At 41.5% G+C, this 121,896-nt stretch overlaps 3 protein-coding genes and 1 long non-coding RNA gene across 10 annotated transcripts in view; 2 read left to right on the top strand and 2 right to left on the bottom strand.

Moving 5' to 3' along the window:
- nkx3-2 (NK3 homeobox 2) overlaps positions 1-1,018 on the bottom strand; it is a 2,086-nt gene extending 1,068 nt beyond the window's left edge. The window contains exon 1 of the mRNA XM_021561558.2: positions 376-1,018. Coding sequence (XP_021417233.1) covers positions 376-769 — 394 coding nt within the window. The 5' untranslated portion in view covers positions 770-1,018. The remainder of the gene's footprint in view (positions 1-375) is intronic.
- Positions 1,019-10,084: 9,066 nt separating this feature from the next.
- Positions 10,085-33,795, bottom strand: bod1l1 (biorientation of chromosomes in cell division 1-like 1). Of its 7 annotated transcripts, none has more exons than XM_036943173.1 (29): positions 33,527-33,795; positions 33,104-33,228; positions 32,080-32,270; positions 31,360-31,863; positions 31,062-31,211; positions 30,733-30,896; positions 30,503-30,599; positions 30,221-30,347; positions 30,061-30,124; positions 28,098-29,919; positions 27,930-28,015; positions 27,724-27,823; positions 27,446-27,523; positions 25,891-25,937; positions 25,113-25,185; positions 24,924-24,982; positions 24,741-24,816; positions 24,520-24,584; positions 17,829-17,918; positions 17,647-17,719; positions 17,343-17,413; positions 16,799-16,973; positions 16,537-16,580; positions 15,690-16,209; positions 15,521-15,585; positions 15,293-15,380; positions 14,908-15,040; positions 11,396-11,458; positions 10,085-11,145 (listed from the first exon to the last, which is right to left on the bottom strand). In XM_036943173.1, exons 1-29 carry the CDS (start codon positions 33,641-33,643, stop codon positions 11,016-11,018), a joined length of 5,397 nt encoding a protein of 1,798 aa, XP_036799068.1. In that variant the 5' UTR covers positions 33,644-33,795; the 3' UTR covers positions 10,085-11,015. The 7 variants fall into 7 exon arrangements, with proteins under 7 accessions (XP_036799068.1, XP_036799066.1, XP_036799070.1 ...); XM_036943171.1 differs by having other exon boundaries at positions 31,360-31,875; XM_036943175.1 differs by having other exon boundaries at positions 27,930-27,997; positions 28,110-29,919; positions 31,360-31,875; positions 33,527-33,794.
- A 32,432-nt stretch (positions 33,796-66,227) lies between these two features.
- Positions 66,228-104,949, top strand: LOC110489017 (NXPE family member 3). The gene is made up of 6 exons (XM_036943178.1): positions 66,228-66,269; positions 90,441-90,520; positions 92,419-93,191; positions 103,419-103,486; positions 103,956-104,162; positions 104,407-104,949. Exons 2-6 carry the CDS (start codon positions 90,455-90,457, stop codon positions 104,937-104,939), a joined length of 1,647 nt encoding a protein of 548 aa, XP_036799073.1. The 5' UTR covers positions 66,228-66,269; positions 90,441-90,454; the 3' UTR covers positions 104,940-104,949.
- Positions 104,950-117,176: 12,227 nt separating this feature from the next.
- LOC110489020 lies at positions 117,177-121,670 on the top strand. The gene is made up of 9 exons (XR_005035957.1): positions 117,177-117,229; positions 118,504-118,854; positions 118,983-119,094; positions 119,175-119,266; positions 119,373-119,485; positions 119,814-119,918; positions 120,024-120,177; positions 120,302-120,476; positions 120,589-121,670. It is a non-coding gene; the product is annotated as an uncharacterized LOC110489020 (long non-coding RNA).
- Positions 121,671-121,896: the final 226 nt, after the last annotated feature.

The raw sequence follows: 121,896 nt of genomic DNA on the forward strand, positions 1-121,896 counted from the left end.
CTTAGACCACACAAGATGGAATAGTCAAATAGGCCCTAGCTCTTAAAATGCATCCAATGCTGTCTAAAAACTAACCTCACAATTTCATAAATCATCATGGCCATATACACATGTTAATGGAATATATAAATTGAAATTAGGCCTAAAAACGTGTGTATGCCATGACATAACATCCCGCTGCCTCATGCGCAAAGGCGGTGCCTCCTGCGAGTAAAATAGCCTAATGTTTACACCACATTGGTAAAATGATTTGAAGGGATTAGACTGGGATGTTCTCCATAAAGTATTTTTAGAATATTACTTTAAATTATGGTTTCAATTGATGTGTTTACAGACTTTTACCCGATATGTCCCAATAAAAAATGTGTAACTTACCCGAAATATTAGGTTCACAGTCACTAAGACCTTTTGCGTTATCGACAGCAGTGGATTCATGGTCCGTTTCGTCCTGCAAACTTTCTTCCAGTACGTCTGAAGCAGGATCCCTGTTTTTCTCGGACTTGCAAACGGCCAGCCTCTTGCTGTCATTGTCATCACTGAGACCTGAATCCGAGTCGTAACTTTTCTGGTCGCTGGCCATGCAAGCTCCCTCGTCACTTCTACACGCCGCGGGAAAGTCCTCCGAACCAGTATCCATTTCTCCAAATATTTTCCAACACGCAGTCTTCGAGAAGCAGATGTCCAAATCTGGCAAGTGTCGACTGTCCTCTTTTTTGTTCAAAATGGCTTGGATAGAGAAAGGCATCAAGGAGTTGCTACGAACGGCCATTTCAAAGAGCAAGTTTCTGTCTTGTAAAAATCGTAGATATGGACCAACGTCAAATCATCCGCATTGTATTCCCCTTGAAGCGCTATTACTGCTTTTTTGTACCTCCCAGATTTGGTATCTCATTGCATTTCCACTGAAAAAGCGATGGAAATACTGCGTTCAGCCTATATCCCGAGGCTCGATGCTTCTCCTCCGTCAGCTCTCGCATTAGCCTAAGCTTTCTCTCTTTTCCTGCCTTTTTCACACAGATCCACTATCCAACCTCACCTGTGACAGACAGCGATCCCTCTCCATTTCCTATTGGACGAGAGGAGAGAAAAATCGCGTGATGATTGGCCACTGTAAATTACGACACACTCACGTCCTGTCTGGCAATAAATATGTTTTTTAAAGGTTAACCCCTCACCGGTCAAAAGGGCTGTTGTATATCAAACCATGAAAATAAAATGACCCATTGGAATGAGAGTAGCCTAGCTAGCATATGTTTGTCTTTAGCCAACGGACACCAATATATACGCATACACAACTGTAGCCAATGTCACTCAGAATAATAAGAACTTCGAGGTTGATAGTAATACAGCTGTCAGTCTACCTGGGTGGCTGTTGTTGTGCGCCTTCTCCCTATCCATACATAGGCCTACCGTTTGCTCAATAGATGCCGTTATTGACGACGACCTTGGCCATGAATCTATACTGTAAATACCAACCACCTGAACCACAGGTAAGATTCACTCGGTGTCAAATGTATTCAATTAAGGTTGATAACTCATCATAAATGTAAAACAAAGAATAGTTATATGGTAGGGACTATTTGCGTAATGTCTGGAGTTCTTTCTGAGGAGCATCTTCCCCTGAAATAATGATGTAGGCTTTATGCTTCTCCTTCTGTATGTTATAAAGCAAATGCCTAAACCCCATTTAATTTCAATGCATGCACATTATGTTTTTCATGGTTTGCCACATGCAGGCCTATAAATTAACACAGACCTCGGGTGTCGGTGACATGATCTGTGGGCCCGCAGGCAGCACATTGAGGTAGGAGGAATAATTATTTTCTCATTGGCAATTGATCGAATTGAGGTCTTAATAAATTCGTCCAAGATTTATCATTGATCTTGTTTAATTTAGCTGTAGGTAACCTAGCGGGAGCGTTGGGCCAGTAAATGAAAGGTCGTTGGTTCGAATCCTCGAGTCAACTAGGTGAAAAATCTTTCCATGTGCTCTTGAGCAAGGCACTTAACCCTAAATGCTCCTGTAAGTCATTCTGGATAAGAGCGTCTGCTAAATGACTAAAATGTCATTCAGGAGCCATGCTTGTGTGTTTCCTCTCGCAATGATACCTCAACAGTAGGCAACATATAGGCTAATCTTTAGCCTATTATTTCAGATGTTATATTATCACCATGGTATCGTGCATTTGGTTTAGGATATAAATAAATACTAAATTAAGTCGAGCAATATGTGTTTGTCTTGTAGCTTTAGGCCTCTCTGTAGGTTTTGTAGGATCATAGTGTAGGCATATCATTCATGTAATAGCCTGCGTCCCAATTGGTCAGATTGTGTTGTGTTATCTGATAATACCAGGTGTAGCCTCCTTTATAGTCTACGCCAAGGGCTACCACTAATAATAATAATACATGTCATAGTATTATTTTTATTTGTATAGTTGTTATTGTTATTGGTGTACATCATATACTTTTTTATCGTGATGTTAGTAAGACATGAATAAACATCAACAACATTCATTCAGCGCACAATGCAAGCGTGAATATTCGAACGCTTCAGCAGTTCCCATAATATAGGCTTCTAACCATGTCACTTTATCCACTATCGTCCACTAGCGTTTATCCACTATCTTCTTTTACATTGACTCATATTTGTGTTGATTGAAAGTTGGTGATATCAGTAGGCCAAGACCTGAGGCACCATTAACACTAGATACAGGTAATGCATCAGCTGATCTTTTGTATATATATATATATATATATATAAAATTAAATATACAATATATATATATATATATATATATATATATATATATATATATATATATATATATATATATATATATATACACACAAAAGATCAGCTGATGATTTACCTGTATCTAGTGTTAATGGTGCCTCAGGTCTTGGCCTACTGATATCACCAAATTTCAATCAACACAAATATGAGTCAATGTAAAAGAAGATAGTGGATAAACGCTTTATATATAAAACAAGTAAATCAATACAATAGGCTACCAATTAAAACACACAAAAGGCATAACTGGTATTTGTGAATGTCTACTTGCGCAGAAAAGCTATCGAGTTATGCGCGGTTTATGCGTAGGCCTATGTCATTTATTATATAGTTAGGCCTTGATTAATAATATATTTTATGGGCACAATGTAGAGCATAATGTTGAATAAGCAGGGATTTTTAGATTTATTTTGAATTTCAACCGTTTAACAGAACCATAATAGGGTCATTGGCATTGAATCTGATGCTATAATTTCAGATATTTGCAGTGTTATTATTTCCATTCTAAATAGCTTCCTCATCTTGATAACAGTTTGATGATTGCAACAGTTTGCAGTGATTATAAATATCAGCACGAACCCACTGAATATAACGTGAGGTCATATGCCTAGAAAATGTATAGGGCAATTGATGACAAGCATATGACAAGCATATGTTATGAGTGTGTAATCCTATCATACCTGGATCAATGATGTCATTGGCAGACCTTTTGCATGTATATGTCCTACCACCTAGTGGTCACTGAGTATACTACTTTGCAATTTGCATATGTGGCATCCTTGACTTTTCCCATTCCAATATGATGATAGTAGATGTTGTTGGGAGGTTGATAAATCAGGGATGTAAATATAATTCTTATCTTAATAACGTTTTCTGAGGTAATGAATTTATACTCAAGAAATCCATATAAAAAGACTGTTACTTACTACTGTCCCTGCAGTTAAAGATATATTAGTGAAAACACTAGCAGCCTGAAGTACATATAGGACCTTTCCCTGCTGTGCAACTGCATGGACCCTGCACCTGGATTAGAAGGGGACCTCATTTTCATTTTTCACAACATCTTAAAAGACTGCTTTTGTGTACAGACAATTGATTGTTCGTGCTACTTTTGCATTTTTTATGACGATATCATGACATATGATCCTTGCAAAAAGTTGACTGCTGATCTCAACAACTCCTTCCTTACAGGAATAACCCCAGCTGACTTAAGACTTCAAGTTTGACTTAGTCTTGAAGAGAATTTGAAAAGGTTTTTGTAATGAGTCTTCCCTGCTTTAGCCACAGAAGGAGGGTAAAGAGAAGGTAAGAGAGAATAAGATGGAAAATGGGTCAAATTGAGAGTTTGTTCACGTGCCAGAGGTCCACAAAAGAGGAAGTCACCCTGGTTATCAATACAATGTCAACCAGGACTCCCTGGGCTCCAGCGTGTTTAGATAACCAAACTGGGATGAATCATAGAAAGTAAGTAGCTATAAGTGGCAAGAAAACTAAACAGTGTACAGCAAGACAATAAGTGATGCAAAGTAAGTGATATGCAATAAAAGCTTCAGCGTGTGTATGCATAGAGTAAAGCAAGATTGATGTCACAGATGTATAAAAGCATTTCTTTGCAAAGGAAAGTCATTCATGGCACTCAAGGAGAAAATCTACCTTTAATGAATTCATCCCAAATCGGCGTACCAACTTGTGGTTCAAATTTTTAAAGAATTGGCAGAAGTGGTGAAAGAACTAATTGGAAATAAATCCAATGTCCCCATCAATTTCACATATTCTTCCAGACCATCAACAAAAGCATACTTTTGTCCCTTTTCAGAATGTATCTTCTCCTCTGCCATTTCATTTGTGGGTGTGGGACTTATGTGCAATTAGTTAGAAATATACTTGTGAAGAGATTCAAAACTGCCCAGACACATAGGCTCTCTAGGACCGGGTTTGGAAAACTATATAGAAACCCCATAGTGTTTGAGTAAATGCCTGTTTGTAAGGTCCACATCATGCTCTCTAGCCTGTATATAGAGGGATACTCAGGGACAGCCAAGGTAGATTAGATAAGATGGGTCCCTCTGCTGGCTGGGAAAGACACTGACATGGAGGTGGTGTCTGGGGCCCACAGGTAAATATGGGCTTTGTGACATTCAGATGTAGGATCTTAATTTGAGCATCCTGATGCAGGAGATAAAACTTGTAGTTTATTTGATGTTTTTTTAGCTTTTGTTAATGTCTTATCTAAGCACTGCAGAACGATCATAAGGAAGTTTATCGCTGGTTGGGGTAAGTTTCTCAAAACCAATTGAAATGTAAAAAAATAACAAAAATAAAAAAAAGAGTCTGGACTATTCTATAACCTCCCATTTTCATCCAAAATACAGATTTAGTTCAAATAAAGTGAACATCTCCTTTAAATATTGCAGATTGAACCTTTCAAGGTGATTATATGTAATAATTGTAATTATCATCGTTATATTCAATTACAATGATGGCAGATCATTCTGTAATGTTGGTGTTATGGAGAGTTGACATAATGTATTTATTTGTCCACAAATTTCATTTTCACTTCCTGAATACCTCCGTGGTGTGATGTAAGGGAGAAAACTACCACACTCCCTGAATACCTCCTCTGTGTGATGTAAGGGAGAAAACTACCACTCCCTGAATTCCTCCTCTGTGTGATGTAAGGGAGAAAACTACAACAAAAACCAAGACATGCATGTATACTGGGTTAACCTGGCGTGAGTGATTGTGTCTCATTATTTCTACACAGCATATAACTTTAACCGTATGTTTTTAACAGAAATCCTGGTTAATCGAGCCGCATGACAGAACCATGGTAACATCTCTGTTTCCCATCCTCTCCAGGGTGTGTTTATGACAGGTCCTGAACCTTTGCGTGCTGGTATGAGGAAGGAGGCTTGCAGCACGCCATTCTCCCCCTCTCTTACAAGAACCGCTGCCAAATTGCGTTCAGATGGAGCAATACATGAGAGGGCACTGCCAAGAGTCATTTGCAATACCTGCTCCCAAAAGGTCCTCTGCCTTTCTCACCAAATATCAGATCCACCCTTAATCAACTTCGACATTGAGAAGTGGAGGAAGAGCGCCACCGACTGACTATAAGTATGCTTTTAGTCACCTAAGTAATGATTCAAATGCCCCTAATCTTTTTTTTCTCAAGAAACATTATCCTTGCATGCGATGAACCACTAAATGGAAGAACCCTTTGGACGGCACACACCTTATACTGAAAATGTTACCAAGAGACAAGGGAAGAGCAGGCCTAGCTGTGCCCTCCTCCTCTTGGAAGTTATTCAAAACAACTCAGCATTGGCTACATTACTGGGCTCACACTCAAAGCACAGGAGCACTTTTTAGTGGGGGGATAGCCCACTGTTACAGTCCAATTCATTTGTGTAGATAGCGCAGACATGATTTATAGTGGATTTTCAAGTGTGTTCTACTGACAAACGAGCTCCCATCTGCCTCCGGCACGCAATAGACAATACATGCAACTCAAGCACATTCATGCGAGACTTCTCTTTAGTCAAGGGCCTCGTTGCCTAAATGCCTCTGCGACTATTCTCTTTCTCCTGCGCTCACACTTCAATAAAAATGTCCTTCATAGAAAACAAGCCTTTCATGAATGTTATGTCAGATGTACTTCTTTTGAATATACACAGGGGTTTATCAGGTAATCAAGGCTTCAAGGATAATTTAGATGTTCTAGAACTAACTGAGGATAGTTGGACTGAGGTGTCTGACTGTATATTACCACTTTGAGCTCAATACTGCTCATATGGAGGACTTATTATATTATTATATACACAGTGCCTTGAAAAGTATTCAGACCCCTTGACTTTTTCCACATTTTGTTACTTTACAGCCTTATTCTAAAATGGATTAAATACATTTTTTTGCTCATCAATCTACACACAATACCCAATAATGACAAAGTGAAAACAGATTTTTAGAAATGTTTGCAAATTTATTCAAAATAAAAAGCAGAAATACCTTCTTTACATAAGTATTCAGGCCCTTTGCTATTAGACTGGAAGTTGAGCTCAGGCGCATCCTGTTTCCATTGATCATTCTTGAGATGTTTCTACATCTTGATTGGAGCCCACCAGTGGTAAATTCTATTGATTGGACATGATTTGGAAGGGCACACACCTGTCTATATAAAGGTCCCACAGTTGACAGTGCATGTCAGAGCAAAAACCAAGCCAAGAGGTTGAAGGAATTGTCCGTAGAGCTCCCAGACAGGATTGTGTCGAGGTACAGATCTGGGGAAGGGTACCAAAACATTTCTGCAGCATTGAAGGTCCCCAAGAACACAGTGGCCTCCATCATTCTTAAATGGAAGAAGTTTGGAAACACCAAGACTCTTCCTGGAGCTGTCCGCCCGGCCAAATTAAGCAATCGGGGGAGAACAATCAGGCCATTATGGTAGAGTGGCCAGACGGAAGCCATTCCTCAGTAAAAGGCACATGACAGCCCGCTAGGAGTTTTCCAAAAGGCACCCAAAGACTCTCAGACCATGAGAAACAAGATTCACTGGTCTGATGAAACCAAGATTGAACTCTTTGGCCTGAATGCCAAGCATCACGTCTGGAGGAAACCTTGCACCATCTCTACGGTGAAGCATGGTGGTGGCAGCATCATGCTGTGGGGATTTCTTTCAGCGGCATGGACTGGGAGACTGGTCAGGATCGAGGGAAAGATGAACGGAGCAAAGTACAGAGAGATCCTTCATGGAAACCTGCTTCAGAGTGCTCAGATCCTCAGACTGGGGCGAAGATTCACCTTCCAACAGTACAACGTCCCTAAGCACACAGACAACAAAGGAGTGGCTTCGGAATGTCCTCGAGTGGCCCAGCCAGAGGCCGGACTTGAACCCAATCGAACATCTCTGGAGAGACTGAAAAATAGCTGTGCAGCAATGCTCCCCATCCAACCTGACAGAGCTTGAGAGGATCTGCAGGGAAGAATGGTAGAAACTCCCCAAATACAGGAGTGCCAAGCTTTTAGCGTCATACCAAAGAAGACTCCAAGCTGTAATCGCTGCCAAAGGTGCTTCAACAAAGTACTGAGTAAAGGGTCTGAATACTTATGTAAATGTAATATTCCATTATTTTTTTTTTTCAAATAACTTTTCAAACATTTCTTAAAACCTGTTTGTGGTTTGTCATTATGGGGTATTGTGTGTAGACTGATGAGGATTTCCCCCCCCAACTATTTTTAGAAAAGGCTGTAACTTGTCAAAATGTGGAAAAAGTAAAGGTCTGAATACGTTGCCGAATAATGAATAATTTTATGGTGTTCTAGTCTTTGGAAGCTTCTAGAGGTCCCAGATTGTCCATGCCCCTATGCCACCATGTCTTTGCAGCTCCTATGTTGGTCAGTGAAGAAAGTTGACTTTTTTTTTAAATGACTGAATCTTGTATCCTCTCGCACTCCCTGGGTTAGGTCAGTAGTGGCCAGCAGCATATTATTATGGTTACCACAAACCTAATCTTTGATCTGTTTCTTCTGTGTTGTGTTTCCTATGACATTTTATTTTGCCATTGTCTCTCTAAAAAGCTGCCAGCGATGGAGTGCTGTGGTGACATGGCTCAAAAACCCAGTCAAGTTAACCTCCATCTCTGCCTTAACCATGGTATTTTTTAAATAATGCGTATATAGATTTTTTTTTTTTAAGCCTCTACCCTTCTTGGCTGCCTGTCTCTATTTCTGTGACTCTCATATGAAACACTTCTGACATTAAACACCTGTTAACTTTTATGTCTTGTGAGCGGAGAGGCTGAATGGGAGGCCATTATATTCAGTGCCAGTCGCCTTGGCAAAATCCTAGTAGAGGAAAGACCACTCCCAATATTGAGGGGCTATGAGAGTGAGCCCCCTTATCCCAAACAGCTGAGCTAGGCAGTCTGGGAGGATCTCACCTCTGTTCAAATCTAACATGCCTTCTATTTCACTTGACAGCTAAGATGAAACCACATGCTTTCCATAGTGCTCTCCAGTATAAACCACATGGCTAACGAAGAGACTAGCCTAACCTTGATGACACTCATATCAAGTCACAACAGGAGAAGCTCTCCCATCTGGAGGATGCGATAAGGATAAGTGATATGGAGTGCGTGGACACATCCCTTAGTCGTGGTATATTGACCATATACCACAAACCAACAAAGTGCCTTATTGCTATTATAAACTGGTTACCAACGTAATTAGAACAGTGAAAAAGTCATTTTTGGTCATTTCCTATGTATACGGCCTGTTATACCAGAACTTTCAACCAATCAGCATTCAGGGCTCAAATCACCTGGTTTATAATGTCTGTTAGATCATGACTGTACTATACCAACCTAGCTGTCTCTACACAATTAGGTACAATAGTACCTAACACATAGAATTACATACAGAACATCATTTAATATGATCTATGACCTTACATTATAGTCCCCATTGTCAGTCCACAGCCAGTCATTAGAAAACAAAAAGGTACCTGGTTACTCCAATGGTATCAATCATTGCCAGGACCAGTGACTAAATGAAAATGGATCCAAATCGTTAAAAAGAGGTGTTAAGATAATATTTAGGGACTGGATTCCTGTACCAGGAAATACCTGAAGCAGAACTCCTTAAAGAATCGGATTAAGCATTCCGCAGGAACGGTCGGAAAACTCCATCCAGCGTCTTAAAAAACCTCCAGCATTTCATGGCCCTTATTGATGCCTTTGGAATTCATGGGCTCAGGTGTAGTCATTATTTAAATCCTTGTAATGTGTTAACGATTGTGGCATATTTCATTCTTAGCGTGTTAGTTTATTCCCCATTTGTAACCAGGAATGTCCTCTCCCCTCAGCTGATTGGTTGACTTCAGCTATGTACACTTTACAGATAGCACATCCATTCAAACAACACCTCCACTGAAAAATAACAGTTGAGACTTAACTGCACAGCAGTTAAAACATGTGTGATACACACAGTAGCACTACCTCACCTTAAAGGGGCAATCTGCAGTTGAAACAATAACAAAGCTTAACTTAGTTGTTTAACATGCAAAATGGATTAGACGGCACTTCATGAGTGTTACCAGATGTGGAAGATTTGTGGAGTTGTAGTTTAAATGTGTGAAACTATGATAAGTACTATAATTATGCATACGCAAAGTGTGAAGTGTAACACAGTTTTGAATTAATTTCACATTTAATAATGTCCTGAAACATACCTTCCAGTATAATCAAAAACAAAATGTTCAGTCAATAAGTGAGGAAAGAGTCCCACACACGCCACTTGTTCACCATTTGAAAGGGATTTAATCTCTTCCAATACTGACAACAGGGCATAAGCTCTGTGAGCACACGTTACAAAAATAACCAAAAATAGAAATCACTTAATGGGGAAAGTAGTTAGGAGCACAGACAAATCTGTGTAGTAAAAAACAAAATAACAGAAGAAAATAAAAACACAGGGAGAAGACAAACACCTCCTTTACATTCATAGAATGGATACTTCCATGTTCAAGTCCAGTAACAGGAAGAGGCTTCTGGGTACGGAAACAATGAGCAAAAACATAACACAAATTGTAAAAGTACTTGTGAGACTATACCCAGGTTAATAACTTCTATACAACTCTATATGAATGATATCTAAATGTATCTATAGGTCAAAGAAATATAAAACCCTTGAACGTGACGCAGGAACCAAAGAACATATGCCTGCACGACAGCAAATCCTTGGAGTGACCAACACAGACAGAAGTCGATTTGTCAGTGACAAAGAATTTCCAGTGTTTTGTCCTAGGATTAAAGTCAATGAGGCTCTCCACATAAGACCTTTGATTGGTCTCTAATGCTCCGTTTCATGAGATATTATTAGCTAACATCTTTAAAATGACCAGTGCAATCTAAAACATATGGGCCTATGGTGAAGGGTCTATAATACTGTATAGAAATGGAAAGCACCATGAGCTAAATCCAGGTCAGGTGACTGTTTGGAGAACCACTACTGCTAGACCATTCTGTCATGCCATCCCCAAATGTTCCTATCCAACACATCCACAGGCTTGAATAGAGGGGAGAGGTTCAGATCTGTTAAAATTAATACCGGTATGTTTTATGTGAAGTGTTTCTAAAAACAAAGAAGCATTTAAAACTCAAAAAAACTCATGTCAACAGCGCTGTGAATATTCTAATACCTGGGCTTGGGGAAAGCAGGTATTTGTTCATCGCTTGGTCTTTTTGGAAGAGGGCTCCTCAGATTTTTGTCCACCTCTGGTGCGCACTGCTGGGGGGCTGGCTTCACGTTTACGCCCCCCTGCCTTAGCTGATGTCGAGGCCTGTCCTCTCATCCCACTGAAGGGTAATAACAGGTAAGCAAGAGTATGCAGTAACAAATATAATGCCCTATTGACAATATATTAGAGGGTCATGTCAAAACAATTGTAAAGAGGTCCCTTATAAAACAAATTTGCTAGATACTATATAGCATTTCAGAAAATAATCATAACGTTTATACAAATAAACAAGGATTCACACAATAACAAGAGATGAGCACATCATGTCACACACACGGACGCAAGCATACACACACACATCAACCTACCGTGTGTTTGCTGGGTTCTCCTCTTCACCTCGAGCTCGGGTGGAAGGTTTCCTTGGTTTGTTCCTGGAGAAAATACAAATGGAAAGCAACTTGAGAGAACTGCCTTCTTGCAACCTCCGTGCCAGACACCCCAACAAGATATTGTTGGACAGACTTTGTTCCCTTCTCCCTTATAGTTAATTATGAATGTTTCGAATTATCTGAAGATGGTTAAGGGCAATGTTACACTAGTTGCCGTTTTCTGTGTGGTGGTTAGATGAAAATGATACACTCCTACTGTTGTCAATACTGTTTGCACATATCGTGTATGAAAGGCATTATGTACAGTTGAAGTCGGAAGTTTACATACGTAGGTTGGCGTCATTCATTTTTCAACCACTCCACAAATTTCTTGTTAAATTATAGTTTAGGCAAGTCGGTTAGGACATCTACTTTGTGCATGACACAAGGAAAGTTTCCAACAATTGTTTACAGACAGATTATTTAACGGTATCACAATTCTAGTGGGTCAGAAGTTTACATACACTCAGTTGACTGTGCCTTTAAAACAGCTTGGAAAATTCCAGAAAATGATAGCATGGCTTTAGAAGCTTCTGATAGGCTAATTGACATCATTTGAGTCAATTGGAGGTGTACCTGTGGATGTATTTCAAGGCCTACCTTGAAACTCAGTGCCTCTTTGCTTGACATCATGGGAAAATCAAAAGAAATTAGCCAAGAAATCAGCACCCAATATTTTTTTAGACCGCCACAAGTCTGGATTATCCTTGGAAGCAATTTCCAAATGCCTGAAGGTTACCACGTTCATCTGTACAAACAATAGTACGCAAGTATAAACACCATGGGACCACGCAGCCGGCATACCGCTCAGGAAAGAGTCACGTTCTGTCTCCTACATAAGAACGTACTTTGGTGCGAAAAGTGCAAATCAATCCCAGAACAACAGCAAAGGACCCTGTGAAGATGCTGGAGGAAACAGGTACAAAAGTATCTGTATCCACAGTAAAATGAGTCCTATATCTACATAATCTGAAAGGTCACTCAGCAAGGAAGAAGCCACTGCTCCAAAATCGCCTTAAAGACAGACTACGGGTTGCAACTGCACATGGGGACAAAGATCATACTTTTTGGAGAAATGTCCTCTGGTCTGATGAAACAAAAATAGAACTGTGTGGACATAATGACCATCGTTATGTTTGGAGGAAAAAGGGGGAGGCTTGCAAGCCGAAGAACACCATCCCAAACGTGAAGCACGGGGGTGGCAGCATCATGTCGTGGGGGTGCTTTGCTGCAGGAGAAACTGGTGCACTTCACAAAATAGATGGCATCCTGAGGAAAGAAAATTATGTGGATATATTGAAGCAACATCTCAAGACATCAGTCAGGAAGTTAAAGCTTGGTCGCAAATGGGTCTTCCAAATGGACAATGACCCCAAGCATACTTCCAAAGTTGTGGGAAAATGGCTTAAGGACAACAAAGTCAAGGTATTGGAGTGGCCATCACAAAGCCCTGACCTCAGTCATATAAAGAATTTGTGGGCAGAACTTAAAAAACATGTGCAAGCAAGGAGGCCTACAAACCTGACTCAGTTACACCAGCTCTGTCAGGAGGAATGGGCCAAAATTCACCCAACTTATTATGGGAAGCTAGCAGAAGGCTACCCGAAACATTTGACCCAAGTTAAACAATTTAAAGGCAATGCTACCAAATACTAATTGAGTGTATGTAAACTTCTGACCCACTGGGAATGTAATGAAAGAAATAAAATATGAAATAAATCACTCTCTCTACTATTATTCTGACATTTCACATTCTTAAAATAAAAAAGTGGTGATCCTAACTGATTTAAGACAGGGAATTTTTACTAGGATTAAACGTTAGGAATTTTGAAAAACTGAGTTTAAATGCATTTGGCTAAGGTGTATGCAAACTTCCGACTTCAACTGCAGCTCAATGACTATTTACTTTGAGATAAAAAAAGAAGCAGAAAACAAAGCAGTGCTTCTACACCTGCATTGTTTGCTGTTTGGGGTTTTAGGCTGGGTTTCTGTATAGCCTTTTGTGACATCGGCTGATGTAAAAAGGGCTTTACAAATAAATGTGATTGAAATTTGATTGATTTTGACATGACATTTAAAACATGCTAACTGGGGGACATTGACTTCCTTGTTGTGGAAAAATACTAAAAGACGCTAATATGAGTGGTTGGTGGCAGTATTTAGTTTAACAAAACCCAAGTGTGGATTGCAGTCTCTCCTTGTCCATAGACCACTTTCAAGGTAAGGAAACGAATACATACATTTGTAATTTTTCTGAACTATCCCTTTAAGTCAGCCATGTTCTAGAATCTACACAACATGGACAAAACTGCTCATCGATCATCTAATTCTAAAATCATGGGCTTTGATATGGAATTGCCCCCCCCCCCCCCCCCCCCCCCTAGCCTCCCTACTAGATGTTGGAACATTGCTGCAGGGACATGCTTCCATTCAGCCACAAGAGCATTAATGAGGTCGGGCACTGATGTTGGGCGATTAGGTCTGGCTCCCAGTCGACATTCCAATTCATCCCAAAGGTGTTCGATGGGGTTGAGGTCAGGGCTCTGTGTAAGCCAGTCAAGTTCTTCTACTCCGATCGACAAACAATTTCTGTATGGACCTCACTTTGTGCATATGGGCATTGTCATGCTGAAACAGGAAAGGGCCTTCCCCAAACTGTTGCCACAAAGTGGGAAGCACAGAATCGTCTAGATTAGAATGTCATTGTATGCTGTAGCGTCTAGATGTCCCTTCACTGGAATTAAGTGGCCTCGCCCAAACCATGAAAAACAGCCCAGACTATTATTATTCCTCCTCCGCCAAACCCAGATTTGTCCGTAGGACTGTCAGATGGTGAAGTGTAGTTCATCACTCCAGAGAACGTGTTTCCACTACTCCAGAATCTAATGGCGTCAAGCTTTACACCACTCCAGCCGACGCTTGGCATTGCGCATGGTGATCTTAGGCTTGTGTGCAGCTGCTCGGCCGTGGAAACCCATTTCATGAATCTCCAGACAAACAATTATTGTGCTGACGTTGCTTCCAAAGGCAGTTTGGAACTCGGTAGTGAATGTTGCAACCGAGGACAAACTATTTTAACGAGCTTCAGCACTCAGTGGTCCCGTTCTGTGAGCTTGTGTGGCCTACCACTTCGTGGCTGAGCCGTTGTTGCTCCTAGACGTTTCTACTTCACAATAACAGCACTTATAGTTGACTGGGGCAGCTCTAGCAGGGCAGAAATTTGACGAACTGACTTGTAGGAAAGGTGGCATCCTATGACGATGCCACACTGAAAGTCACTGAGCTCTTCAGTAAGGCCATTCTACTGCCAATGGTTGTCTATGGAGATTGCATGGCTGTGTGCTCGATTTTATGCACCCGTCAGCAATGGGTGTGGCTGAAATAGCCGAATCCACAAATTTTGGCCATGTAGTGTATATCACGCACTGCATGTCATGTGACACATCGTTTACCTCTCAGCTTCAAGGCGAACAGCAGCTCGAGTCGCAGTTCTGGATTTAGGCGTCTCTTCCTCCTCTTCATCCTCTTTTTGTTCGCTCTCTTTCTTGTCTGGCTTTTTGTCGGTCTTCTCAGATACGGTATTTTCTGTTTACAATGAAAAAGTGTGCATAGTCACACAGTAGTCAAAAGCATGGTGGTGTTAATAGATGCAACAACGTTTCAACCCCTCATTTCTCACCCAGTTTAACCTGCTCCTATGAGAGTAAACTGTAATGAATACATACATGTATGAGATCAGAGTTCTCCAACAGCCATCGATAAATGTTTTGCCAAGTTACAAAATTAATTTCCATGGAAATCATATCCTCCTAACTACCTAGACCCCCTGAGCCATACCCGGTTCCTCTGACGTCAATGTTGCTCCCTTCGAGGGCCTTCCCCTACGAGCAGGTTTCTTCTGAGGCGTGTCTTTGTCCTCCTCACCCTGGTAGAGTTCCATGGGGGAGGGGGGAATCCATTCAAACACCATTTTGGTTGGTTTGAGACTGATCAAAACCATTCAAAGATAGAATAATAATAATATGCAATATCTAAAATCAGCTTGACTGTATGTTCTCTACGTACCTCATCTGTTTTGTTATCACTGGAGCCCTCTTCTGTCCCCTTCTCCGGGTCGTCAGACTGGCTCACTGAAAAAGGGAGGGACAGAACAAGTTTTTTTTTAATGACATGGCATGGGTTAATCGAGTGTCATTTGGACCACAGTGTGCGGAAGTATTGCATCTATTCTCACCGCTATCCTCTCCATGTTGTTTCTCCTCTTGTTCCTTCAGGTCACTTTCCTGGGTCCCCTCCTCCTCAGGCTGGGTCCCCTCCTCCTCAGGCTGGGTCCCCCCCTCCTCAGGCTGGGTCCCCCCCTCCTCAGGCTGGGTCCCCCCCTCCTCAGGCTGGGTCCCCCCCTCCTCAGGCTGGGTCCCCCCCTCCTCAGGCTGGGTCCCCTCCTCCTCAGGCTGGGTCCCCTCCTCCTCAGGCTGGGTCCCCTCCTCCTCAGGCTGGGTCCCCTCCTCCTCAGGCTGGGTCCCCTCCTCCTCAGGCTGGGTCCCCTCCTCCTCAGGCTGGGTCCCCTCCTCCTCAGGCTGGGTCCCCTCCTCCTCAGGCTGGGTCCCCTCCTCCTCAGGCTGGGTCCCCTCCTCCTCAGGCTGCGTCCCCTCCTCCTCAGGCTGCGTCCCCTCCTCCTCAGGCTGCGTCCCCTCCTCCTCAGGCTGCGTCCCCTCCTCCTCAGGCTGGGTCCCCTCCTCCTCAGGCTGGGTCCCCTCCTCCTCAGGCTGGGTCCCCTTCAACAGAATCAAAGCTCACTTTAAAACACACACCTCTCTGTCAATGGAAGGACTAATTGCTACGGTTCCATTTTATCTCAGGGGCCTTCCTCTAACCAGCTCCTCGGCATTCATAGATCTAAAATGGACTGGATAAGTGTAAGCAATAAGGTGATGGCTGCACCTAGCCCTATAATTTCCCATATAACTAATGTATCCAGTCCTTTCAGATCTATGAAGTCTGCAGGAGTAAAGACTGGGGGTCAAAGAGGAACCAGGCATGGCTCAGTAAACCTTGTGGTCAGAGAAGTGAAAAGGACACACCTCCCCAGATTCCTCAGACCTCTTCCTCTTCACTGCAGGTTTGCCTAAGAGAAAGAGACTGTTACTGTAACAAATGCCAGACCAAGCTTTTCTGAGTTCTGTATTAACTCCCTTCCATGCACTTAGAAAGTGCATCGACAATGATAGTTTTCATAGTTGTTGACAATCACTTTTAATACCCAATCATGCATTATGAAAGTATTTGGATCTTGCAGTAAGATTATATTGTGGATTGAAATAAAGTTTCAAAAAAGAAACTCACGAGTATCAGTGGGCTCCTTGGAAGGAGAGCTTTCTGCATCTTCATTTGTCTTTTTCTTGGAGATTGGAGGTTTAGCTGGTCTTCCCCGTCTACTGCCTCTCTTCTGCTCACTCTTCTTCTTCTCCTCCTCCTCCTCCTCCTCCTCCTCCTCATCTTTTTGAAGAGGGGGATGAATCTAATACAACAACAAAACAGAGAGCCCTGACCTGAAATACTGAGTCAATCAGCTGTTAACAAGTGATCTGTGTGGCCATATAAATAGTTGATGTTGGCCTGCTCCCCTCATGTTTTATCACCGCCCCCCTGCTGAATGAGACTGCCACCCCCTGCTGAATGGGGAAATCGCTGCCCCCGTGCTGAATGAGACCGCCACGCCCCTGAATGGGGAACCGCCGCCCCCGTGCTGAATGAGACCACCGCCCCTGTGCTGAATGAGACCGCCGCCCCCCAGCTGAATGAGACCGCCGCCCCCCAGCTGAATGAGACCCCCCTACGCTGAATGAATGAAGGTCTATGCCAAACTGATCATGTCGACTGAACTTACCTCCTGTTTCTCCTTTGGCTTTTCCGATGATGTCTCTCCTGTTTTCTCTTCCTCCTCTTTCTCCTGGTTTCCTGTGTAGGAAAGTAATATGTTTATTTTGTGTGAAATGTGTTGATAATGACAAAAAATTTAATTGTTGAGGGGCACACAGGAAAAATATGATGAAGTTGGCATGCACCTTAGCTATCACCCATCTACATATCAGAAACGTGAGATTGAAAGTACTAAATAGGCCTAGCACAGAGTAGAGCTATGGAAGCATTTAGATCTTGAATTTCCAAATGGCTGTGGTGGAACCTCTTACCTGTGGTGGAGTCTTTGGCCTGGGCACCTGACCGTCTGCCTCTGCGAGGCGGGGTCTCCTCCACTTTCTCAGGCTGTACAGAGAACATCTAACATGGTTACCTCACAGACTCGACTCACATACCTCATCAACATACAATCCACACAGGCAGAAGGGGAGTGAGCAGTGAAGGATGATATAACCTCTTTAAGTTCCTCCTCATCCGCAAAGGTTTTAGACGAGCGTCCTCTGCGTGGCGTTCTGGAATCTGTGGCCCTATCACCCGCATTGTCCTACAATAGCAAACCATGTGAGCAAGGGTATAAGGGCAATATAACATTACATAATGCATGTACTCATACAGTACTCATACATGTACTCATATCATTTGTCACATGCGCCAAATACAACAGGAATATGTAGACCTTACAGTGAAATGCTTACTTATAAGCCATTAACACTTATTTTTCTTAAAACTGCATTATTGGTTAAGTATAAAATAGATCAGTAAAAAATATACAAGGGCACAGGCTAGTCGATGTAATATTTACATGTAGGTAGAGTTAAAGTGGCTATGCATAGATAATAAACAGTAGCAGCAGCGTAAAGGGGGGGGGGGGTAATGCAAATAGTCTGGGTAGCCATTTGATAAGCTGTTCAGGAGTCTTATGGCTTGGGGGTATAAGCTGTCAAGTAGGCTTTTGGACCTAGACTTGCCATGCGGTAGCAGAGAGAACAGTCTATGACTAGGGTGGCTGGAGTCTGAACATTTTTAGGGCCTTCCTCTGACACAACCTGGTATAGAGGTCCTGGATGGCAGGAAGCTTGGCCCCAGTGATGTACCCTCTGTAGTGCGTTCGGATGCCAAGCAGTTGCCATACCAGGCAGTGATGCAACCAGTCAAGATGCTCTCGATGGTGCAGCTGTATACCTTTTTGAGGATCTGAGGACCCATGCCAAATCTTTTCAGTTTCCTGCAGGGGAGTAGGCTTTGTCGTGCCCTCTTCATGACTGTCATGGTGTGTTTGGACCATGAAAGCTTGTTGTTGGTGATGTGGCTCTCAACCTGCTCCACTGCAGCCCCGTCGATGAGAATGGGGGCGTGCTCGGTCCTCCTTTTCCTGTAGTCCACAATTATCTCCTTGGTCTTGATTACGTTGAGGGAGAGGTTGGTATCCTGGCACCACACGGCAAGGTCTATGACCTCCTACCTATAGGCTGTCTCGTCATTGTCGGTGATCAGGCCTACCACTGTTGTGTCGTCGGCAAACTTAATGATGGTGTTGAAGTTGTACCTGGCCATGCAGCCATGGGTAAAACTGGAGGGGACTGAGCACGCACTCCTGAGGGGCCCCCGTGTTTAGGATGAGCGTGGTAGATGTGTTGTTACCTACCCTTACCACCTGGGGGAGGCCCATCAGGAAGTCCAGGATCCAGTTGCAGAGGGAGGTGTTTAGTCCCAGGGTTCTTAGCTTAGTGATGAGCATTGAGGGCACTATGGTGTTGAACGCTGAGCTGTAGTCAGTGAATAGCATTCTCACGTAGATGTTCTTTCAGTCCAGGTGGGAAAGGGCAGTGTGGAGTGCAATAGCGACTGCATCCTCTGTGGATCTGTTGGGGCGGTATGCAAATTGGAGTGGGTCTAGGGTTTCTGGGATGATGGTGTTGATGTGAGCCATGACCAGCCTTTCAAAGAACTTCATGGCCACAGACGTGAGTGCTACGGGTCAGTAGTCATCACTCGCTAGAAGCATGTGTTTCAGACATAAGGAAGGCTGCAAACTTTCTATTTTTAAACTCGGACAAAACAGAGATGCTTGTTCTAGGTCCCAAGAAACAAAGAGATCTTCTGTTGAATCTGACAATTAATCTTAATGGTTGTACAGTCGTCTCAAATAAAACTGTGAAGGACCTCGGCGTTACTCTGGACCCTGATCTCTCTTTTGACGAACATATCAAGACTGTTTCAAGGACAGCTTTTTTCCATCTACGTAACATTGTTAAAAAATTTTAAAAAAACATACATTTTCTGTCCAAAAATGATGCAGAACAATTAATCCATGCTTTTGTCACTTCTAGGTTAGACTACTGCAATGCTCTTCTTTCCGGCTACCCGGATAAAGCACTAAATAAACTTCAGTTAGTGCTAAATACGGCTGCTAGAATCCTGACTAGAACCAAAAAATTGTATTATATACTCCAGTGCTAGCCTCCCTACACTGGCTTCCTGTCAAGGCAAGGGCTGATTTCAAGGTATTACTGCTAACCTACAAAGCATTACATGGGCTTGCTCCTACCCATCTCTCTGATTTGGTCCTGCCGTACATACCTACACGTACGCTACGGTCACAAGACGCAGGCCTCCTAATTGTCCCTAGAATTTCTAAGCAAACAGCTGGAGGCAGGGCTTTCTCCTATTGAGCTCCATTTTTATGGAATGGTCTACCTACCCATGTGAGAGACGCAAACTCGGTCTCAACCTTTAAGTCTTTACTGAAGACTCATCTCTTCAGTGGGTCATATGATTGAGTGTAGTCTGGCCCAGGAGTGTGAAGGTGAACGGAAAGGCTCTGGAGCAACGAACCGCCCTTGCTGTCTCTGCCTGGCCGGTTCCCCTCTTTCCACTGGGATTCTCTGCCTCTAACCCTATTACAGGGGCTGAGTCACTGGCTTACTAGGGCTCTTTCATACCGTCCCTAGGAGGGGTGCGTCACTTGAGTGGGTTGAGTCACTGATGTCATCTTCCTGTCTGGGTTGGCGCCCCCCCTTGGGTTGTGCCGTAGCGGAGATCTTTGTGGGCTATACCCGGCCTCGTCTCAGGATGGTAAGTTGGTGGTTGAAGATATCCCTCTAGTGGTGTGGGGGCTGTGCATTGTTAAAGTGGGTGGGGTTATATCCTTCCTGTTTGGCCCTGTCCGGGGGTGTCATCGGATGGGGCCACAGTGTCTCCTGACCCCTCCTGTCTCAGCCTCCAGTATTTATGCTACAGTAGTTTATGTGTCGGAGGGCTAGGGTCAGTTTGTTATATCTGGAGTACTTCTCCTGTCCTATCCCGTGTCCTGTGTGAATTTAAGTATGCCCTCTCTAATTCTCTCTTTCTTTCTCTCTCTCGGAGGACCTGAGCCCTAGGACCATGCCTCAGGACTACCTGGCATGATGACTCCTTGCTGTCCCCAGTCCACCTGGCCGTGCTGCTGCTCCAGTTTCAACTGTTCTGCCTGTGATTATTATTATTTGACCATGCTGGTCATTTATGAACATGTAAACATCTTGGCCATGTTCTGTTATAATCTCCACCCGGCACAGCCAGAAGAGGACTGGCCACCCCACATAGCCTTGTTCCTCTTACTCACATTGGCTACGGAGAGCGTGATCTCACAGTCTTCCAGAACAGCTGATGCTCTCATGCATGCTTCAGTGTTGCTTGCCTCGAAGCAAGTATAGAAGTAATTTGCTTGTCTGGTAGGCTTGTATCAAATGGGCAACTCACGGCTGTTCATCCCTTTGTAGTCTGTAATAGTTTGCAAGCCCTGCCACATTCGACGAGTGTCGGAGCCGGTGTAGTACAATTCAATCTTAGTCCTGTATTGACGCTTTTCCTGTTTGATGGTTTGTCTCAGGGCATAGCAGGAGTTTTTCTTCGCGTCCGGGTTAGAGTCCCGCTCCTTGAAAGCGGCAACTCTAGCCTTTAGCTCAGTGCGGATGTTGCCTGTATTCCATGGCTTCTCTTTGGGGTATGTACAGTGGGGCAAAAAAGTATTTAGTCAGTCAGCCACCAATTGTGCAAGTTCTCCCACTTAAAAAGATGAGAGGCCTGTAATTTATTTCATAGGTACACTTCAACTATGACAGACAAAATGAGAAAAAAAATCCAGAAAATCATTTTTAATGAATTTATTTCCAAATTATGGTGGAAAAAAAGTATTTGGTCAATAACAAAAATTTCTCAATACTTTGTTATATACCCTTTGTTGGCAATGACAGAGGTCAAACATTTTCTGGAAGTCTTCACAAGGTTCTCACACACTGTTGCTGGTATTTTGGCCCATTCCTCCATGCAGATCTCCTCTAGAGCAGTGATGTTTTGGGGCTGTTGCTGGGCAACACAGACTTTCAACTCCCTCTAAAGATGGGGTTGAGATCTATGGGGTTGAGATCTGGAGACTGGCTAGGCCACTCCAGGACCTTGAGATGCTTCTTACGAAGCCACTCTTTCATTGCCCGGGCAGTGTGTTTGGGATCATTGTCATGCTGAAAGACTCAGCCATGTTTCATCTTCAATGCCCTTCGGATGGGAGGTTTTCACTCAAAATCTCACGATATATGGCCCCATTCATTTTTTCCTTTACACGGTCATCCTGGTCCCTTTGCAGAAAAACAGCCCCAAAGCATGATGTTTCCACCCCCATGCTTCACAGTAGGTATGGTGTTCTTTGGATGCAACTCAGCATTCTTTGTCCTCCAAACACGACGAGTTGAGTTTTTACCAAAAAGTTATATTTTGGTTTCATCTGACCATATGACATTCTCCCAATCTTCTTCTGGATCATCCAAATGCTCTCTAGCAAACTTCAGACGGGCCTGGGCATGTACTGGCTTAAGCAGGGGGACACGTCTGACACTGCAGGATTTGAGTCCCTGGCGGCGTAGTGTGTTACTGATGGTAGGCTATGTTACGTTGGTCCCAGCTCTCTGCAGGTCATTCACTAGGTCCCCCCGTGTGGTTCTGGGATTTTTGCTCACCGTTCTTGTGATCATTTTGACCCCTCAGGGTGAGATCTTGCGTGGAATCCCAGATCAAGGGAGATTATCAGTGGTCTTGTATGTCTTCCATTTCCTAATAATTGCTTCCACAGTTGATTTATTCAAACCAAGCTGCTTACCTATTGCAGATTCAGTCTTCCCAGCCTGGTACAGGTCTACAATTTTGTTTCTGGTGTCCTTTGACAGCTCTTTGGTCTTGGCCATAGTGGAGTTTGGAGTGTGACTGTTTCAGGTTGTGGACAGGTGTATTTTATACTGATAACAAGTTCAAACAGGTGCCATTAATACAGGTAACAAGTGGAGGACAGAGGAGCCTCTTAAATAAGAAGTTACAGGTCTGTGAGAGCCAGAAATCTTGCTTGTTTGTAGGTGACCAAATACTTATTTTCCAAATAAATTCATTAAAAATCCTACAATGTGATTTTCTGGAAGTGTACCTATGATGAAAATTACAGGCCTCTCATCTTTTTAAGTGGGAGAACTTGCACAATTGGTGGCTGACTAAATACTTTTTTTGCCCCACTGTACGTACGTTCACTTATTGATGAAGCCAGTGACCGATGTGGTGTACTCCTCAATGCCATCGGAAGAATCCCGGAACATATTCCAGTCTGTGCTAGCAAAACAATCCTGTAGCTTAGCATCAGCATCATCTGACCACTTCTTTATTGACTGAGTCACTGGTGCTTCCTGCTTTTGTTTTAACTTGTAAGCAGGAATCGGGAGGATAGAATCATGGTCAATTTTTTTTGTCTGTTGGCACATTTAATATGTTGGTAGATATTAGGTCAAATGGATTCAAGTTTCCCTGCATTAAAGTCCCAGGCCACTAGGAGTGCTGCCTCTGGATGAGCATTTTCCTGTTTGCTAATTGCCTTATACAGCTCATTGAGTGCGGTCTTAGTGTCAGCATCGGTTTGCGGTGGTAAATAGACAGCTCCGAAAAATATAGATAAAATCTCTTGGTAGATAGAGTATCTCATGATAAGCTGCAGACCACACTATCTCAGGCGAGCAATACATTGAGACTTCCTTAATATTAGATTTTGTGCACCAGCTGTTCACAAATATACACAGACCGCCACCCCGTCTTGCCGATGCAGCGTAAATCCCCTCCAGTTGTATGTTATCCATGTCATCATTCAGCCAGGACTTGGTGAAACATAAGATATTACAGATTTTAATGTGATTGTAGCTCATCTATTTTGTTATCCAATGATTGTACGTTGGCTAATAGGACTGATGGTAGATGCAGATTACCCACTCGCCATCGGATCCTTATAAGGCACCCCGACACGACATCTCTGTCTCTTTCTCATGCGAATGACGGGGATTTGGGACTTGTCGAGTGTCTGAAGTAAATCCTTTGCATCTGACTTGTTAAAGAAAAAAATATTTGTCCAGTATGAGGCGAGTAATCGTTGTCCTGATATCCAGCAGCTCTTCAGTCATAAGAGACGTGGCAGAAACATTACATACAAAAAAAGTTACAAATAACGCAAAAAAACACACACAATAGCACAATTGGTTAGGAGCCCGTAAAACAGCAGCCATCTTCTACGGCGCCATTCTTCAATAAACACCAACATAAAATGTCTTAATAGGGCGTTGGGCCACCACGAGCCAGAACAGCTTCAATGCTCCTTGGCATAGATTCAACAAGTGGCTGGAACTCTATTGGAGGGATGCGACACCATTCTTCCACGATAAATTCCATAATTTGGTGTTTTGTTAATGGTGAGAGTAAAAACACCGTCTCAGGCTCTGCTCCAGGATCTCCCATAAGTGTTCAATTGGGTTGAGATCTGGTGACTGAGACGGCCATGGCATATGGTTTACATTGTTTTCATGCTCATCAAACCATTCAGTGACCTCTAGTGTCATCCTACGGTGGCATAGCCATGGTAGTCAAAATAATGGCCTGCCCAGCATTTTTTATACATGACCCTAAGCATGATGTAGTGTTATTTGCTTAATTAACTCAGGAACCACACCTGTGTGGAAGCACCTGCTTCAATACACTTTATATCCCTAATTTACTCAAGTGTTTCCATTATTTTGGCAGTTACCCATAAGTAGTGACATTTTTACTACCTAATGCAAGTACTGATAGGTAGGGACTATACTTACTTTACTCACTTCCACAGCCAGCTTGGACTGCTGCTCTTGACTGTCCTTCTCATTTTTCTCCATAGCTGATGAATTGCAGAAAGGGCACAAGATTTACAAACTCAGATGGTCTTCCCAATTTGAGATGTGAAGCTGGCCAAATGTCACGTGAACGTGTAATAAAAGAATACCAAAACATTCCGTTTTTACTCATTAACACAGATTTGTCTAAATGAATGTACCGGAGTCTTTGGCCGTGGTAACTTTCTGACCGGATAGCCTTCCTTTGCGGGTTACTCTTCCCTCCATTTTGTCCTCCTGAACAAGGAACCAAACAAATTTAGTGCATGTATTTTTCTGAATTAAAGATTGCGTGCTTCCATAAGATAAAATGTTACACGCAGTCATAGAGGGCAGATAACTACCATTTCAGACAGGTCAGATCCTTTCTCGTCCTCTTGTCCGTCTGACTTGGATGCATTGCCTGCAACAAAATAATCAAAATCGTTCCTTAGACACATAACAGAAAGAGAGACAACACAACAAGTAAAGACCAAAGAAGAACAGCGTGACACAAACACCTGTGGATTGCATAAAGCTCATCAGAGACTCACTGGCATGTTTGACCAGCTTTGATGGCCGACCACGTCGAGTCTCCCTTGGTTTTTCAGGTGTGTCACACTTCCCCTGAAATACACATATAAAGTTTAACTTCTTATGGCTGCAGAGGCAGTATTGAGTAGCTTGGATGAAAGGTGCCCAGAGGTACCCAGAGTAAACGGCCTGCTCCTCAGTCCCAGTTGCTAATATATGCATATTATTATTAGTATTGGATAGAAAACACTGAAGTTTCCAAAAATGTTTGAATGATATCTGAGTATAACAGAACTCATATGGCAGGCAAAAACCTGAGAAGAAATCCAAACAGGAAGTGGGAAATCTGGGGTTGGTCGATATTCAACCCAGTCCCTATTGAATACACAGTGGGATATTTGTGCTTTTTGTGACTCCTCTCTTTGGCTGGAAAAATGGCTGTGTTTTTCTGTGAGTTGGTGGTGACCTAACATAATCGTTTGTGGTGCTTCGCTGTAAAGCCTATTTGAAAATCGGACACTATGGTGGGATTAACAACAAGATTACATTTAAAATGGTATAAGATACATGTATGTTTGAGGAATTTGAATTATGAGATTTCTATTGTTTTGAATTTGGCACCCTGCACTTTCACTGGCTGTTGTCATATTGATCCCGTTAACGGGATTGCAGCCCTAAGAAGTTTTAACAGCGGAAAGCAGTAACAGTCACTTTAGCCTTCACAAAAATGTACCCAGAAAAGACTGTGGTGTACTCTTGTAAATCATGAGTGCTAAACTGCCAAGAATGAGTACTTACAGACTCAGTGACTCCATTTTCCTCTTGTGCTTCAGTCTGGTCTTTATCTGAGATGGAAGGAGGAGAGATCACCTTTTAAAACAGTATGTTGAGGACTGGAGTTACACAAAGTCAAAACTACATGCAACATGCATTGGCATTCAGGTCTAAAGTCTATGCTTGGATATTAACAGCATTTCAAAATGCTTTTAAATGTATTATTTTTTACAGTTGGTTTGGTTGTGGGGTTTGGAACTTTTAGCAAACTACAGTCAGTCCCCCTTCAGTTCTAGGGGTGGCAGGGAGCCTAGTGGTTGGGCCAGTAACTGAAAGGTTGCTAGATTGATTCCCCAAGCTGACAAGGTAAAAAAAAACTAATTCTGCCCTTGAACAAGGCAGTTAACCCACTGTTCCCCGGTAGGCCGTCATTGTAAATAAGCATTTGTTCTTAACTGACTTGCCTGGTTAAATAAATATATACCAAATGACGTTAAACCATGTATCCCACCGCTGGCTTGCTTCTGAAGCTAAGCAGGGTCAGCCCTGCTCGGTCCCTGGAAGGGAGACCAGATGCTGCTGGAAGTAGTGTTGGAGGGCCAGTAGGGGGCACGCTTACCTCTAGTCTAAGGATATCCCAATGGGACATTTCCCTGCGTAGGCGATGTTAAACAGGTGTCCTGACTCTCTGTGGTCATTTAAAAATCCGATGGCACTTATTGTAAGACCCCAATGTCAAATTCCCAACCTGGTCCCATTCTATCAGCGCCCTCACTGGCATATATCACTCTCAACCTGATAGCTGATGTATGTTGAGTGTTCTGACACAAAAATGGTCACTGTGGGTGCTACACATTGGTGGTCGATGAGGCGAGTTTCCCCCTACTATGTAAAGCGCTTTGAGCATCTCAGTTGATAGAAAGGCGCCATATAAATCCAATCAGTTATTTTTTATAATCGTATTTCTATCAGAACACTGAGCATACAAAACATTATGAACACCTTCCTAATATTGAGTTGCACCCCGTTTTGCCATCGGGACAGCCTCAATTCATCAGGGCATGAATTAACACCTACAAGGTGTTACAAGTGTTTCATCCTGGATGCTGGCCTATGTTGACTCCAATGCTTCCCACAGTTGTGTCAAGTTGACTGGATGTCCTTTGGGTGGTAGACCACTCTTGAAATACATAGGAAACTGTTGAGCATGAAAACCGCAGCAGCGTTGCGGTTCTTGACGCACTCAAACCGGTGCACCTGGCACCTACTACCATACCCTGTTCAAAGGCACTTAAATATTTTGTCTTGCCCATTCACCCTCTGAATGGCACACATACACAATCCATGTCTCAATTGTCTCAAGGCTTAAAAATCCTTCTTTAACCGGTCTCCTCCCTTCATCTACACTGATTAAAGTGGATTTAACAAGTGACAATAAGGGATCATAGCTTACATCTGGATTCACCTGGTCAGTCTGTCATGGAAAGCGCAGGTGTTCCTAATGTTTTGTACACTCAATGTATGTCAAATAATATTAAGGATTGGTATTTGAATATTATTGAGGTTGTGTATGACTTACTAATGTTATCAATGTCCATCTTAACCTGACACTCATGTTCCATGGCCAGCAATTTTGTCTTCTCAGTCTGAGTCTCATCTAAGCAAAAACAAAGATGAGCAAATTTACACTCAAAAAAACTAACAGAGAGCACACAAACTTTATTTGGGGGAGAACTGAAAAAACCCCACAAAAGAATGGAGGAATGCAGGAAAATCTGGAAACTTGGGAGTTTGTGTAAAACCCGTTGGTGAGGAGTGTGAATGTACAAGGTTAAGATAAAGGTATGAATCTTATACATTGTTTGTCGACTGATGGTCCCAATACGGGCTCTTGCTCAGGAACAACATCAGCATGGCCTGGTTTTTCCTCATCTCTGTCAACAGTAGATTTATTTTCCTTTGAAAGAGTTGGAACAAAGATACTATCAAAGTCTGAGTAACATTTAACTGATATATATATTATAGAACTAGAATGAAATAGAAACACCATAAGCCATTCTCACCTGAGACATCCCTTCAACTAATGTCCATGTTGACACCACCGTATCTTTCCCCCCTGTGTCGAGAATATCTGTGGCCAGAACATCGACTGTAATGTAACTAACAATAAGTCATCCAAATACTCTCCATTGCCTTGTGATACTTTAAGAAAAGAAGAACTGACAACTCACAAGACACATTACCTTGGCTCCTTGACTGTTCATCCATTTTCTCTGATGAGGCAGTAGCTGTTAGATCACTTTCGTCCATTTCTAGAACATGCTCAGAATCTTCCTGATCTTTTGCAACACGTTTAGCAGTTTCCTTTCGCTGCAGAGCAGGTATGGTTGCCTCTGTGACGTCCTGTGTAGCTGGAGTGACTAAGGTAGGAGATAGTATACTCTCAGGGTCCATGGAGAGCAGGGTCAGAGCTGCCTCTTTCATTTTTATGTCTGCTTCTTGGAAGGAGAGCTCTGGGCAGGCCTCTCGCTGCATGGCCCCTGTGATGTCACTTCCTTGGCCTAGTCTTGCATCTGCTGAGGTACAGATGTCCATCAACGTCAGAAGAGCATCTGCCCCAGTTGTCAAAGGACGTGGTTCCACCTCACCGAGTGGCATTTCACTGTCATCCTCCTCCAGTTCAGGGGTGACGTCACTCAAAGCATCATAGGTAACAGAGGCAGAGGTGGTAATGGTGGCATCGGTGGGATCCCAGTCTGTGCTTGCGTCTTTGGATTGAGGGCCTTTCTTCAGAGGAGGTTCCGTAATAGCAGGTGAGGAGATTGAGGACTTATCCGACTTTTCATCTGCTTTACGTCCTTTTCTCTCATCCTGGGTCTCTTTCTTCTCTGGGTTTTGGGCCTTTTTATCAAGCATTTTCTTCCCACTCCTGCCTTCCATTTTCTCTGGTGGGTTTTCCTGGGTGTCTTTCCTTTGCTCCTTCATGCTTCCCTCTCTTTTTCTTTCCTTTGATGCGTCAGGTCTACTGCCTGATGTGCTACCTTTGTTTTTGACCTCCAAACCTTGAGCTTTCTTATCCTCCCTTGACTTGGATCTGGACTTTTCCATGACCTTTACCTTCATTCCAGGCTCTGTCTCCCTGGACTTTCTGGAGTCTTTGTCAGTTTCAGAGCTAGACTTACTTGGTTTCTGGTTTTCCTGAGTAACATGTTCTGTTCTGGGTTTCTCCTTCTCAATGTCTGGCTTAGACTTGGGTTTTTCTACATATTTGTCCTCTGTGTGGCTCTTTGACCTCTTGAGGACTTCTTTAGGGTGTTTGTCCTTTTTCTTGATGCTTTCTGATCCAGGCTCCATATCAGACCTTTCCTCAGAAGAGCCGGTGGAATCCGGACGGAGTAACTGCCTAGGGTCAGTTTTTAATGGAATCTTTTCTGCTTTGGTTCTCTCCCTTTCCTTCTCATTTTCCCTGTTCTTTTCCTTCTCTCTGTCCTTCTCAACTTTGGCAGCTTCAACTGATGGAGCCTTCCCCTTCTTGGTTGTGGCTTCCTTGCTAGCCCCCTCGTCAGAGACACCTCCTTCTGACACAGATGCCCTACCTTCCCTGGCATTCACTGACACTTTCTTGTCACCTTTCACCTTGGACTTTCTCTCCCCTTTGTCATCAGAGGATACTTCAATGTGGGCCCCTTCATTCTGCTCAGGTTCATCTGTGTGGGATTCACTTACTACTCTCTTCTCCAACTTTTGCTTAAGCTTGGAGCGTTCGTCCGACAGGCTACACTCTTTCTCCTTGCGCTCTTTAGGGTTTAACTCTTTGCGGGAAAGCCGGTCAAACTTTCCAGCAGCTCGCTGTTTGAGTGGTGACTCAGATCCCTGCTCCAAGTCCAGGATAAAGGAATGTGTACGGCTTTTGTCTGCCAGCTTTCTAGGTTCTCCAGATTCCTCAGAAGTGCTGACACTCTTCCTCCTGTGCCTCTCTTCTGATGCTGCAGACTCAGAGACTTTTCTGATTGACTTGTGCTGCAAGCTCTTTGAGGAAATACCCTTTGCTTCCTGTTTGTGAGGTAGCAAAGAAATACATCAGCACACAATTCTAAAAGAAGTTATTTAACTCAATAAACAACATTTAATTCATTAAACCAATGGCCAAGATGAGCATACAGTCACAAGTTAGGATATTCATTCAACACTTACTTCCTTTTTGTTGAACTCTCCTGCTGCATCTCCCTTTCTCTTGCCTGTAACATCTCCCTCTTTCCTGAAAAATGTAAATGACTTTAGTGACATGGCTATGTATCCAGTAACTCAAACTCAAGCATCCACAGGTCCACACAATTATAAAACACACACACACCGTGAGTCCCATTTCCTCTTCCTACTGAGGGCCATCTTCTTCTCTAGAACCTTCTTTTCCTTGAGAGCCTCTTTGGCCCTCGGATCCTGAACTTCCAGGCTGGGGGAAGAGGTCTGCTGCCTGCTCTCTGTACAGGGAGTTAACATCACAGTGAATGGACAATTTACCACACCCTCAGCTTTTACAAGAACAAAAGTCAAATGACTCAGGTATAAAAGGTTGACACACTAATTAGTCTGCCAGGGAAAAGCACATTGTGGAATATATTGATGTTACAAGTACCCTGGTCTTCTAGTTGAGCTGACTTCTGTCTACGCTTCTCCTCCATGCGTTCCCTGTTCTGCTGTCTCTTGAAAAGCCTCTCTTCCTTGTCCTTGGCCTGAGAGAATAGAGGTAAGGAGATAGATAGAACAAGTTTGATTAAACCCAGCCACAAAAAACACTTTGCCCACAACTTTTGTATTTTCAGTTTGCAGGCATGTCTTTACCATAAATATCAGCCTGTCACTTACCGCTGACCGCCGACGCTGCTCCACAGTAACCTCATCGTCAGAGTCACTATAGTAACGGGAATAGAGGAAGGGCTTGTGGACGTAGGCCTGTCGACGAGGCTTGCGCTCTGGGCTCTCCTCATTGTCTTCCTCTCTATTGGTCTTCTTTTTCTCAGACTTTTCATCTTGAGATCACACAGAATAAAAACCAATTACTTACAAGGAAATATTGGCTTCAATATTGCCCTCTAATAGCTTCTGTTTTCACTTGATATCTGAAACGGTTTCAGTTATTCGTATCTCTAAATAAATGCTTCTTACTGACAAATAATACATGTACACAAACAGACCCTCAGATGAGACCTCGCCGTCCTCTGTAGAATCTGACGGTGGCTGCTCATCATCGCTGTCCTCCTCAAAGGACGACAGGTCGCTGGTGTGGACAGAGCTCACAGTGATGTCACTGAGGCCATCAAGGTCGGAGTCTTCCAGAGAATATTCTGATGAAAAATTACACACGAAACAAATGGTTAATGGTATCTGAAACTATGAGGCTTTCAAATCCTACTTAGTGATTCGACAATGTCATAGTGTAGTGATAATTCTCATCAAATTCATGAACCTAAACATTCAAGACTTAGATCTCACCTTCTTTTAACCTCTCTCTGGCCTTCTGATTGATATGGTGTTTCTCATTGGGGGACTGAAGTGGATCAACATCCTTGTTCAGTACCTCATCTTTTAGCTTTCCTATGGTCTTCCCCTCCTTTCTCTCTTCTGCCTCCTCTTGAGTCCCAACCTCTTCCCCCTCACCCTTCATCCCCTCTCTCTCAGAGTCCACCTGCTCCTGTACGTCCTCTGTTTTGACCTCCATAGTCTGGGCCTCTGACACAAGCTTCGCTTCCTCTTCTTTCTCTGGTGTCTTCCTGTCCTGGTCCTCTTCTCCCTCCTCCACCAGACTCATGTCCTGCTCTCCTCCTTCAGACTCCTGCATCGACTCCTCTGGGTCTTGGTCCCTCTCAGAGCCCCCCTTCGGGCCCTTCTCTCCACTGGAGCTGGCCCGGGAGCTGGCCTCCTGGTTCAGAGTGGTGATGGTATCCAGGATGGACATGGCATCTCTGGCCATTGAAGTAGCAGGGGCAGATGAAGGAGCTGGGAATCCAACTTTATCATTGAGTCATACAGACAAATGTTAAGTCAGACAATAATCCAAAAGCACACCATTTTCAAACACAATCCCATTTACATTTACAAACAAAACACATAAATTGTTGTGCTCTGCAAATATGAAAGATATTCTTCCTGGAATTAGACAAGACGATAATAGACAGATTAAAGACCTACTAGAAGCATTCAACTGTATTTCACCTTGCACTGGCAGGTCAAAGTCTTGTTTCTCCTCTACAGGAGCAGGCGGGACTGGGGGTTCATCAACATAGCTGCCAGGGGACATGAATTCACGGACCACCCTCTCCACCTGGGGCCTGAAGGTGTGATGGATTTTGGGATCCACCACCTGAGCAACTATCCTGTCAACTCCCTGCTCCAGCATCCCAGACCTGCCACGAGATCAGAAGAGGATTCAGTTCATATACACAAAAGCGGATGCACTGTCTCTTGATGTTCTAACATGACATAGGATTTAAAAAGTTATAGTAAGTGACTGAATAGAGAGAGATACAGGGTTGCACATTCACAGCCCCTGTGGAAATAAGCAACCTGGTCACAGACCGTTTTGTACTACTCTGTATGTAAATCTGAGACACTACATTTAGTATGGTATGTATTCATTTGTGGCTGTTCATCACCCATTTCGTATGAAATGCTACGAATTACAATTAAGATTGTAGTTTTTTTTTTTTTAAAGCAAAACATACACTTACATATTTGCAAAATATATGATATGTTACGAATTCTAACTAGGTGCCTAACGTTAGCTAGCTCGCTAACGTTAGTTGGGTTAAGGTTAGACTTAAGTTTAGGAGTTAGCTAAAAGGGCTATTCTGGTAAGGGTTAGGTGAAGGGTTCAGGTTAGGGGAAGTGTTAGCGAACATGCTAAGTAGTTTAAAAAATAGTTTAAAAGTTTCTAATTAGCTCAAATTCGAAAGTTTGAACTTGCAATGAGATTCGAACTTGGAATCTTTGGGTTACTAGATGTTTGCTAGATGTTATAAGCTCATCAATCCACCCTACTTTTGATTTTACCTTAAGTAACCATCTGTCTTATGTAACCATACCAAAATTAACTTATTATACTAAATTGGATTTCGTTCAGAATAATACGAAAAGCTCTGAAACCAGATTGAAATTGATTTACATTTTTACTAAGATCCCCATGAATAACTAAAACTTTCTGAATAGGGTCATATGTGAACTCTCACGAATTACTTACTGCAGCACCAACTGTCGGATGTTGTTTCTCAACTGATTCTTGTTCAAGTGAGGACTCCATGTGTGGTTAGAGAGGTGATTGGACACAAAGTTGTCCACTCGTTGTCTTAAATTCAGGTATGCAGGCTAAAAATAGTGAATAACGTTAGCTAGTTTAACAACATTTTTATCACAGCCATGTTTGCAATTTATTGGTTATGCGTGCACTAAATCCTGTCTGAAAAAAACAGATTGTGGTAGGTCTGATCCAGGGCAGCGTCTCGCGACCTGAACATAGGTACTATTGTAGCAACTCGCGAAGGCAACAGCTTTTGGACAATATTATTAATGCTTAGACTAATGCTTAGCTACTGTACAATGGCAAATTGTAGATTACTTGCTGGCTAGCTACCTGTTACTATTCACCATTCACAACTGTCGTTACCTTTGTATCCACGTCTGCCAAGCAGTCCCTTCTAAACTGATCGAAAAGACCTTGCGTTTTCAAATGATTGACGATCATAGAGACCAACTGCGGGTCTCCGGGGGGTAAACCTGCCATCTGTTACTATACGCTTCTGGATTTAAAATCCCAAATAATAAATGTCATTAAAACACCACAAAGTCGCTTGCTAACTCCTTAGATTCTCTGTATTTTGATTTAGAACTAACGCATTTGACTCGGAAGTTGAACGATATGCAACCGGAAGAAAAACAGCAAAATTACTGTTGCCAATTATAATTGGCGCCCCCTGTCGGTTGCGGCTAGATATTGGATGTCAACCACCCTTAAACCTCATCGAAGAACAAGGTTGCGGCTAATGTCATACCAGAGGAAGATGCGGAGCGAGATTTAACTCTACCCAAAAATCTGTTCACGAAAATAAAGCACAAAGTGAGGAATCTTGTATGAAAGTCAACAAAGATGTAATTGCTAATTTTCAACTTGATTCTTACTTGATCAAATGGGTAGGTTTTTGAATGCACTGACCGTAAGTGGACGCAAGTGGCAACTTTGAAAAAAAAATATATATATTATATCGGAGTTGTGCCTGTTGTTCACCTTATCTGACCTATCATTAGCTTTTATAACTAACCCAAGACAGACCACAGCCTGTCGTTTCCAATGTGAGCAAATTCATCATAGTGGGCAGAACAAGCAAGGAGGTGGGCAGAGCCAAGCACGAGCTAGTGGGATCCTATTGGTCCGTTCTAGCATGTATTTGCATATTTTGCACACAATGTGAAGTGCACCTGTGTAGTGCACCTGTGTAATAACTAAATTCACCCTTGCACTCAAACAATACAATTTAAAAAAAACTTTGGCAAAGGGTAAAGTCCACTCTGTTCGTAACAGGTTCTAGTTTTGGGAACAGAAAACTAAAATGTTTTTAATCTATGAGAAAATGAGCAGAATGTTTATTATTCACTGTGCTAGAATGGTCCCATCTCACCTGATCTTGTCTGCTCCCGCCTGCCTTCCATCTTTGAGGACATGAATTTCCATCATTAGAATGATCAATCGACAGTCTTGGCGATATAATAAAAAAATATTCAGTTAAACAGCAATGGTTTAAAAAAAGCTGCAAGTTCAAGTCTAGTCAGGGAGAATTTTAGCGAAACGTTTTCCTAACCTTAACTGAATTCTCCTAACCTGCTATGTTAATTACTCTCACCTGCTGCGTAAATTCTCTAAACCTGTCACGAAAAGTTAGTTACGTCCGTAGCTGTGAACCATAGATTGAGTCAAAACCTAGCTCTCAAACTCTAGACAGCATTCTGCCTTCTTTCTACAGTTCTCAGGTTCACCCACAGCTGCCTTATGTGAACTATAATCCTGGTGCTATGTTTTAATGTATTTTTTTTCCATTTAATTTAACCTTTAACCTTAACCTAGGCAAGTCAGTTAAGAAGAAATTATTATTTACAATGACGCGGCCTACACCGGCCATACCAGGATGACGCAGGGCCAATTGTGTGCCGCCCTATGCGACTCCCAATCACGGCCGGTTGCGATACAGCCTAGAGTCGAACCAGGGTGTCTGTAGTGATGCCTCAACCACTAAGATACAGTGCCTTAGACTGCTGCACCACTTGGGAGCCCTTAGAAACACCAATAATCACTGCTTGCAAATTGGCTTTCGAAATATATGGCCCTTATCTTTCACCAGTGGAGAAAGAATCCTTCAAATAAAAAATATACATTTACTGTAGCAGTTTTGTGCAGATTATGAGGTTTCTGTGTTTATGCACTATAGCCCGTTACCATATATGTGATTGAATATTATCTGCTGTTGGCTTGTGTGGATGTATGTAGGTGTTATGCAACATAGCTGACTTGAAACATTGTTAACAGTTTCAGGGCCATGGGCCTTTCTCATGATAGAAAAATATAGAATAACATAAAAACGGACACATACAGAACGTAGTGTAGCAAACCACAGACTGTTTTTGTTACAACTCAAACTTAACAATAACAGAAACCAGATATGTGATAACAGTATCTAGGGAATAAGCGCATAGATACACCACACAGCAACAGTTACATCTATCAACTGGAGCGCCCGGGGGCTGGTACCAGCTCGTACGACAACAATCAACGATAGGCTGGGTGAGTCTAAACCACGCCCAGTCTCTACTCTGACAGGCCGGCTCGGAAGCAGGAACTTTTTCTGTCAGAGTATATTTATAATATCTTTGTCAAGAACAAGTTAGTTCTCTGTTTTGCCCTGTGAGGTGGGACAGAGAGCCCGTATATACGAAAATTGCATTTACCACTTATTGCTTAGCTAATAAAAAATACATAGTATACAATCGGTGACTCATTGTCATATTTATCCTGATACCAGATTCAAATTGACGCAACTCTAACAAGATCCACAAGCTATGTGTTCCACCATCAGACGAAACTACACTTCTTCCCCAGTTATGCTTACATAAAGGTGTTCAGGGCACGCTAGATAGCTAATTAGCACAGGTGGCCGCCTATGTCTTCCATAAACAAGCGATGTAACATGGAGATATGGCCGTGTGGGAACACTAACCCTAGCCCTATAAAGGTGTTGTCATTTTTAAATTTTATATTTTTATTATTATTTCTCGCTGATATGAAAGATGTCTTCCTTATGTTTCCTAAACCGTACCGCAAGGGTTGCGTTTTAACAAAACTCCCCCGACCAGAAGATACTATCGTCAATAGGCGCTAAAGGTAGTTAACATCTATGAATGGGTTCGTCCAAACCCCCACTGTGGCCAGAAACTCATTACAGCTGTCTGGAATTTAGTCTGTATTGATGACAGTGGTGTGCATTCATGGATGCCAATAGAAGCCAGGCTTCCCAAAATATTTGACCAATAAATAAAATACAAATTCTTAAATATTTCCTCTTTCGTCTCTGGGTTTTCATAATTTTCCGTGAATTCGCAAGTGGCTGAATTTCACCAGAGAAATCATCAGAGCGAGCGAAACAGCGCTCCTCTGTCTCAGTATGTGTAGCCCATGTATCTGATGCTGTCTGGACAAAATAGTGTGATATGATGCGGCTGTAGCATTTGATTGAGTGATGCCAGCAAGCATTTGTTGATACAACAAGTATAAAATAATTAGCCAATCTGTCACGTTCTGACCTTTATTTCCTTTGTTTTGTCTTTATTTAGTATGGTCAGGGCGTGAGTTGGGGTGGGCAGTCAATGTGTGTTTTTCTATGTTGGGGTTTTGAGTTCAGCCTAGTATGGTTCTCAATCAGAGGCAGGTGTCGTTAGTTGTCTCTGATTGAGAATCATACTTAGGTAGCCTGGGTTTCACTTTTGAGTTGTGGGTGTTTGTTTCCATGTGTGTGTTTGTCGCCAAACGGTACTGTTTCGGTTTTTGTAGATTTCACGTTATTGTTTTTGTTCGAGTGTTCATTTGTCTTTATTAAAAACATAATGGACACTTACCACGCTGCATCTTGGTCCGATCCTTACTCCTCTTCGTCTGAAGAGGAGTTGAGCTGACCTCCACTGTGGGTTATCCTGGTGCAGAAAAACGCCCTCCTAGGGAGGCCAGTTTGGATTTGGCTTCACAACAATCAAATCACATCCTAAGCTAAATGTAATTTTAGTTTCTGGTCTACTTGTGTCCTGCAGTAGCTAGCTTGCTTAAGTTAGCCTTTTCCTAAGCCATGGATGGAGATGGGGATTTGGTTTTATGGTTTTGACTTAATTCTCTGTTCAGGCCAATGATTATGACAGCGATTCTGATCTAACCATAAATGAATATGTTGTGCCACTGGCCTGAGACAATTGAAGTTCAATATGTTGCTAGATGTAGCTTATCCCTTTTAGGCTCACATTAACTAGCTAGCTAACTTAGCTGGTTCATTGTTGCCCATGCAAGGAAGTTAGGCTACCTAGCTAAAATGCTTGCTAGCCTATGACAACAAAAACTACAAGCGTACTGTATGACTGTATGAGCGTTTTGCCAACATGAAAGAGAGTAGGATGGCATTGGTGTTCAACTAGTCTACATCCAGTGTGAATCCAATTTGTTGTTTTTTTACTTGCAGGCAAACGCACCCACACACAGACAGACAGAAATCAGTACCATGGACAGCCACATAATATTTAGCAACATTGATTGGACAATTGTTTTTGTTATCTTTAAGTTTGTTTTCAGTGTAATACACTAAGGATATATAGTCTTGTTGATTTGATGATGTTGAAATGTTTATGTTGAAATGGTGCTGAAATAGGGGAGGCAGTGCACCTGTTGTCTTTGTGCTGACTTGCGGTAACTCTGTAGTTGTAAATCAGTAGTTGTTTAGTAAACTGTCAAAAACATGAACTTGCTTGACCATGCTGCATGTCATATAACTGTTTGATGCATGCAATATTTGCTTTGTGGACTTCACCAGACAGATGTTGCTCTCCGGTTTTGTGACATATGTGCAGTTGAATTTATTCCGCCACTGTGTGACTTGAATTGTTGTTGTCACTGCCTTGTTGTATATTACGCTGGCATATGAAGAAATGGGTAATAGAGCAAACAATGAAATTATTACAACATAGGTTGTAATATCGATTTTCTACTGGCTTGACTCAGTGATTTTACCCTCTCATCGCTACTGCTTGATGATGATGATGATGCTGAAATCGAAAATAATGTAGGAGTTCCTATACCATGAATAAGTATGAAAATTGTTTATTTGACGAGTTGTCTATGGCTAAGTCTTTCCATTCCATCTCATATGAATGTAAGTTTATGAAACAGTGATAAAGACTGTCATTTAATCCTTTGCGACATGACTGACTCACTGTATTGAAGTGTTGTTACATCATACTGACAAATGTCAGTGTAGTAATACATAGTAATGTTGTTACCTAAATAAATTAAACATTAGAGTGGGCTACCAGTGTGTGCTGCTGCCCCAGTTATATATACAGAATTGTATAAGCACTGGCATAAAGTACTTTGCCTGGCTACCCACATTCCTTGCTCTGGCTAAAAGCTACGTTAGTTTCTTCTCCGCAATGAGTCTGGTTCGGAGTACCTTCCCAACCCTTTACCAAATGCAAACCATAGTCATTAAATCCAGATGCAAACACATTCGGGGCTGTCTGACTGGTCCAGAAACCAATGGGTTGAGTCAGAGCTAGAACACACGTGGGTAAAGCGGCGGTTGGAAAATTAATTGACTTTGATACTCTTAATGGTTAGAAGATCCAATCCCTGGCAATTTCGCTGGCCCTTCGTCACTACAAACAAACGACGGCAGTCTCCGACTAAAGTATGCAGCGAAAGACAGAGCTTGTACCCACCCCCCTCCAGATGTCGCCCATCTTCAACATTATCCCCAGTGTATTTATACCTGTGTTCTCTGTTTGTCTGTTGCCAGTTTGTTTTGTTTGTCAAGCCTACCAGCGGTTTTCCGTTGCTCCTATCTTTTTCTAGTTCCAGTTTTCTAGTTTTCCCGGTTTTGACCATTCTGCCTGCCCTGACCATGAGCCTGCCTGCCGTTTTGTACCTTGTCACACCAACCTGGATTACTGACCTCTGCCTGCCCTTGACCTGTTAATTTGCCTGCCCCCTGTTCTAGTAATAAACTTGTATTACTTTGACACTGTCTGCATCTGGGTCTTCTCCTGAAATGTGATAGATACTGATACTTCATGACCTGACAGCCAACAAGATAGTTTCCCCCCTTTACCTGGGTCCTTACAAAAGTCAGTCTGTACTGCCCTCTCTTTTTTTATTTAACTAGGCAAGTCAGTTAAGAACAAATTCTTATTTATAATGACGGCTTACCGCGGCCAAATCCTAACCAGGAAGACGCTGGGCCAATTGTGTGCCACCCTATGGGATTCCCAATCACAGCCGGCTGTGATATAGCCTGGAATCAAACCAGGGTCTGTCTCTAGAACTGAGATGTAGTGCCTTAGACTACTGCGCCACTCGGGAGCTGTAACTAATTTATAGGGCCTTGTGTTGTGGTTAATCATTTCACTTGACCTGGATGTTAACCTTTATTTGAAGTATTTTCCAGAACTGAGAATTAGACCAAAAATGAAAGCAATTGTATGAGGATGGTGTGGACCATCTGACATAAAAAGAAAAGAGGAAGGTTTGATGAAAAAGGTTTAGAAGGTAGACTCAGCAATATGATGTAGATGCAGAAAGTAAACAGTTGAGTGGGTCAATTTCCACAACCACTAAGGGCTTTGAAGTGCGAGGCTCAACGTCTCAGCTCTTTTGGTCCCTTATCTACCATGTAACTGTGTGAGGCGAACCTGTTGCTCATGCACAGATACTCTGTGTGAGAGCGAAGTCTTGCATCTCACTCATCGCAATATCTGTGGTGCTGCTCGTTCAATGTCACTTCGCTGAGTATACATTTAAATAAAGGTTAAAATCTAGGTCATGTGACATGATAAATCAAAACACATGGCCCGATACATGAGTCGCAGAGAGGGTAGGACAGACTTACTTTTGTAAGTATTAATTGAGGACCCAGGTGAGGGGACACACAATCTTGTTGGCCGTCAGGTCCTCTGCAGCTAGTTCCCGCACCCTCACGGATACTGTGTTGTGGTAGACCTTGAAGAACCTGTCAAGGAGTTAATGTGTTGGGAAGCACTGCACCAGTGTCACTGCTCACTATGGCCTCCAGCCTTGACCAGGGCATGATGCAGCACTATCCACAATTTCTTGTCCAGGTTGTCCGACAGGCCCTGCACCTTGCCAGAGTAGTATAGAATGAGGTTCATGTTGTGCGTGTTTACTGCTGCCCATGCAGTACTGATCATACATATGAGGTTATTCCATGAGCACTCCAGGTCCATCAGCTTGTGGTGGCCCTCCAGCAGCTCGGCTTACTCTACCATTAATGAAGTGTCTGCCACCATCTCAGACACTGCACAGGAAGGGAGGAGAAATATGAAAACATTGTAACTGTACAGTATTGCCACTCCTATTTGCCACATCTTCAATTTAAGCCTACTAGAGAGTGTTGCCCTCAAGCCTGGAGGGAAGCTAAAGTCATTCCGCTACCCAAGAATAGTAAATCCCTCTTTGCTGGCTCAAATACCCCACCAATCAGCCTGTTACCAACCCTTAGAAACTTCTGGAAAAGATTGTGTTTGACCAGATGCAATGCTATTTTACAGTAAACAAATTGACAACAGAATTTCAGCATGGTTATAGGGAAGGACACTCAACAGGCACAGCTCTTACACAAATGACTGATGATTGGCTGAGAGAAATTGATGATAAAACTATTGTGGGGGCTGTCTTGTTAGACTTCAGTGCAGCTTTTGACGTTCTCGATCATAGTCTGCTGCTGGAAAAAAATGTATGTGTTTTGGCTTTACACCCCTTACTATAATATGGATAGAGTTACTTGTCTAACAGAACACAGAGGGCGTTCTTTAGTGGAAGAATCTCAAATATAATCCAGTTAGAATCAGGAATTCCCCAGGGTAGCTGTTTAGGCCGCTTGCTTTATAACTGACTTTGAGTAAAGCCAGAGTGTCTATGTATGTGGATGACTCAACAGTACACACGTCAGCTACTACAACGACTGAAATGACTGCAATACTCAACATAGAGCTGCAGTTAGTTTCGGAGTGGGTGGCAAGGAATAAGTTAGCCCTAAATATTTCTAAAACTAAGTTTATCTTAAGAGCGGGTGAGGTGGCGATGACGGGACTGTGGGTTGGCATCCTCTCTCACATCAAAACATACCTGCAGATGAGATTTGTCCAATACAGAAAATGAAAGATAAACATCTTGTTAATCTACCCATCGTGTCCGATTTCAAAAAGGCTTTACAGCTAAAGCACAACATATAATTATGTTATGTCATAGCCATGTCGAAAAAACATGCAGCCATTTTTCCAGCCAAAGATAGGAGTCACAAAAAGCAGAAATATAGATCAAATCTATCACTAACCTTTGATGATCTTCATCAGATGACACTCATAGGACATCATGTTACACAATACATGTGTGTTTTGTTCAATAATGTGCATATTTATATCCAAAAATCTCAGTTTACATTGGCGCCTTACGTGCAGTAATGTTTTGATTCCAAAACATCCGGTGATTTTGCAGAAATAATCATCATAAACATTGACAAAAGATACAAGTGTTATTCACAGAATTTAAGATAGACTTCTCCTTAATGCAACCGCTGTGTCAAACTTTACGGAAAAAGCCTAATCTGAGAACGGCGCTCAGAACCCAAAACAGCCAGAGGAATATCCGCCATTTTGGAATCAACAAAGTTAGAAACAACAACATAAATATTCACTTACCTTACCTGATGATCTTCATCGAAGGCACTCCCAGGGAACCCAGTTCGACAATAAATGACTGATTTGTTCCATAAAGTTCCATCATTTATGTCCAAATAGCCACTTGTTGTTAGCGTGTTCAGCCCAGTAATCCATCTTCATGAGGCGCAGGCACTTCATCCAGACAAAAACTCAAAATGTTCCATTACAGTCCTTTAGAAACATGTCAAATGATGTATGGAATCAATCTTTAGGATGTTTTTAACATAAAACATCAATAATATTCCAACTGGAGAATTCCTTTGTCTTCAGAAAAGCACTGGAACGAGAGGTAACTCTGTCGGGAGCACGCGTCATGAGACCAAGGCACTCTGCCAGACCACTGACTCAGAGAGGTCTCATGAGCCCCTCCTTAGTCGAAGTAGAATCCTCATTCAAGTTTCTAAAGACGGTTGACATCCAGTGGAAGCCGTAGGAAGTGCAACTTTATCCATATCTCAATGTGGTATTCGGTAGGCCAAGCTTTGAAAAACTAGAAACCTCAGATGTCCCACTTCCTGGTTGGATTTTTCTCAGGTTTTCGCCTGCCATATGAATTCTGTTATACTCACAGACATCATTCAAATAGTTTTAGAAACTTCAGAGTGTTTTCTATCCAATACTAATAATAATATGCATATATTAGCATCTGGGACAGAGTAGGAGGCAGTTCACTCTGGGCACGCTATTCATCCAAAAGTGAAAATGCTGCCCCCTATCTCAAGAAGGTTAATAATACTTCCTGTCTAACCCGACCAAGTGACCTCTTATCTTGCTGTTCCCTCTATGTAGCCAGTTCAGATGCGGGAGGGGTTCACAAAAACAGCTGATATAACCTAGAGCAGTGGTTCCCAAACTTTTTATAGTCCCGTACCACTTCAAACATTCAACCTCCAGCTGCGTACCCCCTCTGCACCAGGGTCAGCGCATTCTCAAACGTTGTTTTTTGCCATCATTGTAAGCCTGCCACACACACACACTATACAATAAATGTATTAAACATAAGAATGAGTGTGAGTTTTTGTCACAACCCGGATCGTGGGAAGTGACAAAGAGCTCTTATGGAACCAGGGCACAAATAATAATATAATAATAATCAATAATTCTGCTCTTTATTTAGCCATCTTACATAATAAACCTTATTTGTTCATCAAAAATGGTGAATAACTCAACACATGTTATTGAGAAGGTTGTGCTTGAAAGGATGCACATAACTCTGCAATGTTGGGTTGTATTGGAAAGAGTCTGTCTTAAATTATTTTCCACACAGTCTGTGCCTGTATTTAGTTGTCATGCTAATGAGGGCAGAGACTCCACTCTCACATAGGTACGTGGTTGCAAAGGGCTTCAATGTCTTAACAGTGCGATTTGCCAAGGCAAGAAACTCTGAGCACAGCCCTATCCAGAAATCTGGCATTGGCTTCTGATTAAATTACATTTTCACAGAACTGCTTGTTGCAATTTCAATGAAGCTGTCTTATTCAGATATCAGTAAGTGGACTGGAGGCAGGGCATGAAAGGGATAACAAATCCAGTTGTTTGTGTCATCTGTTTCGGGAAAGTACCTGCGTAAGTGCGCACCCAACTCACTCAGGTGCTTCGCTATATCACATTTGACATTGTCCGTAAGCTTGAGTTCATTTGCACACAAAAAATCATACAATGATGGAAAGACCTGTGTGTAATGTAGACAGAAAAGAGCTCCAACTTCTTAATCATAGCCTCAATTTTGTCCCGCACGTTGAATATAGTTGCGGAGAGTCCCTGTAATCCTAGATTCAGATCATTCAGGTGAGAAAAAGCATCACCCAGATAGGCCAGTCGTGTGAGAAACCCATCATCATGCAAGCGGTCAGACAAGTGAAAATTATGGTCAGTAAAGAAAACTTTAAGCTCATCTCTCCATTAAAAAAAATGTCAATTTTATTTATCTAACTGGGCATGTCAGTTAAGAACAAATTCCTATTTACAGTGACAGCATAGGAACAGTGGGTTAACTGCCTTGTTCAGGGGCAGAATGACAGATTTGTACTATGTCAGTTTGGGGATTTGATCTAGGAATCTTTTGGGTCCAACACTCTAACCACTAGGCTACCTGCCACCCCAATACTTTGCCCCTTGGTAACCAGCGCACTTCTGTATGTCGTAAAAGCTTTACTTGGCCGCTGCCCATATCATTGCATTGTGCAGAAAATACACAAGAGTTCAGGGGCCTTACTTTAACACGGTTAACCATTTTCACTGTAGTGTCCAAAACATCTGTCAAGTATTCCCTTGGCAGAAAGAGCATTTCAGTGGATGCTGCAGTGTACCCAAGTGGCATCGGGAGCAACTGCTTGCACGGGCTTTACCACTCCATTATGTCTCCCTGTCATGGCTTTTGCGCCATCAGTACAGATACCAACACATCTTGACCCCAGCGTCCATTTAATGTCACCAAGCTGTCCAGTACTTAAAAATATCCTCTCCTGTTGTCCTGGTTTCCAGTGGTTTGCAGACGCGGATGTCTTCCTAAATTGACCCCCCATAAACAAAACTGAAATACACCAGGAGCTGTGCCAGGCCCGCCACATCTGTTGACTCATCCAGCTGTAACTCATATAATTCACTGGCTTGTATGATATGCAGTAATTGTTTCAAAACATCTCCTGCCATGTCACTGATGCGTTGTGAAACAGTGTTATTTGATGAAGGCATTGTGTGTATAGTTTTTTGGGCCTTTTCCCCCAGCATTGTCCCAGCCATATCCGCGGCAGCAGGAATAATTAAGTCCTCCACAATAGTAAGGGGCTTGCTTTCCTGTCCTAGCCACTCGGTAGCTCACCATATAAGACACTTCTAGCACCTTCTTATTAATGGTATCTGTTGCTTTTATACATGTCTTGCTACTCTGTGCGTGTGGTCTCACCTGATGTCCACACTAAGTGGCTGCAGAGTACTTTATACTGAAAAACATCCACAGACACACAAGGACAAACAATATAGTGTAGTTATAAAAATAATGAAGTGTCTTACTATTCTCCATGGTTGGTGCTCTTGCCTATTCTTTGAAGGTGGAAGGAGCCACAGTAATACAGTAAGACGAGCTTCAATTCCATACAACTCTCCTTCCGTGGCCTCCAACTGCTCTTAAATGCAAGTACAACTAAATGCATGCTCTTCAACCGATCGCTGCCCGCACCTGCCCGCCCGCCTAGCATCACTACTCTGGACGGTTCTGACTTACGTGGACAACTACAAATACCTAGGTGTCAATTTAGACTGTGAACTGTCCTTTCAGACTCATATTAAGCATCTCCAATCCAAAATTAAATCTACAATTGGCTTCTTATTTCGCAACAAGGCATACTTCACTCATGCTGTCAAACATACCCTCGTTAAACTGAATATCCTACCGATCCTTGACTACGGTGATGTCATTTACAAAATAGCCTCCAACACTCTACTCAGCAAATTGGATGCAGTCTATCACAGTGCCATCCGTTTTGTTACCAAAGCCCCATATACTACCCACCACTGCAACCTGTATGCTCTCGTTGGCTGCCCCACACTTCATATACGTCGCCAAACCCACTTTCTCCAGGTCATCTATAAGTCTCTGCTAGGTAAAGCCCTGCCTTATCTCAGCTCACTGGTCACCATAGCAGCACCCACCCGTAGCACGCGCTCCAGCAGGTATATTTCACTGGTCACCCCCAAAGCCAATTCCTCCTTTGGCCGCCTTTCCTTCCAGTTCTCTGCTGCCAATGACTGGAATGAACTGCAAAACTTACTGAAGCTGGAGACTCATATCTCCCTCACTAAATTTAAGCATTAGCTATCAGAGCAGTTTACAAATCATTGCACCTGTACATAGCCCATCTGTAAATAGCCCATCCAACTACCTCATCCTTGTTTTTTTTTTTTTTTTTGCTCTTTTGCACCCCAGTTTCTTTACTTGCATTCATCTTCTGCACATCTATCACTCCAGTGTTTATTTGCTAAATTGTCATTATTTCGTCACTACGGCCTATTTATTACCCTACCTCCCTAATCTTACTTAATTTGCACACACTGTATATAGATTATTTATATTGTGTTATTGACTGTACTTTTGTTTATTCCATGTGTAACTCTGTGTTGTTATTTGTGTCACGACTTCCTCCGAAGTCGGTCCCTCTCCTTGTTCGGGCAACGTTCGGCGGTCGACGTCACCGGTCTTCTAGCCATCGCCGATCCACCTTTCATTTTCCATTTGTTTTGTCTTGTCCTCCCACACACCTGGTTTCAATCCCATCAATTACATGTTGTGTATTTAACCCTCTGTTCCCCACATGTCCTTGTCCTGTATTGTTGATTGTAAGAGTTTGTGCATGTTATGTCTGGCGTGCGAAGGGTTTCGTTCCATTGTATTTATTTATTGTTATTGTTCCCTGTGATTTTTTATATTAAACTGCACCATTGTAACACAGTCTTTGCTCCCCTGCGCCTGACTTCTCTGCCGCCAGTACGCACGCATTACAGAATACCGGACCAAAATTATGGAGTCAGCAGGAGCAGGTACCCAGGGTATAGAGGCGGAGGAGCGTGTCCGGGAGCACGCAGCAATGTTCCACCATCTTGGCACCGCCAAGGACCGCGTTGTCCAGACAATGGGCCGCTGGGAGAGACAGGGAGTTCTCCCAGCACCTCCACCAGCACAACCGGGGTCTCCATTATGCGCCCCTTCTTCTCCTGGTCCCAGTGAGATTCGTCTCTCCCTTCCCCAGGAATATGATGGGACGGCTGCGAACTGCCAGGGGTTCCTATTAAAACTGGACCTATACCTGGCAACCGTCCATCCGGCTCCTTCGGACCGTGAGAGGGTGTCCACCCTCGTCTTGTGCCTCACCGGGAAAGTGGTGAGGTCTTCGACCACCCGCCCGAGAGTAGAGCGGCGGGTGAGCGCCTCTTCTATCTAAGGAGGAGCGCCCAGGAGTTCGCCCTGGAGTTTCGGACCCTGGCTTCCGGCGCGGGATGGAGCGACAGGGCCCTCATCGACCATTCTCATTGCAGTCTGCGCGGGGACGTCCGTCGGGAGTTGGCCTGCAGAGACACCGCCCTCACGTTCGTCCAGCTGGTGGACCTGTCCATCCGGCTGGACAACCTGCTGGCTACCCGCGGACGTTCAGATGGGTGTCTGTTAGTTCCATCCCCACGCACCTCAGCTCCGATACCCATGGAGCTGGGAGGGGCGGTGCGCAGGGAGACCGGAGGAGGTTCCAGCTCGTGCACCATCTGTGGCCGCAGAGGTCACACTGCCGGTCGGTGCCGGGTTGGTTCCTCTAGGTATCGAGGCAGCAGGCAGTGCGCTCTGGCGTCACCCCAGGTGAGCCGGCACCATTCTCACCCAGAGCCCTCTGTTGCACACGTTTGTGTATGTCACTGTGCCCTTCCCCGTTCACGCATTAGATAGTCGACCATTAGGGTCTGGGTTGATTAGGGAGGTCACCGCTCCTCTGGGTATGGTGACGCAGGGGGGTCACATGGAGAGAATTAGTCTCTTCCTTATTAACTCTCTTGCGTTTCCCATGGTGTTGGGCCTACCCTGGTTAGCTTGTCATAACCCCACTGTTTCTTGGCCACAGAGGGCTCTCACGGGGTGGTCGCGAGAGGGCTCGGGGAGGTGTTTAGGGGTTTCCGTTGGTGCTACTATGGTGGAGAGTCTAGACCAGGTCTCCACCGTGCGCATTCCCCCTGAATATGCCGATTTGGCTCTCGCCTTCTCTGTAAAGAAGGCGACTCAATTACCACCCCATTGACAGGGCGATTGTGCGATAAATCTCCTGGTAGATGCTGCACTTCCCAGGAGTCACGTGTATCCCCTTTTACAGGCGGAGATGGAGCCTACGAAAACATATGTCTCCGAGTCCCTGTGTCATGGGTACATTCGGTCCTCCACTTCACCCGCCTCCTCGAGTTTCTTTTTTGTGAAGAAGAAGGGGGGAGGTATGCGTCCGTGTATTGACTATTGGGGTCTGAACCAGATCACTGTGAGGTATAGTTACCCGCTACCGCTCATAGCCACAGCATTGAGTCAATATACAGGGCGCGCTTCTTCACAAAACTAGTTCTCAGGAGCGCTTACAACCTGGTGCGTATCTGGGAGGGAGACGAGTGGAAGACGGCTTTCAGTACCACCTCAGGGCACTATGAGTACCTCGTCATGCCGTATGGGTTGATGAATGTGTCATCAGTCTTCCAAGCCTTTGTAGACAAGATTTTCAGGGACCTGCACGGGCAGTGTGTAGTGGTGTATATTGATGACATTTTGATATACTTCGCTACACGTGCCGAGCATGCTTGGTCGCCTGTTGGAGCATGACCTGTACGTCAAGGCTGAGTAATGCCTGTTCTTCCAGCTGTCCGCCTCTTTCCTTGGGTATCGCATTTCCACCTCAGGGTTGGAGATGGAGAGTGACCGCATTTAAGCCGTGCGTAATTGGCCGACTCCCACCACGGTAAATGAGGTGCAGCGATTCTTAGGGTTTGCCAACTACTAGTTTTATCTGGGGTTTTGGTCAGGTAGCGGCTCCCATTACCTCACTGCTGAAGGGGGGCCGGTACACTTGCAGTAGTCAGCTGAGGCGGAGAGGGCTTTCAGTCACCTGAGGGCTCTGTTTAACTCGGCTCCCGTGCTGGCCCATCCGGATCCCTCTTTGGCATTCATAGTGGAGGTGTACGCATCCGAGGCTGGGATAGGAGCTGTGCTCTCTCAGCACTCAGGTGCGCCCCTGTGCCTTCTTCTCGAAGAAGCTCTGCCCGGCGGAGCGAAACTATGACGTGGGGGACCGGGAACTGTTGGCTGTCGTCAAGGCCTTGAAGGCATGGAGACACTGGCTTGAGGTGGCTAGACACCCTTTTCTCATCTGGACTGACCACCGTAATCTGGAGTATATCTGGGCGGCGAGTAGACTGAAGACTCGCCAGGCAAGTTGGGCCATGTTTTTCACCCGTTTTGTCATTATTTCGTCACTACGGCCTATTTATTACCCTACCTCCCTAATCTTACTTAATTTGCACACACTGTATATAGATTATTTATATTGTGTTATTGACTGTACTTTTGTTTATTCCATGTGTAACTCTGTGTTGTTATTTGTGTCACGACTTCCTCCGAAGTCGGTCCCTCTCCTTGTTCGGGCAACGTTCGGCGGTCGACGTCACCGGTCTTCTAGCCATCGCCGATCCACCTTTCATTTTCCATTTGTTTTGTCTTGTCCTCCCACACACCTGGTTTCAATCCCATCAATTACATGTTGTGTATTTAACCCTCTGTTCCCCACATGTCCTTGTCCGGTATTGTTGATTGTAAGAGTTTGTGCACATTATGCCTGGCGTGCGAAGGGTTTCGTTCCATTGTATTTATTTATTGGTTTTGTTCACAGTGATTTTTATTATTAACCTCTCTAAGCACCGAACCCGTAGCGGGATTAAATTTGACAAGATACGGTGATCGCTACATAAATATGAAAGCCTAGAATCTTGCTAATCCAACTACGTTGTCAGATTTAAAAAAGGATTTACTGCGAAAGAATATGATGTGATTATCTGAGGATAGGATGAGAAACAGCTATTTCAACCAGCACAGGCGTAACAAAATCACAAACGGCATTAAAAGAAATCGTTTACCTTTGACGATCTTTGTCTGTTTGCAATCCCAATGCTCATTGTTACACAATGAATGATATTTTGTTTGATAAAATCTGTTTTTATAGCCTAACACAAAACATTTTGTGAACCGCTTGTGTTGTGAATTCCGTCTCATTCCATTTTCGACGACACATTCAATGTAAATACACACACAGTAAACGTGGCTTTTCCAGGCATGTTTGGTTTCATTGCAATCAACTGGTTTGTTTGTAACACAACCAAACCTGATGGGTCACTTCGCGGGACGTATTGACTGAAAGAAACCGATTTGAAGACAACAAGTAATGACATCATTGTGCACCAATGATTTGACAGCTGTTTCGTTGATTGACTGTATTTTAACCCAATGACCACTGATCGTCTTGAAATCTAGCTGGGTAGATAGCCAATGAGCTGAGGTAAACGGCAATATGTAATGTTTATGTGTTGGAAGACCAACTCATGTAGTAAACTCCTGCGTAAAGACAGTCATTCGCCATTGAACAGTCATACTGGAAGGAGCCAAGCTTGTGACTCACAGCCCTTTTTCGGTAACGCGCATCTTCAGCTGTTTATATATCGAACATCATGGCGAATAAGTCAGGGAAAGCTAAATCTAAGACTAGATATACGAATGTAGACAAAATTATACAGGAAATTGATCGTGACAGTGAAACAGATCTTCTTTTGGACGAAGATTCAGTATTGGACTGGTAAGTTCTTCTCATGCTAATGCCGTTGTTTGAAATTAATAATATAATTATTTTTTTTAAATGTGTTTAAATATTTTATTTGCAATATATAAAAATGTAATGAAATGTGTAAAGTACACATTGGCTATGCGTTGTGGGTGGGGGTATGTTTGTATGTATGTGAATGACCCATAGCCTATGTTTGTGTGTATATACAGTGCCGTGCGAAAGTATTCGGCCCCCTTGAACTTTGCGACCTTTTGCCACATTTCAGGCTTCAAACATAAAGATATAAAACTGTATTTTTTTGTGAAGAATCAACAACAAGTGGGACACAATCATGAAGTGGAACGACATTTATTGGATATTTCAAACTTTTTTAACAAATCAAAAACTGAAAAATTGGGCGTGCAAAATTATTCCATTATCCACAAGTCCTTCAGTGGGGATCATGTCGTCAGACGTGTGAAGGACGGTGCCGGGGCATGGACCACCAAAAATGTCCCCATTCCAACTGCAGTAAAGGACTACAACAAGAGCATGGGAGGTGTGGACCTATCAGATGTGCAGATAGGCTATTACAATGTTATCCATAAGACAATTAAATGGTACAAGACATTCTTCTATCATTTCATCGACATTGCTGTGGTGAATGCATTCATCCTACACAAGGAAATGGCTAAGAGCTGTGAAAAGCCCTTCCTCTCACAGAAAGCCTTCAGAGAGCTGCTCATCAAGGAGCTTGCTGGCTGCAGCACCACTGCACCACGTTCTACCTACTCTACCTCTGTCCCTTCTGCTCCTGCCACAAGTGTTCAACTGCCCAAATGTATTTCTGCAGGTATGGATGTGCCTAAGGGCCAAAAGGGCACAGCATGGAGGCTTCGCTGTGTTGTTTGCAAGATGAAGTCCCCGATCACCTGCACCACATGCTTGGTGACCCTCTGCTTTACAGCAGAAAGAGACTGCTATGGCACCTGGCATCAGCAGCACAATATTGTGTAGAGCTTTAGCAAAGTGGGTGGGGTTATATCCTTCCTGTTTGGCCCTGTCCGGGGGTCTCATCGGATGGGGCCACAGTGTCTCCTGACCCCTCCTGTCTCAGCCTCCAGTATTTATGCTGCAGTAGTTTATGTGTTGGGGGGCTAGGGTCAGTTTGTTATTTCTGGAGTACTTCTTCTGTCTTATCCGGTGTCCTGTGTGAATTTAAGTATGCTCTCTCTAATTCTCTCTTTCTCTCTCTCGGAGGACCTGAGCCCTAGGACCATGCGTCAGGACTACCTGTCATGATGACTCCTTGCTGTCCCCAGTCCACCTGGCCTTGCTGCTGTTCCAGTTTCAACTGTTCTGCCTATGGCTATGGAACCCTAAACTGTTCATATTTACTCTTGAGGTGCTGTCCTGTTGCATCCTCTACAACTACTGTGATTATTATTATTTGACCCTGCTGGTCATCTACCCTGCTGGTCAGCCATGTTCTGTTATAATCTCCACCCGGCACAGCCAGAAGAGGACTGGCCACCCCTCATAGCCTGGTTCCTCTCTAGGTTTCTTCCTAGGTTTTTTCCTTTCTAGGGAGTTTTCCCTAGCCACCGTCCTTATACACCTGCATTGCTTGCTGTTTGGGGTTTTAGGCTGGGTTTCTGTACAGCACTTTGAGATATTAGCTGATGTATGAAGGGCTATATAAATACATTTGATAGAGGACTGAGGGTCTTCCAAATATTTAAAGTGTGTAAATAGTTACCCATGTTATTTTGTAAATGTATATCTTTTTTTCTTCATATTTTTTTTCTCCATATTTTTTTCTCAATTTTTGGGGGGGTGTGTTAGAATACCATTTTGGTATTTTGTATATGGTTATTTGTTTCAAAATGTATACCTTCACCAATTTGGCCACTTGGGTACATTTGGGCTACTTACCTGGGTGACTTTATGATAAATGTCATGTAGCACACTCATTTTGGAAGTTATCATTCTGATACTTTGCACAAGCACTGTTGCCCTCTTATGTTTTTCACTGAAATTGTCCCCATCATCCTATCTGAATGTTTGTTTTATCTTGTTCATTTTAAAGATGATGATACAACAATAAAAATTTAAAACGTATGTTTCTTTTCATTGTATTATCTAAACCAGATCTATTGTGTTATATTCTCCTACATTCAATTCACATTTACACATACTTGAGAGTGTTTTCTTTCAAATGGTACCAAGAATATGCATATCCTTGGTTCTGGGCCTGAGCTACAGGCAGTTAGAAATGGGTATGTCTTCAGGTGGAAATTTAAAAAAAGAAGGGGGTAGCTCTAAGAGGTTTTTAACTGCCACCTTATTTCAGTCTCATCTGAAAGTTGTAAATTATTGGTTATCTTCACGAACCCTGGCTAACAAGTTGAATCAGCAATACAAAATTGGGTTTAATTATTTATTTACTAAATACTTAACTAATCACACAGAATTACATATACACAGAATGAATCATACCTTGATTACAAATTATGTCATAAAGGAAAACATCCCTAGCGGACGGAACAGATATGACAGCTGGTTACACAAAGGAAAGTGGACTGGGTTTGAGTGAAAGAGCGGGAAGACTGAAGAACAAAGGGAGAAGCTGTGCTATCGTAAATACGATATCATATGCATTCTAAATTACCTCCCATTTGGAAAAGGAAATTTCAATAAAAATGTACTCTGAGCTGCGCTTCAATAGGTTGGTGGTAGATGGATGGCCATGTTGCCCAACAGAGTCCTTTGTCCTTTGAAGAGTGTCTCTGGTGGTGAATGGGAAACATTGTTGTGTCTTTGTTGGGTGGTAGACAGGATACTCTGTCTGTCCTTTCCTAGCCCACGTTTTTAGCTGCTGTTGCTAACTCAACGGCTAGGATGTCTCAATTTTTTAGTGAATATGAGTTCAAAGTTCATACCATTCACAACCAAAGCTCACGCTGAGGTTGGCTTAGTTCTGTAGTTGACATGTTAGTCCTTTTTAATGTATGGACCGTCATCCTCACGTCCTCGGAACAGTTTCGTCAAGGGCTTATATAGTGGAGGGAGAAGGGTGTGTTTCACAGTCTACAGCCCACGTCTCTTCACAGGGGCGGGCCACTGATTGAGCAGAGCCCTAACCTTATGAAAACCCAAATGTCTCATTTGGGAAGCTAAAATTACATTTAATCTCTTCACCAATAATTTTATATTTAAACATTTGAATTGCACAACAATTCCATGTGAATCTGATAAATATAATGTCTAGACTTTCCCAGATACAGATTAGGTTGTCCTGTCATCAGTCATAATGTCTCAGATGACAACCAAACTGACATCATATTCATTAAGTACCAATGCATATTTTCATCTGGTTCTATTACCGAAATATGGTTCCTTTCCCACCCACCTTCTGATGTTCCCAGAATCTCTATGTTAACCAAGGGATTTTCAATAGTCACATCAGTAGGGTATTGAGAGGAAAAAAGGGGAGAGAGGTATTTATGACTGTCATAAACCTACCCAAAGGCCAGCGTCGTGACAAATGTGATTTGAGTAATGTAAGATATGTAAACATTATTAAAGTGGCATTATTTAGAATGGGATTGTGTAAAGTGACTGGTGATCCATTTATTAAAGTGTCCAGTGATTGTGTCTCAATGTTGGCAGCAGCCTCTCTGAGTTAGTGATTGCTGTTTAGCAGTCTGATGGCCTTGAGATAGAAGCTGTATTTCAGTCTCTCGGTCCCAGCTTTGATGCACCTGTACTGACCTCGCCTTCTGGATGGTAGTGGGGTGAACAGGCAGTGGCTCGGGTGGTTGATGTCGTTGATGATCTTTTAGGCCTTCCTGTGACATCGGGTGCAGTAGGTGTCATGGATTGCAGGTAGTTTGTCCCCGGTGATGCATTATGCAGACCGCACCACCCTCTGGAGAGCCTAGCGGTTGAGGGAGGTCCGGTTGCCATACCAGGCTCTGATACAGCCCGACCGGATGCTCTCGATTGTGCATCTTTAAAAATTTGACAGTGTTTTGGGTGACAAGACAAATTTCTTCAGCCTCCTGATGTTGAAGAGGTGCTGTTGCGCCTTCTTCACCACACTGTCTGTGTAGAACTTAAAACTTTCCACCTTCTCCACTGCTGTCCCTATGATGTGGAAGACATGGCTGATATGAAGGGATAGGTGCCAAGAACTGAGCAACTAATGACAAAAGCAGGAAGTGAAAACATTCTGAGGAACTGCTTTTGGAAACTGAACAATTAAACGTAATTGCAAAAACGTATTTTAATTTGATTTATTTCACCTTTATTTAACCATGTAGGCCAGCTGAGAACAAGTTCTCATTTACAACTGTGACCTGCCAAGATAAAGCAAAACAGTGCGACAAAAACAACAACACAGAGTTACACATAAACAAACGTACAGTCAATAACACAAAAGAAAAAGAAAACTAGAAAAATCTATGTACAGTGTGTGCAAATGTAAAAGAGTAGGGAGGAAAGGCAATAAATAGGCCATAGAGGCAAAAAGTATTACAATTTAGCATATAGATGTGATAGATGTGCAGATGGTGATGTGCAAGTAGAGATACATCGCCGAAGTCAAGGATCGGTAGGATAGTCAGTTTTACGAGGGTATGTTTGGCGGTATGAGTGAATGAGGCTATGTTGCGAAATAGGAAGCCGATTCTAGATTTAATTTTGGATTGGAGATGCTTAATGTGAGGCTGTAAGGAGAGTTTACAGTCGTACCAGACACATAGGTATTTGTAGTTGTCCACATATTCTAGGTCAGAAATGTCCAGTAGTGATGCCAGTCGGGCGGGAGGGTGCGGGCAGAAATCGGTTGAAGAGCCGATAGTAGCTTAGTTTTACTAGCATTTAAAAGCTGTTGGAGGCCACGGAAGGAGTGTTGTATGGCGTTGAAGCTCGTTTGGAAGTTTGTTAGCACAGTGTCCAAATAAGGGCCAGAGGTATACAGAATGGTGTCGTCTGCGTAAAGGTGGATCAGAGAATCACCAGCAGCAAGAGTGACATCATTGATATATACAGAATAAAGAGTCAGCCCGAGAATTGAACCGTGAGTCACCCCCATAGAGACTGCCAGAGGTCCGGACAACAGGCCCTCCGATTTGACACACTGAACTCTATCTGAGAAGTAGTTGGTGAACCAGGCGAGGCAGTCATTTGAGAAGCCAAGGCTATAGAGTCTGCCGATAAGAATGTGGTGATTGACAGAGTCGAAAGCCTTGGCCAGGTTGATGAAGACGGCTGCACAGTACTGTCTTTTATCAATGTCAGTTATGATATAATTTAGGACCTTGAACATGGCTGAGGTGCAACCATGACCAGCGCAGAAACCAGATTGCATAGTGGAGAAGCTACGGTGGTATTCAAAATAGTCGGTGATCTGTTTATTAACTTGGCTTTTGAACATTTTAGAAAGGCAGGGCTGGATGGATATAGGTCTATAAAATTTGGGTCTAGAGTGTCTCCCCCTTTGAAGAGGGGGATGACCACAGCAGCTTTCCAATCTTTGTGGATCTCAGACGATACGAAAGAGAGGTTGAATAGGCTAGTAATAGGGGTTGCAACAATTCCGGCAGATCATTTTAGAAAGAGAGGGTCCTTATGACGATGAACGAGCACAAACTCTTCAACAAAATCGTTGTCTCCAGGAACAAGACTAAATACGATGTAGTCCACTCCAAACTAGATAAATCTTTCGAGTTATCTACAAACAGGACACACAATTTGATAACATGTATGCAGTTTGGATGAACATTACTCAAAGCAATAATGTTCTAGTCCAAATGCTGCAAACCAAAGACCATCAGTTATTGAACACAATGACTAAGTTGGATGACAAATCAGCAGAACTCATTGAAGTAGCTGACCAAATGAATGATGAGAGAACTCAGGTGATGAAGATGGAAATATTGATTTTTAAGCAAGTGGAGAAAATCTCATGACTGAATCTCTCGCTCTATACTCAAGACCTTTATCTGCAAACCATGACAGATAAGTATGAGTCCGAATGGAGCAGGTGCGACACTAACGTGTCTAAAATCAGCACTCTAAGCACCCAAGTGGACTCCTCTATGCAGCAGAATACCACCATTAGATACCATCTGGAGGAATTCCAGAATTGTCACTCGCTACAGTGTGTCTACCCAACCAAGCAATCGGAGCTCGGTACTCAAAGGAGTGAAGACGAAAGAAGGTTTCAGACTTTGCCTCCCTCATGTGTCCCTCAGTCTTCTCACCTTGGCCATTAGGCACAGAGTAATATGGTGCCTTTCCCCAACAAAGCCAATCTTTGCTTCTCCTCTTGGCCTTATCAAACCCAATTTCCGGACCCAAGATCGTCCTTGAACTCTTTGTTACCTTTGTGCTATGACACTTTGTGTGGGTTGGGTGCAGGAATGGAGCGATCAGGTCGATTGTAGTGGTAGTTTCTTCGATGGCGACGTAATTTATAGTTATTTTGACAGCGGTGGGTATTGCTATCGTGGTTTTGTTGTAGGAACCATTGCTGTGCGTCATCTCTCAATACTCCAATACCTGATAATGCACCCTCTAACTGGAGTGAGTGCTCCTTGTCAAACTTCAAAACCGAGATGTCAGGGCTCTTACCGTTGCGTGCTTTTGATGCCTCAAAAGCTGAGCACAAGGGTAACAAACAGCAAACAGTTCAAGGACGATCTACATGTAGACCAATGTTCTCTAGAAGTTCTACTACGTGGAAAACTAAAATGACAAAAATTTGAGAAAAGGGAAAAAGATAAGTCACTAGGACTAGACGTGGAACCCTAGGACAACAGGTCCGCCAAACTTAAGACCCTTAACACGGATGTTAACAATCAAATTACTCACTCGAGACCCTATCCAGGGCCAGGTCGATCAAGACACAAGCCCACAGGCTTTGTCGATAGACTCTGATAAAAAAAAGTTTGCACACCCCAGTACTGGCTGGATTCTACCTCCAGGATCACTGGACATCCCTGGTGTGTGACTCAAAATACTTTCCCTCAGCTAAACTGATATCTGGATGCCTGAAGGACAAACAGATCCTTATGATGGGTGACTCCACTCTCCGTCAGTGGTTCGACTACCTGGAGGAATCTGTGCCAAGTATGATATAGTTTGTAATCAGTTTATTTTGTCAATATGTTTGTAGTCAAGTCCATGCGTTCAAATGGGTTAATAAAGCTTTGGCCAGGCAATTATGTAACTAGAATTGTTGAATGAAAAGACACCCAAGTAAGTCATGGTATACGGCAAAACAGTAAAAATAACTTTTAGAACTTCTTTCTTTAATGCATATCCCAGCACATTCTTGGTCTGAATTAATATATTTGCATTAAACTTATGATCCTTCTGCAGCATTGATCGCCTGAACCTTCACACATCAAGCAAATCGACCCCTTTGAGGCAGTCGACACCCAGTCCAACACCCGTATCATCTGGCGGGCCCATGGGATACCTATACGGACAAGCAAGACCCCCTGGGCTGACCTTCACTACATCGACAGGGAGGTGGAGGGTATGGCAGGGAGTGCACACTCTGTAGTTGTCTTCACCATCTGGGCTCATTTCACCACGTACCCACTGGCTATGTACGCACACCGTCTGGTCGTCATCCGTAGGGCTGTGGCGTCGCTCCTTAGCCGATCTCCCACTACTCTGGTAGTGATCAAGTCAGCCAACACGGGCTACAAGGATGTGTACGGCAGCGACTGGCTCTCCTGGCAGCTCGACATGGCACTCAGGGACCTCTGGTCCTCATTTTTTAAATATTTTTATTTCACCTTTATTTAACCAGGTAGGCTAGTTGAGAACAACTGCGAAGATAAAGCATAGCAGTGTGAACAGACAACAACACAGAGTTACACATGGAGTAAACAATAAACAAGTCAATAACTCAGTAGAAAAAAAGAGTCTATATTGTGTGCAAAAGGCATGAGGAGGTAGGCGAATAATTACAATTTAGCAGATTAACACCGGAGTGAAAAATGATCAGATGGTCATGTGCAAGTAGAGATATTGGTGTGCAAAAGAGCAGAAAAGTAAATAAATAAAAACAGTATGGGGATGAGGTAGGTAAATTGGGTGGGCTATTTACCGATGGACTATGTACAGCTGCAGCGATCGGTTAGCTGCTCAGATAGCAGATGTTTAAAGTTGGTGAGGGAGATAAAAGTCTCCAACTTCATTGACGTTTGGCAGATGACCTCCTGCCACTATTCTCCGGACAACATTAACCCGCCCTTTGTGGTGATCCAAAATGAAGTGGATCTCTTCCTGTCCTTTGTTTGTCAGCTGTGAATTTTTTTTAAAGTTATGCCTGTAAAAACATTGTGCCTTACTGTATACAAAATGCTGTCTCCGAAAGGAATCTACAGTATATTGGAAAAGGGATTGTAATATCAGGAAGATAATTCCTTTAAAAACTGTTTGCCTTATTCAAAATGCTTGTAAAGCTTTTCTAACTGGCCTTATTTTAAAACAAAAACTACTTTAACTATGAACACTTGTCAAAACTATGGCAAACCACAGAGCTCAATGTTTCCTTTACAACCAAAATCCCCTCAACTTTAATAATTTCTGTGCTGCCATCCTGTTAGAAGGTAACAGATTATTTTACTGCAATGGTTAAATTGGATTTTAATTGTGTTCAATGGTGTTATTTTCCCCCTAGTGGAGCTTTCTGGTACTTAGAAAGATAACACAAACAGGAAGTAGAGAATTTGTTCTGCACGCATAGTAGCAGCTACAAACAATGCTACGGTGCAGGTCTTTCAATGTAGTTATTTCTTGTCACGCTTCAGCCTTGGAAAATATTTGTTTGTACATTCGATTCAAGCATTTAGCTAATGATGATAATCTTGTTATTGATAGAGTTGCTTACATATCAATGTTGGTTGGTTGCATTTACTCACACAAATTGCAATACCTTTCATGTATGTCGTTGGCTGTATTACTTTGCTCTTGCGTCATGCAAACAAATTGTAAAATATATTATACTGTAGTTCTGTTACTGTTTCGAGTGTAATATGCTTTGTTATTCTACATAGATGGTTGTACATTATTAGAGTAATGAGGAGTTAGCCAATTACCATATGAGTAACAATTAGCTATATGGTTTGGCATCATGCCAGATGCATGGTACCTTAGCACGTGCTTTGTATTTATGCAACTTCAAATGTTTAATGTACAGCTACAGTATGTCGGTGTGAATTGAATACTAAAGTATATTATTTTCTGTATTTTGCAGTTTCACAACATAAACGTTTTCAATATATTCATTCAAGAAAAGTCACGCCTTGGGAGTTTTATTGAAGACTTAGTTGTTAGCTATCTGTCTAGTTTTGCATGGGAACACAACTCAAGGGCAGAATAGTGAAAAAACATAATCACAGCGGGCTCAAGCTCAAGAATAACCACACACGGTGGTTTTGTTTCTACGTTCATCAGCCAACAAAGCCTCTTATCCTAGGGAAGACCAGCAGTCTACGATGCAACAACCAGAGCCAGGTGTTCAACAGAGAGAGATGGAAGATCCTCTTCAGCACATTGGGACCAAGTCTCAATCTACAAGATCAAGGTCATTAAAACAGTCAAGCAGATCCTCGACGGCGAGTTCTGCAGCCATCAAAGCACGCGCCAAGGCGGACGCAGCACAGCAGCAGGACTTAACATGGTCTGACAACGACTAGAAGAGTGCTATGGTACACCCGAAGTGATCGAGAATGCACTGTTGAAGAAAATTGATGATTTTCCAAAACTGGCTAACAAAGACAATCACAAACTAAGAGAACTAGGTGACATTCTTCTCGAACTGGAGAGTGCTAAAGTAGAAGGGTACCTTCCAGGCCTCGCTTATCTGGACACATCTCGGGGGGTAAACCCTATTGTAGAGAAACTTTCATTCAGTTTACAAAAAATGGATAGCACAGGGATCCAAATATAAGGAGGACTATCGGGTACCATTCCCACCATTCTCGTTCTTCTTGAGATTCATCAGGAACCAGGCGAAAATTATAAATGACCCCAGCTTTACCCTCTACACCTCAAATAACCAGGTGTCTATGAAAAGTGAGAAACCTGCCAGGTACAGCAGCAAGACACCTGTGACTGTATACAAAACAGATGTGTCATCTGAGGCCTCAGACCACCAAACAAAATGCAGTAAGACAAAGGTTGAAAACCCTGACCATCACTGCCCAATACATCACAAGCCTCATCCTCTTAAAAAAGTGTTGTGGGTTTAGATACAAAACTCTAGATGAGCGCAAATCATGTGCACTCGAGAGATTCAAGCACAACTGTGAACACAGACAGCCTGGGATGTTCCGTGTTTGACAAAACACAAGACGATGATAAACCAGCACCATCAGTGGAGGACAAAGCCTTCTTGGACATTATGGACAAACAGGTTTTCCAGGATGATGGAAACAACTGGGTGGCTCCACTACCCTTTCGCCCCACTAGACGTCGCCTTCCTAATAACAGGGAGCAGGCCATGAACCGTCTCACATAACCTCGCAGGACTTTAGACAAAAAGCCTGACATGAAGCGTCATTTTATTGACTTCATGCAAAAAATGCTGGATAACGACCAAGCCGAACCTTCACAGCCACTAGAGGGAGACAAAGAACGTTGGTATCTGCCCATATTTGGTGTTTACCATCCACAAAAGCCTGAACAAATAAGAGTAGTATTTGACTCCAGTGCTAAGTGTCAAGGCGTGTCACTTAACGATGTTCTGCTCAGTGGTCCAGACTTAAACAACACACTCTTGGGTGTCCTAATGCGTTTCCGCAAGGATTGCATTGCACTAACAGCAGATGTGCAACAAATGTTTTACTGTTTTGGTGTGCGTGAGGATCACAGAGATTACTTAAGGTTTCTCTGGTATGAAGATAACAACCCAGATAGAAACATAACTGAGTACAGGATGAAAGTCAATGTAACACGGGTCAGAACCCAAGCAATATGTAGTGAGGAACTTCTACGTCGATGATGGTCTGACATCAGCAGCTACTACAGAAGAAGCTATCAACATTCTAAGAAAAACACAAGCAATGTTGGCGGAGTCCAACATGAAACTACACAAGATTGCATCCAATAGCAAAACAGTTATGGAAGCCTTCCCTATGGAGGACTGTGCGAAGGACTTAAAAGATCTGAACCTAGGAGTGGATCCTCTCCCCTTTCAACAGAGTCTGGGACTTTCCTGGAACCTGGAAACAGACAGCTTCTCATTCCAGGTGTCCCACAATGAGAAGCCTTTTACGCGGAGAGGCATCCTGTCCACAGTGAATAGACTTCATGACCCCCTTGGGTTTGTGGCTCCAATAACAATGCAAGGTAAAGCCTTAATCAGAGAACTCTCTTCTGATCAGAGTGAGTGGGATGCCCCTCTTCCCACCGAAAAAGAAGAGGAATGGAAAATGTGGAAGGAATCTTTGATGGAGTTGGAACATATGTATATTCAGTGGACCTACATCCCAGTCTCCTTGTCTACCACTCAAAGAAGAGAGCTACACATCTTCTCGGATGCCTCTACAGTACCCATAGGAGCGGTAGCCTACTTGAGAGTTATTGACTCGGAAGGTCAATGCCATGTTGGATTTGTCATGGGGAAATCAAAATTGGCCCCTCGTCCGGCCCACACTATGCCACCCCTAGAACTGTGTGCGGCTTTGCTAGCTGTTGAGATGTATGAACTGATCAGAGACGAAATTGACATTGATGGACATGCAGCCAAGTTCTACACAGACAGTAAGATAGTTCTCGGTTACATCCACAATGTCACCAAAAGATTCTATGTTTATGTTGCCAATAGGGTAACTCGCATCAGGAAGTCTACCCATCCAGATCAGTGGTGCTATGTAAACACTGACAGCAATCCAGCAGACCATGCAACCAGGCCCATAATTGCTGCACTCTTAAAACACACCAGTTGGTTCTCAGGTCCACCGTTCCTGACCCAAACAAACTCGAGTAAGCCTGAGAACATCAATTTTGACCTTGTAGAGCCTCACACAGACGCAGAGATTCGACCAGACGTCACTGTCCTTGCCTCTAAAGTTTCTGGAGCTCAACTTGGCTCTCATCGCTTTGAGAGGTTCTCAAGCTGGAAAGCTCTCAATCGAGCCACAGCACAACTCATTCATGTTGCCAGATCCTTCCATGAAGGTGCGGACAACACCAGCTGCAGAGGCTGGCATGACTGTAATAAACCATGCTGTACAAGTGAGTTGTCACAAGCCAAAACAGCAATCATTCACTGTGTGCAACATGAAGCCTTCAGAGAGGAATTCAAATGCATTGAAAAAGGAAAAGAGTTCCCAAAGCAAAGTACACTGAAAAATCTGAACCCAGTGATTGATGAGGATGGGTTGATGAGGCTGGGAGGCCGCTTATCCTCCGCCGACATATTACAAGACGAAAAACATCCTCTCATCATCCCACGGACACATCATGTTGCCACTCTGCTGGTAAGACATTATCACGAGCAAGTGGCTCACCAAGGCCGTCATTTTTCAGATGGAGCTATTCGAGCAGCAGGCTTCTGGATTATTGGGAGCAAACGTCTGGTCTCTGGTATCATTCACAAGTGTGTCACCTGCCGCAAGGTTAGAGGGAGGTTAGTTGACCAAAAAATGTCTGACTTGCCTGCAGACAGACTCACATCTGAACCACCATTCACCAGCGTTGGACTTGATGTGTTTGGACCATGGAATGTCATAACTCGTCGCACTAGAGGTGGTAGTGCAGACTCCAAGCGCTGGGCGGTGCTCTTTACATGTATGTCTACTAGAGCAGTCCATATCGAGCTTATCGAATCCATGTCCACATCCAGCTTCATCAACGTGCTGAAGCATTTTTTCTCTATCCGTGGTCCAGCAAAGGTGCTACGCTCTGATCGAGGTACATACTTTATAGGTGCCTGCAGGGAACTGGGTATCAACACAAATGACTCAGTACTGACTAAATACCTCCCAGATAAGGGATGTACTTGGATATTTAATCCTCCACACTCGTCTCATATGGGTGGTTCTTGGGAGAGACTCATTGGGGTTGCCAAACGTATTCTTGATGCTATGCTGTTTCAGACGGGCTCCACTCGTCTCACACATGAGGTCTTGAGCACTCTTATGTCTGAAGTTATGGCAATAATCAATGCGAGACCCCTAGTGTCAGTGTCAAACGACCCTGGCATGCCTACCATTCTCACACCATCAATGTTACTGACACAAAAGACCAGCGCTACCTCAGCCCCTTCTGGATACTTCAGCATGAACGACCTTCGTGGAAAACAGTGGAAGCAAGTCCAGTGTCTCGCTGACACCTTTTGGAAAAGGTGGAGACAGGAGTACCTGACAACGCTGCAGAGACGCAGAAAATGGACAGCAGAAAAGCAAAATGTTAAAAAGTTGTCTTATTGAAAAGACAGTCAGGCGCACAGAAATGACTGGCCAGTCGGGCTTGTGGTGAAAACCTTTCCCAGTACTGACAAAAAGGTTAGGAAAGTAGAACTAAAAATTGTCACGCAAGGAGCTGCTAAGATGTTTCTGAGACCAATCTCAGAGGTTGTTGTTCTTCTTTCTGAAGCATCCTAGAGACAAAAGATAAAAATAGAAAGGACATAATTTGTTTCTTGATATGTTTTATTTCATAGTGGCACAATTTCATTATGCTAGGCGGGGAGTGTGCTGTCATCCTGTTAGAAGGTAACAGATTATTTTATTACAATGGTTAAATTGGATTTTCATTGTGTTCAATGTTGTTATTTGCCCCCTAGTGGAGTTTTCTGGTTTTTAGAAAGACTACGCAAACAGGAAGTAGAGAATTTGCACGCATAAAAACAGCTACAAACAACGCTACGATGCAGGTCTTTCAATGTAGTTATTTCTTGTCACGCTTCAGCCTTGGAAAATATTTGTTTGTAAATTCGATTCAAGCATTTAGCTAATGATGATAATCTTGTTATTGATAGAGTTGCGTACATATCAATGTTGGTTGGTTGCATTTACTCACACAAATTACAATGCCTTTCATGTATGTCGTTAGCTGTATTACTTTGCTCGTGCGTCATGCAAACGAATTGTAAAATATAGGTAGCCTAGTGGTTAGAGTGCTGGAATAGTAACCGCAAAGTTGCTAGATCGAATCCCTGAGCTGACAAGGTAAAATTACCTGAACAAGGTAATTCACGTACTGTTCCTAAGCTATCATTGTAAATAAGAATTTGTTCTTCACTGACTTGCTTAGTTAAATAAAATAAATAAGGAAAGACATAGTAAAGCTGCAGCTGGCCCAGAACCGAGTGGCATGTCTTGCTCTTCATTGTAATCTGAGGGCTGATATAAATACTATGCATGCCAGTCTTCCTTGGGTAAGAGTTTAGAGGAGACTGACTGCATCACTTCTTCTTTTTATAAGAAAATTAATGTGTTGAAAATCACAAATTGTTTGCATAGCCAACTTACACACAGCTCTGACACACACACTTTACCCACCAGACATGCCACCAGGGGTCTTTTTACAGTTCCCAGGTCCAGAAAAAATTCAACAAAGCGTAGAGTATTATATAGAGCCACTATTGCATGGAACTCCCTTCCATCTCATATTGCTCAAGTGAAGATCAAACCTGGCTTCAAAAAACAGAAAAGCAACACCTCACGGCACAACGCCTCTCCCCCTATTTGACCTAGATAGTCTGTGTGTATGTATTGATATGTAGGCTACGTGTGCCTTTGGTATAAATTAATTATGTAGTTCTGTCCTTGAGCTGTTCTTGTCTATTAATGTTCTGTATTATGTCATGTTTCATGTTTTGTGTGGACCCCAGGAAGAGTAGCTGCTGCTTTAGCAACAACTAATGGGGATCCTAACAAAATACCAAAATACCAATGCAGCCATTTTTATCTCAATATCAAATCATTTCTGGATAACAACTAGGTACCATACTGTGATTTAAAAAAGAAAAAACTTAGCAAAGATCCATTTTTAAAGCAAGAATTTTGCTCTGACTTTTTTTATTTTTTTTACCAGGCAAGTCAGTTAAGAACAAATTCTTATTTTCAATGACGGCCTAAGAACAGTGGGTTATAACCGCCTGTTCAGGGGCAGAACGACAGATTTGTACCTTGTCAGCTTGGGGGTTTGAATTTGGAACCTTCCGGTTACTAGTCCAACGCTCTAATCACTAGGCTACCCTGCCGCACCAAATACCATGGTCTTAGCTTGTCTTATTAATATATTTGATTACAGTGATAGTGTAATGAACACGAGGGGAGACTGGTTTTAAGCGCAGGGCGCAGCAGATGTTTATTGCAAAGGACTGCAGGAGGAGGCAGGTATCTGGGTCCAGGGGCAGGCAGAAAGTCATACACAGGGGGTCCAAAAGGGAAACAGTACAGGCAGGGAAAAGGCTAGTAACATAGTCTGGGAGATCAGGCAATATGTTGATAACAGGAAATCCGATAGGCTAAAGTACAGGCAGGGAATATGGAAAAATGCATCGTTAGTGAGGCAGGCAAAAACGATCATACACGGGAGGAGTACATTTCGGGAAACCCAGCGCTCTGAAAACTGTGGATCACAGAACAAACAATACCTCAAAGTGACGGGGTGCAAAGAACTGCAATAAATAGTGTGTGATAATGACATACAGGTGTGTGAACAGATAATTAGAATTCAGGTGATTGGGATCTGGAGAGTGAGCTGCGTTCAGGGGATCTACGTGTTTGAGGGTGTGAGTTGGAAACAGACTTTACAGATAGGGGGAAAAACCTATACAGTTACATTTCATAATATTATATTGTATCATTTTGACTATCGCAATACTATTTTTGCGTTCTTTGACTGTACCTGTATCAAAACTCCAGTATTTTGCCTTCATAGTTTGTTCTCCATCTTCTTTTTAAATAGGGAGCCAATTTGTTTTCAGCACTTTTATTTCCATTACTGATCAAAACCAGTTTTCTCATGGCTCTTGTCCCTCTGCAGAAGACGTATGGAAGACGTATGGTGAGCAATATGTTTTGAACATTGAATCTCAATAAAATCACTATCGAATCGCAAATAAATATAACAGCACCTAATTATGGTAATAATATTGTATTTTGAGGTCTCCAGAAATTCCCAGCCCTATTCATTGAGTTAGAATAGAGGCAGTTACTTAGAAGTTCAGCTACAACCATTTTTTTGGTTATCTTTCTCAGCAGACTCTTTCCTCTGTATGTCAAAGAGAGATTGCGTTTTTTTAACTAGCCACAGTCACCAACTGCTAATTTCAACCTTTTTAAAACAGACACATTCAATAGCGATGGCAGTCCCAAAAAATAAAATTAGCCGTTTTGTTTTGAGTAATATAGATCGACATATCATTGAATATCTTCCTCTGTATGCTTAAAGGAAAGGTTCATCCATTTTGAATGTTATATTGTTTTGTGTATCTGAGAGTTGGTCTATCGATTCCCTGGGTCATTTGATGTTTTCATGTGTATCTGAGTTATTGGCATTCAATCAGGCAGAAATCTGTCCGGTATAATGTAGCACCGTGATAAAGTTGCTCTCACTACCCTTGTAAAGGCATTCTTCCTCCTCTTCTGAGGAGGAGTAGCGAGAAGATCGGAGGACCAATGCGCAGCACGTGTCCATAACGTTTATTTTAAGACAAACTGAACACTATGAAATACAAAACAATAAATGCGACCATGAACGGAAACAGTAACGTGTGGCAAAAAAAACCCACCCACAACTCAAAAGTGAAACCCAGGCTACCTAAGTATGATTCTCAATCAGAGACAACTAACGACACCTGCCTCTGATTGAGAACCATACTAGGCTGAACTCAAAACTCCAACATAGAACAACACACAGACTGCCCACCCCAACTCACACCCTGAGCATACTAAATAAAGACAAAACAAAGGAAATAAAGATCAGAACGTGACAACCCTGGAAGTTAATTGGAATACGACTTTTAGATTGGAAGATTTCTTTCATCCATGTCAGATTTCAATACAGGCTGATGTCATATTTTGGGAGGATGTCTTCTCTCGAATGAGCCATTGATCATATTTCTGGGATATTCCTAAATCGATTTAAAAAAAATTTAACTGAGGGTCTAGCACATTTTTTTCTATTTGTCTGCCTCTTTAGTCCAGGGTGCATTGCATTGCATTGTGCCATTGCCAGAGATATTATAAAAAGGAGATAGGAATCCAATGAATGGATTGCTGAGTCTCACGGTTGATATGTCGGGAGGGGGACAGAGACAATTACTTGATGCCAACACACCTTTCTAGCTAAGTTACACGCTGAAGTTATGTTGCGCTTAGTGACGTCTGACTGTCTCATCCGAACATTGTTGGTGCCGACGTGGATAACAATATCACTATAAAATGAGCCATTTCAGCACTACCTTAAAATTCACCTTTATGTCGTTAGCCCTGCCCACTGGTAAACAATGTATGATTGCTGGGTGATTCTTTTGAAGTCTAATATTTGTCAGAGCTAATGGTGGGAGGCTTCGGGGTCTCAGACCCCGTAACACGTGATAACACCTTTGATTGGGATCACAGACTACAAAAGGAAGCACAGCCGAGAGCTGCCCAGTGACACGAGCCTACCGGACGAGCTAAATTACTTCTTTGCTCGCTTCGAGGCAAATAACACTGAAATATGCATGAGAGCACCAGCTGTACCGGAAGACTGCGTGATCACGCTCTCCGCAACCGATGTGAGTAAGACCTTTAGACAGGTCAACATTCACAAGGCCGCAGGGCCAGACGGATTGCCAGGAAGTGTACTGCGAGTATGCGCTGACCAACTAGCAAGAGTCTTCACTCTCTCCCTGTCCGAGTCTGTAATACCAACATGTTTTTAGCAGACCACCATAGTGCCTGTGCCCAAGAACACCTAGGTAACCTGCTTAAATGACTACAGACCCGTAGCACTCATGTCTGAAACCATGAAGTGCTTTGAAAGGCTGGTCATGGCTCACATCGACACCATCATCCCAGAAAACCTAGACCCACTTCAATTTGCATACCGCACCAACAGATCCACAGATGATGCAGTCTCTATTGCACTCCACACTGCCCTTTCCCACCTGGACAGAAGGGACACCTACAGTGCCTTGCGAAAGTATTCGGCCCCCTTGAACTTCGCGACCTTTTGCCACATTTCAGGCTTCAAACATAAAGATATAAAACTGTATTTTTTTGTGAAGAATCAACAACAAGTGGGACACAATCATGAAGTGGAATGACTAGAGCTCAGCGTTCAACACCATAGTGCCCTCAAAGTGTGCCTTTGGTATAAATTAATTATGCAGTTCTGTCATTGAGCTGTTCTTGTCTATTAATGTTCTATATTATGTCATGTTTCATGTTTTGTGTGGACCCCAGGAAGAGTAGCTGCTGCTTTAGCAACAACTAATGGGGATCCTAACAAAATACCAAAATACCAATGCAGCCATTTTTATCTCAATATCAAATCATTTCTGGATAACAACTAGGTACCATACTGTGATTTAAAAAAGAAAAAACTTAGCAAAGATCCATTTTTAAAGCAAGAATTTTGCTCTGACTTTTATTTTGTATTTTTTTTACCAGGCAAGTCAGTTAAGAACAAATTCTTATTTCAATGACGGCCTAGGAACAGTGGGTTATAACCACCTGTTCAGGGGCAGAACGACAGATGTGTACCTTGTCAGCTTGGGGGTTTGAATTTGGAACCTTCCGGTTACTAGTCCAACGCTCTAATCACTAGGCTACCCTGCCGCACCAAATACCATGGTCTTAGCTTGTCTTATTAATATATTTGATTACAGTGATAGTGTAATGAACACGAGGGGAGACTGGTTTTAAGCGCAGGGCGCAGCAGATGTTTATTGCAAAGGACTGCAGGAGGAGGCAGGTATCTGGGTCCAGGGGCAGGCAGAAAGTCATACACAGGGGGTCCAAAAGGGAAACAGTACAGGCAGGGAAAAGGCTAGTAACATAGTCTGGGTGATCAGGCAATATGTTGATAACAGGAAATCCGATAGGGTAAAGTACAGGCAGGGAATATGAAAAAATGCATCGTTAGTGAGGCAGGCAAAAACGATCATACACGGGAGGAGTACATTTCGGGAAACCCAGCACTCTGAAAACTGTGGGTCACAAAACAAACAATCCCTCAAAGTGACGGGGTGCAAAGAACTGCACTAAATAGTGTGTGATAATGACATACAGGTGTGTGAACAGATAATTAGAATTCAGGTGATTGGGATCTGGAGAGTAAGCTGCGTTCAGGGGATCTACGTGTTTGAGGGTGTGAGTTGGAAACAGACTTTACAGATAGGGGGAAAAACCTATACAGTTACATTTCATAATATTATATTGTATCATTGACTATCGCAATATTATTTTTGCGTTCTTTGGCTGTACCTGTATCAAAACTCCAGTATTTTGCCTTCATAGTTTGTTCTCCATCTTCTTTTTAAATAGAAAGCCAATTTGTTTTCAGCACTTTTATTTCCATTACTGATTAAAACCAGTTTTCTCATGGCTCTTGTCCCTCTGCAGAAGGCATACTGTATGGTGAGCAATATGTTTTGAACATTGAATCTCAATAAAATCACTATCGAATCGCAAATAAATATAACAGCACCTAATTATGGTAATAATATTGTATTTTGAGGTCTCCAGAAATTCCCAGCCCCATTAGAGAACATGGACTTCATTGAGTTAAAATAGAGGCAGTTACTTAGAAGTTCAGCTACAACCATTTTGTTGGTTATCTTTCTCAGCAGAGTCTTTCCTCTGTATGTCAAAGAGAGATTGCGTTTTTTTTAACTAGTCACAATCACCAACTGCTAATTTCAACCTTTTTAAAACAGACACATTCAATAGCGATGGCAGTCCCAAAAAATAAAATGAGCCGTATAGATCGACATATCATTGAAGATCTTCCTCTGTATGCTTAAAGGAAAGGTTCATCCATTTTGAATTTTATATTGTTTTGTGTATCTGAGTGTTGGTCTATCGATTCCCTGGGTCATTTTATGTGTATCTGAGTTATTGGCATTCAATCAGGCAGAAATCTGTCCGGTAGCACCGTGATAAAGTTGCTCTCACTACCCTTGTAACTGCATTCTTCCTCCTCTTCTGAGGAGGAGTAGCGAGAAGATCGGAGGACCAATGCGCAGCACGTGTCCATAACGTTTATTTTAAGACAAACTGAACACTATGAAATACAAAACAATAAATGCGACCATGAACGGAAACAGTAACGTGTGGCAAAAAAACCCACCCACAACTCAAAAGTGAAACCCAGGCTACCTAAGTATGATTCTCAATCAGAGACAACTAACGACACCTGCCTCTGATTGAGAACCATACTAGGCTGAACTCAAAACTCCAACATAGAACAACACACAGACTGCCCACCCCAACTCACACCCTGAGCATACTAAATAAAGACAAAACAAAGGAAATAAAGGTCAGAACGTGACAACCCTGGAAGTTAATTGGAATACGACTTTTAGATTGCGAAGATTTCTTTCATCCATGTCAGATTTCAATACAGGCTGATGTCATATTTTGGGAGGATGTCTTCTCTCGAAAGAGCCATTGATCATATTTCTGGGATATTCCTAAATCGATTTAAAAAAAATTTAACTGAGGGTCTAGCACATTTTTTTTCTATTTGTCTGCCTCTTTAGTCCAGGGTGCATTGCATTACATTGTGCCATTGCCAGAGATATTATAAAAAGGAGATAGGAATCCAATGAATGGATTGCTGAGTCTCACGGTTGATATGTCGGGAGGGGGACAGAGACAATTACTTGATGCCAACACACCTTTCTAGCTAAGTTACACGCTGAAGTTATGTTGCGCTTAGTGACGTCTGACTGTCTCATCCGAACATTGTTGGTGCCGACGTGGATAACAATATCACTATAAAATGAGCCATTTCAGCACTACCTTAAAATTCACCTTTATGTCGTTAGCCCTGCCCACTGGTAAACAATGTATGATTGCTGGGTGATTCTTTTGAAGTCTAATATTTGTCAGAGCTAATGGTGGGAGGCTTCGGAGTCTCAGACCCCGTAACAGGTGGAGGACAGACCTGAAATTCAGACTGGTTGCTTATTGGGGAAAACCGGTTAAAAGTTAATATCGGCTGAATGAGCGACACTGGTTGAGCATGCCGCAAGCATTTTGTCGTGGAAATTACCACCAGGGACACCTGAAGTCAAATTTAAATTAATCATCATTTTTAAATCAGAAAGCTCAGATCAGAAGCTATGTCGGGCAGTCCCGTTAGTCGTCTTATGTACTGCTTACAGAGACACGTTATATTTGCATGATTTAGCTTAGTCATTATTCATAATTAATTCATCATTAATGTTTGGTTGATGCATGTGACCGACCAATACCTCACAAGGCTTCTTCTCTCCAAGCTGAGACCATGAAACTGAGACCAGTGATGCCAACTTAGCAATTTTGGTGCTAGATTTAGCAACTTTTCAGACTACCCTGGCAACTTTTTTTTTCAAACAGCACCTAGCAACAAATTTAGCTACTTTTACAAATGTATTTGGAACTTTTAGCAACTTTTGAAAAGTGACTCAAAGGCTCAAATGCACACATTTTCCCTCTAAATGACACAAAAACAATTTTCTCTGTCACACACTCAGTCACTCAGGCTGCAAAAGTGCATTGTGAGTGACGTCAGCAGTAGGAGCTCAGCTCGTGCACAGACAGCAGCAAGCCAGCGGTAATTTCAGCAAATTGCAAATCATTGTTGGCTGACTGCAGCAGCAGTAGTACGGGTTCGACAAGCCAAACCCAATGAATATAGTTGGTCACGAATATTTTTTGCCGAGATGGCCAGTCAATTTGAGTAACGCTATTGTGTATTCTATGTAATGACACAGTTTTACGTTTATTACGCAATGACATCACAACGTCATTTAGCAACAAGTCAACCTGCCTCTAGCAACTTACCCTGAAAATTTGTTGGCAACACTGACCACCACAAACAGAAGCTGGCACCAAGATAGCATTGAATGAGCTGTATTCCGCCATAAGCAAACAAGAAAACGCTCACCCAGAGGCGGCGCTCCTAGTAGCCAGGGACTTTAATGCAGGGAAACTTCAAATGTGCAACCAGAGGGAAAATAACTGTATCCCCTATACTCCACACACAGAGATGCATACAAAGCCCTCCCTCGCAATCCATTTGGCAAATCTGACCATAATTCTATCCTCCTGATTCCTGCTTACAAGCACAAATTAAAGCATGAAGTACCAGTGACTAGATCAATAAAAATTGATGGAATGGAATTGAAGAGTACACCACATCTGTCATTGGCTTCATCAATAAGTGCATTGATGACGTCGTCCCCACAGTGACCGTACGCACGTACGTACATACGTACATACCCCAACCAGAAATCATGGATTACAGGCAGCATCCACACTGAGCTAAAGGCTAGAGCTGCCGTTTTCAATGAGCGGCATTCTAACCTGGAAGCTCATAAGAAATCCCTCTATGTCCTCCGGCGATCCATCAAACAGGCAAAGCGTCAATACAGGACTAAGATCGAGTCGTATTACACCGGCTCTGACGCTTGATGGATGTGGCAGGGCCTGCAAACCATTTTTTTTTTAAATAGAGAGCCGCACACTCTAGAAACTCAGATGCAAAAATGTTATGTCCAACGTTTCGACAGACAAGCTGTCTTCATCAGGGTATAATGACAAACACTGCCGAGTGACTCATTTATATTTTGTCAAAAGACACACAGTGTCTGTAATCATGGCCGGGTATGGCCTGATATCATTGGTTAATTCTCATATATTAAAATAGAATACAAAAACCATAAATGGATAGCGTACGCTTAAAGATACAATTTGGCTACATAAGCCTACAAACATTTACAATAGCAAAATCACAATAATCACAAGAATGGCTTCAGATTAAAGTCTACGTTGAGACCGAAGGGAGCAAGGGTCTTTAAATTAAAGATCCAGACAGCCTCTCATTTTAACAATATATTGCCGAGGTTACCCCCTCTCCTAGGGAGGGTAACATGTTCGATGCCAATATAACGTAGAGACGAAATAGAGTGATTTGCTTCCAAAAAGTGGGCCTCAACTGGGTAAGTCGAGTTTTTGCACCTAATGGTGCTACGATGCGCCGAGATGCGTACTTTTAATTCACGCTTTGTTTTAACCACATAATTTTTAACCACAAGGACAAGTTATAAGATAAATAACTGCCTTAGTGGAGTATGTATGTGATAACACCTTTGATTGGGATCACAGACTACAAAAGGAAGCACAGCCGAGAGCTGCCCAGTGACACGAGCCTACCGGATGAGCTAAATGACTTCTTTGCTGGCTTCAATGCAAATAACACTGAAATATGCATGAGAGCACCAGCTGTACCGGAAGACTGCGTGATCACGCTCTCCGCAGCCGATGTGAGTAAGACCTTTAGACAGGTCAACATTCACAAGGCTGCAGGGCCAGGCGGATTGCCAGGAAGTGTACTGCGAGTATGCGCTGACCAACTAGCAAGAGTCTTCACTCTCTCCCTGTCCGAGTCTGTAATACCAACATGTTTCTAGTAGACCACCATAGTGCCTGTGCCCAAGAACACCTAGGTAACCTGCTTAAATGACTACAGACCCGTAGCACTCATGTCTGAAACCATGAAGTGCTTTGAAAGGCTGGTCATGGCTCACATCGATACCATCATCCCAGAAACCCTAGACCCACTCCAATTTGCATACCGCCCCAACAGATCCACAGATGATGCAGTCTCTATTGCACTCCACACTGCCCTTTCCCACCTGGACAGAATGGACACCTATGTGAGAATGCTATTCATTGACTAGAGCTCAGCATTCAACACCATAGTGCCCTCAAAGCTCATCAATAAGCTAAAGGACCCTGGGACTAAACACCTCCCTCTGCAAATGGCTTCCCAGATTATTTACATTGCCCCCCCCCCACACACACACACACACCACCGCCACTCTCTGTTGTCATCTATGCCTAGTCACTTTAATTAACTCTACCTACAGTACATGTACATAATACCTCAACTAACCCCCGCACATTGACCCTGTATATATTGTTTTTTTTTTTACTGCTCCTCTTTAATTACTTGTTACTTTTATCGCATATTCTTATCCACATTTTTTGAAACTGCACTGTCGGTTAGGGGCTCGTAAGTAAGCATTTCACTGTACAGTACAGGTAGATAGCAATAAAAACGATAATACAGAGATACAAAATGAATTACAGGAAAACTAAAAAGAACTTGACGAATTTATTCAAGAACAATCTAATGTAATCTATTACAAAAATAAAGCAAACTGGATGGAATATGGAGAAAAATGCACAAAATTATTCCTGAATCTCCAATACAGGAACGTTAAAAAAAAGAATTTGCAGAAACTCATTACTGAAGATGGAGTCATCTATGATTCTTTTAAAATTGTATTTTTAAAGAGGAAGCTAATTATTTTAGGCAGATGTTCTCTTTTCCGTCTTATCCTCTCCCACTGAATGAAGATTACGGTAAGGAATTCTTTTGAAATAATATAAAAAATGGAAAATTAACAAATGTACAGAAAGATCAGTGCGAAGGCCAAATTACAGAGGAATAACTTTTTGAGACTATTAAATCCTTTCAGTCCGGAAAAACCCCTGGGCTTGATGGCATACCGGTAGAGGTATATCAAGTTTTTTTTTTTTAAATACTAAAAGCTCCATTGTTAGATTGTTTTAACTACTCATATAGAAACGGTAGTCTGTCAGGTACTCAGCAGGAAGGTCTGATTTCTCTATTATTAAAACAAGACCCAGATGGTAAATATAAAGACCCAGTCTATCTAAAAAACTGGAGGCCCCTTACACTTCAATGTTGTGATGCAAAAATACTAGCAAAATGCATAGCACTCAGAATTAAATGGGTTTTACCAGGTATTGTTCATCCTGATCAGACAGGTTTTTACATGGACGATACATTGGAGATAATATACGACAACTACTAGAAATAATAGAACATCATGAAACATATAAGAATCCAGGAATGGTATTCATAGCAGATTTTGAAAAGGCATTTGATAAAGTAAGACTGGATTTTATTTATAAATGCCTGGATTTTGTCTTATAAAATGGGTCAAAATAATGTATAGCAACCCCAGGTGTAAAATAGTCAACAGCGGCTACTTCTCAGAGAGTTTTGAATTGTCAAGAGGAGTTAAACAAGGGTCTCCTCTGTCACCATATCTATTCGTTATGGCCATCGAAATGCTTTGCTATTAAAATCAGATCCAATAACAACATTAGAGGATTAGAAATCCAAGGCTTAAAAACAAAGGTGTCCATTTATGTCGATGACTCAAGTTTTAAGTTAAGTCCACAAGTTAGATCCCTGCAATGTCTCATTAAAGATCTAGATAACTTTTCTGTACTCTCTGGACTAAAACCTAATTATTATAAGTGTACAATATTACTTATTGGATCCTTAAAAAATACAACTTTTACATTACCCTGCAGCTTACCTATAAAATGGGCTGACGGTGAAATAGACAGACTCGGTATTCATATCATAAAAGATATAAATTAGCTCTCCACAATGAATTTCAATAGAAAACTTGTAAAAATAGACAAGATCCTGCAACCATGGAGAGGTAAATACCTGTCTATTTATGGAAAAATCGCCCTGATTAACTCCTTAGTCATATATCAGTTTACTCACTTATGGCGCTGCCGACTCCTGATGAATCGTTTTTCAAATCATATGAGCAAAAATATTTTGCTTTATCTGGGAGAGTAAACCAAACAAAATAAAACGAGCCTATCTATATAATGAATATGAATTGGGTGGGTTTAGATTATAATAAAGCACTAAACCTCTCTCTTAAAGCTTCACTCATTCAAAAGTTTTATTTGAACCCTAAATGGTTCTCAAGTAGATTAATAAGAAAATCTCATCCAATGTTTAAAAATAGCCTTTTTGCCATTGTACAGATTGACATGTCTCATTTTCAATTAATTGAAAATTAAACTTTTATCAAAGTATCTGTCTTTTTGCAGAGCTGGCTACAATTTCAGTTTCATCCCCCTGAAAAGATAGAACAAATATTATGGCTGAAATCAAATGTGCTGGTTGATAAAATACCTGTATTTATGGGAAAGATGTTTGAAATGGATATTGTGTTCTTAAATTATATTGTAAATTGTTTTTGGTATTGTTTTGTTCTTCGTGGAGTTATCAGAATTGTACGGGAAGGTCTGCTCAATCCAAGAGTACAACCAATTGATTACAGCATTGCCCCAAAAATGGCGGGTGGCAGCGGGAGGAGGTAGGGATCTGGTCTGTCTGCCCAATATAAAGGATCAAAACTGGCGGAGGAATAAAAATAGCATAAATAGGAAAGTATACCAGTTTCATTTGAGGACCAGGATGTTGACAACTGTGCCATACAGATTGCAAAATAGTTCTGAAGAGGTTTTGATGTACCGATTCCATGGTACAGGGTGTATGAGTTGATATATAAAACAACGCAAGATTCAAGACTTTGTGCTTTTCAGCTAAAATTATTATATAGAATTCTATCCACCAACAAAATGTTGTATATTTGGGGCATGAAATCATCGAAGCTCTGCAGATTTTGTTGTGAGGATACATAATCAATAGACCATTTATTTTGGTATTGCCCTCAGGTAGCCTGTTTCTGGTCTCAGGTTCAGGAATGGCTGAAAATGCATAGCATTGATCTAAAATTGACCCTAGAAATAGTACTGTTAGGAGATCTGGAGAGACCGGGTCAGTCAATTGTTAATATACTAATATAGTAAGTGTATTTATCTTCAACACGTAATCTGTAGATTGTATTCGATTAGATAGATTGAAATTGTACGTTAAACATCATAGCATAGTTGCGTAGAAACACGAAGTGGGTGGCCAGCAGAGATAGATGGGATGAGCTGAGGGAAGCTGAGGGTTGGGATGTGGAATTGGAGACAAGTGGAAGTGGAGTTGCTGTGTGAGAGAGAGAATGATGGTCAAAAGATAAAGGGAAAAAAAGTCTAAATAAAACATAATAAAAGTACATTTGAATGACACTAAGTGGCAGTGTTTTTACAACTAATGCCGGTTTGCCTGAGGCTGATGCCGTGCATGTGTTTATACACATTCATATACACACACTCTCATTCAAATAAACACATACAAGAACACACACATACATGTAGAAGCGCCAGACATGCACACAAACATATACAGTTGGCATTGCTGTTATGATTTCAGTTGTCCTTGATGTCCTTTGTTTTAAATGTATTATTTTTTTATATTTTGTTTTACATTGTTGTTTGCTGTTTTCTTCTGTCTTTTACTTGGAGGGTTCGGGTTTCACAAGTTTGTGATCATGAGAAAGGAAACTACGACATATTTTATATCACTATCATGCACTATCGCCCACTATCACCCTCACACATAAGGATATGTCTCTGTTGCGGAAAGACTGGTACATGTTTCATAGTGTCTTGATGCTGTATTGTTTGTCCTTCATGTTCTAATAATTTAATGTTACCCCTTCCTTGTGTTTTTTGTAATAAATAATAAATCAATTTAAAAATGAAAAAGCATTTCACTGTAAGGTATTGTTGTTGTTGTATTCAGCGCATGTGACTAACACAATTTGATTAGATTTGATATTGTTATCCACGTCGGCACCAACAATGTTAGGATTAAACAGTCAGACGTCACCAAGTGCAACATAACTTGTAACGTAGCTAGAAAGGTGTTTTGACAACGTGAACGCGATTGATCGACAGTCTACTGGGTGGGGCGTTATACGGTCTTTCATTGGATTCCTATCCCCTTTCTATAATATCTCTGGCAACGGCACAATGCAATGCACCCTGGACTAAAGAGGCAGACAAATAGAAAAAATGTGCAAGACCCTCAGTTAAATTACACATTTTTAGAGGTAGGAATTTCCTCAAAATATGATCAATGGCTCGTTTGAGAGAAGAAATCCTCCCAAAATATGACATCAGCCAGTACTAAAATCTGACATGTATGATAGAATTTTTTGCGATCTAAAAGTCGTATTCCTATTAACTTCCAGGGTAGTGAGAGCAACTTTATCACGGTGCTACATCACACCGGACAGTTTTCTGCCTGATTGAATGCCAATAACTCAGATACACATGAAAACCTAAAATGATCCAGGGAATCGATAGACCTTCACTCAGAAATGCACAAAAACAATATAACATTCAAAATGGGCAAAATGGGTGAACCTTTCCTTTAAGCATACAGAGGAATATATCCAATGATATGTCGATCTATATTACTCATAAAATCAAGGCTCATTTAATTTTTGGTGACTTCCATCGTTATTGAATGTGTCTGTTTAAAAAAAAAAAAAAAAATTTTGCAGTTGGTGGCCGTGACCAGTAAAAAAAAAAAACGTACTCTCTCTTTGGCATACTGCCCAGACAGACAGTCCTAGAAAATTTAAACTTGAGAAATTGCTCTTTGATAACAATCAATTTTTGTATATATATTTTTTAACGATTTTAATTTAAAACAATCACAGTAAGGTACTTAATTGTTACCCAGAAATGATTAGATAATGAGATTAAAACGGCTTCATTGGACCTTTTTAAATTCAGCTACAGTCGTAGGGTGGATAGCTGTAGGTTGGTACACTCTTTTTAGGTGGGGAGAGATGGTCGAAAGCCATTATAGGAGATAATCATAAATTACTAACCATTCAGCACCGTCTACGAGTCCGTCAAGAGGGTATTTCTGTGGAGATGCGCTTGTTGTAATGACCTTTACGTCAGTAAGTACAATATATTTTCAAAATAATACCTGGTGAGTAAATAAGACTTTAGAGAGTGTATGGAGAATACTATTTCATATCCGTTTTGTGGGGTAGGCTACTAGACTCCATGAATAATGGTAACATTTAACGTATGATCTGGAGCGTTTTCCTAAGATTAGTTTGATTAATTACACTCTGCTTAACCATTGAAGAAGGTCTTGTAAATGTTTCGGCTTGTTATTAACCACCCAGATTAATCAAGTATCAAAATACGCCATAGCCTAATTTTGCATGGAATTATAGAAATCAGTAGGCCTACCTCATATTTTTGATACCTACAATTTTCATTATTTGTTGTTCTTGTTAACCTAAAGTGAATGTAGCCTACATTATACATGTTTTCATTGACACAGGTTAATCCGACAAAAGTCTAATTGAAGCGGCAGATATAGGAGAAACCTTCTAAAGATAGACAACATTTTTATTCGTTCCACAGGGGTGAATATTTGTTTTGTAGAACTTTCTTTATTGTGACAAATGATGGTGGAAACGGTGTTTTTCGAGTAAATGGTGATTGCCGAATCTTTTGAAGGTAGCTACGTAGGGCACGTTATGTCACCGTAACTTTAACGTTCCACTTCACATTTAATTTTAAATGCCTACTGCTTGCAAAATAAACATTCAACTATGCAAATAATGTTTATTTGCAGGACAAGGATTGTACAGACCTTCAATAATGCCTGAATTGCTTCGCCTTACTTTTGTGGTTGGCTGGCAAGTTTAACCATCCAATTGTTTCCGATCTACAGGAGTGCACGTTTCACCAGGGCACGGACCGTGGCGATACGTTTGCACATTATAACTATGAGAATATTGCAAACATTACTGAATTCTTGCATTATATCTGTTCGGGCTTTTACGGGCTACCGTAGACATGAAACTGCGCAATTGGCCTAAATGGGTAATGGGAACACTTCGATCACCTCATTATTATTCGACACTATAGTTTTTGCTAATATAAAGGCTCTGAAAGTGTTACATTTGTAATCATTCAAGAGTGTTGAAATCCTACCTTGAAATAACTGTCTCGCCTGTAATGATGTCAGAGCTGTACAGAGCACATCAGTCAATCAGCCACTGAAATAGCCGCCTAGCTAACATTTCAATTATTTTCAATCATCATATTTGTCACTTTGGTCCTACAATTTAATTGATGAATGAATTGTATTTTATTGCACCGATAAACTGATGGTTAAATGGAAATGTACAACTGTCGAGTTTATTTTCTATATGCGACTTTTCTATAGGTCAACAAAGAAAATCACTGGACAAGTTCATGGAAACTTAGCTAGTGACTTAACCTTTCCGAGTTTGTAGACTACTCAGTACTCTACTTTTTTTGTACCAGATTGTCGAGATGTGTTAAATTAATCTTGTTTCCCATGCAGGAAATAGTATATTTTGAGTAATTTAAGTACATGATTGTAAAATAACAATTATGGTGGTTTAGTCTTCACAAAAGAAGTGTCATTATCAGAACTATATGAATATTAGGTTAATGTATCTAATGCATCATTATGTTTTCCTTATTATTATTTACTTCAGTAGGCCTATCATGGTTGTTCAGTTCATATGCATAAGAGCCAACAGTGACAGTTTTGAAGGTATTTCGTACACTTTGTATTTTGTTGTCCAATAAGGCCAATAAGAACAAACTCTCGGATAGCCTATAAACGCCTTTTGATTAATTGTTGACTATTGATGATACTCTAGTTTGATCTAAGGACTGCTTTGGACTGTCAGAAGTATGAAGCATTGGCTGTAGCAAACTTTGTTTAAGCCCCATAGTGGTGCAAGATTGCATTCTTCAGAGGGATTTACTGCTCTGTTTACTGTATTTTACAGGAAAGTTTAGTTATGTTTAGATATAATCCATATAGCCTGTATTCAAACAAATCCAGCATAAAGTGTTTGAACATCATCTTTCATTATGACATGGTGGTTGCCTACTAGAAAGCAAGTTTGAACGAGTCTTTTTGAAGTGCAAATACATTACAGCTATGCTGGAGTGGAAAGGACATATCCCAACATGCACCAGCTGCAGCACAGCCTGCCCAATAGGCTACATTTACAGAGACCTCATTCCTTGCTTCAGGTAGACGTGACTGAGTATTTATTCCTGTCAACAGGGTTGGGGAGTAACTGATTACACACATGTATAATTTGATTGCAAAAATCCTAAAACAAATCAATTACTTAACCAGCAAAAAGATTGTCATCAGGTGACAGATACTTTTGAAAAAAATAGATGATTTTTTTTGGGATTACTTTAAAGAACCAGTGCAGTCAAACTAGATTTTTCTGTGTTTTATGCTGCCTAGAAGGCCAGCATCCTGGAGTCGCCTCTTCACTGTTAATGTTTCTGGCTATTTTGAGCCTGTAATCGCACCCACAAATGCTGATGCTCTAGATACTCAACTAGTCTAAAGAAGGCCTGTTATATTGTTTCTTTAAACTGGACAACAGTTTTCAGCTGTGCTAACATAATTGCAAAATGGTTTTCTAATGATCAATTATCCTTTTAAAATGATGAACTTGGATTAGCTAACACAACGTGGAACACAGGAGTGTGTGTTGCTTGTAATGGGCCTCTGTACGCCTATGTAGATATTCCAAAGGAAATCAGCAGTTTCCCCCTACAATAGTCATTTACAACATTAACAATGTCTACACTGTATTTCTGATCAATTCAATGTTATTTTAAATGGACAAAAAATGTGCTTTTCTTTCAAAATCAAGGACATTTCTAAGTGATCCCAAACTTTTGAAAGGTAGTGTATACAGTTTGAAGTCAGAATTTTACATACACCTAGCCAAATGCATTTAAACTCAGTTTTTCACCATTCCTGACATTTAATCCTAGCAAAAATTCCCTGTCTTAGGTCAGTTAGGATCACTCCTTTATTTTAAGAATGTGAAATGTCAGAATAATAGCGGAGAGAATGATTTATTTCAGCTCTTACTTCTTTCATCACATTCCCAGTGGGTCAGAAGTTTGCATACACTCAATTAGTATTTGGTAGCATTGCATTTAAATAGTTTAACTTGGGTCAAACGTTTCAGGTAGCCTTCCACCAGCCTCCCACAATCAGTTGAGTGAATTTTGGCCATTTCCTCCTGACAGAGCTGATGTAACAGAGTCAGGTTTGTAGGCCTCCTTGCTCGCACATGCTTTTTCAGTTCTGCCCACACATTTTCTATAGGTTTGAGGTCAGGGCTTTGTGATGGCCAATACCTTGACTTTGTTGTCCTTAAGCCATTTTGCCTCAACTTTGGAAGTATGCTTGGGGTCATTGTCCATTTGGAAGACCCATTTGCGACCAAGCTTTAACTTCCTGACTGATGTCTTGAGATGTTGCTTCAATATATACACATACATTTCCTACCTCATGATGCCATCTATTTTGTGAAGTGCACCAGTACCTATTGCAGCAAAAGCACCCCCACAACATGATACTGCCATCCCTGTGCTTCACGTTTGGGATGGTGTTCTTTGGTCTGCAAGCCTCCCCCTTTTTCCTCCAAACATAACGGTCATAATGGTCATTATGGCCAAACAGTTCTATTTGTGTTTCAACAGACCAGAGGACATTTCTCCAAAAGTATGATCTTTGTTGCCATGTGCAGCAAACCGTATGGTGGTTTTGGAGCAGTGGCTTCTTCCTTGCTGAACGACCTTTCAGATTATGTAGATATTGGACTCGTTTTACTGTGGATACAGATACTTTTGTACCTGTTTCCTCCAGCATCTTCACAAGGTCCTTTGCTGTTGTTCTGGGATTGAGTTGCACTTTTGTACCTGTTTCCTCCAGCATCTTCACAAGGTCCTTTGCTGTTGTTCTGGGATTAAGTTGCACTTTTCACACCAAATTACGTTAATCTCTAGGAGACAGAACGCGTCTCCTTCCTGAGCGGTATGACGGCTGTGTGGTTCAATGGTGTCTATTCTTGCGTACTATTGTTTGTACAGATGAACGTGGTACCTTCAGGCATTTGGAAATTTCTCCCAAGGATGAACCAGGCTTGTGGAGGTCTACACTTTTTCTTCTGAGATCTTGGCTGATATCTTTTGATTTTCCCATGATGTCAAGCAAAGAGGCACTGAGTTTGAAGGTAGGCCTTGAAATACATCCACAGGTACACCTCCAATTGACTCAAATGAGGTCAATTAGCCTATCAGACTCTTCTAAAGCCATGACATAATTTTCTGGAATTTTCCAAGCTGTTTAAAAGCACAGTCAACTTAGTGTATGTAAACTTCTGACCCACTGGAATTGTGTGTCGTGGTAATTTCCTGTAGTACTAAGTGAAAGGAGAGTTTACAAACCACACACAAGTCAGAGTTCTACTTTAAACTTCATATTTTCATAATATGAGCTTCAACATAGCCCTTTGTCTCTCAGATCAATTCAGTGTCTATAAATTAATTCTGAGTGTCAACATAATGGCAACTGAGATCTTTTATAACAAAGATCCACCCCCCAGTTGACATGACAAACCACAGATAATAGGAAAACTGCACAAAGGCCTTATACTTGAGAGAGGAGTATCCCATAGCCAGATAGCATTAGCTATAAATTATCGTTCAGTTTGCTCTCTAAGACGAGGTTCTACTTCTCGTTCTTGGTACTTCCTATTACCAAAACATTACCTCATCCAATGGCATATATCAATTGTCAATTCTAGATACTCCCATCTCAAATACAACTCCACATGGACAAGCTCCCTGAGAGGAGTGAGCCTCTAGGTCATATACTATGAAAGACAAGTTTCAACATCAGAGGGGACATACAATGGTTCTAGACACTGCCATACTCCTCCCCCCAATGGGAAAAGGAGGGAGTGACTGGAGTACAGACATAGTGGAGCCCTTCATATGGTTTAACAGATATATTCATTATGAAGACAATGTTCAAACCTGACTTCTCCCTTTCTGATATTCTGCCTATTACCAGACATGTAAAAGACAAGCCTGACCTATCCCCTCTCTGGGCCCCAAGTCACTTTTCCCTAGAGAAGCATATTATGAAAGTAGATAAAATATATTATTTATCAATGTTACCTAACTAATTCTGATTCAGCTACGACATGTGATACAGTGAAATAATCTGTCTGTAAACAATTGTTGGAAAATGTACTTGTGTCATGCACAAAGTAGATGTCCTAACCGACTTGCCAAAACTATAGTTTGTTAACAAGAAATTTGTGGAGTGGTTGAAAAACGAGTTTTAATGACTCCAACCTAAGTACGTAAACTTCTGACTTCAATTGTACGAAAAAAACGAAAAACAGACTATTTACACGGGATAAGACAAACACACATCCGACTGCTACGCCATCTTAGATTGTGTGTTGAAGCAAACTGTATTTCCACACTTTGTGTTTGGAATAATAGCCTACTGTGAAATTGTCAAAATGATGATAATGCACTTATGTAATCCTTTTCAGACAGTTAGCGGAATATCACCGAGTTCCCAGGTCTAGGTGACCAAATCCACGAAATTAACAAACAAATCAACATGCAAAAAAGTATTACTTCAACAACATAAGCATGCATAAAAAGGTATTTAACTGCAACAAAATGACCATTCCAAAACATAGATTTTTATTGTTAAACGTGACAATGTACACTGATAGTGTTAGCCAGCTAGCTAGAGTGGGCAAGTTAGCTGGTCCTGCTGATGGACATAGGTGCTGACGTATCACCACCCATGCAAAGTTTTCGACTGTGATTAGTCTTCTTCGGTGAGGTTTAACGTGGTTGGCATCCAATAAATGTTGCATTACCGCCACCTATAAGACTGGAACACAACTTTGTCCGGCAAAGACTCAACATCAAAACTAAAAAAGAAGAGACAAGGGTCCACTTTTTCCAAAAACTTCACGCCTACTGTCACCTGTGATTGGTCCACAACAACATCATCACTTCAAAAATAGAGCAGAATCCTATTTTCTCTGCCCCAGCTGAGCAGCTTCCATTGGCACGAGCACTGCCGACTGCTCCACCTGGATATAATTTCTATCCAGAATTTTTATTATATAGCCAATTTTGACTTTGTCTGTGGTAACTAGTGGAAATGGTTGTGCCTGTTGTTCACATGCGTATCTGTCCTCTCATTGGCTAGAATTGTCCCACCTGATCTTGGCTCCTCCTGACTGCCTTCTATTTTTGAAGACATTTATTTTCCTTGTTAGAACGGCCACTAGAGTATCATGATATGATTATTTAGTGTCTCATAATTATGACTTGCATATATCTTAATTTTGAGATGTCCCTTTTGCTAGCTTGCTAGCTCCGGCCCGCCGAGCCACTCACTGGACCCCTATGATCACTCGACTATGCATGCCTATCCCTAATGTCAATATGCCTTGTCCATTACTGTTTTGGTTAGTAATTATTGCCTTATTTCACTGTAGAGCCCCTAGCCCTGCTCAATACACCTTAGTTAACCCTTTAGTTCCACCTCCCACACATGCGGTGACCTCACCTGGTTTAAATGATGTTTCTACAGACAATATCTCTCTCATCGTCACTCAATGCATAGGTTTACCTCCACTGTATTCAAATCCTACCATACCTTTGTCTGTACATTATGCCTTGAATCTATTCTACCATGCCCAGAAACCTGCTCCTTTTACTCTCTGTTCCGAACGTACTAGATGACCAATTCTTATAGCCTTTAGCCGTACCCTTATCCTACTCCTCCTCTGTTCCTTTGGTGATGTAGAGGTTAATCTAGACCCTGCAGTGCCGAGCTCCACTCCCATTCCCCAGGCGCTCTCATCTGTTGATTTCTGTAACCATAAAAGCCTTGGTTAATGCATGTTAACATTAGAAGCCTCCTCCCTAAATTTGTTTATTCACTGCCTTAGCACACTGCCAATCCGGATGTCCTAGCTGTGTCTGAATCCTGGCTTAGGAAGACCACAAAAAACCCTGAAATTTCCATCCCTAACTATAACAATTTCCGACAAGATAGAACTGCCAAAGGGGGCGGAGTTGCAATCTACTGCAGACAAAGCCTGCAAGGTTCTGTCTTACGAGATTCTACTTTTAAAAATTCACCTTTCCAGAATTCACCTTTCCAGAAACAAGTCTCTCACTGTTGCCGCTTGCTATAGACCACCTTCTGCCCCCAGCTGTGCCTTGGACACCATATGTGAATTGATTGCCCCCCATCTATCTTCAGAGCTTGTGCTGTTAGGTGACCTAAACTGGGAAATGTTTAACACCCCGGCCATCCTACAATCTAAGTTTGATGCCCTCAATCTCACACAAATATCAATGAACCTACCAGGTACAACCCCAAATCCATAAACACGGGCACCCTCATGGATATCCTCCTAACCAACCTGCCCTCCAAATACACCTCTGCTGTCTTCAACCAGGATCTCAGCGATCATTGCCTCATTGCCTGTGTCCGTAATGGGCCTGCGGTCAAACGACCACCCCTCATCACTGTCAAAGACTCCCTAAAACACTTCAGCGAGCAGGCATTTCTAATCGACCTGGCCCGGGTATCCTGGAAGGATATGGACCTCATTCCATCAGAGGATGCCTGGTTATTCTTTAAAAGTGCTTTCCTCACCATCTTAAATAAGCATGCCCCATTAAAAAAAAATTGAACCAGGAACAGATATAGCCCTTGGTTTACTCCAGCCCTGACTGCCCTTGACCAGCACAAAAACATATTGTGGCGTATTGCAATTGCATCGAATAGCCCCCACGATATGCAACTTATCAGGGAAGTTAGGAACCAATATACACAGGCAGTCCGGAAAGCAAAGGCTAGCTTTTTCAAACAGAAATTTGCATCCTGTAGCACAAACTCAAAAAGGTTCTGGGACACTGTAACGTCTATGGAGAATAAGAGTACCCCCTCCCAGCTGCCCACTGCACTGAGGCTAGGAAAAACTGTCACCACCGATACATTCACAATAATTGAGAATTTCAATAAGCATTTTTCTACGGCTGGCCATGCTTTCCACCTGGCTACCCCTACCTCGGTCAACAGCCCTGCACCCCCCACAGCAACTTGCCCAAGCCTCATCCATTTCTCCTTCACCCAAATCCAGATAGCTGATGTTCTGAAAGAGCTGCAAAATCTGGACCCCTACAAATCAGTCGGGCTAGACAATCTGGACCCTACAATTATCTGCCTAAATTGTTGCAACCCCTATTACTAGCCTGTTCAACCTCTTTCGTATCGTCTGAGATCCCCAAAGATTGGAAAGCTGCCGCGGTCATCCCCCTCTTCAAAGGGGGAGACAATCTAGACCCAAACTGGTGCAGACCTATATCTATCCTACCCTGCCTTTCTAAGGTCTTCGAAAGCCAAGTTAACAAACAGATCACCGACTATTTTGAATCCAGCCACACCTTCTCCGCAATGCAATCTGGTTTCCGAGCTGGTCATGGGTGCACCTCAGCCACGCTCAAGTTCCTAAACGGTATCATAACCATCATCGATAAGAGGCAATACTGTTCAGCTGTATTCATCGACCTGGCCAAGGCTTTCGACTCTGTCAATCACCACATTCTTATCGGCAGACTCAACAGCCTTGGTTTCTCAAATGACTGCCTCGCCTGGTTCACCAGCTACTTCTCAGGCAGAGTTCAGTGTGTCAAATCGGAGGGCCTCTTGTCCGGACCTCTGGCAGTCTCTATGGGGGTGCCACAGGGTTCAATCCTCGGGCCGACTCTTTTCTTTGTACACATCAATGATGTCGCTCTTGCTCCTGGTGATTCTCTGATCCACCTTTAAGCAGACAACACCATTCTGTATACTTCTGGCCATTCCTTGGACACTCTTAACTATCCTCGAGACAAGCTTCAATGCCATGCGACTCTCCTGTGGCCTCCAACTGCTCTTAAATGCAAGTACAACTAAATGCATGCACCTAAACCAATCGCTGCCCACCCGCCCGTCCAGCATCATTACTGGTGGTTCTGACTTAGAATATGTGGACAAATACAAGTACCTAGGTGTCTGGTTAGACTGTAAACTCTTACAGCCTCACATTAAACATCTCCATTCCAAAATGAAATCTAGAATCGGTTTCCTATTTCGCAACAAAGCAACCTTCACTCATGCTGCCAAACATACCCTCGTGAAACTGACTATCCTACCGATCCTTGACTTTGGCGACGTCATTTACAAAATAGCCTCCAACACTCTACTCAGCAAATTGGATGCAGTCTATCCCAGTGCCATCCGTTTTGTCACCAAATCCCCATATACTACCCACCACTGCGACCTGTATGCTCTCGTTGGCTGACCCTCGCTTCATATTCGTCGTTAAACCCACTGGCAACAGGTCATCTATAAGTCTTTGCTAGGAGCCCGATATCTCACAGGATGTATAAATCAGAAATGTCCCTTTAGAACTCACCACCAAATGGGGTAATAAGAGGAAGTCCAGCGGCGGGAAGAAGGAGAAGGTGGAGGTAGATGAAACTTGGCCAACGTTCTACACATTTTTTTTGTCAATGGAACATTATATCTCAATTTAGTTTTCTTTTCTGTTACGAACAGTGTGAACTAAGTTTTGTGGACTTTTTTTGTTGTTTAAAAGGAGTACATGGGGAATGTATTTATTGCACTCGTGCACTTCACAGAGAAGGCGTTCCCTGATGGAAATTTGCAAATACATGCTAAAACGTGACAATAGGATCTCACTCTCTTGCTTGGCTTTGCCCACCTCCTTACTTGTTCTGCACACAATGCTTATTTTGCTCCCATTGGATATGACACTGTTGAGATATCTTGGCTTAGTTACCAGTATCTTTGCTCATGTTCTTGTCACTTGCTAACAAGCTAGCTAGAAAATTTCAGCTACCACAGTCATGTCAAACATTGCACCTAGAATGAAACACTAGCTGCATTTCTGTTTGTTTGAGCCTTTGTTATATTGGTATTTACTTGGCTATATCCATAATGATGTTGATGAGGTCTGACAGCCAGGCAGCAATGCTTATATTAACCTCCTCTGTTACAAAACAAATAGTAGCCTTCAATATAAAGTTGTTTTTGATCAAATAAAAACCTGTCACTTTTGTGCTTTTACACATTTTTCGCGATATCCAATTGATAGTTTCAGTCTAGTCCCATCGCTGCATCTCCCGTACGGACTCAGAAGAGGCAAAGGTCGAGAGCCATGCATCCGCCGAAACACGACCCTTCCAAGCAACACTGCTTCTTGACACACTGCTCGCTTAACCCAGAATCCAGCCGCACCAATGTGTCGGAGGAAACACCGTACACCTGGCGACTGAAGTCTTCTTGCAGGCACCTGACCCACCACAAGGAGTCGCTAGGACAAGGAAATACAGTGAGCCAAACCTTCCCCTAACCCGGATGACGCTGGGCCAATTGTATGCCGTCTCACGGTCACTGCTGGCTGTGACACAGCCTGGAATCGAACCCGAGTATGTAGTGATGCCTCGAGCACTGCGATGCAGTGACTAAGTACCGCTGCCCCACTCGGGAGGCCCACTTTGTCACTTTGTCACTTTGTCAATTGTAGTAATTAAAGTTTCAGCTATTATGACATTGGCTCAAATCTAGGTTTTGCCTTTATATTTCAAGAAAATGAACAACAATAATATCAGTCAGTTAACATGACCTTTATGAATTATGAATTTCTGCTTTAAGTGATTTTTGGATTACATAAATGCATCAAGATTTACAAAAACTTACGTTAGCTGATGATCTCCTAAATCGGTGTTTACCATCCAAACAATTAATTTCCCAATTGGCTTTGGCCAACGAGCTAAGGCGGAGTTAGTGCCAACAAAAAGATGCCATTACTATTGCTCTCTAAACGGTGCCCATCTGCGTCTCCTCCAGTGCGAGCACGAGCTGCAGTGTATAGCTTCATGCACTAGCAACAACCGTTGAATTAGCAGCTCTCTATTTTCATCAAGAATATTTCGTGGTAGACTTTACCAAACAGAACTGAAAATGTGACCAGACAAGCAGCAATTGACAAAACAATGCATGCAGTCAGCTAGATGGCTAACTTTAGCGTCCACCATCCTCATGTGTTTCTCTAGCAGTGAAGTTCTCTCCAGAGGCCAAGTACAAAGCAAAGCAGATTGTTGATTTGCCCAATCAATCCTGCTGAGAACTTGATAAATTCAGCTTCCCCTCTGAGAATAAACCAGACCTACATTATAGGTCATTCTATTAATTTACACATTTTCATTCATATTTGTATAATTGTGACTGTTTATTATTACTGTACTCAAGTTCACTTTGATGTTCTCTTTAATTTACCAGCAGATATATGGAGGATGGGAAGACTGCTTCAGCTACTGATATTGGCTTTGATACTACTGATCTGCATTTATGTATTATTTGTAAGTTCTAACATTTTAAACATTTATTTTGTTTTAGTCATTTTGAAGCTATACATTGTTTACGACAGCATTATTGATACAAGATTATACAGTGCATTCATATCCGTCCCCTTTTTTCACATTTTATGTTACAGCCTTATTCTAAAATTGATTAAATAAAGAAAATCCTCATCAATCTACACATAATGCCTCGTAACATTTTAGAAAATTGATAAAAAACAAATCACAGAAACACCTTAAGTATTCAGACCCTTTGCTATGAGACTCGAAATTGAGCTCGGGTGTATCCTCTTTCCGTCGATCATCCTTGAGATGTTTCTACAACCTGATTGGAGTCCACCTGTGGTAAATTCAATTGATTGGACATGATTTAGAAAGGCACACTGTCTTTATAAGGTCCCACAGTTGACAGTCTGTCAGAGCAAAAACCCAGCCATGAGGTCGAAGGAATTGTCCGTAGAGCTCCGAGACAGGATTGTATTGAGGCAAAGATCTGGGGAAGCTTACAAAAAAATATCTGCAGCATTGAATGTCCTCAAGAACACAGTGGCCTTCTTCATTCTTAAATGGAAGAAGTTTGGAACCATCAAGACTCTTCCTAGAGCTGTCAGCCCGGCCAAACTGAGCAATCGGGGGAGAAGAGCCTTGGTCAGGGAGGTGACCAAGAACCCGATGGTCACTCTGACAGAGCTCCAGTTTTGCAGCACACCAACATTCGGGCCCTTATGATAAATTGGCCAGATGGAAGCCACTCCTCAATAAAAGGCATGACAGCCCGTTTGGAGTTGACCATAAGGCACCTAAAGACTCTCAGACCAGGAGAAACAGATTCTCTCGTCTGATGAAATCAAGATTGAACTCTTTGAACTCTTTGGCCTGAATGCCAAGCAATGCCAAATCTGGAGGAAACTTGGCACCATCCCTAAGGTGGCGGATAGCCTAGTGGTTAGAGTGCTGGGCCAGTAACCGAAAGGTTTCTGGATTGAATCCCCGAGCTGACAAGGTGAAAATATGTCATTCTGCCCCTCAACAAGGCAGTTAACCCACTGTTCCCCGGTAGGCCATCATTGTAAAAAATAATTAAAGCGTGGTGGCAGCATCGTGGTGTGGGGATGTTTTTCAGCTGCAGGGACTGGGAGACTAGTCCCTGCCAGTATTGAGGGAAAGATGAACGGAGCAAAGTAAAGAGATCCTTGATGAAAACCTGCTCTAGAGCACTCAGGACGTCAGACTGGGGTGGAGGTTCACCTTCCAACTGGACAATGACTCTAAGCACACAGCCAAGACAACACATGAGTGGCTTTGGGACAAGTCTCTGAGTGTCTTTGAGGAGCCAAAGCCCGGACTTGAACCCAATTGAACATCTCTGGAGAGACCTGAAAATATATGTGCAGCAACACTCCACATACAACCTGACAGAGCTTGAGAGAATCTGCAGAGAAGAATGGGATAAACTCCCCAAATACAGGAGTGCCAAGCTTCTAGCGTCATACCCAAGAAGACTTGAGGCTGTAATCCCTGCCAAAGGTGCTCCAACAAAAGTACTGAGTATAAAGTGTCTGAAAACTTATGTAAATGTTATATTACATTTGCTAAAATCTCTAAACCTGTTTTTGCTTTGTCAATATGGGGTATTGTGTGTGTAGATTGAGGGAATATAACAATTTAATCAATTTTAGAATAAGGCTGTCATAACTTGTCAAAATGTGGAAAAGGTCCAGACGTCTGAATACTTTCCGAATGCACTGTGTTTGGGGTTTTGATGGGGTAAGACAGCTATACTAAGCTCAAGAGGTATTAAGGTACACTTTATATGTGCCTCTAGGCTTTAGTCAATATAATGATTAGGCCAATAGTTTGTTTGGTGATAAACAGATTCTTTCTTTGTCTCACTGTAGGTATGTCAATTCAACCAGTGCCTGCTGAATGTGTCACCATCCAATCATCTCAAATACAACCACACTAGCTTCACAAGTTGTGGTGGAATCACCAACAGGACATTTACACCAACCAATGACTCCTCAATAAGTAAAGAGGAATGGGAATCTCTGCTCACAGAGCTACAATGGTCATTACCGCCTGTTGTCCCCTTATCCACAGATGAGGCCACAAACCCCACTAAGTGCTCATTCTCTGTTGTCAACCCCAATTCAAACCACACAGTTGGAGGGTTTATAGATGTGATTTTGATAGCTAGAGATACTAAAAACAGGATCAAAACCTATGGAGGGGACTTTTTTCAGGCCAAGTTGTTTAACTCAGAACTTAAGGCCAGTACTTATGGAGCTGTAACAGACCACTTTAATGGCACCTACACTGCCCGTCTGGCCCTGCTTTGGCCCGGACCTGCCAAGGTGTCCATCCGCCTAGTGCACTCCAGCGAGGCTGTGCAGGTACTGTGTAGGCAAAGGGAACAGGACCCAGATAAGGTCTACTTCCAAGGCTACTTTGAGGAGGGTGGCAAGCAGGAAACGGTGATGTGCAATGCCCAGAGAAGTCCTAGGCTGGTGGGGAATGACGCACAGTGTTGCTGTGAGTACAGAGAGCCAGTCACTGGGGAGACCTGGTTCTGTCGTCGGCCATCTTCCCTGCCTTGCCATGCTTTGACCTACCACAGCATGGGCGGTTACCAGGCAGTACTCTCCAAGGTGGAGACGACCCTTCTAAAGAGGTAGATACAGTGTCTTCAGAAAATATTCATACCCCTTGACTTATTCAATTTTTTTTTTTTACAGCCTAAATTCAAAATGGATGAAATGGATTTGTTTTCTGACCCGTCTACACACAACACCCCATAATGACAAAGTGAAAACATTAAATGTAATTTATGTAAGATTCACACCCGTTCTGGGTATGCTTTCCACACCTGAATTGTGCAACATTTGCCCATTATTCTTTTCAGAATTCTTCAAGCTCTGTCAAATTGGTTGTTTATCATTGCTAGATAACCCTTTAAAAGTCTTGCCATAGATTTTCAAGCAGATTTAAGTCAAAACTGTAACTCGACCACTCAGGAACATTCACTGTCTTCTTGGTAAGCAACTCCAGTATATATTTGGCCTTGTTTTTTAGGTTATTGTCCTGCTGAAAGGTGAATTTCCCAGTGTCTGTTGGAAAGAAGACTGAACCAGGTTTACATCTAGGATTTTTCTTGTGCTCAGATCCATTCTGTTTTGTTAAGGACTCTCCAGCAGTTATTTTTACAATATATGTTTTTGACATTCCTGAAGAAAATAATGTGCTTTTTACTCCATACATTTTCCCTGACACCCAAAAGTACTCCTTAGCAGGACAGGAAAATGGTCCAATTCATGCACTTCTCAAGAGAACATCCCTGGTCATCCCTATTGCCTCTGATCTGGTGGACTCACTAAACACAAATGCTTCATTTGTAAATTATATCTGAGTGTGCCCCTGGCCGTCCGTACATTTTTTTTAAAACAAGAAAACGATGTCGTCTGGTTTTCTTAATATAAGTTAATTTAAATGATTTATACTTTACCTTTTGATACTTAAATATATTTGAGCAATTACACTTTTGATATTTAAGTATATTTAAAACAAAACTTTTAGACTCTTAATCAATTAGTGTTTTACTTATTTAATTGTACTTTTACTTCTATTAAGGCATCTGTACTTTTACTCAAGTATGACATTTAGGTACTGTTTTCACCACTGCTCCCCAGGGCTTAATGATTACGAGCATACCCATAACATGATGCAGCCACCGCTATGTTTGAAAATATGGAGAGTGGTACTCAGTAATGTTTTGGATTTTACCTATACATAACACTTTGTATTCAGGACAAAAATGTAATTGCTTTGTAGTATTACTTTAGTGCCTTGTTGCAAACAGGATGAATGTTTGGGAATATTTAATAATGTACATGCTTCCTTATTTTCACTCTGTCAATTAGGTTGGTATTGTGGAGCAACTACAATGTTGTTGATCCATCCTCAGTTTTGTCCTATCATAGCCATTAAACTCTAACTATTTTAAAGTCACCATTGGCATGAAGGACAACTGTATCTTTGTAATGACTGGGTGTATTGATACACCATCCAAAGTGTAATTATTAACTTCACCATGGACCATGCATTTTTTTATTACCCATCTACCATTAGGTGCCCTACTTTAAGAGGCATTGAAAAACCTCCATGGTCTTTGTGGTTGAATCTGTGTTTGAAATTCACTGCTCGACCGAGGAACCTTAAAGATATTTGTGTGTGGGGTACAGAGATGAGGTAGTCATTCAAAAATCATGTTAAACACTATTATTGCATACAGAGTGAGTCCATGCAACTTATTATGTGACTTGTTAAGTTGATTTTGGCTCCTGAACTTAAGACTTGCCAACACAAAGGGGCTGAATACTTAATTAATTTGAAAAACATGATTTCACTTTGATATTACGGGGAATAGTGTGTAGGCCAGTGACGACAAAATCTGAATTTAATACATTATAAATTCAAGCTGTAAAACCAAATGTGGAAAGGTCAGAGTGTAAATTAATTCTAAAGGCAATGTATGTACAAATTTCTACAACTCACAGGGTTTATATGCAATTATACGCAATACAATCCATATAATAATTATGTTAACCACAAACTGAGCTGGTAGATTAGTCGGTCTACACATAGAGGGCAAAATATAGCCTTCACTCCAAGTTTAGTTTTGTGCAATGCACATCCAGGACCAAAAACAATTAGCTGACCTTAGATATCCTATTGGATAACATGGAACACAAGCCATGATACCAAAGGAAATTTGGGACAGAGTTGAGACCATGCAGAGTTGAGGCACATGCAGACCAAAAAGCGAAAGAGAATAAACATTAAAATATATATTTGCAGTGGGGTTATTGAGGTGAAGATTCTGTGGTGGGTTCTTCACTGTCAGTCCTCAAAGATGAAGTTGCATTGAATCAAATATATTATGTCAGATGATTTATCACGCATAAGGGCAGGGTGCAGCTAGTTTGGATTAATCCGCTAAATTAGAACAGTATGACAAAACGACAGAGGTTTATGATAAACCCAAACAAAATCCCTCCCCCAAATGACAAACAAAATAATGTATTGCATGATGAAGAATAACTAAACTATGTATACAAAGAGAACATTATTGGTTTTTCATTTAGAAGATACGGGGTGGAAACATGTATGGTGTGACAGACAAAACACTTGTTATTTATTCAACATTGGATTATCAGCTGATGTAAAGCAGTAAGGTTTGCTGGGCTGTGAGGGTCCCATGTACAAGGCCAAACTGGAAAGAGTCAACAATAGGGGATTTCCTGTTTAAAGCGAATGACGTTTATTATTATTTTAAGAGGCCTTCTTCCGATATTAAGGAGTGGTCCCACTAAGGAAGGGAGCACAGTGTGGCAAGCAGGAAACGGTGATGTGCAATGCCCAGAGAAGTCCTAGGCTGGTGGGGAATGATGCACAGTGTTGCTGTGAGTACAGAGAGCCAGTCGCTGGGGAGACCTGGTTCTGTCGTCGGCCATCTTCCCTGCCTTGCCATGCTTTGACCTACCACAGCATGGGCGGTTACCAGGCAGTACTCTCCAAGGTGGAGACGACCCTTCTAAATACAGTGTCTAGAGAAAATATTCATACCCCTTGACTTATTCCATTTTTTATTTTTTTTTACAGCCTAAATTCAAAATGGATGAAATGGATTTGTTTTCTGACCCGTCTACACACAACGCCCCATAATGACATAGTGAAAACATGAAATGTAATTTATGTAAGATTCACACCCGTTCTGGGTATGCTTTCCACACCTGAATTGTGCAACATTTTCATATTATTCTTTTCAGAATTCTTCAAGCTCTGTCAAATTGGTTGTTTAGCATTGCTAGATAACCCTTTACAAGTCTTGCCATAGATTTTCAAGCAGATTTAAGTCAAACTTGCAACTCGGCCACTCAGGAACATTCACTGTCTTCTTGGTAAGCAACTCCAGTATATATTTGGCCTTGTTTTTTAGGTTATTGTCCTGCTGAAAGGTGAATTTTCCCAGTGTCTGTTGGAAAGCAGACTAAACCAGGTTTACCTCTAGGATTTTTCTTGTGCTCAGATCCATTCTGTTTTGTTAAGGACTCTCCAGCAGTTATTTTTACGATATATGTTTTTGACATTCCTGAAGAAAATAATATTATTTTTACTCCATACATTTTCCCTGACACCCAAAAGTACTCCTTAGCAGGACAGGAAAATGGTCCAATTCATGCACTTCTCAAGAGAACATCCCTGGTCATCCCTATTGACTCTGATCTGGTGGACTCACTAAACACAAATGCTTAATTTGTAAATTATATCTGAGTATTGGAGTGTGCCCCTGGCTATCCGTACATTTAAAAAAAAAACAAGAAAACGATGTCGTCTGGTTTGCTTAATATAAGTTAATTTAAATGATTTATACTTTACCTTTTGATACTTAAATATATTTGAGCAATTACACTTACTTTTGATATTTAAGTATATTTAAAACAAAACTTTTAGACTCTTAATCAATTAGTGTTTTACTTATTTAATTTTACTTTTACTTCTATTAAGGTACAGTGCCTTGCGAAAGTATTCGGCCCCCTTGAACTTTGCGACCTTTTGCCACATTTCAGGCTTCAAACAAAGATATAAAACTGTATTTTTTTGTGAAGAATCAACAACAAGTGGGACACAATCATGAAGTGGAACGACATTTATTGGATATTTCAAACTTTTTTAACAAATCAAAAACTGAAAAATTGGGCGTGCAAAATTATTCAGCCCCCTTAAGTTAATACTTTGTAGCGCCACCTTTTGCTGCGATTACAGCTGTAAGTCGCTTGGGGTATGTCTATCAGTTTTGCACATCGAGAGACTGACATTTTTTCCCATTCCTCCTTGCAAAACAGCTCGAGCTCAGTGAGGTTGGATGGAGAGCATTTGTGAACAGCAGTTTTCAGTTCTTTCCACAGATTCTCGATTGGATTCAGGTCTGGACTTTGACTTGGCCATTCTAACACCTGGATATGTTTATTATTGAACCATTCCATTGTAGATTTTGCTTTATGTTTTGGATCATTGTCTTGTTGGAAGACAAATCTCCGTCCCAGTCTCAGGTCTTTTGCAGACTCCATCAGGTTTTCTTCCAGAATGGTCCTGTATTTGGCTCCATCCATCTTCCCATCAATTTTAACCATCTTCCCTGTCCCTGCTGAAGAAAAGCAGGCCCAAACCATGATGCTGCCACCACCATGTTTGACAGTGGGGATGGTGTGTTCAGCTGTGTTGCTTTACGCCAAACATAACGTTTTGCATTGTTGCCAAAAAGTTCAATTTTGGTTTCATCTGACCAGAGCACCTTCTTCCACATGTTTGGTGTGTCTCCCAGGTGGCTTGTGGCAAACTTTAAACAACACTTTTTATGGATATCTTTAAGAAATGGCTTTCTTCTTGCCACTCTTCCATAAAGGCCAGATATGTGCAATATACGACTGATTGTTGTCCTATAGACAGTCTCCCACCTCAGCTGTAGATCTCTGCAGTTCATCCAGAGTGATCATGGGCCTCTTGGCTGCATCTCTGATCAGTCTTCTCCTTGTATGAGCTGAAAGTTTAGAGGGACGGCCAGGTCTTGGTAGATTTGCAGTGGTCTGATACTCCTTCCATTTCAATATTATCGCTTGCACAGTGCTCCTTGGGATGTATAAAGCTTGGGAAATCTTTTTGTATCCAAATCCGGCTTTAAACTTCTTCACAACAGTATCTCGGACTTGCCTGGTGTGTTCCTTGTTCTTCATGATGCTCTCTGCGCTTTTAACGGATCTCTGAGACTATCACAGTGCAGGTGCATTTATACGGAGACTTGATTACACACAGGTGGATTGTATTTATCATCATTAGTCATTTAGGTCAACATTGGATCATTCAGAGATCCTCACTGAACTTCTGGAGAGAGTTTGCTGCACTGAAAGTAAAGGGGCTGAATAATTTTGCACGCCCAATTTTTCAGTTTTTGATTTGTTAAAAAAGTTTGAAATATCCAATAAATGTCAATCCACTTCATGATTGTGTCCCACTTGTTGTTGATTCTTCACAAAAAAATACAGTTTTATATATTTATGTTTGAAACCTGAAATGTGGCAAAAGGTCGCAAAGTTCAAGGGGGCCGAATATTTTCGCAAGGCACTGTATCTTTACTTTTACTCAAGTATGACATTTAGGTACTGTTTTCACCACTGTTCCCCAGGGCTTAATGATTACGAGCATACCCATAACATGATGCAGCCACCGCTATGTTTGAAAATATGGAGAGTGGTACTCAGTAATGTTTTGGATTTTACCTATACATAACACTTTGTATTCAGGACAAAAATGTAATTGCTTTGCAGTATTACTTTAGTGCCTTGTTGCAAACAGGATGAATGTTTGGGAATATTTAATAATGTACATGCTTCCTTATTTTCACTCTGTCAATTAGGTTGGTATTGTGGAGCAACTACAATGTTGTTGATCCATCCTCAGTTTTGTCCTATCATAGCCATTAAACTCTAACTATTTTAAAGTCACCATTGGCATGAAGGACAACTGTATCTTTGTAATGACTGGGTGTATTGATACACCATCCAAAGTGTAATTATTAACTTCACCATGGACCATGCATTTTTTTATTACCCATCTACCATTAGGTGCCCTACTTTAAGAGGCATTGAAAAACCTCCATGGTCTTTGTGGTTGAATCTGTGTTTGAAATTCACTGCTCGACCGAGGAACCTTAAAGATATTTGTGTGTGGGGTACAGAGATGAGGTAGTCATTCAAAAATCATGTTAAACACTATTGCATACAGAGTGAGTCCATGCAACTTATTATGTGACTTGTTAAGTGGATTTTGGCTCCTGAACTTAAGACTTGCCAACACAAAGGGGCTGAATACTTAATTAATTTGAAAAACATGATTTCACTTTGATATTACGGGGAATAGTGTGTAGGCCAGTGACGACAAAATCTGAATTTAATACATTATAAATTCAAGCTGTAAAACCAAATGTGGAAAGGTCAGAGTGTGAATTAATTCTAAAGGCAATGTATGTACAAATTAATCCCGCTAAATTAGAACAGTATGACAAAACGACAGAGGTTTATGATAAACCCAAACAAAATCCCTCCCCCAAATGACAAACAAAATAATGTATTGCATGATGAAGAATAACTAAACTATGTATACAAAGAGAACATTATTGGTTTTTCATTTAGAAGATACGGGGTGGAAACATGTATGGTGTGACAGACAAAACACTTGTTATTTATTCAACATTGGATTATCAGCTGATGTAAAGCAGTAAGGTTTGCTGGGCTGTGAGGGTCCCATGTACAAGGCCAAACTGGAAAGAGTCAACAATAGGGGATTTCCTGTTTAAAGCGAATGACGTTTATTATTATTATTTTAAGAGGCCTTCTTCTGGTATTAAGGAGTGGTCCCACTAAGGAAGGGAGCACAGTGGGAACGAGGATACAGTTGTCACGTTCTGACCCTAGTTATTGTGTTAATTGTTTGTTTTAGTGGATCAGGATGTGAGTTGGGTGGGCATTCTATGTTTTGTGTGTCTAGGTTGTTTTTCTGTGTTCGGCCTAGTATGGTTCTCAATCAGAGGCATGTGTCGTTAGTTGTCTCTGATTGAGAATCATACTTAGGTAGCCTGGGTTTCACTGTTTGGTGGGTGATTGTTTCCGTGTCTGTGTTTTACACCACACGGTACTGTTTTTGGTTTTGGTTATTCACGTTACGTTTATTGTTTTTGTATGGAGTGTTCAGTTTGTGTTTAAATAAACAACCATGGACACTTACCACGCCGCATATTGGTCCTCCGATCCTTCTCGCCTCTCCTCTTCAGACGAAGAGGAGGAAAACCATTACAACAGTATACAGTACTATTGTGTATTACTTTGTGTGTCATTTTCAATTGAGCTGTGAACTACAATACATAGGTCTATATTTATTATTAATAATACATTAAACTTCTATAGTTATTTTAATAAAGAACAAATGTAGATCATTTCAATTCATTCTTTAGTGACATTGAATGTAGCCATTAGGATACTTCGTTGTACACTACCATTCAAACGTTTGGGGTCACTTAGAAATGTCCTTGTTTTCGATGAAAGCATACATGAAATGAGTTGCAAAATGAATAGAAAATATAGTGAAGACATTGACAAGGTTATAAATAATGATTTTTTTTTTTACAAATTGAAATAATTGTGTCCTTCAAACTGCGCTTATGTCAATGAATCCTCCATTTGAAGCAATTACAGCCTTGCAGACCTTTGGCATTCTAGTTGTCAATTTGTTGAGGTAATCTGAAGTGATTTCACCCCATGCTTCCTGAGACACCTCTCACAAATTGGATTGGCTTGATGCCACTTCTTACATACCATACGGTCAAGCTGCTCCCACAACAGTGCAATAGGATTGAGATCCGGGGACTGTGCTGGCTACTCCATTATAGACAGAATACCAGTTGACTCCTTCTTCCCTAAATAGTTATTGCGTAGTTTGGAGCTGTGATTTGGGTCATTGTCCTGTTGTAGGAGGAAATTGTCTCCAATTAAGTGCAGTCCACAGGGTATGGCATTGCAAAATGGAGTGATAGCCTTCCTTCAAGATCCCTTTTACCCTGTACAAATCTCCCACTTTACCACCACCAAAGCACCCCCAGACCATCACATTGCCTCCACCATGCTTGACAGATGGCGTCAAGCACTCCTCCAGCATCTTTTCATTTGTTCTGCGTCTCACGGATGTTCTTCTTTGTGATCCGAAAACCTTTGCAAATCTGCCTAGAAGGCCAGCATCCCAGAGTCGCCTCTTCACTGTTGACCGTGAGACTGGTGTTTTGCGGGTACTATTTAATGAAGCTGCCAGTTGAGGACTTGTGAGGCGTCTGTTTCTCAAACTAGACACTCTAATGTACTTGTCCTCTTGCTCAATTGCGCACCGGGGCCTCCCACTCCTCTTTCTATTCTGGTTAGAGACAGTTTGCGCTGTTCTGTGAGGAAGTAGTACACAGCGTTGTACGAGATCTTCAGTTTCTTGGCAATTTTTCGCATGGAATTGCCTTCATTTCTCAGAACAAGAATAGACTGACGAGTTTCAGAAGAAAGTTCTTTGTTTCTGGCCATTTAGAGCCTGTAATCAAACACACAAATGCTGATGCTCCAGATACTCAACTTCTCTAAAGAAGGCCAGTTTTATTACTTATTTAATCAGCACAACAGTTTTCAGCTGTGCTAACATAATTGCAAAAGGTTTTCTAATGATCAATTAGTCTTTTAAAATGATAAACATGGATTAGCTAACACAGCGTGCCATTGGAACACAGGAGTGATGGTTGCTGATAATGGGCCTCTGTACACCTATGTAGATATTCCATTAAAAAATCAGCTGTTTCCAGCTACAATAGTCATTTACAACATTAACAATGTCTACACTGTATTTCTGATCAATTTGATGTTATTTTAATATACAAACAATGTGCTTTTCTTTCAAAAACAAAGACATTTCTAAGTGACACCTAACTTTTGAACGGTAGTGTATTACTGTATGTGGACTGATATGAGGTGAATGGAATGTAGTTACCAAGGCCCTTTGCTTAAAAACCTCTTAAGGATCGGTCGCTTTTTTTCCCAATTTTCGGCTAAAATGACATACCCAAATCTAACTGCCTTGTAGCTCAGGACCTGCAGCAAGGATATGCATATTATTGACACCATTTTAAAGGAAACATTTTGAAATTTGTGGAAATGTGAAATGAATGTAAGAGAATATAACACATTAGATTCGGTAAAAGATAATACAAAGAAAAGACAATGCGCTTTTTAAAATGTTTTACCATCTTTGAAATGCAAGAGGAGATGGCAGCAGTGTATGTGCAAAGTTTTAGACTGATCCAATGAACCATTGCATTTGTGTTCAAAATGGGGTGTCAATACTGCCCAGATGTGCCTAATTGGTTTATTAATAACTTTTTAAGTTCCTAACTGCACTCTCCGCAAACAATAGCATGGTATTCTTTCACTGTAATAGCTACTATAAATTGGACAGTGCCGTTAGATTAACAATCATTTAAGCTTTCTGCCAATATCAGAAATGTCTATGTCCTGGGAAATATTCTTGTTACTTACAATCTCATGCTAATCGTATTAGCCTACGTTATCTCAACCGTCACGAGCAGGACCATCAATCCTGTAGAGGTTAATGATCATTTTGTAATGTATTACAGTCTGATTTACTTGGACGGTTTCCCATTTGATGCCGAAATTCTACATAGAGTCATTTATCTTTTAATCATCTCAGGAATACAATGTGATGGCGTCATTAAATTGCACGTCCCATTTTGCTCACTGCTGTACAGTCATATAAGCATGGCATAAAATGAGTCTGGGAATGTGTAGGAAATATCTCAATACTTTTAGGAACAACACAAAATGTAAATATTGGGGAAAATGTATCTTAAGGGAATTAGGTCAGACCAGCCCACATTCAACCGTTACTGATTAAAACCATTATTATATATATATATATATTAATTGAACCATGACTGATGATAGAGAGGACTTTAGGTGAGAGTACATTGAACTTAAACATCATAACTATTGAATTGTTCTGTAATTCGGTGTGTAGTATTGATGGCTGTCTCAGGTTGAGTATTGCATGTGGAACTCTTTTATTTGGAAGAGGCCCTGGTGTGAAACATGAAAAGTTTCTTGCAGCAAAGATGTTGAAACATATGGCACACATTTGGCACAGCAGCCATGTAGTAAACAGTACTAAGAACAAAAACGCAAAACACTTTTGGTTACTTGTTAACAACGTTTGAAATTATTGTAAACTTCCTTCTTCTCTGCAGTTCCACAAACATTATTGTACCAGGTGACGATTCAGCTATCGATGTCCAGCAACAGGACACTGAAATCCGTAAGTTGTTCCAAACTACTTCTCCTTTGCTAAACTTATGAACCAACAGCCAAGTCTGACATAGGCCTAGCTAATTGACTGCAACTCACAAGACTTTTGCAGAGACATCCGTATGTGTTTCTCACAGCTTTGACTTTCAGAAAAAAAAATATAAAAACATAACCACAATGGTTGCTTCAAGGTGATGCAAGTCCTTTGCCAGTACAATTTGTTTTGACGGCGTTACATTACTTGTTTAATCTATCTCATTTGAATAATTTATATTCATAGATGATATTAAAAACATTTAAATTAATCACATGATTAGTTGTGGGATTATCACAATGAATGTCAAAATGAGGATATATAAAAACATTTCAAATTAATCACATGCTTTAGCCTAACGCATATGATTAATTATTAACCCACTGTTATCTATTAACCCCATGTTGTTCTAACATAGGCCTGAAAGTATTTTTTCTCTCTCTAGGATCACAAACAAAATGTCGTCCTGGTTTGCACACCTCAGTACCAGCTGGATTCTACTTCCAGGATCACTGGACGTCCCTGGTGTGTGACTCAAAATCCTTTCCCTCAGCTAAACTGATATCTGGATGCCTGAAGGACAAACAGATCCTTATGATGGGGGACTCCACTCTCCGTCAGTGGTTTGATTACCTGGAGGAAACTGTGCCAAGTATGATATAGTTTGTAATCAGTTTATTTTGTCAATATGTTTGTAGTCAAGTCCATGTGTTCAAATGGGTTTACATGGGTTAATAAAGCTTTGGCCAGGCAATTATGTAACTAGTATTGTTGAATGAAAAGACACCCAAGTAAGTCACCCAAATAACTTTTAGAACTTCTTTCTTTAATGCATATCCCAGCACATTGTTTGTCTGAATTCAGATATTTGCATAAAACTTATGATCCTTCTGCAGCATTGATACGCCTGAACCTTCACACATCAAGCAAATCGGGCCCCTTTGAGGCAGTCGACACCCAGTCCAACACCCGTATCATCTGGCGGGCCCATGGGATCCCTATACGGACAAGCAAGACCCCTTGGGCTGACCTTCACTACATCGCCAGGGAGGTGGAGGATATGGCAGGGGGTGCACACTCTGTAGTCGTCTTCACCATCTGGGCTCATTTCACCACATACCCATTGGCTATGTACGCACACCGTCTGGTCGTCATCCGTAGGGCTGTGGTGTCGCTCCTTAGCCGATCTCCCACTACCCTGGTAGTGATCAAGTCAGCCAACACGGGCTACAAGGATGTGTACGGCAGCGACTGGCTCTCCTGGCAGCTCGACATGGCACTCAGGGAAATATTCAAGGACTTGCCTCTGGTCCTCATTGACGTTTGGCAGATGACCTCCTGCCACTATTCTCCGGACAACATTCACCCACCCTCTGTGGTGATCCAAAATGAAGTGGATCTCTTCCTGTCCTTTGTTTGTCCACAGTGAAAAATGTTGTAGTCATGCCTGTAATAACATTGTGCCTTACTGTGTACAAAATGCTGTCTCCGAAAGGATTCTACAGTATATTGGAAAAGGGATTGTAATGTTAGGAAGATAATTCCTTTAAAAACTGTTTGCCTGATTCAAAATGAATGTAAAGCTTTTCTAACTGGCCTTATTTAAAAATAAAAACTACTTTAACTATGAACACTCTTCAAAACTATGGCAAACCACAGAGCTCAATGTTTTCTTTACAACCAAAATCCCCTCAACCTTTATCATTTCTGTTTCTCACACATTTCTGAGAATAGCATAACTATTAATATCCACAGAGAATCGATTCAAGAGAAGCGCTGATACCCAGTGCTCCTAGTTGTATTTTAAGCACTTAATGAGATTTTCATTTAAATATTATTTGATAGATTATTATTGACACTTAATACAGATTATGTGAATTTACTTTTAAATACATTATGTGCAATTGAGAAGGACACATGAGATTCGCAGTAAGAAACTCGTTGCAGGTTTTGAAAATCAGTGTTTTACTTTTAATCTTACCCAGTGATGTCACGGATACCTTTTATTTTTATCCACAGATTATAGAAAAGAAAGTGACACAATCTATTGTTTGTTGTTTACTCAGTAATTTGTTGAAGCACCTTTGGCACTGATTAGTCTTAAATATTCTTGGGTATGGCGCTACAAGCTTGGCACACCTGTATTTGGGGATTTTATCCCATTCTTCTCTGCAGAGCCTCTCAAGCTCTTGTCAGGTTGAATAGGGACCAGTTCTTATTCTCTAATAAGAGTCCCTCAACTTAAACATTGAACAGGAAGGACAAACATTACAGGTTTGGCTTATATATTTTGAAATAACTTTTATTAAAAACAAGAACAGTTTCTATGTCTTAGCTTGTCTTTGTCAATAATTTTTCTTCTAAGCAACCACACATGGACAACACAACATGGACTTGTTTGAGTTCAAATAAAGGCAGTTCCTTAAAAGTTTGGCTGCAACCATTTTTGACCGTTATCTTTCTCAGCAGACCACTTCCTCTGTAGGCCAAAGAGAAATTGTTTGTTTAAAGGCTCAATATATTTGGTACAAAAACTCTAAAAAACAGTGGTGTAAAGTACTTAAGGAGTAATGCTTTAAAGTACTACTTAAGTCATTTGGGTAGGGTATCTTTACTTTTCAAGTAATATACTTGGCTACTTTTACTTCACTACAATCCTAAAGAAAATGATGTACTTTTTACTCCATACATTGAGAGTTGGAGCGTACCCCTGGCTATCCGAAAATAAATAAAACACTAGAAAATGTGGCTGTCTCCTTTGCTTTGAAATGATTTATACTCTTCGATTTTGTAGTGTTTTATTCATTTACGGATAGCCAGGGGTACGCTCCAACTCTCAAACAACTCTCAGGCAGTAGGGATGACCAGGGATGTTCTCTTGATAAATGTGTGAATTAGACAATTTTCCGGTCCTGCTAAGCATTCAAAATGTAACAAGTACTTTTGGGTGTCAGGGAAAATGTATGGAGTACAAAGTACATAATTTTCTTTAGAAATGTAGTGAAGTAAAAGTAGCCAAGTATATTACTTGTAATGTAAAGTACAGATACCCCCAAAAAATGAATTAAGTAGTACTTTAAAGCATTACTCCTTAAGTACTTTACACCACTGTTTTTTGGAGTTTTTGTACCAAAGATATTGGGTCTTTAAACAAACAATTTCTCTTTGGCCTACAGAGGAAGTGGTCTGCTGAGAAAGAAAACCATCAAAAATAGTTGTAGCCAAACTTCTAAGGAACTTCCTTTATTTTAACTCAACCAAGTCCATGTTGTGTTGTCCATGCATGGTTCCTTAGCTTAGTTTTTCTCAGTCATGTTTTTCTTCTAAAACAATGGTATTATTGTAGTTATAGTTATCAAGAAACTGTTCTTGTTTTTAATAAAAGTTATTTCGAAATATAGACAGTGCCTTGCGAAAGTATTCGGCCCCCTTGAACTTTGCGACCTTTTGCCACATTTCAGGCTTCAAACATAAAGATATAAAACTGTATTTTTTTGTGAAGAATCAACAAGTGGGACACAATCATGAAGTGGAACGGCATTTATTGGATATTTCAAACTTTTTTAACAAATCAAAAACTGAAAAATTGGGCAAAATTATTCAGCCCCTTTACTTTCAGTGCAGCAAACTCTCTCCAGAAGTTCAGTGAGGATCTCTGAATGATCCAATGTTGACCTAAATGACTAATGATGATAAATACAATCCACCTGTGTGCAATCAAGTCTCCGTATAAATGCACCTGCACTGTGATAGTCTCAGAGGTCCGTCAAAAGCGCAGAGAGCATCACGAAGAACAAGGAACACACCAGGCAGTTCCGAGATACTGTTGTGAAGAAGTTTAAAGCCGGATTTGGATACAAAAAGATTTCCCAAGCTTTAAACATCCCAAGGAGCACTGTGCAAGTGATAATATTGAAATGGAAGGAGTATCAGACCACTGCAAATCTACCAAGACCTGGCCGTCCCTCTAAACTTTCAGCTCATACAAGGATCACTCTGGATGAACTGCAGAGATCTACAGCTGAGGTGGGAGACTCTGTCCATAGGACAACAATCAGTCATATATTGCACAAATCTGGCCTTTATGGAAGAGTGGCAAGAAGAAAGCCATTTCTTAAAGATATCCTTAAAAAGTGTTGTTTAAAGTTTGCCACAAGCCACCTGGGAGACACACCAAACATGTGGAAGAAGGTGCTCTGGTCAGATGAAACCAAAATTGAACTTTTTGGCAACAATGCAAAACGTTATGTTTGGTGTAAAAGCAACACAGCTGAATACACCATCCCCACTGTCAAACATGGTGGTGGCAGCATCATGGTTTGGGCCTGCTTTTCTTCAGCAGGGACAGGGAAGATGGTTAAAATTGATGGGAAGATGGATGGAGCCAAATACAGGACCATTCTGGAAGAAAACCTGATGGAGTCTGCAAAAGACCAGAGACTGGGACGGAGATTTGTCTTCCAACAAGACAATGATCCAAAACATAAAGCAAAATCTACAATGGAATGGTTCAAAAATAAACATATCCAGGTGTTAGAATGGCCAAGTCAAAGTCCAGACCTGAATCCAATCGAGAATCTGTGGAAAGAACTGAAAACTGCTGTTCACAAATGCTCTCCATCCAACCTCACTGAGCTCGAGCTGTTTTGCAAGGAGGAATGGGAAAAAATGTCAGTCTCTCGATGTGCAAAACTGATAGACATACCCCAAGCGACTTACAGCTGTAATCGCAGCAAAAGGTGGTGCTACAAAGTATTAACTTAAGGGGGCTGAATAATTTTGCACGCCCAATTTTTCAGTTTTTGATTTGTTAAAAAAGTTTGAAATATCCAATAAATGTCGTTCCACTTCATGATTGTGTCCCACTTGTTGTTGATTCTTCACAAAAAAATACAGTTTTATATCTTTATGTTTGAAGCCTGAAATGTGGCAAAAGGTCGCAAAGTTCAAGGGGGCCGAATACTTTCGCAAGGCACTGTATATATATATGCCAAACCTGTAAGGTTTGTCCTTCCTTTGAAATTATTTATACTCTTACATTTACTTTTGATACTTAAGTATATTTAAAAACAAACACTTTCAGACTTTTACTCAAATAGTTTTTTATTGGGTGACTTTAACTTGAGTCATTTTCTATACTCAAGTATGACAATTGGGTACTTTTTCCAACACTGCCGAATAGCAAGTCCTGCAGGCTCTCTCTTTTGTCTTATTTTGATTATTGTCCCATCTTGTGGTTGAGTGCTGCAAGGAAAGCCATAGTAAAGCTGCAGCTGGCCCAGAACAGAGCGGCACATCTGGCTCTTCATTGTAATCTGAGGGCTGATATAAATACTATGCATTCCAGTCTCTCTTGGTTAAGGGTTGAGAGACTGACTGCATCACTTCTGCTTTTTATAAGAAAGATTCATGTGTTGAAAATCACAAATTGTTTGCAAAGTCAACTTACACACAGCTCTGACACACACACTTAACCCACCAGACATGCCCCCAGGGGTCTTTTTACAGTTCCCAGGTCCAGAACAAATTCAACAAAGCGTAGGGTATTATATAGAGCCACTATTGCATGGAACTCCCTTCCATCTCATATTGCTCAAGTGAACAGCAAACCTTGTTTCAACAACCAGATAAAGCAATACCTTGCGGCACAACGCCTCTCCCCCTATTTGACCTAGATAGTCTGTGTGTATGTATTGATATGTAGGCTACGTGTGCCTTTGGTATAAGTTAATGATCTAGTTCTGTTCTTGTCTATTAATGTTCTGTATTATGTCATGTTTCATGTTTTGTGTGGACCCCAGGAAGAGTAGCTGCTGCTTTTGCAACAACTAATGGGGATCCTAACAAAATACCAATGCAGCCATTTTTATCTCAATATCAAATCATTTCTGGATAACAACTAGGTACCGTACTGTGATTTTAAAAAAATTATCTGAACAATGAGCAATTTTTCAAGCAAGAATTTTGCTCTGACTTTCAAATAGCCCTTACATTTCCCTTACACTAAAAGGGTGTTATCATATTTTCACAGTAAATCACTGGGCCTTTAAATTAATACCATGGTCTTAGCTTGTCTTAACATATTAGATTATAGTGATAGGGGAAATAACCTATACAGTTACGTATCAGAATATTATTTTTGATGATATATCGTATTGTTTTGACTATCGCAATATTATTTTTGCGCTGTTGGCTGTACCTGCACCAAAACTCCAGTATTTTGCCTTCATAGTTTGTTCTCCATCTTCTTTTTAAATAGGGAGCTAATTTGTTTTCAGCACTTTTATTTCCAATACTGATCAAAACCAGTTTTCTCACGGCTCTTGTCCCTCTGGTATCAGGATAAATATGACAATGAGTCACCGATTTTATGCTATGTATTTTTTATTAGCTAAGCAATAAGTGGTAAATGCAATTTTCGTATATACGGGCTCCCACCTCGCAGGGCAAAACAGAGAACTGACTTGTTCTTGACAAAGATAATATAAATATACTCTGACAGAAATAGTTCCTGCTTCCGAGCCGGCCTGTCAGAGTAGAGACTGGGCGTGGTTTAGACTCACCCAGCCTATCGTTGATTGTTGGCGCAGAGCTGGTCCCAGCCCCCTAAGCGCTTCAGCGGTCAGTGTTGTAGCTGTGCAGAATATGCAGTTATCAGGCACCTGGCTCCATTTATCTAACAAAATACAGTTTGCTCTCGCAACACTACGTTCTGAATGTGCCACCCCCAACTTATTGCACAGTTCCTATCTTCATGTTATTCTGTATTTTTTCCATCATGAGAAAGGCCCATGGCCCTGAAACTGTTAACAATGTCTCAAGTCAGCTTTGTTGCATAACACATACATCCACACAGGCTGATTTTATTTTATGTTAAAGGGACAGTGTACATTTATCACAGTTGTGTGTGTGTCTTTTGGCAGGGTATTTAATAAGTATTTTGGGGAAACACGAATGTCGAAGACATGAAACATCGAGACAAATTATTTGAGTTTGAGGGGATTATCATAATTATTAGGTTTTGTTTTTGTAGTAAATGTTTTGGGTTTAAGGGGATTTCCATGTTCCCAGAGACATGATATCTTAAAGGGGTACACTCACATATGAAATATTCTAAGTTTTTATTTTCTGAGTCTTAATTAAATAGGTGAAATCTTTTGATAAAGGAATGTTGTTTAATATAGTAAGGAACACTTCTTTGGAGGGGTGGTATGACTTATGACCTCCATTGTAACTTTCCTTTGTGGTCTGATCAGCCTCATTGGAAAGCCATTTGGATGGAGAATCTAGGGTCATTTGTAATACTGATATTAAGGTAATTTAATACAAAAAGGCAGTGAAATTTAAGTTATAGTGTCATTATATTTTCTCTGATGAATGTGGTGTGAAAATTAGCTAGGATAAGTTTTAATTATGGTAGACTCATGTTAAGTATTTGGGACATATTTTGAGCCAACAGGGCATGGAAGAAATTAAGATATTTGTGTTTGGTTTTAACACCTGTGTACAGGAGTGACAGTGTACCTGTGTAATGGGGGAGGGTGTCCGTATGGGGATTGCATGATAGCCAACTTGAGACAGTTCTGGGATTGGAGAAGAGGGTATCCTTGTAGCATAGGGGATCCCACAAAGGTGGATAGGTTTTCCATGATATGGGGGAAACCTGGGAGCACTGTTGAACTCTGTAAAGGTAATGAAATCCTACTAACCATCAAAACCATTAAGCTCTCTGATGCAGGCACTTACACCCTCGGACTACAAAGGACGGGACAGACACGATGGGTGTGTTTTCTATTAAGGTGCTGCCAAAACCACAGAGGTCCCAGACGAACCAGAGCCAGACACACTCCTCTACCACCCCTGGACCGAGCCTACCACCCACCACCACTGTGTCAAATCTCATTCAGGTAATTAACGTTAGAGACTATTCAGCTATTGATCAATTAGGCACTGAGACTGGTTTTGATGGTAGGGACAATTTGTGGCTGTCTTATATGAGGTATACAGCTAAGACCCTGAAAAGAAAGGACTGCATTATCTGTGGTAATGCTAGACCTGTTCTGGCTACACACCCATTTGCTATAGGAGAAGGAGAGGGGTGGTTGTGTATTCTGAGAGGTTTTTACCAGGTTCAGCCCAATTCAACTCTCTGTTCCTCTTTGAGCCTTGTGTTTCCTATAGTACCTCCTCATCGGGCCCCTTGGGGTGTTAAGGCATATGGGGGCAATTACAGTTGCATCACAGGTACAGGTAATGACATTGATTATGGGAGATTGCCTGAAGCTGATTACAGTAGTAACATAACCATCAATGCCACTTGGCCAGTTGCAGGCCTAAACCAAACTAGTGGTCTGGCTGATGTGTGGTGGATCTGTGGACCCAAAAGAGTGCCGAGACCCATTCTTAGAGGAGACTGGCAAGGTATGTGTACTCTGACCAATTTGATAATTCCACTGACCATTTTTGATGTTACTGCTGAACAGCTGTTGGGCTCTGTATCCAGGGGACCTGAAAACATTACATCCCATGGGAGACATAGATGTAGTGCTCCATGGACAGAGGATGTAGTTGACATACACACTAACCTGTTGGGGGTGCCAGTGTGGGTTCCTCATGAGTTTCAGGCCTTGGATAGGAATGATGGACTCTGGCACTTACTACCTATTATAGGTCCAGCCATAGTGGATGTAAGACAGACTGCATGGATTAATTATATCTACTATAATCAACAGCGTTTTGTGAATTACTCCCGTGATGCACTCACTGGTCTGTCTGAACAGCTTGAGGCCACATCTAGGGTTGCCAGACAGAATAGACTTGCTTTGGATATGCTTCTTGCCAGTCAGGGGGGTGTCTGCAAGATGTTCGGTGAACAATGTTGCACGTATATTCCTAATAACACCAGTCCAGATGGTAGTTTATCTAAGGCCCTTAGTGGGCTTGATGCACTATCTGCTGAGATGAGGACCATGGCAGGGGTGGAGGAGTCTGGACTGTTCTCTTGGTTGGGAGCCTGGTTTGGTAAGTACACTGGTATGGTGGTTACTGGATTTCTGACCCTAATTCTTGTATTTTTATTATTGATGTGTTGTGCTGCTTGCATCATACCGTGTTTTAAGAAGTCTGTTACAGATGTGGTGAAGGCTTCAGGCATGATGCCTTTGCTTGATGCTCCAGTTGGAGATGCTGATACTGAATCATGCTTTCAGGGGAGGATGAGACTGACTGAGGATGACCCATGGTATGCTGTGGGTGAGGTAGTAGAATAAATATTACACCACCACAGTTCCTTGTTTTACATTTTTTTATGATAGGTTTTCTTTCCAGTATGTTTGTTCTTCCTGTTGTGAAGGTTTGGAGTCCCTGGGTGGCATGGTGCCCACCTGGTGCAGGATAGGAGGTGCTGAGAGAACCAGATGGTTTATAATAATGCTTTGCTCTCTTTTACTCTGTTTTCCATTACCAAAGTTTTATCTTACATGTCAATAAACAGTAAAGTCTTATCCTGTTTTTGTCTAAAGGGGGAGACAAAAGTATATATCACTTGTTGATTTGTATTTTTTCTTGGATTATTTTTCTTTGCTGTTTTTCTGTAAAAAAAAAATAATAATAATAATAATAATTACGTTTTATTAATAATAAACGTTTTATTATTTTCATGAAATACTATTAACATGTTGGGACCGCTGAAATAAAGGATAATGAGTGACACCCTAGCGGGTGTCAAAAGGGGGACTTAAATTTAACACCATTTTCTTTTATTCTGTTTTTAAATGAGCTGTTGTTCTCTTTTGACATGAGGGTTTTAAGTTCCTAGGTGGCTGGTAGCCAATCTAGTACATAGTGGGATCGAATGGAGGACATGAAGGTATTTTAAACTTTGTAACTGTTATATGATTCATTGCTGAATTTTTGTTCACACCCTTGGAGGTGTGAAAAGGGGGGATTGTTGGATTCTGTGTTTTACATTATAGCCATTACCATATATATGATTGAATATTATCTGCTGTTGGCTTGTGTGGATGTATGTATGTGTTATGCAACATAGCTGACTTGAAACATTGTTAACAGTGTTAGGGCCATGGTCCTTTCTCATGATGGAAAAATACAGAGTAGCATGAAGACAGAAACTGTTCAATGAGTTGGGGGGGGGGGGGCACATTCACAAAGTTGCATTTGTCATGTATTACTTAGCTAATAAAAAATACATAGTATAAAATCGGTGACTCATTGTTATATTTATCCTGATACCAGATTCGAATTTACGCAACTCTAACAGTGTAAGCACCTTTTCACTAGAAACTTTCTTGTGTTCAAAATACCGTCAGTGCGAAATAGCTAGAAAGCTTTCGTATTTCCACTTGGCTGTACGTACCTACGGTTACGAGAACGATAAATCAAGTGCAATACCTGAGTCGGCCTGTGTCGAGCAGCAAAACACCGGAAAGCTTCTAGCCTGCAGGAAAGTTACAAGAAGAACAAGAATCCGGCCATGTGACACTTGTTGTTTATGGATTTTTCGCTCATACAGGATGTCTGGACCCTGGACAGATAACGGGTAGGTCGCCAGTTCGTCCCTTGTTGTCAGAAATACAGCATGTTACACATTTGTTTTGTGTTTGTTAAAGTGTTTGGTTTAAAAAACGTGTTAAATCAGTAAGGAAGGTTACGTAACTAAGGTGAATAAAGAAAGTTGCATTCACAACATAGAATGTGTGGATATTTTTGTTGCATTACTTGCGTATATTTGGATATCATTCTCACTTATTATTTTAGCCACCTATACAGTAGACTATATATTCCCCTTTTTCCTCTTTGCATCTTCAAAGACATTGCCACTTAATCTGTATTCACCTTGTGACTTCTCCTTGGAAGAAGGAGAGAGGGACCCAAGGAGGTACGTAAAGGAGTTGATGAAATCCTGTTAAGACAGACAATCAGGTGAGAGGAGGTCCTAACTAGTCAATGATCTACATTGATCAAAACATGTAGACACTGTAGCCTTTAAGGACTGGAGTTGCACACATGCCATAGAACAACATGAACAAGGAAGTGACAGACTAATAGTGCATTGTTGGTAAATGGTGACAGACTGACTGATCTGCAAGTAACAATAGATATGTATTTGTTAGGCAAAGTGATTTGTAGATCAGTCAGTCTGTGTGTGTAGGAGGATGAAGACCTTTAGTGACGTGCAGGACATAGTAAAACACACAGCTATCAATGACATGCAGCTTTTCTCATAGACGGGGGAGGTTACTATGTGAAGGAATGTGTTAGGATTGGAAGTTTTCTCTTTATGTTTATTTTGAGATGGTATGGCCTCTGAGGACCCCCAAGACCAACTGGATGAGGCTATTAAAAAGGCAGAACGCCTTGCTGAGGAGCTCAACCAAGAGAAGGACCCACAAGCCCAACTGGACGAGGCCATTAACGAGGCAAAAAGACTGGCTGAGGAGCTCAACCCAGAACGGGTAATGTAACAAGTCGTACATTACCGGTAATGTAACCCCTACAGCTCCCATACGTGCATAAATATTCCCAACACAACCCCAGCACCACAGCGTTATGATTTATCATTGCTTTTTGTTTGTCAAAGTAGACCCCACATGCCACAAATGTGAATATAAACGTAGACTCCGTGATATGACCTGAACATGGGCATCAATGATATTGCCCATTGAGCATGAGGCACATGGGTGCACTTGTTAGCATCCTTGTGAACTTCTACACATGTTAGCAGTGTGAGTGAGCCAGAACATGGTTCTACTGCAGGTGCCTTTCCTCAGCTGACAAATCACTTCACCTTATGTGAAAATACAATTATTGCTTGTGCTCCATATGTGCACAAACAAGCCATGCTTGTGGGAGACTTTTATTAGTGGGCCTGCCATGATAATTGAAATGCACTTTTTAGGAAAATAAGAAGAAAAAGACAAACAAGGCTCCAGGGATTAGGTTCAGATGGAGACAAAGGGATGAGAGAGGACAGATTGTTTCTCAAACCAGGAAGGTAACTACATCCACTTCTGTTGGTAAGTTTAATCCTGTCTAGGTGTTTAATTTTATTGATCCCTGATCTGACTTTTTCCTTTCAATCATACTGTATCATAGCATATCAAACATTTGTTGCCGTGCCATAGGCCAGTCTAGTACCATCTACCCACAGCACATAATATATTACATGCAGGTCTGATCCCACCTTTCCCTGTCTCTAACTGTTGTCTGTCTCTGATGAAAATACATATTTAACGAAAGGAGTGGCTCCAAGGGCCAGTACATCAAGAGCCAGACTAGTGCAACATTTTGGGCCAGTCACTGAGGAAGAATCAGGTATTGATGAGAGATTGAATATATTAATCTATACCATTCCTTGTTATTCAGTGGCCTTGTAATTAATTGATTGTATTTTTATAAAATCTGTAATTGATAGTTGAAACAATAACAAAGCACACTCCCTTCTCCTGTTTTGGTTAAAAGCTGAGTGATGGGGTTGGCGAAATGTAACCACTTTCAACTTATTGACAGAGCTATTATTGCAATAACTTACCATCAATGTTATTAAAATAATAGTTTTAACCATATAGCATTAATATAAATCCAAAAATGGCTTTATCAACTTCTGAATGTCCCTTTAAGTCTAATCCTTTCCTTTTTTGCACATCTTATTTTAGAGAGGAGGACCAGTGGATTGGAATCAACTCCAGTTTTAAACATTGATGAAGAAATAGGTATGTTAATATTGTTTTACTTTCAAAATTGGGGTCATCTTGGTGTTACTGAATTATACTGCATTACATCTTTATTTTGACAGTGATGCAACATTTTTAAATGTGTTTCCAGAATTTTGGATTTGAGATCAAATGTTTGATATGAGGTTACAGTACAGAATGTCACCTTTTATTTCAAGGTATTTTTAGACTTTTCTGATTTACCGTTTCGAAATGAAGGCACTTTATATGTCTAGTTGCAAGTTTTACTAGTCGTATGTACAGGATACGGATGGTAACACGATCCAACAAAATGTTTACTTGCAGGTAGCTTCTCGACAAAGCAAATGAAAATGCTGGAGTGTAGAGACAAAATCAACATTTTAGGATCACTGTCCAAATACTTCTGTAGGGGAGTACAATAACAACATCCTGGTACTTTTGTAGGGGAGTGCAATAACAACATCCTGGTACTTCTGTAGGGGAGGGCAATAACAACATCCTGGTACTTCTGTAGGGGAGTGCAATAACAACATCCTGTTACTTCTGTAGGGGAGGGCAATAACAACATCCTGGTACTTCTGTAGGGGAGTGCAATAACAACATCCTGGCAGAGCTTTTTCTTCCACATTTCCTTTAATATGAAGCAATCTCCCATTCCACATTATGGAATTAGTCTTAGTGGAATTCATTCAAATCCACTATTGGAATGTTTACACAGTGTCTTTCCTTTTGTAACCACTGTCTGTAATTGTGGAATCTGGAAAAATGTGCCTTTGAGGAGAGTTTACTCTGTAGTCAGAATACACTGAGTGTACAAAATATTCCTAATATTGAGTTGTACTTTCTTTTGCCCTCAGAACAGCCTCAATTCGTCAGGGCATGGCCTCTACAAGGTGTCGAAAGCGTTCCACAGGGATGCTGGCCCATGTTGACTCAAATGCTTCCCACAGTTGTGTCAATTTGGCTGGATGTCCTTTGGGTGGTGGACCATTCTTGATACACACGGGTAAATGTGGATCGTGAAAAACCCAGCAGTGTTGCAGTTCTTGACACAAACCGTTGAACCTGGCACCTACTACCATACCCCTTTCAAAGGCACTTAAATATTTTGTCTTGCCCAGTCACCCTCTGAATGGCACACATACACAATCCATGTCTCAATTGTCTCAACGCTTAAACATCCTTCTTAAACCTGTCTTCTCCCCTTTATCTACACTGGTGGATTTAGCAGGTGACATCAATAAGGGAACATGGCTTTCACCTGGTCAGTCTGTCAGGGAAAGATAATGTTTTGTACTCAGTGTGTTGTTGCTGTTTTAAGAACATTCAGCATTTCTATTCGATGATGGGATCAAGTTATATTGTTTGATATTCCAATTTAGACTTAACTCAACATTTTGGTCTGCCATGTAATTGAATTTACTGTAGAATCAAAGCTGATGTTTTTGGCTTGTCACACCATAGATTGGGCAGAGATATATTTGCTGTCACCTACTTACAGCCCTATGTGTGTTTTAACAGATTAATTATATCATAGTCTTAATTGAATCATTTTCCCATTTTTATCATAGTCTTAATTGAATCATTTTCCCATTTTTGTTTTCAAAAAAGCAATACTTCATAGAGAAATTAACATCCTCCTAGCTGACTTAGAAGACCCTGAGTGTTCAAATCCTGCTGTGCCTGGTGCATCACACAGTTGGAGTGTGAGGAAGGAACTCTCATAGGATAGGTGGAGGGAGTCCAGGCCTGAGATTGTAGATTCTCTGCTGGCTGCAGTGCATGCTTCTCAGAAGATCTGTCAGTCATGCAATGTGAAAAGGGCTATTCTGCGATGTAGAGACTGTCTGCCGAAACAGCTTTACTGCGAAGACTGCGATGTCTCTACACATGCAAAGTTCCCCCTGCACAACAGAGAGTTCATGATCGAGGGGTTCTACACGCCCCTTCCTCCAACTGAAATAGGACTGGCCTCGGGCCATCTGACTCAAAGGCAGACTCGTTATACCCTTTCCAATAAAAACCTATCATTTTGGAGAGATGGTAATCCTCTCTCTTCAAGTCCAGGGTCGTTACACCACTCCCTCTGTTCAGAAATGCAATACACTTTACAAGGGCTTCTTTTTGACAGTCAATTTCCAACTTCTGATCTCCATTGTAGCGAACACAGGGGGTAGCTCAGTGCCCCAGCTAGATTTTAAAAACCTAACCACTGTCCCGTTAACACTTCCCCCCCGAAAACATTATTTCTACCTCTACTCTTCTACTTCCCTTGTCTAGGGTTATGGAAAAGGGGTATGTGGAGCATCCCAGTGGTCAGCAGCTAAAGAGTCGTCAAGGAAAACAAACAACAAACTTGATGAAGAGGGACTTGAAGTTGCCGTCTGCCTCCACGGAATACTTCTAAGGAGCCTCAACATGATGCGTGGAGAGATACTTGCGTACCCACTGTTCTTGCAGAAGGAATTGTCTGGCAGCAGGAACATACAATGCATGTGTACGGATGTGATCTGCAAATTTTGGCCCTACCTGACCAAAGTTGCCCTTCATTGTCCAGAGCTCGCCACTCTTCTAGACATGAAGCCCCTTCTTTCTGTCATGCATACAAAGGCACATCGTTTGAAATGCCAGGTGAGTTTTTCTTTATTAAACTGGTCAGAGAATTTCCAGCGTCAGTCCTTTACAAGGCTTCCCATTTAGATGTTTGTTATTCACATAATTGCAATATTAAGTCAATATTTTTTTTAATGTAAATTAAGATTAAGTGGGGAGGACGGAATCAGGAAGGAGCTGGCACAACTCTGGGGGAGGAAGTGGAACAAGGCTTCTTGTCGAGGGCTGCAATCTGTTCCAAGCAAATGTCCAAAGGAGGTAAACATTTTGTTTAAGGTTGTTCTATTCAGTTATGTTAGTACTTATCTGGAATAAGGAGTTCTATTTGGCTTTTCTAGCAAGAACAGACATGCTAACCATCCAGGCCATGGGGTGGAACAGAAGGAAGAACAACAACATGCACAGAGTATTGTCCAGAAGATACTTGAAGGTGTATTGTGTGGATCAATACATTTATTTCAGAAGTATTATATCTATGCATTTAATTTATTTTAAAAAAATTAATTATTCTGTTTTGTTTTTGTCATAATATTCAGACAACAGCAAAAATCCAGGAGACCCAGACTCGAAAAGTTTAGGAGTGATTTGGGTGTAGGCGATGAGACTCTGTACAACTGGACAACGGAAGTTCAGCAATGGGCTAATACAGGTAAATTGATTTAAAAAAGAAATCATCCTAAATGTAGCTCTCCTGGACTGTCTCCTCGACGTAGTGGAGAGGCTTGCGTACTCCAATGACCCTGAGAGCTAACCTTTAGAGGGTGTTTTCCATCGGCAGGTGCAATCAAGCCGGACAGGTGGAAGGGTAGGAGGCAGACAAAACATTCCCTGGTTATCCAGGTTGGGGATCACTCACCGCCCACATAACCAGTCATTTGTTCCAGAAACCTTCACAGGCCCTATGTTCCTCCAGGAAGTGAGTGCAACTACGCACCGTTGGAGATACGTTGTTAATTTATAGATTTATTGTATTTCAGAGGAAACAAATGAGAACATGGATGGTCATCAGGTACTACATAGAACAATTGAAGTCCTGTTTCTTAGCATCAAACAAAGGAAACAGAACCTCTACTGTCAGACAGGTTTGTTATATTTCAAGAATATTGAATTACACACATTTCATTTCTTTCATTTCAAAGCCATGCAATTTAACAAATAATTCCATTCTCCTTTCGTTTTGATGACAGAAGGATACAAGAAAAGACACCCTCTGTGCAGAAAGATATTGGAAGAAAAGGACAAATGGACAGCTGCCATAGACGAGTACAACACCCTTGTACCAGATTCAGCAATACCATCTGCAGATGAGATCCTTTCTGCAGACCTTCATGCATGGACAAAGTAAGTAGTATGTTTGTGTGTCACAATAACTATGTTTCTGTTTGCTATCTGTTTGTTCAGTTGCGCAAACACAGACAGCACTGCCAAAGTTACAAATCCACATTGCATTCTTATGAATTTACAGCTGACCTACTCACAAAGAAAATAGCCTTTGACCAGGTGATGCTCCGGAGACGGCTGAAGGAGGAAGAGTTAATTCTCCTTAAAGGAAGTCTAGCAGCACTGGGAAAGCCTAAAGAGGGAATCGGAGAATGTACAAGACCTTGCTTCACATGTGGCACTTGACCTAAGCAGGCAAAGTAGGGGAACTTTCATTAATATGTACAATTGATGTTGGCACCCTGTAATTGCTATTGAATTTAAGGAATACTTCATTGTATTTACCCTACACATTACAATTGTTGGTGTTAGGCTGGCAATTGAATCAGTCAGAAGCTGGGAGCAGAGGTCTCTTCTCCATGCTTCAGAGGAGAGTCAGCAGCCTCAGAAGATACCAGGACTCTGTCAAGCTGATATACAGCAAAGCTATGGGCCAAGACACCTCCCTCGTAGAAAATAACTTCATAGATGACCTCCTGGAAGAGGACCTAGATGACATCTATGACAGCATCCACTACAGCTCTGATGACGAGGAATCTATCACAGACTGAAGGTGTTCGTTTGGGTGGGTGCAGTTTGCACTGGGTAAAAAGTGATTCCATTTGTTTTGCATGTGTGTTTTATCTGCCTTCGTAAACGCAAATATTAAACGCAAATATTTAATAACATAGTAAAATGAATCGGTACAAACATAAAAGACAAAAATACTCAACTTCTGACTACTTTAATACACATAAGTGAATTTATCACAATACATTTGGTCCCCCAAAATGGGGGGGTTGTGTACAAAATGTGCTGTAATTGCTAAAGTTCACCAGATATGGAAGAAAATACCCTCAAATTAAAACTGATAGTCTGCACTTCAGCATCATAGTAAGTGTATCATTTTAAATCCAAAGTGCTGGAGTACAGAACCAAACAACAACAAATGTGTCACAGTTGCAATACGTTTGTAGCTCACGTTATATGAAGAATATCTAAATGCACATTGTCATGAAACTGATTGAGATCAAATGGTTGGCATGCTGATGCTCCATGAATGCTTCAATCATGGTGAAGTTGGCCAACCATTTATGATTGACAGTGATACATGTGAGGGAGAGTGAGGAATACATTTGTGCATAAAGTAGGTTAAACTGGAGAAATGCGGTCCTCTGCCTTGATCCAGTCATCGTCCCATTTCTTGCCACTGTAAGACAAGAAAGAAAAGATAAGGAATGTCATGTTTTTAAGCAGAAATAGATCATAAATCATTCAATATGTAATTGTGAGCAAGTAAAGCGGCCATTGTTTCTCCCGGTGTTACTGAAAAACCTACACACCAGGTTGATATATTATCAAATATATATTTTAAACCATTTTCCACCATAATTTGCAAATAAATTCATAAAAAATCCTACAATGTGATTTTATGGATTTTTCTTCCTCATTTTGTCTGTCATAGTTGAAGTGTACCTATGATGAAAATTACAGGCCTCTCATCTTTTTAAGTGGGAGAACTTGCACAATTGGTGGCTGACTAAATACTTTTTTGCCCCACTGTATGTCTATAATTTTTTTGTAATGACTTGGTGTTGCCTATCTTGGCCAGGGCACTCTTGAAAAATAGATTTTAATCTC

This window comes from Oncorhynchus mykiss, chromosome 14, assembly GCF_013265735.2.
Source record: "Oncorhynchus mykiss isolate Arlee chromosome 14, USDA_OmykA_1.1, whole genome shotgun sequence".
NCBI lineage: Eukaryota > Metazoa > Chordata > Actinopteri > Salmoniformes > Salmonidae > Oncorhynchus > Oncorhynchus mykiss.

What these genes read in the sequence shown, in the direction of transcription:
- bod1l1 (XM_036943171.1), bottom strand. Translation starts at nt 33,643, where the DNA reads ATGGCAGGTTTACCCCCCGGAGACCCGCAGTTGGTCTCTATGATCGTC. An exon ending in AGCTCAACTAGAAGACCAGG is followed by an intron (nt 30,348 to 30,502) that starts GTACTTGTAACA and finishes CTCCCTGTACAG; the next exon opens with AGAGCAGGCAGCAGACCTCT. An exon ending in TAGTTGAAGGGATGTCTCAG is followed by an intron (nt 27,824 to 27,929) that starts GTGAGAATGGCT and finishes ACTCTTTCAAAG; the next exon opens with GAAAATAAATCTACTGTTGA.
- LOC110489017 (XM_036943178.1), top strand. Translation starts at nt 90,455, where the DNA reads ATGGGAAGACTGCTTCAGCTACTGATATTGGCTTTGATACTACTGATC. An exon ending in GAGACGACCCTTCTAAAGAG is followed by an intron (nt 93,192 to 103,418) that starts GTAGATACAGTG and finishes TCTTCTCTGCAG; the next exon opens with TTCCACAAACATTATTGTAC. An exon ending in CCTGGAGGAAACTGTGCCAA is followed by an intron (nt 104,163 to 104,406) that starts GTATGATATAGT and finishes ATCCTTCTGCAG; the next exon opens with CATTGATACGCCTGAACCTT.